The 143457-nt window shown below is 49.6% G+C and overlaps 1 protein-coding gene across 2 annotated transcripts; it reads left to right on the top strand.

The window, feature by feature from the left end:
• The first annotated feature begins 55735 nt into the window (after positions 1–55735).
• Positions 55736–104364, top strand: WSCD1 (WSC domain containing 1). Of its 2 annotated transcripts, none has more exons than XM_079797930.1 (9): positions 55736–55831; positions 66678–67380; positions 72392–72506; positions 74020–74204; positions 78309–78430; positions 92277–92436; positions 93449–93613; positions 96570–96770; positions 97955–104364. In XM_079797930.1, the coding sequence occupies exons 2-9, from the start codon at positions 66954–66956 to the stop codon at positions 98305–98307; spliced, it is 1728 nt and encodes a 575-aa protein (XP_079654056.1). In that variant the 5' UTR covers positions 55736–55831; positions 66678–66953; the 3' UTR covers positions 98308–104364. The 2 variants fall into 2 exon arrangements, with proteins under 2 accessions (XP_079654056.1, XP_079654055.1); XM_079797929.1 differs by lacking the exon at positions 55736–55831 and adding an exon at positions 56880–57144.
• The last annotated feature ends 39093 nt before the right edge of the window (positions 104365–143457 follow it).

The raw sequence follows: 143457 nt of genomic DNA, 5'->3' as shown, positions 1-143457 counted from the left end.
ATCCTAAAAACATCTTGCTTTAAAATTCTATTTCAGCTTAAAACAAACATGTGGAGCTCTGGGGATGAGTAGCAGGAGGTGAGCGTGAAGGAAGAAGGAGTTTATGGAGGTCTTTGTTTCCCAGGTGATCTTTCACTTGCTAAGCAGCTCGAACAGGCCTATCTTCATATAACAAGCTTGACCCTGATCCACCCTTGATAGAATCAATAACCTTTTGTAAAGAATCTTCAGAGCTTGTAATTTTCTGTGGCTGTGACCTGGGGAATGAAGGAGAAGAATCTATTTTCCTCCACCAATGGCCTTGACACCTGCAGAAATAACCCGCGGAAGGCTGGGTGCTGATGACAGAGGCCGAGACTCACTACAAGTGCTGTACTCTCACTTAAATATTACCCCAGGCTTAGGAGAAGATAAATCTGAAGGGGAAGAGCGTTCTTATTAATCTTGCTGGATGTTTGCTATTTGCTATATCTGGATTTTGTTCACCTTGTTCTCTTTTTCTGCCTTCTTTTGGATCAGTTGGATATTTTTCGTAATATTCTTTTATCTCCACGATTGCTTCATTTATTATATCTCTTTTTCACTTTAGTGATTACTCTGGGGTTTGTATTATACACTTTTAGCTTACCACGGTTTTTATGTAATATATTATTTTGTATATAGTGTAAGAACCTTAGAACAGTATATTTTCATTTCCTCACTCTCATTTTTGATGCTATAGGTTACATGTATTACTTCTATGTATGCTACTAGTATAAACCTCAAATACATTATGGCTTTCTTCTTTAGATAGTCAATTATATTTTAAAGCAGCTTAAAAATTAGTTTTATGTTTTATCCACATTTTTACACTTTTTAAAAAATAGACTTTTATTGATTTCAGAGAGGAAGGGAGAGGGAGAGAGAGAGCGAGAAACATCAATGATGTGAGAGAATCATTGATCGACTGCCTCCCACACGCCCCCTACTGGGGATCTAACCCACAACCCAGGCACCCTGACCAGGAATCCAACTGTGACCTCCTGGTTCATAGGTCGATGCTCAACCACTGAGCCACGTCGGCTGGGCTTGCATTTTTACACTTTTTGATGTAGTTTATTTCTTTGTGTAGATCTGAATTTCCATCTAGTACTGACATCATTCTGCTGAAAGAATTTCGTTTAATATTTCTTGTAGTGCATGTCCGCTAGCAATATATTCTTTCAGATTTTGTTTGTATGAATGTTTTCTATTTTACCTTCGTTTCTCAAAGATATTTTTGTTTTATATGGAATTCTAGGTTAACAGTTTTTCTTTTCTTTTGGTACTTTAAAGGTGTCACTCCATTCCTTTTATTCTGGCTTTCATTATTTCTTCCAAGGAGTCTGCTGAATTCTCATGTTTGTTTTTCTGTGTGTAATGTTTCCTTTTTTTCTCTGGCTACCTTCAATATTTTCTTTTTATCTTTGATGTTTAGGTTTTCAAAAGTTTGACTATGATATATCTAAATGTGTGCGCATGAGAGTGTGTGTGTGTGTGTGTGTGTGTGTGTGTGTGTGTGTGTGTGAGTGTGTGTGTGTGTGTGTAGTAATTTATCCTCCTTGATGTTCTCTGAACTTCTAGGATCTATGGTTTGCTGTGCTTCATTAATTTTGGAAAATTATTAGCCATGTTCCTTTAAATATATCTTCTACATCTTCTTTCTCTCTCTCTCTCTCTCTCTCTCTCTCTCTCTCTCTCTCTCTCTCCTTGGGCTCTAATTACATGTATGTTAGACATTTTTATATTGTTTCATAGCTTTTGGGTGCTCTCTTTTGTCTTTCCCTTTATGTTTAGTTTGGACAATTTCCATTGACTTGCATTCAGGTTCACCAATTCTTCCTCAGCTGCATCTATTGCACTAATAAGTCTATTAAAGGAATTCTTCATCTCTGGTAACATATTTTTAGTTCTATATCTACTTTTAGAACAATATCTATTTCTTGACTGAAATTCTCTACTAGTTCACGTGTCTTCTCCACCTTTTCCTACTAGATGATTTATCATATTAATCATAGTTATTTGCAAGTCTCAGGCTGATATTTTCAACATCAGTATCATTTCTGAGTCTGGTTCTGTTGATTACTTTATATCTTGAGAATGGGTTATTTATTCCTTCTCTTTTTTGTATGTCTCCCAATTTTATTTCATGTCAGGCAATGTGTGTAGAACAGTAGAGGCTGAAGTCAATGATATTTTACTCCTGGAAATAGGCACACTTCTTCTGTCGGAATCTTAATGTGGGAATTCAGTCAATCTAATGAGGGGTTGAGGGTTTTTGTTGCTATCCTTCCTTTCAGAGTACCACAGGCTTCCAATTCCTCCAGAGGTGGTCTGCTATTATCTTGTGCTAAGCATCAGGCCTGGAGTACAGGCAGTTTTTGGTCTTCCTATTTTAGACCCATAGCTTCCAGCAGCTTCTGTACACCTGCACCACAGAAGGAGTCTTTCTCCATGGTCTTGCACCTACTCCAACAGTAGACTGCTAGTCTATTCTCTGTGAGGCATATGATGCCTTCTGTCCAGCTTCAACCTTAGACAGTCCTGTATCTGGGCTCAGGGATGAGACTTTACCAACAGTTCTGCTCCTCCTCTCTGTGGCAACCAAATACTGCCTTGTGTTCACGGTTGGCAGTAGCAGACCTATGCCTTGTATCAGAGCAAGAGCCTGGGCCTGGGAGTGTTGGCTTTTGCTTCTGCTGCTCCCCCATAATCAGGGTTTCACTTGTACCCCCTAAATAGAGTGTCTCTGCTTAAGATTTGGGAGCAGGAGTGTTCTATATCACTTCTCCCATGGGCTTAAGACTTTTGCTTCGGGAGAGAAAAGTCTAACACTTGTGCCTATGGTCCAGCTGCCATTGAACATTACTTGCATGCCTGCAACACTGACTTGAGCCCTCTCCAGTTTCCTACCCTCCTTCTTGTCTTTCCATGAGAATGGTGCAGGGGCCTGTTAGAAAAAGCTTGCAAGTGAAAACAAACTTCCCTTGTGTCAGGGGCTCTCAATTTGCTATCCTGCCATGCAAGCCAACCCTCAATCTTTAAGAATGCATTATAATTTTAGCTGATTTCTTTCTATCTACTTTTAAGGTGGCCACATCTTTTCTCCATGCATCTTAAAAGATGAAACATTGCATGTGACCCATCACTCTTTGCAATTCCCTTCATTTGGCTGTTTATGAGCTCAGCTCTCTGATGGGTTCCAAAAAAGTTATGGTTTTATACATGATCTGGCTTTTCCCCCTAATGAGAATGGGAGTGACATTTCTGGGGGAATTTCTAGGTTCAAATTGGAAGTGAAGCTCCCTAAACACATTAAGTCTGAAGTGGTTTGGGGATATTCAAGTGAACATGTGCAGGAGGCAGCTGACTACACTGAGTGGCCAGATTATTATGATCTCTGAACGCATAATAATCTGGCCACTCAGTGTACTTATGTATAAGGGAAAGCTTGCAAATCTTGATATTTTAAGGGACCAGGAGATAGTGACCCCCAGCCTCTGGCTAGTAAGTCCTCTGCTTCTTTCTAACTACCCACAATGCAGTTCTTATACATGGAAAAACCTTATTTTAAAATCCTAACTCTGTGGTCAGTCTACACTGAGTGGCCAGATTATTATGCATTCAGAGATCATAATAATCTGGCCACTCAGTGTATATGGGTCTGGAAAGCAAAGAAAGAGGTTGGAATTTGTTCCAGTTTATCTATTGCTGTGTAACAAACCACCCAAAACATAAAACTGTGTTGTTGTTTTTTGTTTTTGTTTTTTTTAGGTCATGAATCTGCAATTTAGATAGAGTTTGGTTAGGAAGATGTGCCCCTGTTCTATGTAGTATCAGCTAGATTTGCTTACCTGAAGGCTGGAAGATTTGCCTTCGATGTGGCTCACTCACTCATGTAGCTGGCAAGTGCACCCTGGCTGTCATCTGGACTTCAGCAAGGTCTGAGGGTGGGGTCTCCATCCCTTTCCATTGGAGCTTCTCCTCTTGAGTTTTTTCACTGAATGTTGTGCTTCCTCACAACATGGCGATGAGTTCCAAGAGCAAGCATCTCAACAATGGAAGCTTTTATGACCTACCCTTGGAAGTCACATGTCAACAAAACCTCCCAGATTTAAGAAGAAGGAACATGGACCCACCTCATAATGGGAAGCGTATAAAAATCAGATTCTAAGGAGGACATGTAGGATGGGAGATGGTGGCAGACTATTTTTGGAAAAAATGATCTACCTGATGACAAAGATTTAGAAGCAGGCTGGTGAAGACTGGACATTGTCCATTGGGAAATTTTGGAATAGAAAGTTGGGGATAGAATGAGTGGATTCTGAATCCATCTGTTCTCTGCTTTCATAAAGGTCACATTAAACCCCAAAAGATTGAAATAAATGTAGAAAATAGAGGAGCGCACTGGTTCCTAGGGTTTGAACCTCCATTGTTTATTTCTGGAGTGAGTTTGGAAAAATTAAATAACCCCTCTGACCTTATTTTCTTCCTCTGTAAAATGGGGATAGTAGTTCCTACTTCTCAGAATTACTATAGCATCAAATGAGATAATCCATATTGTCTTAGTTTAAAGATAAAAAAATTTTACAATTAAAAGTCTTAGCATAGAGCTTGACATGTAGAAAGAGAATAACTTATGTCATTTATATATAATAACAGAGGAATCCTGACTCAAATGGGCTGCCACTAACTCGTGTTGGCTAGTGGTATGAGCTTCCAAATAAAGTCCCACAATTTTAAGTTTTGAATAAACTCATCTGAGTACATATTTCTTGACAAATACTCTAACTTGGCATTTTGTGAGCATTTTCTATACTTCACCCTTGAAGTTTATCCTCTCACTGGTAATTAAGAGAACCTGGTGATAAAATGGATGCTCAGAGAAAAAATGTGCCACAGATCCATGGCCAGGAAAGGGTGGAGCAGGAACACAAGATGCCTGTCAGATAGACAGTCTGACTCGGTTGGCAAACCTCCCCCTAATCTAGGAGGGCTTGCTGGGAAGAACGAAGACAAGCTACCCCTGGAGGCTGTCCCTGAAGAGTTCCACCTGTCATTAATTATCTATCATAATGCTTTAGGTTTGCAGCCTCAACTGAGAAACGCCAGGTTATCCCGTTATCACTTCTATTAATAATGATCAAAAGTATCCAGCAATGTTTAATGAGATTCTTTGGAGAGACAATTACCACAGCATAGAAAGCTGAGAATAATTCATTACATGCTGATGATAAAAGCAGGATCTGCTTTAATAAAAACTTTATAACTTCCAGCCTTAAAATGTTGGACTCTGCCCTTTTTCCTTTCTTGCTGTGAGATTCTTTGAAAAACAGAAAAGGTTGTGCGGCCTCACCTGTTAGGCTGGGGTACAGTGGAGAGAGGAGTAACGGGGAGTTATAAAGCATGAACACAGTCGCTTCATTCTCTCATAGCGCTTGCAATCTCGGGCCAGCACTTTGTGTATAGTTCTGTCCCATTCTCTGTCGTTGTCCTGTTTGTGCAAGGAGTAGTATAGAGCAGTGGGCAGAGCCTGGGACTTGAGGTCAGGAGATATGGTCGGAATCCCACACCTGCCAGTAAACCCTTAGGAGACCCAGTTTCCTGTTCTCATACCAGATCTCCAAGAGTGATGATGAGGGTCCATTGTGTCGACAAGTGATCATCAATGTGCTCTTTTGAATTGGGATGTGCTATTCAGAAGTTATCCCAGAGAGCTGGGTCTTTCATGGGGTAGGGAGGAGCAGGCAGCAACCAAGAGCCCAATGCCAGCAGACACCGCCTCTGTGCTGCTCCGTGCTCCCTGCAGTCCCACAGGCACTTGGCAGTTTGCATTGTCATGGGGCTGAATGCCAGGCCCTGTGTCAGCCAAAGGCCTGCAGTGGGGTGAGCTGGGGAGGTTTCTGTGACAGCTGCTGGAGCTAGTGAGCTGGTAGGGACATCCTCATAGTGGCAATAGCTCTCATGCTCAAAGAGATTTGCAGTGTGGCGTGCACAAGTCCTGGCCAGGGGAATGAGGGGGCCATATGCGAATATACACAAGCTGGACCTCTGGCTTCACCACAGGCGAGCTTCAGCCTCAGGAGTGGAACCAGGGAGGAGCATGCTGGGATGCCCTGGTCCGATTGCTGCATTGAGATGCACACCTGGGGCCAAGGCCTGGCTTATCTATGTATTCACACAGTGAGTGATCACCTGTCACTTTCTTCCATGAACCCATCTTCTCATTTGTAAATTGGGTTTTACATCAAATTCCTAAAATATACAAAGGAGAAAATGTAATCATGAATGGAAAAGTGCCTTGAAAGATAGAACACACTGCAGCCCTAAGGGATCAGGGCCACGCCTTTGATTGAGTGCATAGGCGGTCCCATCACCATGGTGTAGCGGACACCTACTGGGTTGTCAGCCCACTCTCTTAGTTCTCCTTGCTCACAGCAGCTGTTCTGTATGACAGCACATTGTTGCTGTTGCCTTGGCCATCGTCAATGAGCCCCTGATTCAGCCTGTACCAGCTACAGTCCTTTCCACAGTGTCCACTAGCCTGGGTTGCACAGTTAGCTCAGGGTGGGGGACCGAAGCTGACCAATCAGGCCCCTTCCTAAGGAATTTGGAAGGCACTCCATTCTGGTTCTGACTATACTTTTTTTAAAAAGCAGACCCTCCTAAGGGTTTACTTGTAACATCTCAGGAGTTACAAGAGACCGGTGTGCTGTCTTGTGGTCCAGGGGAGAAGAGAAACCAGGCATCTGGGAGAGAGAGAAATGAGACCAGTGGACAGAGAGGAGCACAGAGGGAAGTTGGAGGCAGAGTCCAGGCAGCTAGTGTTCCAGCTAGTGCTGCAGGGAGCACGGAGCAGCACAGAGGCGGTGTCTGCTGGCATTGGGCTCTTGGTTGCTGCCTGCTCCTCCCTACTCTGGGTTTGGAGACCCAGGTGCCCCCTACCTGTAGGTTCTGAGAGTTTCCCTTGTCCTCGGATGGACCCTTTTTACTCAGGCTCCAGGGGATCTTCATTTATTGCAAGGAAAGTCCTACTGATTCCTATTGGGCCAGACCACGGATATCACCACCCGTTATGTGCCAGGCCTTGCCATAGGCATTTGCGTTTAAGTTTCTTTTAAACTTGTTAATCGATGTTTGACACGTACATTAATGTACGTAAAGTTCACTAACCTTAAGCACACAGCTGGAGGGGTTTTTATGTAGGTGTAACCCACGCAACCACTGACCCGATCGAGACATAAGCATTCCCAGCCCCCAGGTACATTTGTTCCACTTGCCAGCCAATCACAGTTGATTCCTGGGCCTCTTCAATGAGCTAATCATTCTGACTTTATAGGCATTTTGTAAATGTTTCTACGTTATCTTTCTGGTGCTTTTAAATTTAAAAACATAATTATAAGATATTTTGTTCATTCAGAAACACACAAAAATAATATTATACCCCTGAATTCAATCGCCAGGTTTAATAAAATAGTAACATTTTGCCACATTTGCTTTTTCTCTAATCATTAATGTCATGTGTCTAGGTGTGCATTTACTTTTTTTTTTTAAGAATTTTGATCAGTTTCAGGATTCTTCCATCTGAAGATCCAAGTACTTCATCAATTACAGAATACTTTCACCCACTCCCTCTTTCTTGTATGTTTGTTTTCTCCCTAACCTTTGCTGTGACTTAGAGCACACATAGAGAAGTACAAAACAAAAAAAACAGAGCTCATAATTTATCACAAATGTACCACACATTAATCACTCATGCACCCCCCTCACCCAGGTGAGGAAATAGAGCATTGCCGGCGCCCCCAGAAACCACCCACCTGTCTCCTCTCCACCAAAATTAATCACTATCTTGACTCTTACAGTAACGACTTCCTGGATTTTTCTTACAGTTTTTCCACCCAAAGATGTATTACTAAATGCCAAAGTTTATTTTTTTCTGTTCTGTATTGTCTTTATTTTCATTTTCCTAAACATTATTTATTCTAACAACCTGTCATTCTGTAAGATCAATAAAGCCAGGCGCATTAATATTTTTTCCCAGTAAACTTCTGCTCCTCCCTGCCCCACTGTTAGTATGCTAATACTTTTTTGAGTGGTATTCCGTTTTCTTAAGTGAACTAATTTTAGAATAATTTTAGATTTACAGAACGATTGGGCAGATAGTACAGAGAGTTCCCTTATACCTTACATTCAGTTTCTGCTATTATTAGCATCTTTCATTAGTATGGTACATTTGTTTCAATGCACAAACTGATATTGATACATCATTATCACTGAAGTTCACACTTAATTCAGATTATATCAGGTGTTGTTTTTTTTTGTGTGTGTGTGTGTGTGTGTGTGTGTGTGTGTGTGTGTGTTTACCAAATGTTCTTTATCTCTTCTGAGATCCCATTCAAGATATCGCCTTACATTTGATCTTCATGTTTCATTCGGCTCCTCTAGGCTATGACAGTTTCCAGATTTTCCTTGTTTGTGATTGACCTTCACCGTCTTGAAGAGTATTAATCAGAAATGTTGCAGAATATCCCTCAGTTTCAATTTGTCTGATGTTTTTCTCATAATTAGACTGGAATTATGGGTTGGGAGGAGGGAGACCACAGAGGTAAAGTGCAGTTCTCGTCACATCTTACCCAGGGCACATACTATCAACATGGCATGTCACTGCCGGTGTTGACCTTGACCACCTGGCTTCAGGTAGTGCTTGTCAGGTTTCTTTGCTGTAACTATTTTTTCCCCTTGCCTTCATTATTGTACTTTTTGGAAGGAAGTCCCTATGCACAGTCCAGAGGGCAGAATCTCTACATAATTCTTCTGCTTAAGACATTGGTCTCTTCTATGCCATTTATTTAGTTATTTATTCAATACTTTTTTTAGGTCAGTATGGACTCATGAATATTTAGTTTATGCGTTGGGCTTAACTCAATACAGCTTTATTTATTTTGTGGCCCAGAATATTCCAGCTTTGGCCTTTGGGAGTTGTTTTTAGGTGATTCTTGTATCCCTTGACATGTCCCCATCTTTATATGTATGTGTGTGCATGTGCATGCATGCATGTACATGTGCAAGTGTGTTGAGCACTTATTCTCTGGCACTACAAGATGCTCTAGGCTCATCCTATATATTTCCCACCAAGTCCTGGTTTCTATGAGAATGGTAGTAGAAACCAAGATCTTCATGCTAGGTGTGCTAATTGCTATTGGGATGTAGTTGCTTCTAGATCTTCTCAGCTGACAAGACAATAGAATATGTTTATGTATGGTAACCTACATATATATCCATGTCTAGAAATATTTCTATTTGTAAACTTCTCTCTTTGTATTAATCTAAACATGAGTTCATACTGATGCCTACAACTCTCATCCATTGCCACATGGATATTCTAGCCTCCTCCCCATGCTTATTTGTAACCTCCCACTCACAGTGAGCAATATTGCTCCCACCATCCACCTCCATGGGAAACAACTTTATCAAATAGAGTCCTTATATAGTTTATTTTGCCTTTAGTTTAACAGACTCCACTCATTCCCAAGGTTACTTAGGTCAGCATCTTTTCCCCATTTTCTTTTGTAATATGATTTGACTAGAGGCCCAGTGCACGAAATTCATGCACTCGGAGGAGGGAAGAGGGTGGTCCCTCAGCCTGGCCCCTGCCCTCTTGCAGTCTGGGAGCCACAGTCAGACATCCCTAGTGCTGCTGCAGAAGCGGGAGAGGCTCCCACCACCGCCCCTGCACTTACCAGCCATGAGCCCAGCTCAGGGCTTCTGGCTGAGCAGCGCTCACCCTGTGGAAGCGCACTGACCACCAGGGGGCAGTTCCTGCATTGAGTTTCTGTCCCCTGGTGGTCAGTGCACGTCATAGCGACTGGTCGTTCTGCCGTTCAGTTGATTTGCATATTAGCATTTCATTATATAGGGTTCTTTTGTCATCTTCTGCATTTCATCCTGGGATCTCCTCCTAAATCTTTTGTTATACTTTGTATACATTAAGGTTCACTCTTTGTGCTATAAAGTCCTATGCATATTGACAAGCACATAGTGTCATATGTTCATCATTAAAGTATCATACAGAGTAATCTCACTGCCTTGAAAAGAAATCCTTTGCATTTCACTTACTCAACCCAACCCCCTCCCAACACCCTGGCAACCACTGATCATTTCACTATCTGTAATTTTATCTTTTCTAGAATGTTATATAATTGGAATCATATAGTATGTAGCCTTTTCAGACTGGCTTCTTCAACTCAACAATATGCATTTAGGATTCATCCAAGTCATTTCATGGTGTGGGAACTCATTCCTTTGTTGATCAAGTCACTCACCTATTGAAGAGCATCTTGGTGGTTTACAGTTTGGGGAGGTCATGAATGAAGCTGCTACAAGAATTCATGTTTGTAGCAGCTTTATGACAGAAAAAAGTCATGTGGGTGTCATGCACCCCTCCTAGGTGTGGTGAGGACACGTCCTTTCTGTGAGATCCTTCCCAAAACTCATAACCCCAGTCTTATCATGGAAAGAAAATCAGACAAACAAAAATTGAAAGACATTCTACAAAATACTCAACCAGGACTCTTCAAACTGTCAAGGTCATCAAACAGCAAGGGAAGTCTAAGACACTGGGAAAGACAAGAGATTTCTGTATGGACACACATTTTTTTAAATCAGTTGGGTAAATGCCTAGGAGGGTGATTGCTATGTTGAATAAACGCTTTATTTTGGAATAATTTTATATTTACCAAAAAGTTTCAAAGAAAGTACAGAGAGTTCTCACATATCCTCTGCCTGGTTTCCTGTACCATTCATATCTTTCACAATCATGGCACATTTGTCAAGACTAAGAAATTATCATTGGCACATTATTATTAACTAAACCCTAGAGTCTAATTGGATTTCACCAGTTTTTCCTCTTGTGTCCCTTTTCTGTTCCAGGATCCCCACCCAGGGCCTGACATTGCATTTGGCCATCATGTCTCCTTGGTCACCGCTTGTCCCTCTGTGTCTTAGACTTTATCTCTTTGTGATTGACCTCACAGAATCCCGAAAGGTAGTGTTTGCCTTGGTTTTCCCCTGTCAACTTGCTCTTTCCCCCCTTTCCTACCCTATTTTTAGGGAGCAAGTCCCTAAATCCAGTTCTCATTCAATGAGGATTAGGGTAAGGAATCCTAGAGAAAGGACGATCTACCTATATTACTTGGAATTCTTCTGCAAACAAAATTTTCCCTTTACTGCTTTATTTAGTTGTTCAAGCACTTGTTTACATCAATATGGACCTGTGCATACTTATTTTATACTGGGATTTTCAATTGATACTATGATTTATTGTGTTGCTCAACTTATCCCAGCCCTGGCCCTTAAATGCTCCTCTAGGTTGGCTCCCTCACCCTTGGACATGCCCCATCATTTGCTTTCTGAGCACTTCCTTACTGTCTGAGCACTGTGAAGTGCTCCAGGCTCTCCTTGCACATCTCCTGCTCCAGATCTAGAGTAGCCATTTCTCCAAGGAGCCATGGTTCCTTTAATTGGAGGATACTTATCTGGAAAGCAAGATCTGAGCCCTGGGTGTGCTCATCGAAACTGGGTGGGTGGGTGGGGTGAGGGGGGAGTCACTGTGTCTAGGCCCTCCCAGCAGACAGAACTAAGAACATGAATGTATACTAAACCATGTGCTCATACATACCTACGATTATTTCTGCATCTGTCCTCCTGCATATAAAGTAAACTGAACACGAATTCAGTCTGTCTTACTCTAGTCCAGGATTAAGTGTTCCTTCTAGCCTCACTGCCTTGCTTATTTGTAGCTTTCTCTGACAGGGAAAAATCTGGCTCCCACGATCTGCCTTTTATTAACATATTTATTCAACCTTAGGATACATGTAATGCAGTTTCAGAATTGTTCAATTTTACTCCTGGAAGAAAAACATTTACCAATCAGTGTGCAATGCTTATTCATAGTTCTCTTCATCTTTAGCCTTACAGTTTTCAGTCAAAACCGTTTTCCAAAACGTATTAGGTCGGCTCTTCCTTCTGCCCCTTTTATTTCAGTTATGCCAGACATTGTAGTACGGTTAGGTTCATTTGTTACAGTCTGCATTTGATTCTGGGGTCCACCGTGACATTCCAGTTGATTTAAAAATTTTTTGTGCACATTGATGTTCATTGTTTGTGATGCAAAGCATTATGGGTTTTGGCAAAAGCATGGGGTTATGTGTCCACCGCCCAGTTATGGACGAAATGGTTGTTTATATCTGTATGTGGACTTACACAGAGCTTCAGCTTCTATGTGGTCCTTTGTGTCTTGTTCCCTTCATTTAAAATTGCTTGTAAACTTCATCCATGCTGTTGTATGTAACTATAGTCACATCCTATCATTTTCTACAATGATTCACTATTTGAATAAATCACTATTTATCCACTCTACTATGGCGGCCATTTGGGCTATGTCCAGTGTGAGACTAGTAAAGTAAATGCAGTTCTGGACGCTTTTTATTCGTCTCCTGATGAACATACGTAAGCAGCACTGCTGCGTTGTTGAGCTCACACACTTGCAATTAGTGAGACCTATGTAATTGTTATTGTCATCATCTCCATTATTAAAAAAAAAAAAAAAAAGGTCAAATGAGAACCAGCAATCAGGAGGAGAAAATCGCCAAAAACATAAACATGTTTTTGTTTTTGCTTTTTGTGGAGAAAATCAAATATAATGGAATGAAAGAAATATGTTATCTGTGAAAGGCAAAACAGATTGAAAACACTGAATAAGAACCTTTGCAAATATATTAAAAGACTCAATAATATTTACCTTGTATTATAGCTAAACTAATTTTTCTATCCTACTTTCTTTTTCTTCTTCATGGACATTAATAATGAAAATAGCATCCATCTCTATAGAAGCAAACTTGCCAAAAATGAAGAGTCAAATAGGCAGATTGAAAGGATTTCCTCTGCCCTAGAAAAAAATAAAAATAAAATTACTAAAATGAAGATGTATCATAGTAATGTTTCTGGATTTCAAAAGTAAAGAAAGAAACTCATTGGGTATTCAGGCCAAAAATCCAAGTCACCAATAAAAGAGGAAACCAGGCTGCCCTCCAATTTTGCTCAGCATATTCAGTGCAGTTTCCACCAGGAGATGCTGTGCCTATAAGAACCATCAGATCTCAAGAGCTTGGAACCAGGATGTTTGTTTCCTGCTCACATCTTAGCTGTGGCCTCTCTGGGTCAGCTGCCTGTTCTCCGGGTTTTGTCTTCATTCTAGTCTTTTCTTCATCCAGTATCCAGGCTGCAGGGGCAGCCCCTACTTGGGAGAGTCCATTCTCATAGAAGAGATAAAGGAGCAGAACACACATGATGGCACTTCAATCTTCTGCTCAGAAGGAGCACATGGCTCTTAAAGTAACATTTGATTGGCTAAACTGAGTCACATGACCAAGGCGAGAGGCACATATATCCCACCTACTGTGGGACACATGAATGAGGCAGGGATGTGTGATCCTCATACAGGGAGGGCAACTACTATTTGGCAACTAATACTAATATACTCTTCCCAGTGTCATCTATGAGCAATTTATTTCCTGCTAAGCTGTCATCTCAGAAAAAAATAAGAGAAGATTATCTTTAAATATGTAATAATTCCTAGAATGTAATTACAACAAGTACTTCTTGGGAAAAAAAAAGACAAATGTTAAGCAATGTTTCCATTTAAATTGTGGAGCTGAGACTAGAAACACTGAGAAATATAATTGACAGCACACAAAATAAATGTTATAAACCATGACAATGCAATAATAATAATAATATACATTGAATAATTTAGACAAATAATGGGAAGCAAAGTGGGAGAGGAGTAAGTATGGAGATTTCCTCATCTTTCATACCTAGGGCCAAATGATATGGCTTGGAGAGATAAAGCAAATAGTGGATATATAAATATCTAACTGGAAGGTATAAAGATGGCTATTAAAAGTATTCAATAACAATGTGGTCATTAAAATTGGAAAATACGATGCAATGGGAAGAGGTGAGGACATGAACTATATTCATTTTCTCGTGGCTCATCGTAGAGAATCAACAGATACCCTCGAAAGATGACAACTTTGGGTTTAAACATTGTCTTGGCCTGGCTTCCTACAAAGCTCAAGTTTAGACAAAGGCTTATGGAGTATAATTTATCAGGGACTTCAATCCCAGGGAGTAGGAGACTGGCACAGGGAAGAAGGAAAGCCAACAGGGTTTATAGTCAGGCTGACTGTACCGAGTGACCGTGACTCTTTCACCTCCTGCTACAGCACTCAGGGAAGCCCTGCAAACTGCATGGTGTGGGCTGACTTGTCTACCTACCCCCAAAATTCATATGTTAAAGTCCTACCCCCAGCGCATCAGGATATGACTGTATTTAGAGACAAGGCCTTTAAAATGAAGTCATATTAGTGGGCCCTAATCCAACATGACTTTAGAAGAAGAGGGGATTAAGGCACAGACAGACCCAGGAATGACTGTGCAAAGACACATCAAGAACGCAACCATTTGCAAGCCAAGGAGAAATATTTCAGCAGGAGCAAAACCTGCAGACACCTTGATCTTGGACTTCTAGCCTCCAGAGCTATGGGAAAATAAATGTCTGTAGTTTAAGCCACTCAGTCTGAGGTATGTGTTATGGCATCCCAGGCAGGCTAGAATACTGTGTCCCAGGACAGTCTGTCCAAAGAGAAAGTGGGAAGACTTTATCCACAAACTCATCTCTCATTGGTGGATGGCTCCCTCCATGGGATTTATGAACCCCTGCACTTGTGCGTTGCACTTGTGTGGATGCTACACAGGGTCTCCTGATGTCTCATGTATCAGCCTGGATAGGAAACCCGGGAAGGCAAGAGATACAAGACATTGTCAGGTTGTACCTGCCAATGGAATAAGAGACAGGTGAGGTCTAGAGGACCTGAAGTGATGCATCAAAGATGGCCGATACGAATGCCAACTGTAAAGTTAAAAAGGCAACAGCTAAAGAAAATAAAAACAAGTTCTAAACCTTTGGAATTATCAGAAGGAAAACATCTGAAAGAAAATACATAAAACAGGCTCTATAACCCAACATTCTAAAAACGAACAAAAAGAAGCATTTGAAGTGAAAAAGAACATAAAAAAGATGACAAGACGAAGAACAAACATGAATGTCTTATTTGTAATTGCAAATGAGATAAACACTCCGATTAAAGAAAACGTCTGCATTTCAGATTGCTTCAAAAGCAACAGCAAGTGATATGCAACAGACAAGAGCATCTAAAACCAAGAACCAAAGGCAGATGAAAAATAAAAGGATGGCTGGGCCCATATTTGGCAAATGCAGCAAAAGGAAAGCAGAAGTCAAAGTCCTGATAACAGAGAAGATTGAATTTAGGGCAAAAAAAGTTAAACAAAAGACTATGATGAGCCTTTTATACTATAAAGTTTACAGTCCTCAGTGATCCACTTTAAATATTTTAAAATCAAAGCATGGCAATAAAAGTTATAAAAGAAAAATGCAGAAAATAAAAGGAAAACACAAATGCAACTCATTTCTAAGTCTGTGATGGTTCAAGTAGATGAAAAAAAAGTGGTCCTAAAAATAATGTAGTAGCTAATCAAGTAAAACTAATCAAGTATAAAGAATTAAACTATATAACTACATCACAACAATGGTTAGCCTCCCGCCTGAAATGCCTGTTGCAACATTTATCAAATTGGTCATGTGGGATTAGGTCACAGATAACCCTTAGGATTCCAAAGAGCAGAAATTATCCAGAAGACACGCCCTGTCTGCTATGTGATAACATCAGAGAATTATAACAATAAAATATAACCACAACACAACCTGCCGCCTAAAAACAAACAAATCAAGACCTCAAAAACTCTCACTGTACTGTCAGGAAGCTCAAAGCAAAATTGCAGACTATTTTAAAAATCAGAACATTACAATACCATGTATCTCATCTCATGGACTACAATGCGAGCAATGCTCAGAATAAAAGCCCTGGTCTTAAATACTCCCATTACTCATTTGAGAAATGAAAATTAATGAACGAAGGGCTCAGGTCCCAAAGTTAGGAAAAACAAGAACAAAATTAGCTTAAGTGAAGTAAGAGAAGGACCTGCCAAAGATAAGGACAGAAAGTAATGAATTAAAAACAGTAGAACTAATAAATAAATGTAAGGGCTGGTGCTTCAGGGGAACAAAGAATAAAGTCAGTAAGCCACTAGATAACCTAATTAAGAAAAGAAAAATTGCAAATATGTTAAATTAGAGACAATAGTAGAAAAAAATCTCCAAATATAAAATGGGGCTATAAAAGTAACAGTGGAGCCCTGGCCGGTTTGGCTCAGTAGTTAGAGCACAGTCTGACCACTAAAGGGTCTCTGGTTCAATTCCCGGTCAAGGGCATGTACCTGGGTTGCAGGTTCTATCCCCTCCCCTGCTTGGGGCTTGTTTGGGAGGCAACCAGTTGATGTGTCTCTCTCACTTTGATGTTTCTCTCCCCACCCCCCTTCCCCTCCCTTCCTTCCACTGTCTCTCTAAAGATCAATGGAAAAAATAAAAAATATTCTTGGGTAAGGATTTAAAAAAAATAAATAACAGTGAAGAGAGATAATAAAAATAACTAATCTCCTTGACCAACTCTCCTACAACGACATTTCCTACCCCCACCTCCACCTCAATCACATTCATGGTCCACCATGGTCATCTCCAATGCTAAAACAGCAGCAAGCGTCCCAGTCCTGGAGCCCCAGGGAGAGTTCCAACCAATGACAGCCTCCTCCTGCTAACCATTTATCCCCACTCCCTTCCTGACTTCACTTAGGTGCAGTCATAGCAACCATTTCCTCCCTGCCTCTCTTCCTTGGCCTCTTGTCTAAGGAACCTGACAGCTGTTGACCCAGCACCCATCTTCTAGGTGCCCTCACCCAGACAGCTAAACGATGCTCAGAAGCATCATTCAAGGATGGCTGGGAAAGCAGGATTGTCCCTCTCTTTAAGAAGTGTGTGCATGTGAGGGTGTGTATGTGTAAGCAATCACATACACTAGGGTGTCTTTGGAGCACCTGTGGCCTCCCAAATGTGCCAGAGCTGATTTCAGAAGTCACGCATGGTTTCGAAAAACATGGATTATTCAGTGACATGGTAGCCAACCTCCAAGATGGTGCCCATGACCCCTGCCTCTTGGTATCATGCTCTTGTAGAGTCCTCTCTCAAAGGTTAGTCTGTATGACCAAGGAATGTTTCAGAGCTGATGATGCTATATCACTTCCAAAATTAGGTTATACAGAGGTTATAAAAGACATTGTGGCTTCAGGTTGAGACACCCCTCCCCTCGGATCACTCATTCTGGGGGAAGCCAGCTGCCATGTCATAGCCTCCCTACGGAGAGGCCCACGCGAGGAGGAACTGAAGTCCCCTTCCAGCAGCCACAGGAGTGAGTTTGGAAGTGGACCCTGTGGCCCCCGACTCCTACCTCACTTCTAGGGAAATAGTTTGAGTGGGAGGCCTGGCTATCCCTGGGCACTGCTGCTTGCCCCCATGTTGAGAGCGAGGTGAAAATTAACCACAAGTCTGAGGACAGACACAAGAAGCCACATGAGGATCAAAATACAATATCAACTGTATTACCAATAAAGGTGAATTGAGGAGCTCACCTTGGACTGAGCCCACCCTATGACACACAAGTCCTTTACTCCTGAATTTTATTTATCCACCAGGAGTGTCTGGGGAATCTGGCTACCCCTGGACATGTGTCTGTTTGGTGTGGGGAGGGAGTCCTGCCCCTGAACCTACTGTATGGAGGAAGCGGCTGGAGGAGAATACAGTCTGTGAGAAAAACCAGCCCACACTAGGCCTCTACCCTCATCTCTCCAATATGACATGGTTTCCCTCTTTCTTGCAGGAAGGGGTGGGAGAGAAATTTTCCTCCGATCCTGTCCCATCGTGGGGACGGAATGGAAGCTCCCTCTCTTCATGGCTACCTGAGGGGAGGATGATAAGCCTCCCATCCCACAAAAGCCCTGTATATCTCTGAATGAGTCACCATCCTGCTTGGAGACTCAACTTCCCCATCTGTAAGTGCAGGCCTTTAGAACAAGGTTGTGAAGGTCTCTCCAGCTTTAAGATTTGATTAAATCCCATGAATACGGAAAGGCTGTGCTCCTACAGGTTTTCCAGCTGAGAGCCTGCAGGTAATTTGTCATTTAATTACTCCATGAGAAGTTGGCAGCCCGGCCTTTTCCGGGGCCCAGAGGATGATCCTGCAGAGATCAGCGTGGCTCACATCCTATGCGGCTGAAAAATGCAGGAGTCAGAGCCTAATCCAGTGCAGTGTCTGACAAAAACCGAAAAGACTCATTCAATTCATTCCTTCACCCCCCCCCCCCCCATATGTATTTGTATCAGGCATCTACTGTGGGCCTTATTGGGAGTGGGGGTGGCTGGAATCTACACAGCCCAGGCCAGCAAGGTCACAATCCAGCAGGGATATAACCGGCTGCTAACAAAAATACAGAGTATTTAGGACCAAAAGAAAGACAGGGGGTAAAACCCAAACTGCAGGCTCCCGGCTGAAAGGAAAGGGTCCGTGGCACTAGGTAGGGGTAGAGCACAGAGGGCTTCTTGGAGGAGGTGGAATTGTAACTAGCTCCTTGGGAATAAAAAGCCTCTGGGCCTGCAGGGACTGGCTAAGGAGGAGTTTTCCAGGGAGAGGGAAAGGCATGAGCCAAAACAGAAGACTGGGAGTCTGCGGACAGGAAATCCATCTGTTGGACTCGAACAAAAGGCACGGAGGGGAAGGCATGGGATGAACCCAAGACAGGCCATTTTCATCACTCCAGAGAGTTCCTTTGTGTCCATTCCCAGTCAATCCCACCCCAAAGCAACCCCTGATCTGCTTTCCACCACCGCAGAGGCATTGGCCTAGTCCAGAGTTCCGAATACACGGATCCACACTGTACTCTTTTGTGTTTGGCTTATTTCATTCAGCATGTTATTTTTTATATTTATCCTTATCGCAATGTATCTCAGTAGATTTTAAAAAGTTATTGCTGAGTAACATTTCATTGCATGGCTATACCACCATTCGTCCATTCTCTTGATGGTGGGCATCTGGGTTGACGATCATGAAAAAGCTATGAATCCGTCTTGTAAAAGGCTTTTTGTGGACATGTGTTTTTATTTCTCCTGGACAAATACCTATGAGTGAAATATCAGGTCCAACGGCCAGTTTTCCAAAGTGGCTCCTGGCCCTTTCTAACTGGGAATGTCTCTGTGCTTCCGAAGTGACTGGACAGACACACTCTAAAAGCAATAGTCCCTGCATCTGGGCTGCGCTCGTCAGGCACCAATGACTAAACCCTGGGAAAATGTCAAAACAGCTCTACAACAGGTCTCTTTGCAACCTGCACGTCCAGCTGTAAGGCTTAGCCCCAAAGCTCCGCCTGAATGCGGCTCACTCCAGGAATGTTCCAAGTGATTGGGGTTGCATCCTTGAAGACAGGGCAGTTCAAGTGCAGCCAGTCAGCTCTGAGCAGACACTTTCGTTAAGGCCTGAAGACCCTGAAGCTTTGGTGAACTGGCCAGCGAGTGGAGGACGCCTCTTCTGCCTGAATTTTCACGGATCTCATTTTATGCCTCATGTTTATCTGGCTCTTACCCAGAGTCTCAGAGGCGGAAGTCCCTCAGAAGCCATCTCTAGTTCACAACTGGAGACTTAAAAATGGAGGAAGAGGAGGTTTAGAGAGAAGAATGGCGCTGTCCGTGGTCACCCAGGGCATTTCTGGCCAGGCTGGGGCCTCCTGTCTTCCTGCCCTCTCCAAGCAGCCTCTCGGGTTGTTCCTCTGCTGTAAAGCCCAACTCCTCCCAATTTACTCGCCCATGGGTTAGTATCTGTGTAAGACTTGAACCCAGACATGCTCCTAATCACAGCTCATCTCCTGCACGTTGGTGCTTCTGTCCTTACCTAAAAGCAAGGTCGGGAGGCTGAGGGAGAACACTAAATGGACCTCTGATTACCACTGACTCCCTTGACTGTGGTCCTTCAGTGAGGGCCAGCTCTGGAGTCACCTAGATCCCTCTGTCTCCCATCCCAGAGGAGGTCCCAGAAGTCTGGGCTCCTCCCAGTCCCTGACAGAAATGGAAGCAGGCGTGTGGCCCTAGAATCCCAGGGCTGGTGCCCAGAACTTAGCCCCTCCGTGTCCTCTGGGAATAATAAACCCTTTAGCCTGTGACCTGGAGCACAGGTGGGTTCGTGAAGAGCCAGCCCCAAGATGAATCCCAGTGCCCGGCGCAGCTCACCTGTCCCTGATGAGTGAGTCCTTGTGCAGGTGGCTGAGGCAGGGCCTGCTGAGCTGCTCCTGAAGCCAGGGCCGGAGGATGTACATTTCTTCCCAGCATCCCCTGGGGCCTCCAGGCATGAACTTGGCTTTAGTCACCCCGCAGGAGGGAGGGCAGGAGTAGAGTGGCCAGGATGCTCTGTTCTGGACATGTGCCTCCCAGGAGGAGGATGTCCAGTGTGGGACCACCTCCCAGGCCGGAGCCTCCTTCATGTATCCTGCCTGCTACTTCCATCCTGTCCTTCTTCTTCCCGCACCCATCAGGATGGCATCCAATGGTTGTCGGAATGGAAGGTTGGGTTGCTTCTTCACCATTCTTGTGTGGCTTTGTCTCCTCACTTCAGAAACTTCCTTCTAGGTCAGTGACTCCCTCAATAACCTTGGGTAAGTCACCACCCTGCTCTCAGCCCCAGTTCCACTTGGTTCCATGTAACCTGATGGGCTGCGGGAGGCTTCAGTGAGGCCACGTGTGTGACTGGTGAAGCTTCTGACCTTCATGAGGGATCCTTACTGGAGAAAAAGTGGCCAGAGGAGTCAATGGTTAGAAGAGCATGGGACAGCTGTTTCCAAGGTTATAGGTTGCAGTCACGAAAGGGCCAATTCGATTGAGGACAGCCACACACTGTGACCACAAACAGGGTCCTGACTTCAGCTAGACTGCACTCCAACCCTGGCCCCGCCGAGCCCTGACCCTTGCGCTGGAGCTAGGACCTGCAAGTCCAAGGACAGCTGTCCTCGTCATCAGCACCAGGGACTCACAGGTGCTTTCTCCAATCTACCCAGCCCGGAATGTCCCTGTGGGTCATATCTATGACATCCCAGAGTCTCCCTCCCAAGGTGATTTTATTTTATCCTTTAAGTGAAACCTTGTCATGCATTAGAGCCAGGAAATTACACCCTTGGCTGAGCAGCCTCTGTGCTGAAAGCAGGCCAGGTACTGTGATGAGCTGAGTCCAAGAGCAGCATCAATGCAGCTGCTCATGAAAGTCACATGAACCCTGGCAGCTGTCACCTAGACCAATCCCTGGGGCTGCACCAGTATCTCATGCCCCAGGGAAGCTGGACATTGGTCCAAGGGCTGGCCCCCAAAAGGTGAACTCTTTAAAGTCTGGCTTCTCGGGCCCTGGGCGGGGGGGTTCATAAGAAGCCATGGTCAGCAGCAATGGTGGCTGTTCGAGCTAGACATCCAAAAGTGTAGATGCTTCCTGACCCACAACCTTTGGGGTTGGTCCTCAGGAGGGCTCTGCAGTCTCTGGCCAGTGACATTGCCAACGTAATTATAAATGTTAACAGCTAATGGTTAGACATTGACCTACTAAGGTGGAGATTTGTATCTGATGATTTTGGGGGCTTTTCAAGCTCTAAAACTTGTCATTGAAGTGTGGAATTCATGAATTATAAATGATGAGGGGATGGATGGATAGATGGATGGAGCAGAAGAGTGGCAATTAGAGGCAAGAGAAACATTGAGAAAGACCCAGCATTAAAAACCACAGGCAGATGCGTCAAAGGTGAAGGTGGCTGTTGCGGTGAAGAAGTGGGGAAAGGATATTTCAAAAGCCTAACTGGTTCATTCCCAACCTCCTGTGCAGAGAAGAAAGACTCCTGACAATGGGTAGAGGAAGAAGCTGAAACTGTGAGGCCACTCTGGGGCCTAAGCTGATTTTTCTCAACCCAGAGTTCAATTTATTGAGTCCTTAACAGGATAGAAGGGCTTTCAGCGTTGCCTGTGTTCCTCCTGTGTCTGCATGTTTGCTTCTAAGAGAGGCAGTGGGATTCAGAGAACCGTGGTCTGGGGTCTGAGTAAGATGGGGTCAAAGCAATAATCTTACCCAGCTCCTTGAATGTTCAGGTGGGGAAACTGAGGCCAAGAATTTGTTACTCAGTAAAGGGATGTGTAAAGATGATTCAGGAAATAATGGGAAGAGTGTGGGCTGAGAGTCAGAAAACCTGTGTGTGTGTGTGTATGTGTGTGTGTGTGTGTGTGCACAGGCATGTTTTGACATAACATTGAGAAAGACCCAGCATTAAAAACCACAGGCAGATGCGTCAAAGGTGGAGGTGATGAAACAAAGATATTGCCAAATCTATGTTCTCTCAGTTACTTGTTTTCACTTTCTGGATTCTAATTCTAGAAATTATTTCATGATAGAAAGTCATAAGATCATACCCAATAAACTCAAGGCCTCTATTGATTTTTTCCCCCTCCTCTTCGACAGGGGCTGTGTTTGGACTACAGCGTGATGAAACATTTAGCTAAGGAAGCAGAAAACAAGAAACAACCCCAATTCCCAAGGCAATAAAATCATCATCAATTCACCAGAACACATAAGTTTATTCTCACCAAATATAAAGACAAGTTATTAAGGATCTGCGGTGAGTCTCAATTGGGAAGAGCCTGGCTGACAATTTCATCTCCTAGAATTTAGGGGAAAAGGTCAGAGAAACTGCAGCCTCTCCTCATCACCTTTCCCTTCCCGGCCCACCCAGGAGTGTTCACCACCTGATGGGGGAGGGGGGTTGCACAAACCCCATAATGCCTCTAAGACCTTCCTTTTCTACTCCTTGCCTGTTAGCCTTACCTCCAGATCAAAATTAAGTGTGTGTGTGTGTGTGTGTGTGTGTGTGTGTGTGTGTGTGTAATTTTATTGGAGGAAAGGTACACAGATTACAGATAGACTGTTAAAATGTCTCACTGTGACCACATCCATATACACTCTATCCAGCTTAACAAATAGAACACCATCAGCCCTTTAGAAACTCACTCGATCTTACTCAGAGGGCACCATTGTCCTGACAGCCAACATCAGAAACTAGCTTTGCCTAATTTTGAATTTTATATAAATGGGATCATAGGGTATGTGTTTTCCTGTGTGTTGCTTTTTGTTCAACATTGTTCATAAGATTCATTCGTGTTACTGTGAGTTTCCGTTGATTGTGTATTTTCATTTTTGTCTAATATTCCATGCTATGCATATACTACAGTTTATTTACTCATTCTGCTTTGATGGACATTGGAGTTGTTTCCAACTTTTGCCTATCACAGGTAATATTGGTAGGGACATTCTCATGCCTATCTTGTATAGACATAGGTGGGCATTTCTCTTGGTCACATGCCCAGGACTGGAATTACTCGTTATAGTGTATACATCTTTTCAACTTTGGTAACTACCGCCAAACTTTTTTTCTAAAATGGTTGTAAAAATTTAAATTCCCGTGAGCAGCGTAAGAGCATCCAGTAACTCCACATCTTTGTCAGTACTTAAAGTCTTTTTTATTTTAGTCTGTATAATAGACAATGGTTTTAATATGTTTCCCTGGTTACTGATGACTTTGAATAATTTTTAGTTTATTGGTCATTTAAATACCTTCTGTTGTAAAGTACCTGTTCAAATATTTTGCCTAGTTTTCTATGACCTTTTTCTCTTATTTGTAGTTGTTCTTAGTATATTCTATATTAGTCCTCTGTCAGTTATACGTGTTGAAAACATCTCTTTCCACATCAGTTTGCCTTTTCACTTTCTCAATGGTGTCATTTAATAAGTGAAGTTCTTAATTTTAAGGTAGTCTAATTTATTAATCATTTTTAAGCTTAGTGCTTTTGTATCCAGTTTGAGAAATCTTTATCTACTCCAATATTATGAAGATAGTTCTCTTCATTGTGGCTAGAAGCTTTATTGCTTTACCTTTTATATTTGCATCTGTAATCCAGATAGAGTTAATTTTTGTGTAGGACATGAGGGAGGACGGAACACTCATTTTTCCCATATGGCTATCCAGTAGCTGACCTATCATAAGTTACTCAGAAGAATGTCCTTGCCCCGCTGCTGCTCAGCGCCATCTTTGTCATAAATCAGTCGTGTGTGCACACATACACGCACACAGGTGGATCACTTTTGGGTTCTTTATTGCTCATCCTTGTACGAAAATCATACTATCTTAATTACTGTACCTTTACTTAAAAAATCATGAAATCTGATAGTGAAAATTTTATTTTGGACATTTTTAGCTTTTAAATTTTATGTAAATTTTGAAATTGTGTTATTGATTTCTATATATTCACAGCAACTTCTGGGATTTTTACTGATGTTTTGTTGAATCTTTAAATCAACTTGTAGAAAACTGACATCTTTATGATATCAAGTCTTCCAGTTCACAAACATGCTAAATCCTCTCATTTATTTAGGTCTTTTTTTTTTTTTTTTTTTTACTTATTTCAATAATGTTATATCATTTCCAAGTGAAGGTCTCAAAAATCTTCTGTTATATTTATATTGAACTATTTGATGTTTTATGCTATTCTAAGTGGTAGACTTTAAAAATTTTTGTGTTCTGTTTGTGGCTAGCATATAGAAACATAATTTGTTTTGTATGTTGATCTTATATCCAGTGACTTGTCTAAATTCATGTGTTTATCAATACCCTAATAATTTATTTGTAGATTCTTCTGAATTATTTTCTATGTGTGCAATCATGTCATAGATGAAAGTGCCAGTTTAATATTTTTATTTATAAGCTTACACATTTAAAAATATTTTCTTTACTTATTGCACTGGTAACGACCTCTAATACAATGCTGAATAGATTTATGATAGTAAAATGTTCCCAAACTCTAGGGAAAAGCTGCTAATATTCTGTCATTTAGAATAATATTTGCTGTAGGGTTATCGACTAAGAAAGACTTGATTCTTAAATTTCTATAAAGTTTAAATCATAAATGGATATTGAATTTTATATGCAATGTTGCCTTTATTGAGATGATTATATAATTTTTCTTCTGTATTCTGTTCATGTGGCAATTTGAAGCTGGGCTTTAATCATTTAAAGCCTGATCTATTTCTTTCTGATTAGCCATTAACCATTCAATCTGACCATCCAGGGGTCCTGACTAAACGCCTGGGGTATATTTATAAGGACCCCTTCTCTTTGATGTAATCTGAATTTCAATGTTTGTTCCCCAAATTCTATCAGACCACTGAGAGTTCTCAATCTATCATTTGCTATTTTAGACAATGCTTTGATGAGCTTTCTTTTGCTTTTATCTTTTCCACAAAACTAGTTTTTTAGAGCGGTTTTAAGTTCCTAGCAAAACTAAGAGGAAGATACAGAGATTTCCCATATACCCTTGCCCCCACACATGCACAGCCTCCCTTATGACCAACATCCCCCACCAGGATGGTGCATTTGTTACATGATGAACCTACTTTCACACACTATAATCACCCGAAGCCCACAGTTTACATGAGGGCTCCCTCTTAGAGTTGCACCTTCTGTGGGTTTGAACAAATGTATATTGACACGAATCCACCATTATAATATCATACAGAGTATTAACTGCCCTGAAAATCCTCTGTGCTTCTCTTACTCATCCTACCCCCACCCCCACGCCTAGCAACCATGACTATCTTTTTTTGCACACGTGACTTATCTCCTTAGTATAAACTCTCAAATGTGAGATTTGTTAATTCAAAGTATGACTCTCTGGAAAGTCTCAATTTTCTCTGCCCAATAGTTTACAGAAGTACTCTTTGATAGACCACAGGCAAGATTCCTGCACATTCTACCAAGAGGGCTCCAGAAAACCCGGTGCCAGGACTAAGGGCAGGGTTTCAGGGCTTAGAGAAAGCCTAAGAAGGGGCTAGGCTCAGCATCACAGGTATAAGCAGGCCCATATCATGCGTCAGAAGAGCACAGGGTGAAATACCAACACGACACAGACTTCCCCCTCCTTCTTTTTGACACAAGCCCCCAAAGTCTAGCTGAGATACCAACAACAGAGTAAGTTCATTCATAGAATAATCAGTTGTCAAATTCAGTTCTGGTGTTTCCGACAGGGCGATTTTTCCTAACGGCATCAGCTTATTTAGTTTTTAGGCGGTTGCCTGGGCACAAACACTTAAACGCGTGCGCATGAATAATTTAAAAGGAAAATCCAGCATGGCTAGCAGGAATCAGCTCTTCATCAGAGTCCCTGATGATGGTTCCTCTTTCCCATGCCCTTCACAGACTCAAGAGAGGTCGTCAGCATTTGTCCTGTGGTTGCAGGAAAAGATGAGCATCTAAAGCAACCGATGACTTATGGAGGCAAATGGAATCGCCTCAGCCGGTATTTTATCTCCATAACCTGCCATCAGAATCCTAGAGGCTACAGGATTGACTCAGTGGGGTTTCATATGCTCATACGATGTCTCCTAGCCCCATGCTAGCTGGTCTTGGTTTATGGAAAGGTTCCTGGCCACAGGATGAAGGTCACCACATGCACAGCTCCAATGGGCACCATCCACAGACACAGTGCAATGGAATGGTGCAACCTCGGGTAACAGGCCTGAAAATGAGTCCTCAGCTGAGCTGCTGGGAATATTTTGCGATATGCCATCGTGGGGATGGGATAGTGGCAGGAAAAATGCCCTACTGTCCGTGAAGGGGGCATTTCCAGCCTGACCATGTTGGCATTGACTCTGGAGAAGAAGGTGATCATGCTGCTGCCTGTAGCTGTCCAACGGAAGGTGACAGAGTCGTGATAGAGCTCAGACAGTAGCATCTAGGAGGCCGAGTGAGTGATGAGGATAGGACTCCAGCCACAGAGTCCAGCCTAGACCTGACGCCAGATGCCAGACCTGAAGCCCTGGTGGACTCTTCTAGCAGCACGCAGGCAGCAGGGATTGGGCGGTCACGGCTGTGGGCCACGGTGTTGCCCATCTCAGAAGAGACAGGATTGAAGGTGGGACAGGATCAGGGCAGGGTCAGCACTCCTGAGCTCCTGGCTGCAAGCTGCCTGAGGAGCCCTGCTTTACTAAGTCCCTCTGGCTGTTCCTGGAAGCTGGATGGAAGGATGCCACAGACAGGCACATGGTACTGTCAGGAAGCAGGCCTAGCAATTCTGGGGACTTGAACTAAGTCTGCGGCTGGAGGGGTATAGAGAGGTCCACCTGGGGCAGGCCTGAGCTTGTCACTCCCCTGCTTGCACCCTAGCCTCTGCCTCCCCAACAGCCCATCTCTTCAAATGGGCCTCCCACCTCTTTGGCTCAGAACGTTTGCCTGCCCAATCATGCACTGCCTCTCACTGCTTCCTTCTCCACCCACCACTGCAGTGCGTCTCCCTCCCATCTCATCCCCTGCAACAACTACCTTCAACGCGGTGACTGCGGCCAGAGCAATCTATCAACAGCTCGGCCCTGACCTGGATCCCCCGGCTCACAGATCCCTGGTGGTCCCCATCTCCTTCAAGATCAAGTTTGTGTCTCTCTGGTATTCAGAGCTTGGCACCATTGGGCCCACCCTCCTGCTACAGTCACATCTCCCATGGCATCGAAGCAGACCCTGCCCTTCAACCCAACAGCGGGATCCTCTGGTCGGGAATCCATGTGGCTTCCTTCTGCTTTTGCCACCTGCCAGCCTTCCAGAATCCTAAACACCTTCTTACATTTTTCCTCACTGTCCCAACCATGTGACCCCGGAGCACACAGGCAATACTTACATGATATTTTCTTTATGCAGCAAGATAGCATTAGTTGTTACATTTTCTGGTTATCAAACTATCATGGGTATATACACTGAGTGGCCAGATTATTATGATCTCTGAACACATAATAATCTGGCTACTCAGTCTATATCCTATAAAATAAAAGGCTAATATGCAAATTGTCCCCTCGACCAGAAGTTCGACCAGCAGGCAGGCAGGCCAACCGCCCATGTCCCCTCCCCCTGGCCAGGCTGGCCGGACCCCACACATGCACGAATTCATGCACTGGGGCCTCTAATATATATACTTAGTGGCCAGATTATTATGCGTTCAGAGATCATAATAATCTGGCCATTTCGTGTATATAGTCAACGTTAGGAAGATGTTGACGAGGATAAGGAAGATGGTTAAACTCTCCTGAACACCGATCACTCAGGGAGAATCACTGCTTAGAAGTTGATGTAGCTTCTGCTTGATGGCACTCTCTGGAAATCCACCGCCCAAGCCCACAGCCTGGCTGCAGCCTCCAGCTGGAGCTGGGAAAACCACGCCCCTGGCGGCACACACAGAGCCACTGTCCAGCCGCTCCTGTAGGCGCAAAGGCCACCTGCTCCTGCTCCAAAGGGCCTCTAAGTCACCATGAGGAGATGGACAGACATCAGGGCTCCGGGGAAGGCAGCCCAAGCTAACTACAGCAGAGTGCGGGATGGTTAGTAGATGGAGGGTTGGGGAGGGGCTGGACTCCTGGGATCTGTGTCGCCCCTGCTTTCGCCAGCTCTGGGTGGCTCCAGGCGCTGATACTCCAATCTTCAGGCTCTCTGTCCTCTGGCCTCTACCACCCTAGCTAGCAAGCTAGCCGCCCTTCAGTTAGTTCTGTCCCACAAATACGCCCCGTGCTCCGCTCTCTGCGGGGAGGTGCTGGGAGCAGAGAAACCAGACAATCTCTGTCCCCGAGGATCTCACAGCCTGGGGGGTTAGGAGCAGTCAGCTTGCCAGGCCCAGGCTCTCCATCAGCACCTCTGCGAGGCCATGGTACCTGCTTTGAGAGTGAGCCCTGCGCCATTCAGTGCCCAAGCAGGCGGTGCCCAGGTAGCCGCTACCATCTCCCAGGTCTCTCACTGGGCAATGGTTTCCTGATCGGCTCTCCAGTCCTCGCACTGGGACAGGGCCTTGCACCGAATTCTGTCCATGTGGCTGGAATTGCCAACCCTTCTCAGCTCCAGCCGCCATGCCAGGGCATTGCAGAGGACCCTGTGAGTGGCAGACAAACCTGCTTCCTGGGGGGCTTGGGCCATGCTCAAGGTGCAGAGGAAAGCAGGCTCCCTTCGTCCCTCTCTATCCACTCACCTCTGCTGAAACAGTTTCTTGAACATTGTCCAGGTAGGTAAGAGAGACTTCAAAATAATCCCGTGCAATGTGGCAAGTGTTAAAAAGAGATGCACAGGAGTGAAGGGAGTAGCCTTCTGTCCAGAAAAGGAGAGTGAAAAGATTTAGAACTGAAGGGACATTTAAGTTGGGTTTTGAAGGCAGAGTAGGAGTTTTCTCATTGAAAAAGGAGGGACAGACATTGTCATATGGGTATTCCAGAAAGATCCCCATGACTGCTAGTGCAATGGATGGACTGGGCCTGGGGAGTGGGGAAGCAGGGAGACAGGCAAGTCCATATGGTGGTCCAGGCCAGAGACCCACTGAGGCCTGGGAGATGGGCTGTGAGGGAGGCAGGGGGAAATAGCCGGTGACCCCCCCATAGCTCCAAGGAAGCGGGGCCTCCTGGAGTTTGGCAAAGGCTGGGCGAATGCCACCCTGAAGATACTGCAGCAGCCAGAACTTGAAGAGAAGCCAGGAGGCCTGTGGCTCCCACCCTGAACCCCCATGCGGTGGGTGCTGGTGTTTAGACGTTTGAAGGAATCTTGGCCGGTGGGAGGGCACTTTGTAAATGATCTAAAGAGATTAAATGCATCCTTTATTAAGAGAAATGGTGACACCTCTGCCTGCTTGCTGGGAGTTTGTTTATCTCAGTCCGCTCTCCTTCCCCAAATGGGACATCACACAGAACTGCAATTATTTCTAAAATTCTAAATTGGCTCTCTTTCTCCAGGAAAATGGCTCTTGATTCAATTAATCCCTCTCCCGGAGAAGCCGTTAGACATCTGATTGGAAGAGGGATTGAGGAAGAGATGCCTGCTCCCCTTGATTCTTTTATTATAATCTAATTAAACCAGCATTTATCAAGTGCCCACCGTGGGCATGGCTTTCGGCAGGAGCTGCAGAGCCTGGTGGGAGACCCCCACTCCGTGCCCGGCAGGAGCGCACACTCTCACAGGGAGGCAGCAGTAACTAATGAAGGAATAAAGAGCTCTGGGACTAGACAGACTGAGGAGGGGCTGGGGAGGCCAGGCGGGGGCGAGTGATCTTGGGAGGGAAGCCTTTCAGGCAGAGAGAACAGCTTGATCAAAGGCTCAGGTGTGGAAGAAGGAATGTTCGGGAAAGAGTAGGTAGATTGGTGTTGTATGGTATAGCTCACACTGCCCAAGACTTCACTGGTTGCAAAAATTGTTATCCACCTACTGTCCTTTCATCCTTGTGACAACTCCATATGTTGGAACCCCAGCCCCTTTGTGCAGGTGAAGAAATTGGAACTCAGAGAAGTGGGTGGCAAAATGAACAGCTATTGTTTGTTGAGCACTAAGTATAGGCCATGTAGTCTGTGCATATGGCATCTCTTGAATTTAATTTAATTTAATTTAATTTAATTTAATTTAATTTAATTTAATTTAATTACTACAGGAACCATACAGCTTAGACATCTTAATTGCCTTTTTGCAGATGAGGAAACTGAGGCTCAGAGAAGAGAACGAGGGAAAGGAGGAGAAATGGAGACCCAAGGTGGGCAGGTTCGATGGGCCCTGCGTGCTCTCTTCTCACTGAGGGCTTTGTCCTTGACTCTGACTTACTCTCATGAGAGCCACTGGGAGGTTTGAGCAGAAGATTGACATGATCTGACTGACTCTTAAAAAGGGTCCCTCTGATCCCTGTGGAGAATAGACTACAGGGGCAAGGTCAAGTTTAGAGCCTCCAGCAATAACCCAAGAGCAAAATCAAGGTGGTGTAGCTTGGGTGGGGTGCAGGAGCAGAGGGCGTGGTGGGTGATCAGATTCCGGGCACCGTTTGAAAGTAGAGTTGAATGGATTTGCTGCTGGACCAGAGAAAGGGAGGCGTAAAGGACAACACCAAGAACTTTGGTCTGAGCATCTGCCCTCAACAGAGATAAGAATGGCTGAGGCAGGAGCTGCCTTGGGGACACTGGTTACTCCTGCTTTATCCCTATTCCTTCTTTTGCTACCCAGGTCCGAACACTGTTTTACCCAGTCTGCCAAGCCCCCCAATATGCTGTTTCCTCTGCACAACATGCCCTTCCCATCCCATCCATCCTCCATCCCCTCCTCCCGCGCACAGGCCAAGTGCTCAGCAAGGTAAGGACCCCCTCCAGCTCTCCCAGCCAGTTAAATGCACCATCTGGCAGCACTTCGTTCACTCCAAAAGCACCTATCTCACTGTTTCATAGATGCCTGCTTTTCTTCCTAAGACACCGAGCTCCCTGCAGAAGCTCAGCATGGGATGAAGGTTAAGAATAAGGACGATGGCCCAGCCGGCGTGGCTCAGTTGGTTGAGCGTCGTCCTGTGCATGAAAAGGTGGCCAGTTGGATTCCTGGCCAGGGCACACGCCCAATTTGAGGGTTCGATCTGCCCTCGGGATGCATGCAGGAGGCAACCGATTGATGTTTCTCTCTCATGTTGCTGTGTTGTTTTTTTCTCTCTCTCCACCATCTCTCTTCCTCTTTCTCTAAAATTATCAATAAAAACACATTTTTAAAACTTATTAAAAAATATGTGTGTTTTTTTTCTTGATTTCAGAGAAAGGAAGAGAGAGGGAGAGAGACATAGAAACATTAATGATGAGAAAGAATCATTGATTAGCTTCCTCCTGCATGCCCCACACTGGGGATAGAGCCCACAACCCGGACATGTGCCCTGACCAGGAATCGAACCGTGACCTCCTGGTTCATAGGTCAATGATCAACCACTGACCCACACCAGCCCTTAAAAAAAAAAAGATTAAAGGCATAGAATCCAACAAGTCTAGCTTGGAATCTCAGATTTGCTACTTAGTAGCTGTGGCCTGTAAGCAATATGTTCATCTACTTTGAGCCTCATTTTCCACATCTATAAAATGGGAATGATAATAGTTTTGTCCTAGGGTGGTTCCGAGGTGTAAGTGAATGAATACCTATAAAGTGCTGGGCTTGGCCTATATTAGCCTTCAGTGGATGCTCACATAACTTAGCAATAATAATGCATGTTCTCTATGCAGTCTCTCGGGGGCCAGTTTGGAAGCTGAATGGAGGGTGAGGGAGATCAGAGTAAGAGCTGAGCGGTCGTGCAGGTGAAAGGTAAGGCCACCCCTGAGGCAGGGGCTGGGCAGATGGCACAGGGGCTGTTCATGGGGTAGAAGGAGCAGGTGGCCTTGGTCACAGGAGCACTTAGACAATCCAGCCCTGAGCGCTTTCCAGGTCAGCTTTAACATTTTAAACAGCTGTGCTTTCTCAATTGGTCAAGCCATTCGGTGCCGAGATTTCTCCCACCGAGGGCTGCGGGCGGCCTGACCTCTCAGCGGTATTCACAGTGCTGACCAGCTAATTTTAGACACTAAGGTCGGCGGGATAATAGGCTAAAAGCAACCTTCCTAGAGCTGCTCCGGCGATGTGGTCCTCAAGATGCGGTTGCTCACGAGTGAAGCAAGTGTTTATGGGGTGCCTACTTTGGGCCCCTGGGCATTGGTGGTGTGGGTATAAATAGCCTGCTCTCAGTAAGTCAGCAGAAAAAAAGTGCCCCTGGAAAGGCAACAGTTTCCACTGGGCAGAATTTACAGAAGGGGTAAGGTGCAGTCTCCGCTTTCTCCTTGCTTTTCCTAGTCACCCTCACCCTGCCCTTCCTCACTGCCCCATAGACAGCTGCTCTATGCCACTAGAAAAATGCCACGAAATGGGCTCAGCTATGGCCCAACAACACACGTAGCCTTTCATTCCCTCATTAAGAGTGTCTCCACCCAGGCTGCCTCCGAGAGAGTGGAGGGTGTCCACACAATCCCAGCCCCTCCTGCTCCTCACACACCAGCTCTTAGCTGGTGTTCCCCCCTCCCCGCCGCCCCTGGCACACCCAGCCTGCCAGGCTGACCGGGAGAAGGGTAGTCATGTGGGTCCCAGCGTTAATTCCAGAATGGGTGACTGTCTAGACACTTTGCTGGACACTGGCCAGCTGGGCTGTGGGCAGCCTGTCGAGCTGTACGCAGCATCATCCACAGCACTGCTGGGGTCCACCAACTGAACACGCGGGAACCAGCCTCCTGTCTGAGTCTGACACCTCCATTCTCTCCCTGCTCGTCCAAAGCACCTTAAAGCAGCTGGGAAACAAATGTCCTTGGTGCGGACTCTAATCTCATGGGGCAAAGCACTGGCGCGGGCATTTTTGTGGGGTCAGAATTGAACTCGGGGGAAGGACCCCAGGAGTGTCAGTTCTGACATCGCGGTTTTGGCATTGACTTTCCCTCTCTGACCCTGAAGGAGGTGGCTTTCAGTCTGAACCCTGACAGGTGGAGGATGGGAGGATACAAAGGAGGTTCTCCTGGAGAGCTGGGGTGGAACCAGACTGCGGGGCCTTCACTCCCGAGCCCCAGCCCGGGGGCTCTGCTCTGAGGAGAGAGGATGTCAGGGCCTGCGGAGCTGACCTGCGCCCTTGGGATTTGCAGGAGGTGATTCTGCTGGCAGCCAGGGGAGCCGCTGGTGTTTTCATTGTTAACCACAACGACAGCCATCTGGGCACTTAAGAGCACTTTGTGGCTTATAATGAACTTCCATTTGAGCCTTGCAAGCCACATAGCGAGGAATTAATTGGTTCACTCATTCATTCCATTAGAGAGCACTTATTAGATGGCAGGCAATATGCTGAGCTGGTTGCTTAGTATCCTTACCCTTTGCAGTGAAGCATCGGGGCCCAGGAGGGAAAAGGTCTCACCTGCAGTCTCATCGCCGGACACTGGGATGGACTTGCACTTCTCATTCATTTGTCCCTGCGAGGTGCCACAGGAGCTCACCAAAGACCTGGGTCTGCCAGAGTCCCTGCGGAGGAGCCCACAGCTCCCTGTGCCCGCTGGGCCGCGGTGGTGGCAAGGCTTGGAGGAGACCCAGGAGAGGAAACCGGTCGTCCACAGAAAGGCAACCTGACAGCCGTGTCACCTTGCCCGGTTCTAGTCACTAAGGGGTCAAAATGGACAGTGGTCGGGTACCTTGGGAAAGACAGTTGTCATTGGAGCAGATGTCTAGACTCTTGGCTTGCATTACTGAGTTGGGGAAGGGTTTCTGCTGCAGAAAGGTTTAGCTCCACGATACAATAAAACCCCACTTCAACATTCAGTGAACTTTGGAGCATTGGAAAGCTGATGGAAAAGAGAGCTTTCTGATATAGTCGCAATAATCCCGCTCCGAAAGCAGTTGCCATGGTTACTCCAAAGTCTCGAGGTTGTTTTTTATTTTGGCAAGAGATTGTAGATGCTTGCCCAGGGCAAGCCTGGCTGATCAAATTGGACAGCAGCATATGGTGAACTCTGGGGCACACACACCCTTGTGGCAACTCGAGCCACTGTCCCAAGCACCGGCCACTCTGGGCTTTCTTCTGCTCATCACTCAAGGGAGCAGAGCCAACTAAGCCCCACAGGGATCATGCAATGCCATGATGGCGGTGGTCACAACCAGCTCCACCCTGGGCACTGGCCAGGCACTGTGCCAAATGACTTCCTTCATTTGACCCCCAACAGCAGCCTTGAAGGAGTGTCATTCCCATGTGACAGATGAGGCAACTGAGGGTCAGGGAAGCTAAGGCACTTGCCAGATCTTACAGCAAACAGTGGAGCTGGAATATTCCAACTCAGGGGACCTGAACCCCAAAGTCCAGGGTGTGGGGTAGACTCCATTTTTCAATTAAAGGAACCTGGAACTTGGGAGGACAGCTTCTCCTTCTGCCTCATTCCTCCCTGGTAGCATGCTACTAGTGCCCTTCTCTTAAAGGGATGCTTAGCATTCTTCTCTGGCCAGTGACATCTCCTCCCCTTCCCTAGTGGACATGGGTACCTTGAGATGCTTGTCAAATGCCCAGCAGGGATCTCAGTGCTCCAAACCTGATGTTCCCAGCCAATGAGCTGCCACCTCATAGGGAAGGTGTGGTCTCTTTGATTGGCAGCAGAGGGATATAAGCTCAGGCTTCTGTTGGTCCTTCCATCTGATGGACCACCAGGTCTGCCTGTGGGGTGGTGGCCAGGGTGGACATGGATGGATGGGAGCTCTGTCCAGCTGTGCTCGCCTATTCCATCTCACTTGGCTGGGCATTCACACGCTCCCCTGTGCAGGGGCCATGTCTTTTCCAGATGTACCCTCTGCTTCCTCAGTCTCTTGCATGTGAGTGCTTTTAAGTTGCCCATTTATTCAGCAAACACATGTCAAGTCCTTGATGGGTATCAGGCCCTGCAAACACCAAGACAAAATGCAAGTCCCTGCCTTCAAGGTGCTATAGTCTGGAGGAGAAACACATAGGCAATGACAAGGCCCTAATGGCTTCTTTTGTGACACAAGGAGTCAGAGGAAGCCACAAAGACCAGAGATCAGGAACTAGCTTTACTGGGGGGAGAGGGGGGTAAGGAAGGATTTACAAAGAGTGTGGCCTTCGATCTGGGGAAAGAAATGGGCCGAACAGAATTAACATAGCCAGCTTGAAACTGCTATTGCTAGAAGGGCTTGCTTGCAAGGTTTGTCCTTGGCTGGAGTCTTAGAACTTGGCTTTTGAAACATCCCCTAACTGATAAAGCTGCTGTCTTGTGACTAGACAGTACAAACAATGTGTTTTATGTGGAACATAACTTGCTTTTTTATGGGGGGAGGGAGTCTGAAATTTTGGTAGTTTCTAGGCAAAGAATGCCCATATGAGCAGCCCCCAGTAAAAACCCTAACCTTTGAGTTTCAAACATGCTTGCCTGGGCAGAAACACTGCACACATGTGGCTGCCTTCTCCCTGCTGGAGAATGGAGCATGCCCAGTGTGGCCGCTCATAAGGAGGGTGAGCATAGGAGGCTGTACATGAATCTCCCTAAACTTCATCTGGTGTCTTTTTCCTGGTTGGTCTTATTGTGCATCTTTTCACTATAATAACCTATAGCCACAAAGACAACTATATGCTGAATCCCATGAGTTCTTCTGGCAAATCGGTGAGCATGTGGGTGGTCTTGAGATTAAACAGGAAAGATGAGTGAGATTTTAATGGGCAGAGCAGAGAGACAGGGTGTTCCAGGTACAGGGAACAGCATATGCAAATTCACAAGAACATACAAAGGTGTGGCTTCGGCAGGGAACAGTGTGGTTTGTGGGAAATTACAAGGAAGTGTTGATGAACCTGAAAAAGTTCAGAGGAAACAAGCTAATCACCGAGGAGGAAGTAGGAGGCTCAGAGGCCATGCAGGAGGCAATTGCAATGATGCAGACCCAGGGAATCCTTACAACACCTTGCCCACCTGCCCTCTCCATTTCCACTCTTCCTATTGTCCAAGGACTCTGGACAGTGCCCAGTCCATTCTGATGGGGCAGCTGTGTACTATGCTGCTACCATCCCAGGGCCTTGAGGAAAACTGGTCCAGCCCGTTGTATCTTTGTCTGCATCCCTGGTGACCCATGATGGTCTACATGGGCTAGCCCAGTGGGTCTCAGCCGGGAGCAATTTTCCTCCCAACCCTCCACAAAGGGACATTTGGCAATATCTGGAATCATTTTGGTTGTCACAGCTGGTAGTGGGATGGGTACACCTGGAATTTAGTGAGAAGACGCCAGAGAAGCTGCTCAACATCCTGCAATGCATGGGACAGCCCTCCAACAAAGTCGCCAGGCCCCACATGTCAGCAGCGCCTATGTTGACAAATGCTCCCATAGATTAGCACCATCCAATTGAACTTTCTGCAGTGAGGGAAGCGCTCTATAATTCAGCACAGTCTAATGCAATCACTAACCCACATGTGGCCATTGAACTCTTGAAATGTGTCTGGTTGTGGCTGAGGAACTACTTTCAATTTTATTTCATTTTAATTAATTTAATTTTAATCTTAAGCAGTCACACGAGGCTAACGGCTACTCAATTGAACAGAGCAGATTTGCAGGCTAGCAGGCTGCAGTGATTCTTCCTCAGGGCCTGCGATGGACTGGGCACTGTCCAGAGGCCACGGACATGGGAAGCGTGGCGATGCAGAGGAAGTGCCGGCGAGGAGTCACGAGGATCCCCTGAGTCACAGAGGTCATGTCAATATCACTGCAGTTCCCGAGGACAGTCTCCTTAGTTCACACTCTCCTGCGCCAGGATCCTCCCAGAGCACATCCTCTGGGAATCATGCCTGAGAAAGAGAGGCCCAAGCCACAGCCACTCTGGGCCAGAGACACCCACAGCCCAGGCCCGGGATTGCACCCAGCTCACTACCTTCCCTGAAGGTGACTTCTCTAGGGCTTTGGTGTCCTTTTCTGCCAGGACACTGGATCAGGACAACCTCAAACCGTATCACTGAGCCTCAGATGTGAGGAAGAAGTTGGGCTCTTGCAACTTATTTTCCCAGGAGGCCCCTATTTTTCCCACTTCCCTCCCAGTCACCAGCTCTGGGATATTGGTAGGTTTAGCCTCCATCAAGCCTCAGAAAAGGTCCCCTTGTTTCTTTCTTTTAGGAGAGTGAGCACCTTCACCCCTGGTTCCATTACTAAGGGGCTCCTGTCAGGAATTCTTCCCAGGATGAAGGAAATCTCTGAGGTGACTTCATGTCCCTTCACAAGTGAAGAGGCTGACATCCAAACAGCAGCTCCTCTGGCTTTCAGGAAATCCTGTCTCACCAGGCGCATCTCTAGACAGAGCAGAGCTGATGAGGCCTGAGTGTGAACCATGGCGGTGGCCAGGAAGAGATGTGCATGATGGGTATTCCTGATGTCAGTGGAATAAATCAAGGAGGGGAAACCCTCCTGCCAAAAGTATCATGAGGTTTATGGTATTATCCCCACTTTAGAAATAAAAAAGGGGGAGCCCAGAGAGGTTAAGTGACTTGCCCAAAGTAACAGAGCATGTACGTGAAAGATTGAACGAAGATTTGAACCCAAATCCAAACTGTCAGGCGGCAAACCCCACATTCTTAACCACTGAGGCACGTGGTAAGGTGAGTGACACTAAACAGGCAGGGATGGCAGACACCTCCTTGGGTCACTTGTCCAAAGGAGGCTCTCAGATTTTTCTGGTGGCCTGCACAGGTTGCAGTGTGGGAGCAGAGGATCCCCCAAACATCCAAGAAGCGAAAGAACAGACAGTGGTTCTCCCAGTTCTGCATGGCTTCGGGGATAAAGCTGTGTTTGAGCATGGGGCCAGGCTATTTACTGCACAGTGAGAAACATCCATTTCTATTTGCTTGATCTAAACCCAGTCTGGTGCTCTGGGAGACTGAGGGGAGTGGGGGTGGCGAGGGAGCTGGCAGGGACAGCCACCGGGCTGGGATGGCCCTGGGCTGCTCAGCTTTGAAGTGTTGGCTGAGCTTCCTAATTAAAGGACAGGCCCACAAGGAAGCAAGTCAAGTGATGCTCAGGAATTGGAATATGGACTGCTGCAAATCTCCCTGGTGAGAGCTAATCCTCTTTCTGGCTGTAAGGCGATGGACTTGGGTATGTTTTTAGATGAACGTGGCTTTCCCACTATTATCTAATTGGGCTCTTGGAGTTAAAAATGCAGGTCCTGGAGCAAGGATGGCAAACGTGTGGCCAATGTCTGCCAGTTACTACCCCATACCCATGACAGACATCACTAATCAATCAAAGCACCCTTTGTTTGGAGGCTAAACAAAGCGTTAGAATTGAGCAGCACTCCAGGCGGCCACTTACCAGGGGATTCAATTTGAAGCATAAAATCTATGTACCGTTCTTACACTTAATGTCAGGGGTGCTCTGTAATCCTCTTAGGTGTGTTCCAGAGGACAGGTAGCTTTTATTTACAATAAGCTCACTAAACCAAATCCATTGTTTAAAAAACCATTAAGATGCTAGGGTAGGCCCAATTCAAGAGTGGCGGAGCCCACAGCCAGGCCACCAGAGAGACTCCAGTCAGTCTGTCCTTCTGTTAGCATAGGTATCTAGCTAGTGATTAATAAAAGAAGGGAGTGACTGGAATCAGACTTTAAGTCTAATAAACGAGGGAGCTGAATTGGACACGAATCCGGACTCAACGGGAAGTTGCAGGATCCGTGGATCCTGTCACATCCTCCACTGAAGGGACTTAATCCCTGAGCAATCGCCGAGTGAGCAGGAAGAATCTCCCCAGGAAAACAGTGGGGGCAATTCCTTTGCTGGGCACATGCACAGTAGAAACCAAGATGGTGCAGGGGGAGGTAAGCTCATGTGCAGTAGAAACCACATAACGAGGCAAAACTTTGAGGCATGCGCAGTAGGAGCCAAAATGGAGACATAAGGGGGAGGTGCCTGGAAAAAGGATCAGATTGGAAAAGTGTCCCAAAACCCCGGAAGATCCAAAAAAGGGATTGGAGAGGAGGAGGGCCCAGCACAAGCCTACAGAGGATTAGGAAGAAGATTGGTTAGTTTGAAAGAACATCTGCTCTTTCCCAAGCCCGAGGTAATATAATCAAAACCTAACAAAGGCCCTTCTGGACAGCATGAGGTCCTTCATTCGCTGGCCCGTTCCTGCGTGCTCTCTCCCTAGCAGCGGTGCAGGCCCGGCATTTCAAGAACAGGCCCGCGTGCAGCACGGGTTTCGGCCCAAGCACAGCCTTGGCGGCGGATGTGCAGATGGGAAAACGAGGCAGAGAAGTTCTGCATCTCTGGGCCCTGGCCTTCCTGGGCCTGGTGGTCACGGGTGCAGGCTGGCAGCCCCAGAGGCTGGACTTCTTCCACAGCAGGACAGAGCCGAGCCATCTGGTCGAGATGAGACCCTGAGCACCTGGGGACAGGCCTTTATTTTTGCTCCAGCAAATCTTGTCACTACCCCTCATCCTCCTATGCATGGGTCCCCGAAATGCTTTTCTCATGAGTCTGTGGAAGAACTCTATTTCCACCGGCAACACTTGCAGCTGTACCTTGTGCTCTCTCTTAGCGGAAGGAAGTGATCGGCCACGCCTGTACTTCTCCAGCTCCAGTGATGGGGCAACTCACTACCTCACAGCCTACACAGTTTTTTTGGTCAGCTCTAGGCTATGAAATCAGCTGGCCTTGAGTTTGCCTCCTGGCTTATCCTGCTATAACAGTGTGATTTGGGGCAAGCCACATCATCTCTTGTGTATAAAGCATGGCCGAAATCATGCCTGCTTCAGGAAGGTGTGAAATGAAGTTGAATGTATGTGAAACAACCTGCAGAATGTCTTGTACGTGGTTGGTGGACAAAGCATACAGGTTCTTTCCATTTTTAAATTGTTCTAAAATCTATCTTATTGAAGCTTCCTCTGCTGATTCCTTGGGGATTCCAGAATATGTCTGCTTCCTCCTCCCTGTGACAGACTGGCAGATGTTTAAAGACATTTAAAGACAGAGTGACACAGTAACTCCAGTTTCTTCAACATTTACAGAAATCGTTCACCTAACGATCACGTATTCTGGACTTGCTCTTAACACATGGACCTAACTCTTGAGTTAGTTCTAACCATCTCTGGGCAGACAAGACTCTCACCTCTCTCATTCTGCACCTTAGACACTCATTCATTCACGCATTTGTTCACTTAGCTGATACTTCATTGACTCCCTACCAGGTATAAGGCACTTGGCTGGGAACAAGGATACAGTGATGAACCCAACAATAGATATGACCCCCACACACACCCACACCCTTCATTGATTCATTCATGCATCAATGTTAATTCATTGATTTAAGAAATATTTATGTAAATCACCCTGCTAGAAGTTGTAGATGCAGCAGAAGACAAGACTGATGTGGTTCCTATCTTTTATTCATTCAATCATTTAATGATTACTTATTAATCTATTGAGCACTTAATATGCATAAGCCAGACATGAAGTCAGACAAACAAGAAGGGACGACGGGATAAGTGCTATGAAGATGTGCAGGTGCTACCGCAGCCTATGCCAAGGACCTGCCTTGGTCTCTTTAGTTATTTTTTTATTGTGGAAATATGTATAAATATACATATTTATATGAATATATATATAATATAAAATTTGTTATTCTAACCATTATAAGTATACAATTCTATAACATTAATTACATTCACAGTATTGTATAACTATCACCAATATCTATTTCCAAAACTTTTTCATCTTCCCAAATTGAAACTGTACCCATTCATAACTTTCCCTCCCCTTCTTCCCACTTCCCAGCCCCTCGTCACCTCCAATCTAATTTCTGTCTGTATGTATTTGCCTAGTCCAGTGGTCGGCAAACGCATTAGTCAACGGAGCCAAATATCAACAGTACAACAATTGAAATTTCTTTTGAGAGCCGAAAACCGACTTCTGCGCATGGGCCATGAAGTTTCAATTGCACTGTACGTGTGTGCCCACACGTGGTATTTTGTGGAAGAGCCACACTCAAGGGGCCAAAGAGCCGCATGTGGCTTGAAAGCCGCAGTTTGCCGACCACTGGCCTAGTCTAAGCACCTTATATAAGTGGAATCACACAAAATTTGTTCTTTTGTGTCTGGCTTATTTCACCTAGCGTGTTTTCAAGGTTTATCCATGTTGTAACATGTACTTATCTATCCTTACACAAGTTCCATAACTGACTTAATAGCTCTAACATTAAAATAAGTCTTGGTATTTGGTTGGACAAGTCAGTTTTCTTTATCTAAAGCATCCTGGCTATTCTAGGCACTTTGCTCTGACATACAAATTTAGAGTCATTTTGGAAAGTGTCATTGATATTTTAGCACTTTGGAATTTTGATTTGAGTTTTACTGTACCTGGGCATTTTTATGGTATTAAGACTTCTTATCCATGAATGTTGTATATTTCTAACCATATCTTTTGACTTAAAAGATTAATAAAATTTATCCAAGGAAACAGTGAAGGAGGATCAGGAGAACAAACCAGCAGAACAAACAATATGTGTAAAGGCCCTGGGGCCTGAGAGGGCGGGACACGTTGGAGACACAGAAGATGCTCAACATCACTGGGGCACCGGGTGAGAAAAATGGGGGAGAGGTGAGTTTGTAGATAAAGACAGGGCTGTAGGGAGCTGAAGGAGTCTAAGAAGGGGATTGGTATGAGCAGACTTTCATTATATAAGGACTGTTCTGACTCAGAATGGACATGGGGATGAGTAAGAGTAGAGAAGCAAGAAAGCAAGTAGGGAAGCTATTACTATTGCCTAGGAGAGAGAAGGCGTAGACCAATGTGTCAGCAGCAGCGATGGAGAGAAGGGGACAGAACTGAAATTTATTTAGAAAGTAATATTGAATCAATAGGACCTGGTAACTGTTTGTACGTGGGCAGTAAAAAACTGGTAGGACAAAAGAACAATGCTGTAGCTTCTGGTTTAGGTGACCGAGTGAACAGAGTTGCTCTTTGTTAGAAAAGAGTTGCCCCTTTTCTTCTCTCCTGATTTCCAGGAGGAAGACTTTTCCCTGAGCACAGGTGGTCTTTCCCTACCTTCTCACTCACTGACCCTTCTGACTGGTGAATTTGGGAAGCATAACTCTGCAATATGTTAGGCTTTGTCCTTCCTTTTGGGGTCAAATCTAACTTCAAAGAGCAAACGTTCTTCACTGATTAGAATGGCCAAAATATGACGCCATTAGAACACACATGATGCCAAAAACTGGCGAGGACATGGAGTAACAGGAACTCTCATTCTTTGTTGGTGGGAATTCAAAATGTACAACCAGTTTGGAAGACAGTGTAGTGATTTCTTACACAACTAAACGTGTTCCTGACATACAGTCCAGCATTCTTGGTATTTACCCAAAGGGGTTGAAAACTTATGTGCACAAAAATACCTGCACCTGTATGTTACAGCAGCTTTATCTGTAATTGCCAAAACCGGAAAGTAGCCAAAATGTCCTTCAGTAGGTGAATGGATAAACGAACTGTGGTACATCCAGACAATTGAATATTATTCAGTGCTAAAAATATTATCACGCCATGAGAAGACACAGAAGAACCTTAAATGCATCGCACTAAGTGAAAGAAGCCAATCTGAAAAGGCTGCATACTGTATGACTTCACGGTTATGACATTCCAGAAAAGGCAAAGCTACGGAGATAATAAAAAGACCAGTGGTTCCTCGCACTTGTGGGTGGTGGGATGACTAGGTAAAGCACAGATAATTTTTAGGACAGTGAGACTATTCTGTATGATACTACAATGGTGGATACATGTCATTTACATTTGTCCAAACCCATAGAACGTGAAACACCAAGAGTGAACCCTAATGTAAACAACAGACTCTGGGTAATGACATGGCAATATAGGTTCATTGGCTGTGACAAATGTTCCACTCGGATGGGGATGTTGACGGTGGCTCTGAGACTATGAATATGGACGGGGGCAGGGAGTATATGGGTACTCTATACTTTTTGCTTAGTTTTTCTGTGACCCTAAAACTGCTCTTAAAAAATAAAGTCTAATTTTTGTTGTTGTTAATCTTCACCCTAGGATATTTTTCCATTGATTTTTATTTTTTGTTAGAGAGAGTGGAAGGGAGGGGGACAGACAGACAGAGAGAAACATCGATACATTGATGTAAGAGAGACACACCGATTGGTTGCCTCCTGCCTGTGTCCCGACCAGGACCAGGGATCAAGCCTGCAAAAAAGGTATGTGCCCTTGACTGGAATTGAACCTAGGACGCTTCAGTCCTCAGGCCAACGCTCTATCCACTGAGCAAAACTGGCTAGGGCAAGTCTATTTTTTATGAAAGTCTTCTGCTCCTCCAAGACATAAGTCTCCTTGTGGGAAGCCTATGCCAGTCTGCTGCTACCCGAGCCTGGGTGGGCACATCTAGCAGTTTAGTACTAGCCACAGCCACACTTCCCACCTGACCTCCAGCAATAATAAACCTGATATTTTGGCCTCTAGCTTTACTTTTCATTTTATTCCACAACTTGTTCAAAACCCCTGGCGGGGGGCGGGGGGCGGTTACTATTAGGGGTTTCCTCAAAGATCCTTGATATTTGGTGCATTGGGGAATAAAAAAAAAAAAAAGACTGGGATTCAGGAAGCCAAATATACAGCCAGCCAGAGCTGTGGCTGTGACCCGGGCTCCTGTGGTTTGATCCTGCTGGTTTCCAGAAGTCTGGATGAGGCTACATGGTGTTTTCTGTTTGTTTGTTGACAGTTGTGTGGTTGTCTGTTAATAGTCCTGGTGTGGGCAGGAAGGTTGTGCCTGAGACCAAATGGGGTATTGGCTTTAGTGGGCACATTTTAAAAAATATTTGTATTGATTTTTAGAGAGAGAGGAAGGAAGAGGGAGAGAGAGAGAGAGAGAAAGAGAGAAACATCCAGATGAGAGCAAAACATCTATCAGCTGCCTCCCACATGCCTCCTACAGAAATGGAGCCCGAAACCTGGGCACGTGCCCTGACCAGGAATCGAACAGGCAATCCTTTCCATGCCTGGGATGATGCCCAATCAACTAAGTCACACTGGCCGGGCTGCTGGGTGAATTTGGATGCATGTAACTAAAATGGAAGCCCCCGAGCGCCCTCCAGTAAAAACCCACCTGGGTTTTGAACAAGTTGAGCAAACAAACAATAAGGACGGGGGCTCACAAGTCTTTCACCAATGCATCCAGCCAGGCTGACGGGCGCGACTCTAGGTCTGCTGGCTGGACCAAGGCCGGTCACCTCCCTGCAGGGACAGAGCAGCACAGTCCAGCTCCCTGTGGCCAGCTCAGCCCCAGGAGGATGAAGAGACAAAGAGAGACGGAAGGGAGTTTTGGAAAAGACTTCCTCCTGGAAACCAGGCGAGGGGGAAGTCATTCCCTCTGACACCATTCAAGATGGGGACCTAGGAAGCAGAGCAGTAAGCTGGCTTCGTTGAGGGAGCCTACTGATAGCAAGTTTGTGAAAGCTGTAAATTCCACAGTCGGTATGTGGCGTCTGCTCAGCTAGGGGAACCCTGACCAGGCACACCCTTTTCTTTCCTGCACATCTCACCCGGCAGGGGTCAGTGGGGGCCAGTTCTGCAAACACAGACTGAGACCCCTGACCACCCGCAGCCCTGAGCTCACAGGGTCACCGGCCAAGGAGCAGATTCTCTGTTACTTGCTTTGATATTAGGATCCGAGTCCATTATTCAGCAGCATTCCCACTCCTGCAACATGTTCGACCGCGGCAATTAGCTCCGCTGCTGCTGGGATTGCCTCGTTTCCAGTGTTCCCTCGCCTTTGACCCCAGCGAATTTAATTCGGCTCCTTTAATAATTTCTGGGAGTGGAGATTATGTTGAGTGAGCAGGTTCGCTCCTGCAGAAATCAACTTAAATCCTGAAGCTGCACTCTGCATATTCAGGAAGGCTGAGCGCTGAGTTGTTTTGGGTGCAAGCAGAACAGGTAAGCAGGAGTGGCTCCACAGGGAGGCTGGGGGAGCAGGCCCCGTCCTGCTGGGTGAATGGGGAGGGGGGGGGGCGGGCTCTCCAGCACCCCTCAGATGAGTGACTTCCTGGGAGGGTTATGGTGCTAGAAACAGCTCCTTCACTGGGTCCCGCAGGGAACAGAATAGCTGTAAGATTGCATGATGTTCCAAGTTAGAAATGCAAGCCCTTCCTTCATCGTTCACGCCTCCCTTTATTCAACAACAATGTACGTTCTAGGCATGGATTGGGAACTGGAGGAGGCAAAGGTGGGAAACATGTGGTCCTTGAGGGGCCCTTTGTGGACCTTCAGGGGAAGATAGACATGCGTGGTAGACAGGTACAAAGGATGAAGCCACTCTGGAGCGTCAGGTCATCCCGTAATTTGGGGTCTGGTGCACCGGACCCTGGAGAGCCAGTCAGGCCTCTGTCTGAGGAACTTGGAAACTGAGTTAGAAACTGCTCAACATTCCAGGGGCTAGAGCCGTCGGAGAAGTTACTGCGAGGCCATGCGTTTCTACCTTGTGGCTGAGTTGAGGAAGACACTGGTCTGCAGAGGGGGTGGAGGAGGTGGGGGACAGAGGGAGGGAGGGACAGGGAGGGACAGACAGATAGAAAGACGGAGAAACAGAAAGGGGGAGGGAGAAGTAGGGGCATGAGGCCAGTACTCAGATAAAAGCAGAAGTACAAGGGGGAAAGTGGCTGTTCCCTGTGTTCCCAGAGGCTCTCCAGGTTTCTATTCCAGGCCTTACTGAGGCTCAGCTACTTTCTTGCTCTTGGGGTTCTGTGGGACAGACACCTCCATATTCTTATAAACCGCCCCTCTGTTGACCTAACCTGGCTTGAGTGAGTTCCTGACAGAGCATTCATAAGTGTGACAGACAGCTGCAAGGCACTGCATAGCCGTCACATGGGCAAGAGAGGAGGCTGCAGAGCATGGACGAGGGCCGTCTCACTTCCGGTGAAGGAGTCAGGCCAGCTGGGAAGGCTTCCTAGAGGGTCAGTACTAAGTCCCAGGCACACAGAAATCTAACAGGGAAGAACATGGGTAACAGTCACATGTCCCAGACACGCTTCTACTCCATGCTTATCTCTAACTTAGTCTTGGCAGCAAACTAGGAAGCAGGGATGAGGATAATCCTATTTTTCAGATGGGAAAACTAAGGTTTGGAGAGGCTAAATCTCTCGCCCCAGATCATGTAACTTGGAGCTGAGATTTGCCCCCTGCCCCCTGTCCCCTGCCCCGCCTCTGTTTCGCCACTGGGCCGCACTGCTCCCTGGCCCACGGACCCCTCCCCAGAGCTTCTCACATGGATAAGAACAGGCAGGGCTGAAGCTGATGCCTTGTGTAGAGGAAACAGTGGAGAGTTATAGGAGGGCGTGGTGATCAGCTACACAATTTGCAGGGCCCGGAGCAAAATGAGAAGGTGTGCAGCGCGATTTACAGTAGCTAAGATCTGGAAACAGTCCCAGTGCCCATCAGTAGGTGAGTGGATACAAAAGCTGTGGTACGTTAACACAATGGAATACTATGCAGCTTACCCTTTGAGGCAGCATGGAGGGTCCTGGAGAATATTATGCTAAGAGAAATAAGTCAGTCAGAGAAAGACAAGTACCGTATGATCTCACTTATATGTGGAATCTAATGAACAAAATAAACTGATGGACAAAATAGGCCCAGAGACATGGAAGTATGGAACAGACTGTGAAATCTCAGAGGGAAGAAGTGGGGAGACAGAGTTTACCAAAGAATTTATATGCATAACCCATGGACACAGGCATTAATGCAGTGAAGGCCGGGGGTGGGATGGCAACTGGGTGGAGGGGAGCAATGGGGGACATTTGTGATACCCTCAACAATAAAGATAAATAAATTTAAAAGGAAATAAACAAGCAAAAAAGAGGAAAAAAAGAATAAAGAAAGAATATCGGGGCAGCGATGGCAGAGCATTAAACCATGCCCTCTGGATGCTGAGCAGGTCACTCACACACAAAACGGGCCAGGGGTTTGGGCACCACCTCCACCATTTCCTGCCTGGGGCTCAAGAGGGAGCGCAGTGGGCATTGTGGTCCCAGATGGGGGCAGGGTGGGCCTTTTGTGCAAAACTAGAGGTTTGGGGTTTGACCCTGTAAGGGCTGGGGAGCCAGTGACAGATTTTGAGAGACCAGCGGTTCCATCCAAGTTTGTGCTTTACACACAGCAGATCGCTGTGAGAGGGCACGGAAGCCACCAGCCTGTAGGTGACTCCAGCAGGGGCTTTCTTAACTCAGCCTGCGCCGGGTCTCTGGAATTCTTGAGAGAATCTGGCTGAGAAAGGTCAGAGGCCGAGGTGGAAATGCTCATTTGGGGGACGCTGACTCCATGCACACAGTATTTCTCTTCAAAGTCTCAGCTGGAGGAAAATATTTAAATAGAAGTCATTAGTGAGCATATTTCTGAAGCCAACAGCGCCTAATAAGTCAAAATTGCTTTCCCTAAAAATGAAACCTATTGAAGGTTTCCAACCCCCCTTTCTGAAGTGCTCAATTAGGATGAAAAAAAAAAAATCCATAACTCTCCTTGGATTGAAACTGCTGAAAGGCAGGCGAGCTTTCTGGTTAGGCACTGTGCAACCACCGTGATACAGAGCAGCCCTTTAAGATAATTTATATCTCCGAGAGGAGTTTGGAAATGGGTCCTCTTGGAACTAAAAGCATTGTAAGTAAGCTGGGTGGGGCGGCCGTGCCGGCTGCAGCCGGGAGTCATAGGCTGGGCTCCTCGTGTCCCCACCTGGGTAGGGGACCGGCTCCAACCTGGTCCACGTAGGCCCCACCCATCATCCTTGAGGGAGATGGAGCCCCAAGGAAGGGCAGGGACTGCTCCAGGGTCCCACAGAAGGACAGTGGCAGAACCAGTTCCAGAGTCCAGCCTCCTAACTGCTCCATGCCAATAACCTCTCACCTGGGGCTGGGACTGCCCTCTGCGTGAGGGCCAGCAGAGGGCAGTGTGGAGGAGAGCTAGACCAGTGCAAGACTCATAGAATGCTCTAAGAACCACAGCTATGATGAAAACAAACACATATAAAAAGTATTTGTTGAGGTAAAGGTGAAAAAAAAAGTATTTGTGTGTGTGCATGCACACATGTATGTCTATGTGTACATGTGTATATGGATAAATGTATGTATTGTGCGTGCATGTATGTGGGCATGGTGTGCTGTGGTGCACGTGTGGTCCGGTGTGTGCACATATTGTACATGTGTGTGCACACGTTCACATGTGTGCTTATATGTGTGCATGCATAAAATGTGTTACTGCAGACACTCAGGTGTGCATGTGTGTGTGTCTATGTTGAGGTTGGGGGTGCCTAACCCAGCCTTGGGGAGTCAGATACTGTAATCCAGGAGCTGAGGTCAAGTCTGGGGCAAGGCTGGCAAAACATGGATGATGAGTTTGGCTTCATCAGACCTTTATTGATGGAGTTTGTACCTAATCTGGTAGGACCTTGAAGGATCACAAGGAGGTGTGACTTGGCCACATCTGCATTTTATTTTTTTAAATATGTTTTTATTGATTTTAGAGAGAGAAGAAGAAGGGAGAGGGAGAGAGAAACATCAATAGGCTGTCTCCTGCATGCCCCCTATTGGGCATCAAACCCACAACCTGGGCATATGCCCTGACTGGAAATCAAACCTGCAACCTCTCGGTGCACCGGACAACACTGAACCAACTGAGGCTCACCGGGCATGGCAGATATGCACTTTAGAAACTGTAAATGCCCACATATAGAAGGAGATTATTTTTCTCCAATTTTCCCTCCAGAAAAGATTTCTTCCAAAATCTCTCATGTAACCAACAGGACACTGTCTAGTTTGTTTTGAAGAGCAGGGCTGTTTGGGGAAAGACATGGTATCCTGAACCCCCTTGGTCAGTCAGTGGAAATTAAAGGAGACAAAGAAATTGAACATAGGCCGATTCATTAATTATTCCTGGGACTGACCCCAGAACCGTTTGGTGTTACTGTAAGCAAATCTTTGCAAGGTTATCTTTAAAAAGCACTGAAGAAGGTGATTTCTTTTCAGGAGACGGTCCTAATGATGGGTAAGGAGGTGCTTGCAGCTGGGCGTGGAGGAGCCAGATCTGTCTTTATAAAGGGTGGTTCTGGGAGGCAGGGGCCAGGCTGTGACGATGCAGGGTTCCAGGAGGCTGATCTGGGAGGAGGGAGGCAGGCTGAAGGAGGTAGAGGTGGCACAGGCTCACGGAGGGGGAACTGCAACTTGGGGCCAGGCCTTAGTGTGTCTCAGTGGCTCCTTCAGGGGCAAGGGTGCCTCTGAAGTGCCACATTCACTGGCAGCCACCCCCATCTGCCTGGAAATGCAGGTGACAGACACCTGGTGACTGCTGGCACTGGCCGTCCCTTCCCATTTCCCTGCTCCTGGGAGCTTGGTCCAAACTGGGCGGAGTCTGGTCAGAGAGCCTGACACATACTTGACTTCTGCCATCTCTCAGGTGGGGAGGGGCCGGGAGGGGCCCTGGGCCCACACACCAGGCCTTGGCTTTGCTGGGATGGTGCTGAAACTGCCGACTCACCTGGGGACTGACTTCAGGGGAACAGGTGGCCCCAGCTATTTGTCTTAAACTCGGGCCAACATTCTGAGGGTCAAACTCATACACATAGAAACAAAAAGATCCTGCTCCACTCTCCCTGGTTCTGGTTGCCATGGCAACCGCAGGCCGAGAAACGGTGGTCAGGATGGCCAGGACCCACCATCCCTCTCCCTTCCCCACATCACTGTTTCCACCTATCGGTGAAACACTTCCAGTGGCTCTCCAGCGCCCAGCTCCAGGATGAAGGCCGAATTGCCTAGGTTTCCTCATACACTTCTAGCCTTGTGCCCCCACCTGCTTGCCAACCATAGAGAATGTCTCACCTTCCCTGGGCATTCAAGTATGTTTGCTGCCTTAGTCTTGAAGGACTTGCATCGCCTCCTCTTGGTGCTGGAATATTTTTCTCCTCCACCCACCCACTCCATCAACTCATATCTTTTGTTTGAAGTGTTCTCCTCAACCTCTATTTCTATTCCTCCAAAATGGATTCCTTGCTCTTCTGAGCTGCCCAGACTGCTGAAATCAGGGTCTGAAGGGCCTACCTGAATTATACAGACACCTCCATGCCCCCAGACCCCTGGCCCACCCCAGCCCTCAGTTTTCCACCTTCCCAGACACCAGGCGCACCCCTCCGCCTCACACACAATCCCAGGTGGAGGTGGAAGAAGCATGAGGGAGCTCGCGCACCGTCCATTGCACACATCCTTACAGAGTCCTGCCCAAGGCAGGCCCTTCCTCGGTTCTGGGGAAGCAGCGGTCATGAACTTGAGCCTGGCCCTGCCTCATGCACATCCATCGTCACATGATGCCTCTAGCTTCCAAACTTCTCTAGTCTGAGATGTCTAGTTATTGGAAAGGAGCCCTTTGGACATTCTACAGGATACCTGACCAGTACCTCTCAAAACTGTCAAAGTCACGGAAGACAAGGAAAGGTGGAGAAAGTGACACAGAGCAAAAGAGACTGGAGAGAAGCGACAGCTAAATGCTGTGTACTTGCCTGGATTGGACCCTGGAGCAGAAAGGAGACATTAAAGAAGAAGTTGGTGAGATCCAAATAAAGTCTGGAGTTTGGTTAATCGCGATGTGCCAATGCGAGTTTCTCGGCTTTGACAAAGGTGCCCTGTGATATGAGATGTTCACAACGGGGTGAGGGGCCCAGGAGAACTCTGCTATCTTCTCAACTTTACAGTAAATCCAAAGTTATTGCAAAATCCGTGTAGAAAAGTGAACCCACCTCCTTTTTCATCAATGCGATGAGCTTGAGGTGCGCCACAGCTTAACTCAGAAGACAACTTGCAAGTTCAAGGCCTTTGATGAGTGACTTACAGGGAAGTTCGTAAAAATGGAACAAAGATGGGGTGCTTCCTCTGCTAAGCACATTGTGTGCCCGCTGGTGACCAGGCAGTGGGAGGAACGGAGCAGGGCGCCTACTCTGCCCCTCTCTAGCCCCAGGGCCCACTTGCCACCCCAGGACCCTCACACCTTCTAGCTGACAACTGGTCCCATAAGCTCTGCATCAAACCCGACCAATTGACGTCTGCACTGGGCCCCACCCCATCGCTGTCTTTGTGCAGGTAGGATGGGTGGTGGGTCAGGCAGTCACAAACCCAATCCAACAGATCCTATTCCAGCACCTGCCAATCAGACCCCAGGCAGGTCCGGTGAGAGTTACCATCATAACTCCCACCAGCTGGGAGAATCCTCATATTAAATATACACCTCTGCCAGGAACTATGCCCTAGAAAGAAAACACTTTCCCCATTTTGCAGATTATAAAACTATTGGGAGAAGCCCTAGCCCGTGTTGCTCAGCGGTTAGAGCACCAACCCAAGCACTGAAGGGTCTCAGGTTTGATTCCTGGTCAAGGGCACATACCTGGGTTGCGGATTCACTCCCAGGCCCTAGTCAGGGTGCATGCAGTACGTGCAGGAGGCAACCAATCCGTGTGTGTGTCTCTCTCTCCCCTCCCTCCCTTCCACTCTCTCTAAAAATCAATGGAAAAAATTATCCCAGAGTGAGGATTAAAACAAACAAACAAATAAATAAAAATTAAAAACTATTGGGAGAAATGATTTGATTTGCCCAACTAGAGAAGCAGAAGGGATCCCAAAGCACTCCCATTTCATTCCCTGCCTCACTTAAGGAAAGCCCTTCAACATCAGCCGGACAACACGCCCATTTCCCAGAAAGGCAGACGGAGGCCCAGAAAGGCAGGCGGGGGCCAGAAAGGCAGGCGGGGGCCCAGAAAGGCAGCCCAGGGCCCAGAAAGGGAAGTTTGCTTGAGGCTGCTCAGCCTCTCCAGGTGGAACCATAAAGGAGCTCCGGCTTCCTCCTGTTTTCAGCCCAGTGCTCTCTCCACTGCCTCAGAATTCCTGAAACTTTCAGGCACCTCTGGCCCAGGCCTAGGAAGCCTGGCGGCGCCCAGACCAGACCAGTGCTCAGAGGGGCTCCTTTCTTCCCAGGCAGACTCCCGCCCTTCCCGCCCCTCTGGGTGTTGGCAGGCACAGCTCAGCAGGGGATGCAATTACCATCTGTCCCTGGCTCAGAGGCATATTTAAGTGGCTAGTACTCAAGGAGAGACAAGTAAATAGCAGCCCAGCGAATCATTGAACCCAGCCTTGTGTCTGCCTGCACGGAGAGGGCACCAAAGAGTTCACAGCACGAAGGAAAAGCAAACCAGAGAATGGCTCACCTTCCCTGGGCATTCCAAGTATGTTTGCTGCCTTAGTCTTGATGGACTAGCATAGCCCCCTCTTGGTCCTGGAATATTCTTCTCCTCCACCCACGTACTCCTTCAACCCACATCTTTTTTTGGAAGTGTTCTCCTCAACCTCTACTTCTATTCCTCCAAAATGGACTTCTTACTCTTCTGAGCTGCCCAAACGGGTGAAGCAGGTTTGGAGGGCCTACCTGAATGAAACAGACACCTCCACGTGCCCTGATCCCCTCCCCATCCAATCCCAGCCCTCGGTTTTCCACCCTCCCAGACACCAGGCTCACATCTCTTCCCCATCTCCATTTTGAGATGTTGCCTAAGGTTCTCGGTCTCTGAACACTGCGCGCCCCAGTTATGCTGATGAAGACGTTGAGGCTCAGAGAAATGATCACTTGCTCAAGGTGAGAGAGAGAGATAGAGCTGGGATTTGACACCCTGCCTGGACTTGTCATCCCCATGCCCATGACAACTCAGCTGCCTGTGACAACGTGATACGGAAATGTGGGCTTGGCAATTCCTGACTTGTTAAGTGACTATTTTTAAAGATTGATGACCAGGTGAGCACCCTGTGGAGGGAGATCGCTGTGGTGGACGCACTGGCTGCATCTGCATCCCTGCCATGCCCATTGGTGTCAATGATCAGAATGAGGGTTCAGGCAGCCAGTAACGGTCCAGCCTCCTCTCCAACCACCCCTGACCTTGCAACATCTATGTCAAGTTCCTGGCAATTCCCTTAATACAATGTGTGTTTCATGCCTTCCTGCCTTCACACAGGATGCTTACCTGCCCTGGAATGGCCCCTGCTCCCTGTGATGCAGATGATGCCTACTTTTTCTTCAAGAGTCAGGTGAATTGTCACCTCCTCCATGAAGCCTTCCCTGAACTTTTCCAAAATGATGTTGCAGATCTTTTGATTTCCAATGCACCATGCACATATATGGCACACACAGCGAGTAGTCTTCCCATCAGCCATCACACTCTTCTTTGCAAACAGGGGAACTATTTGAGCAGGTGGTCAGGTGCCTGAAGCAGCAAGCATCCTAACAGGTATAGCAGACCTTCTCCTTTGTGGTATGGTGTCACTTTGGGTCTGTTTCTTTGCCCAGTTCTCCACACTGGAAACTCATCGAGGGTTCTGGTTCTTCTTTTCCAAGGGTTTCTAATGTTGAACACAAAATCGATGGGTGCCTTGCCCAGTGAATCAATGAAAGGATGGATAGATGGAAGGATGGATGATGGAAGGAGAAACCACCATATAGCATGAGGCTAGGAGGCAATTTAAATATTTGGGATCCAGTCATTGGGAGCCACAAGAGGGGAGTTGGAGTCAAGAGCCAAACACAGGGGGATGGAATTGAAGCCCCAGGCTTGCAGAGGAGGTAGGAGAGTGCATAACTCAGCAGGACCTGAACATGTGTCAGCACTGTCCTGGGACCTCCATAGCCTGTGATGTTAAGATATCTTCCCACGATGGCTCCTGGGGTAGAGACAGAGATGCTATGCGAACTCACCTCAGACAGTCCCAGCTACGGAGCGAGAAGAGCTGTGGCAGAGAGTTGTACAGGGGTTGGGAGTGATCCCACTATCAGGTGTAGTCCAGGGCCTCCTGGCACCCTCTTATCTACCTCCGTTGACACAGAGGAGGGCTTCGTCCCAACTCTGAAATACTCCTGGCCATTTGAATACTGTCAGTGGCCCAAGCAACATGTCCCAAGCCCTTCTCCACTACTTCCTGGATGCTTTTATGCACCTCCTTTCTCAACATCTCTCTCCCCAGAGTCAGCAGGTGCGCCTTCCTACCTATCTCCCACTCAGAGGCCCTGCGGTGCACCCCTAGAGGGCTTTGCAAAGCAGGCATTGCCCACAGAAATGGCACAGATGCCTGGCAGCCCTTTCTCTTCTTTTCTTGAGGCAACTCTCCTCCCTTGTGGAGAGTTGCCTCAAGAAAAGGCATCACTCCTCAGCTTGAATTTTCTATCCCAAATGGTAGCTGCAGGGCAATGCCAGGCCTCCTAGAGGAGCTGGGCTTGAGTTCCCCTGGGGCTTGCGGCATGAGAAAGCCAGGGCCAGCTTTTTTTCTGCAAGCCGGGAGTGCTGGGGCCCAACACGATGTGTCTCTTATGCCCGTGCCCCTGCTAGTTCCCGAGCTCACAACGTTCACCTGGAGGGAGCTGACTGCTCTAACTTTGGTGCATGAGACAAGTGCAGGCATGAGACAAGTGCAGGGCTCCACACTTGCATTAATGTTCTGCTCTTATCTCTTGAAATTCTTTTTTTAAAATATATTTTATTGATTTTTTACAGAGAGGAAGAGAGAGGGATAGAGAGCTAGAAACATCGATGAGAGAGAAACATCGATCAGCTGCCTCTTGCACACCTCCCACTGGGGATGTGCCCGCAACCAAGGTACATGCCCTTGACCGGAATCGAACCTGGGACCCTTGAGTCCGCAGGCCGACGCTCTATCCACTGAGCCAAACCGGTTTCGGCATTGAAATTCTTAATAATTCTTGAACCAGGGGCTCACATTTTCATTTTGCATTGGGCCCTGCAAGTGATGTAGCAGGTCCTGGAGAGGGCCTTGGACCCCAAATGCACTGTAAAATGTGCAGTGGTTATTGTTGTTGACAATTATAGCAACACACACATTCCCACTCGGTAAGGGCTGCCTATGGGGCTTTTCTGCAAGCCAGGAGTGCTGGGGCCCAACAGGATGTGTCTCTTATGCCCGTGCCCCTGCTAGTTCCCGAGCTCACAACGTTCACCTGGAGGGAGCTGACTGCTCTAACTTTGGTGCTTGGTCGGACCAGCAAGTCCCTCTTCTCTCTGGGTGCCACTTGGCGGACCCACAGGAAAGCAGGGCTCTGACCGGTCCCCAGGCTAATCCTCTCCCCACAGCCTAGCACCTGTTGAAAGGCTCCTCTGAGCCTCAGCAAGCAGCTCTGCCCCTAGCGGGAGTCAGAGGCATGAAACTTGCTTTCGGGAAGCCGGGATTAGAGCCACGCCACCTGCTCCCACAGCCTCTGCAGTCCTCAGCCTCCCGGAGCAGCTCACAGTCAGCCACAGGTGAGGACAGGGCCCCCTGAGGCACCTGGGAGGGCAGGGGTAGCACTGTGGCTTGGGGATTGCTGAGGGGCAGGGGTGGGGCGTGGAGGGGAAATCCTTAGGATTGGATCTAACCCTTATTTAAAGAAGGGGACTGTGTATAGCCTGTGATGGTATACCTGTGTGTCTATACCAGTACCTGCCCATCTCAGTGTGTGTGTGTGTGTGTGTGTGTGTGTGTGCCTGTGGGCCATGCCCAGGATGACTCTCTGTATAAGAGTGTGTGTTAGTGGACTCGTGTGTGGCACTGCTTCTGTGGAGGTCTATATCCAGGCCTGGGTCTGTCACTGGGTTGGTGTGGAGCAGTGGAGCAGCTGGTGGCAGAGCCCTAGTGTGGGCAAGGAGCTAGTGTCAGCATATTTGTGGGGTAGTGATTCTGTGTATGACTGTTTCCCACAGTGTGTGTGTATAAGGACATGGGTGTCAGGGTCCAGCTCCTTATGGGACAGTGATCCAAGTGTGTCTGGCTGTGCGTTGGTATCAGAGTGCTACCAACTGTGTGGCAGTGTGTATGTGTGCCTGTCACCGTGTCCCGGGTTGTTTCTGAGTGTGTGGGACAGCGCTCAGTGTGCGTGTGTGTGTGTGTGTGTGTGTGAAGTCTATGAAGCAGTGATTCAGTGTGTTTGTACCAGGCAGTGTGCATCTGCCCGGTGTGTTTGTATCCGAGTGTGGCCACGCGCTCCCCTGTGCGGCAGTGTCCCGTGTGCTTGTGTCTAAGTGTGTCTGGGTGTGAGCGCCAATGCATCCTCCTGGTGTGGGTATCACAGCGAGCGGGGCTGTGTGTGCATGTGTGGATGTGTATGGGACTGGGTGTCAGCGTCCTTGCTTGGCATGGGGCCGCAGTGGTCTGGTCTGGCGGGCCAGGGCAGGTGTGGGCCTCTGCCCCGCAAGCCGCGATCCTTCCCACTGGCCGGCGAGAGGGCGGCGGCGCGGGCGCCTCTAGGACCCGGCGGCGGCCGGCCGCTGTCCCCCGGCCGCGCGAGTGAGCATGTGCAGAGCCGGTGCCCGCTAGCCCGCCGCCCGCCCGCCGCCCGCTCGGCGCCCGCTGGCTCTGCCGCTGGGCTCAGCGCAGAGGTCTGTCCGCAGCCCGGGCGAGCCCGGCAGCAGCGCCCAGTGCCTGGCCGCGTCAGGCCGCTCGCGGCGGACCCCGGACAGCCCGGGGGCGTGCGGGCGCCAGGGCGCTGGGCTCGGGCACTGCGGGGCTGCGGGCTCGCCGCCCCAGGGAGGCGCGCGCGTGGCCGCCGGAGCGGGCGCCCCAGCCGCCGGGATCGCGGGTGAGTCCTGTCCCCCGGGTGCCCAGCCAGGACACCCGCGCGGGCTGCGGGCAGGGTTCCCCTGGTCGGGCCGGCGAACAAGTTTTGGGGACGCGGTGGGACTGCACCTGCCCCGGCTTCCGGGCGCGCTGGCGGGGGCGCCTTTGGGGGGCAGCGAGTGTGAGTGTGCGCATGGCGGGGAGCGCTCCGGAATGAGGGGCTGGGGCGGGGGCGCAAGGCAGTTGCTGAAGCTCATCCCCCTCTTCGTTTACTGAGACACACTGTCCGCTTCCCCGGATGAGCCGCGGATCTGGTACCCGGAGGGGGGCGAGCACAAGCTTTGGGGTGCGCACCGCCTCTCCTAGGAGGAGATGGGTCACCCAGCGGCAGCTTCCCCTGGTTCTGCTACCAAGCCAGGCTTCCGGTCAGCAGAGGGTTTTCTCCAGCTTGGTGAACTTGAGCAGAGGCAGAGGCTAAAGCGAAATGTATATATTTTGTCCCGGTATCTACCCCAAGTAGAGCTTTGCGTCTTCACAGGTGTGGACGGAAACTCACGCCTGGTGGCTGCTAATTGCGTTTTTCTTTTGTATCCAGACGCCTCCAGGAGTACCCTGCCTCTGGGTAACCTGGGGGTTGTCTTTTCCTGAGCCTCTGCGCCCTCGGATAATGCCTGTTCCGTGCAGGCTCGCCCCGAGGAGGCAGCGCAGAGCGCAGAGCTGGGACTTCTGCTGCTTTGCTGAGCCTTCGTCCTGGGGAGGATGCCTGTAAGGGTTGCAGCACCCCCGCCTTCCCCCCCCCATAGTCCTGTCCTGGGATCCAGCTGCTCCCTGCACTGGCGGGGGCCCGCTGCTCCCGAGATGGGCAGGCTCGGAACTCCACTACTTTTCTAACAACATTAGAAGCCGTGGTCCTCCGTGTATTCCCTCTTGTCGCTGAAACAGCATGTGGTTTATGGAGGCACATGGGTTGTCCCAGCTTGGGACTCCATGCCATGGTTGTGATGAGGAGATGGGGGGCCTTTTCTCCTCTGCATTGCCTACGTCACTAAGTTCAGAAAGTGAGGGCCTGTGGGGAGTGGAACAGAGGAGGTGGAAAGCTGGCTGGCCCTGCCCTGTCTGTGGCAGCCCCTAACCTGATGCTTGTAGGGGCTGGAGAGAGGGCCAGGGGGAGGTGTGTCTCACTTACGCCTCTCACTACCTCATACACACTTAGCTTGGCCCTCGGAAGTCCCGTGGAGAAGGTGCCCTAGTGGGTCACCACAGACCGGGGGTTCCACCAGGAGGAGCAGCGGTGCTGGTTTGTGGGAGGGTATGTTGGTGTCCCAAGCCCCCTCGCTAAAGGAGCTTGGTGAGCTGGGCAGCGGACTGGTGGGCTGAGCTGGCGGTTCACCTTCCCCAGGAGGATGCTGGGGTCCTCACCTGCTGCTGCATCCTCCTGTCCTCACAGCTCCTCGGGAAGGAAGAGGGATTATTCGGGGGGTTAGTGGGTGTCGGAGCCTGTGGAGTGCTGTTCTGTGGCCTGCAGCCTATCTGGCTGGAAGCGAGGAGAAGCCTGGATTAGGCATAAGGCCAGATCCCTGTCCCTTCCCTCCTGTCTGCCTAACCAGGCAGAAGTGGGTATTCTGGGCCACCAGTTGGTCGGCTGCTGAAGCACGAGCCTCCCACCGAGTCAGGTGAGGCCCAGCACTGGGGAGTAAGTCACAGAGCTGGTTCCCTGTAGAGTCTTCAGGCTGCACAGAGCCTCCAGGCCAGATGGAATCATGTCTGAGCAGGGCCTCTGGGGAGTGGGTGCTTCTCTTTGTAGACACCCCCGGCTTGTGCTCCCATCTGGCTCAGATCCCGGTCACTCTTGGTGAGACCCATTCCCTGACTCCAAGGGACCCCACCGGTGCACAAATCTGTGCACTGGGCCTCTAGTTAAATATAAATGTGCTGGCCCTTGGGTGGGACATGATCTGGGAAAGGGGAATGGAGTGGGGGTCCCTAACTTTGAAGAGACAAATCTTTGGTATATGTGCTGCCAGAGTGAGCACAAAGAGTCGGGTGCTACACTGAGGTCAAGGCCAAGGGCTTTGGGGCAGCTCAGTGTTTAGGCCTTCAGGATCTTTACCTGTTAGATATGAATGATAATCAAACCCGCCAGCAGGGCAGAGCTGGGCTAGAGGCAGGCCCTGCTCCTCTGGGGAGTGAATGCATGAACCGGGCCTTTGACTGCCTTCTCCTTGGGCTCAATGTCTTGTTTACCCACTGTTTCTTCTAATCCCTCCTCATGGCTTTAATAATCCGTGTTGACATATTATCAGAATTATCAGATAATAATTATCAGAAAATTATCAGAAATGTGCCGCTTTTGGAGAATGTGGTTAGGGAGGAACTCTGCCTCCCAGTGTGGATGTGAGAAGTGGAGGAAAGAGCGGATTAGATTAATTTTGTAAGCTACAAAATGCAGTGTGCCTATTGGTGGCTGTTAAGGTCTCTCCCTTCCACTTGGTTTCTCTTCTCTTGCTACTGGAAAGCAGAGGGTGGCTGTCTTGGCGTGAGGGGGCCAAGAGGGAGGGTTCTGATGATGGGCATGCCAAAGGTCTTGAGCCTCCTCCTATAGCATGAGCCCCTCGTCCCAGTGACTGCGGGCACAGCAGGCAGAGAGCCAGAGAAGGGCCAGGCTGACTTTGGGTGGTACGTCTCTCACTTGCCCAGATTTGTCCTGATCGCTCAATGGGATCTAGGCAACTCGCAAAAGTGCACCACTGAGTAGGAGAAACATATGAGCAAATGAACACAATAGGGTTCTATGAAAGAGGTGAGCCAGACATAGCCCAGAAGACATTGTGCTTGGCTCTTTCAAGAGTGGGTTGGGCTCCAGATCAATTAACTAAAAAGGAAACACACCAGCCCCACAGTGGTGTTCTGTCTTTCTTTGCAGCCCTGGCCCCTAGCACGGTGCCTGGAAGAACCTACATCTCTGGTGTTGAACAAATGAAGGCCATGTGATATGATAGATGAAACTACAAATTTAAAATCAGAAAACTTACAGAGTCCAGTCTAGCAATAGCTATTTATCTTTGCCCACATTAACGGGCCCTCTTTCTGTCTCAGATTCTGCAAGTATAAAATGGGGATGATAATGATTTTGACTTTACAAGTTTATGGAGCGATCAGTCATTCGTTTGGTTTGTTGATCTGTGCATTCAACACAATTGATAGTGTGTGAGACTGACTACCTTGCAATCTCTAATGTAGCATAGAAAAATTTATTCTTATTTATATGAACTTCAGCAGTAGGTTTGATGGAGGATCCCCTCGCTTTTGCATCGACTGAAGTTTCCACCTTACTATTAAATGTTTTATAACTTTTTAGCAACATTTCTTACTTTGGGGCTTTCTTCAAAAGTTTGGAAGTTCAAAGATTTGCCTCTTTGTGCTCACTCTGGCAGCACATATACCAAAGATTTGTCTCTTCAAAGTTAGGGACCCCCACTCCATTCCCCTTTCCCAGATCATGTCCCACCCAAGGGCCAGCAGATTTATATTTAACTAGAGGCCCAGTGCACAGATTTGTGCACCAGTGGGATCCCTTGGCCTGGCCTCTTGCAATTCAGGACCCCTCGGGGGATGTTGGACTGCTGGTTTTGGCGATCCCCGCAGGCCAGGCTGAGGGACCCCACCGGTGCACGAATTTGTGCACCGGGCCTCTAGTATGCATATAAGATACTTAGTTAATCTCTTCCCACCCTCCCACCTTCCCTCTGAGATTCATCAGTCTGTTCCATGTTTCCATGCCTGTGCGTTGAGTGTCTGCCCTCTGGTGGTCCATGCACATCATAGCTACCGGTCGAATGGTCGGACGGTGAGATGGTTGCTTAGGCTTTTATATATATAGATGGGTCCTTGGCTCTCTTTCTGAGTCTCTAAGACCCAGAGGCGTGGGAGCCCAGGGTGAGGGCAGCATGGCCCGGAGCACTGGAGGGTGGCCAGCGGGCACACATTTCCTGGGAGCCTGTCCTGAGTTCCAAACGGAGGTAGGCAGAGGCACTGACTATGTCTGCAAGGGGCTAACAGGCTGTGAGGAGGAATAGGCAGAGTAGCAGAGTCCTGACTCCAGGTAGGACCAGGTGCAGTTCACAGAGCATCCAACTTTGCCATCTAGCTCTGCGGGGCCGGGGTGGGTGGCTCTGTTCCAGGGATCAGGAAGGCATCATGGAAGAGGTGGCACTGGAGCTGATGCCACTTTGACTGGTGGCCACAATGCATTGCAGAGCCATGAGATGGGGCACGGACATCCATGGCCAGTGGAAGAACATGTCTGAGGGGTGCAGAGCGCCTCATGCTGGCCGGGGACACTGGTTGGGAGATTGCATTCTGGGAGCAATAGTGAAAGGAAGGGGCTGGGAGACTGAACCAAGAAGGGCCATTGAATGCCAGGCTGAGGAGCTTAAACGTGGCCATCTGAGTCCTGGGGATCCATTGCAGGCTATAGCATTAGTTCTTGTTAGAAAGATCACCTTCTTAGGCTGCTGGGAGGGGAGCGTCCGGATGACAGGCACTGAGCCAGAGCAGGGCAGAGGCAGGCTTTGGTGAGGTCGGAGAAGTCAGGGAGGGGCAGCTCAGAGCACCGAGCCCAGCTGGAGGCTCCCTGGTGTGGCTTTGCTGAGACCGCCCGCCCCCCCCCCCCCCCGCCAGCTGCCAGTCATAGAGGCTGGAGCTCAGATTGCCCATCTCCCTGTCTGGAGAGCAACATGCTGGGCCCTGTTTCTTTGTCTTTGCTTTACACCTCTCCTCTCTTCTCCTCTCCCCTTCTCTCCCTGCTGCTGCCACCCCTCCCCCGCTCGGTTTCTCAGGCCCCAAACCTAGGTGAGAGGCAGGTGCCATCTGCCCAGTCTCCCCCACCCCCCTGACCTCCTTCATGTTCAGCATCTACCTGGGACCCAGATAACAACAGAGGAACAGAAGAGGGCTCCGGTTGCCTGAGTGCCCACCTGAGCTAGGCTCCTGCTCCCTCCCTGAGACCCGGGAGCCCCTTTGTCCTATTATTTCTCCTCTCATTCCTGAGGGAACTCCAGGTCTCCGTCCCCCAGGCCCTGCCCTTCTCTGGGGTGACAGCCGGCTTCTAGAAGGCCACTGGGCATGACAGAGGTGTCCAGCTTGGTCCAGCCTGAGACTGTGTCCTCAGCCCTGGCACCCCTCCCAACAAGGCCTGAGCCTCTGCAGGGTGGAGCCCCCCGTTGCCCCCTGAAGCATGTTGCGTGGTTCTGAGGAGGGAGGTGCTACATGGGAAGCATGGCTTAGGGGAAATGACCCAGACTTCGGAAGGGGAGGGCCCAGCAGGCCAGCACACTGACCCACATGGCAGTATCCAGGAGGTTTGGCTCGGGGACGCCATGTGCAGGACTTTGTCCAGGAGCTCTGGCCTGGCATGCTTTCAGAAAGGTGCTGACGGAGGCACACCTAACTCTTTCCAGAATAAATCTTGCCCTGTGTGAAGCCGGAGCTGGTGTGGGAGAGCAGGAAGCTTAGTGGGCATGGGGCGGGCTCTGAAGCTGATGGCCTGGGTCTGAGCGCCAGCCCGGGTGTGTCTGACCTTGGGCAATGGACGTCACCCGGCTGAGCTTCGGAGACTTCGGCTCTCAATGGGGGTAACCAGGGCATCTGCCTTGGTGGGAGGTATCGAGTGAATGAGATGGCGCAGGTAAAGCCTCTGACACAGCCTAGCCTGCGTATTAACATCACGAGTGCTTAATAAAAGGTGGTGTGGAAAAATAAGGCGACTGCTAACAGCCATCTTAGCATGGGACCAGCTTCACGCAGGAATGGGATACTAGGCCCACCCAGGGCGTGAGGGGCTAAGAAGAGGCGAAGTGACCGATTTCACCCATGGCACAGCCGCCGCGGGCCTCCTCATTTGCCTCTGAATTCATAACCAGTGTTCGCCATGGTTGGTGGGTAGCAGAAGTTTTACTCCCTGATTGACCCCACAACAATGCTGATTTACGCCCATTTAACAGGTGAGGAGCCTGAGGCTCTGGCCTGGCAGTGATTTCCCCAAGCTGGGTTTGCTTTTGGCTTTGGGGGGCAGTGGGCACAGCTGATGGGCTCCCGGGCCAGGGCCTCAGGCAGTGGCTGGATGTCCCCAGGGGTTGGCGAGTGCTGTTGTACGACTGACCTCGTGGCTGGCTGTGAGCGCCTGCGCAGATGCTGCCCACCCCCCAGCCCACTCCCAGGCCTCTTTCAGGTTCAGCCACTCAACAAACAGTGGCCAACCCTGCCTTGCTGGCTGAGTCCTGGGACCCGGGATGTGGTGATCAATCCCACGTGATCTGTGCCCTAGAGGGGCTGCCAGCCGGAAGGAGGGGTGGGCATGGCAGAGAGTGGGGGTGATTGGCAAGTATAATATTGGTGGGAAGTGTGGCAAAAGTCTAGGGCAGAGGGGCAAGTTCTAATGCTTTGGGCATGCAGGCCCCCCACGCAGGTGTTCCGGGCTGGGAATTGCTTTGTGATTTTACAAGTTTGGACTGGCAGCCTGCTTTATAGCAGGCCTGGGTCATTGAGCTCCGGCCCGACCCCTGCCTTCACGCCCAGTGCCCCCCTCCTCAGACCAGGGGCAGCCCCTCGGGGCGGGGGGAGCTCCAGAGAGGACTTTGGAAGGCCTGGGGGAACTTGGGTGTGATCAGTAGGAACCTGATTGTAGCCCTGGCAATGCCCACCCACTGTACACCACCCGACTTGTAGCTCGTGTCCACAGCCTGTATGTAACGTGTGTACGGGAGCCACACCGCATCTTCCAGGTTCCGAACTGTTAACCCGCTGCCCACGTTTCTGCTCTGTCTTATCAGGACCTTTCTTTCCATAGCGGGAGTCCTTCCTTCTCCCCTTTTAGCTTCCTCTTACAGGATTATTTTTGCTGGTAGAATCCTGGTCTTGTAACCAGAAGTCCTTTGTGAGCAGAGCTGGAAACACCTCTTCATGGACTTACAGCAGAGAAAGGATAGCGCAAACCTCAGGCACCTCGTCGGCTCCCGGGGTCCGGAAGACCTCCCTGTGCTAAGCTGCCTTGGTGAAGTGCGCTCACGCACCGTGTCCTCTGCTCTTAGGCTAGGCTCCCACAGCTCCGGAGCAGGTTTCTAATCCCGGGATCCGCCTGTCAGTTTATTTCATCATTCACTTAAAAAAATGTATTCAGAACCAAAGATCACTGAGCATCTGCACTGCCAGGCCTCATGCTGGGGGCCCCAGGTTACCAAGACGAAAAGGGTAGGACCTCTAGCCTTGAGGCGATCACAGTCCTGCCAGGATGATGGACACGTAGCTGGACAATTAAAATCGTCGCAGGATGTGAGTGCTGGGGGAGGGGCCAGCTGTGGGCTGGGGGAGGCTGAGGAAGCTTTCCCAGTGGGTGGGCGGTGGGCGGTGGTCCAGGAAAGCTTCTCGGAGGAAGTAGCACCTGGGCTGAGCCTTGGAGGTAGCCCAGGGCCAGGGGTGGGGAACGCCCAAGAAATCCTTTGGTCTGGCCCTGCCGAGCCATTAGGGGTGAGTTAATTAAATGTTTGACGAATATAGCAGGCTAATTTTTAAGTTGATCATTTTGTATGGCCTGAAAATAATGTTATAAATATCCAAATGGCCCTTGGCCGAAAAAAGGTTCCCCACCCTGCATTGGACAAAGTGGGGAAAAGACAGAAAGGGCACTGTGTACAAAGGCATCAAGACAGCTGTGCTGGGTAGTTGTGCTGGAGCGTGGTGGGCGTGTGTGTCTGTGTGTGTGTGTGTGTGTGTGTGTGTGTGTGTGTGTGCACATGAGCATGAATGCATGATGGCGAAGCCAAAGGAAAGAGCCTGGCAAGAGATGAGCTATGGGCCGGATCATGAAGGGGCCTTGTATGTTGTGCTAAGGAGCTTGGAGTTTATCCCAAAAGCCATGGAGAGCTATTGAAAGGGGTTTTAAGCTGGGGAGTGCTGTGATCAGATTTGCGTGTTAGGAGGATCGCCCCGGCAGCCCTGAGGAGGTGGAGCGGAGCTGGAGACGGGGAGATCAGTCAGGATTTCTCGGGATTTTCTCTGTGGTTTTACAAATCTGACGAGGCTGGCTGGGGTGGGCCTGGCACACACCAGCTTAGAGGGAAAATAAAGGTCCGACATGGCTTCCCGACTCAGAGTTTAATTCCACCTTCATTTGCTGGTTACCCAGCCTGCCGCCCCCACTCAGCCTAAAGGGCCAGCCGCCTGGACTCCCAGATCCCTGCCCTCCCAGATCCCTGCCCTCCCAGATCCCTGCCCTCCCAGATCCCTGTCCTCCCCAGAGGCCTCAGAACTGGCAGCGATCAGCGTTCCATCAGAAAGGGTCGTGCAGGTCCGGGCCCCTCCGGACCTTCGCCCCTGGAATGCCAGGCCACAGAGCCCAAACATTGTCTTTCCTCTCACACCCGGCCGCCTGTCCCCAGCGCACAGAGCAGCCATTGAGGGGCCGCTAGTCTGGCGGGAGTCCCGGCCCATGTTAGTTACGGGCAGCGGCTTAGTCACGCTCCTCGGAGCCTTTCTTCTCGGGACAAGCCTGTCCTTGTGTGAGGGCCTTCCTCCCGCAGCAGCCCAGCTCGAGGCAGCTGCAGAACCCGCCGCCGCCCCTCACAGCACACTCCAGAGGCCCGCCAGCGGGAACCACAGCTCAGCAGGAGAGCTGATGCTGGGGACTGGAGGGGTCCCTGGGAGGCTGCCCTGAGAGCCCTTCTGCCTTCTCTACTACATCAGGTGCCCCAGCCCCCCATTGCAGGTGCAGGGCCCTGGTCTGCCCTGTTCCTTTGGCCCGTAGCCTTCAGGAAGCCTGGGAAGTCTGCAAGTTCTCTCCACGCCCCTCCCCCCTCCCTTACCCCGGTGCCTGTTCCTGTGTTAAAGCTGACCAGCCTCTGCAAAGCAATTTCCAAAGCACTGCCTGCTGTCTTGGTGTGCCCCTGGGAGTTTTGCATGCTTGTGTTGAGCACCTGCTGTATACGCACGCCTTGGGCTGGGTGCGCTTGTCTGTGGCTGGGCTATCTGTGTAGTTCAGAGCACAGGCTGAGTACAGACCAGCTGTACTCCCAACCCTGGCGCCTCCGTTGACCAGCTGTGCAACTTGGGGAAAGCTTCTTGGCCCCTTTCGGCCACGGTTTCTTCATCTCTAATTGGGGATGTTACAGGATCCGCCTCACTGCCTTGGTGGGAAGGTGAAATGAGATAATACTACGTAAGGCGTTGAGCTGGGTGCCTGACGCTCAGTAAGGACTCGGCACAGAGCTGCTGCTCTCCCTCTGCCCTGTCGCTGCCGTGACTGGATCCTCCTCACCACCGCTCAGGGGACAGTGTTGTCCCATTTTATAGGCAAGGAAGCTGAGGCCTGGGAAGCGAAGTAACTTGCCCGATGGCACACAGCCGGCCGGTGGCAGAGCTGAGACTTGAACCCCGCTCTCTGTCCAGTGCTCCCCTTGGTAAACGGAGTCAGCAGTGAGGGGCTCCTGGCTTGGAGCGGGGGGGCGGGGGGAGTGGTGGCCCCTCCTGTTTCACCTACGTGGTTTTTCTCTGCTTTTCCAGGTTTCTGAGCCAGGAGGTGAAGGTGGGCAGAGCTCAGGGATGGCGAAGGTCGTGACACTCGGCCAGAAGCTGCAGCCCCAGGGCCCAGTGGCCGGAGAGGAGTGATGGTGCCATCTGAGCACCTGCCGGGAGCGGGGCAGGAGGAGCAGTAGCCCCCAGCGAGCACAGGCGGCTCCAGGATGCGGAGATGATGCCTCCGGAGGCCCCGGCCTCCCTCCCGCCCGGGCGCTAGGAGCCGTGCCCAGGCTCCAGCCAGGAGCCCTGCCGCCCAGGGGCATGGCCAAACCTTTCTTCCGACTCCAGAAGTTTCTCCGCAGAACACAGTTCCTGCTGTTCTTCCTCACGGCCGCCTACCTGATGACCGGCAGCCTGCTGCTGCTGCAGCGGGCCCGCGTGGCCCTGCCGCAGGGGCCCCGGGCGCCTGGCTCCCTGCAGGCCTTGCCCGTGGCCGCCATGGCGCTGGGCGTGGGCCTGCTGGACAGCAGAGCCCTGCAGGACCCCCGGGTCAGCCCGGAGCTGCTGCTCGGCGTGGACGTGCTGCAGAGCCCCCTGGCCCGGCCCCGGCCCGGGCCCCGCTGGCTCCGGAGCCGCAACTCGGAGCTGCGCCAGCTGCGGCGCCGCTGGTTCCACCACTTCATGGGTGACCCCCAGGCGCTGCCCGCCCTGGGCCCCGTGGCCCCCAGGCCAGCCGCCAGCAGCCGAGGTAGGTGCTCAGCCCTGGTTCCTCTGGCACATCTGGGAGCTGCTCTCGGGAGCCTGCTCGGGGTCACAGGATCAGAGACCCCTTTCCCTGGCCCCTGGGGCAGCCTGAGGCGTAGGCGCTGCAGACCCAGACCTTCACCTATTGCCCCTCCCCTCCTGCTCGCACGGCGCGGGGAGGGCCTGTGATGGGAAGCCCCTTGGAGTTTTGCTCACTCACCAGCTGGACTTCCACATGGCTCAGGGCAGGACGTGTGAGCAGGTCACTTTGAGCTCAGGCTTTGGTTCAGACCATCCTTGTCTTAAATCTTGGCTTAGCCACAAACTTGTTGGGTAGCCTTGAACATGGCGTTTACCTTCTCCGGGTCCCTCTGAAATGGAGATAGAGATACCTGTGCCAGGGTTATTGTGGGGATTAAATGTGATCGTGTAGAGCAGTGGCTCGGAAGGTGGGGTCTCAGAACAGCAGCTTCAGCATCACTGGGGAGCCTGTTCCAAGTGCAGATTCTCGGGTTCTCCCAGACTTGGGGGATCCTGAGCTCTGGGGCAGGGGCCGCAGCCCATGTAGCCACCCTCCCCGGTGATTCTGATGTACACCTAAGCCGAGGACGCCTGGGCTAGAGGACCTCGTACATTATTCGGCATTCAGTAACTGGCAGCTGTTATCACTTAATAAAAACAGCTAACTCATATGTCATTTACTGTGTTCCTGTAAATGTGCTATGTATGGGTTCTACATTATATTCCAATATTATAGATGAAGAAACTGAGGCACAAAGAAGTTAAGTCAATCCCCAAGGTCGTTCTCTTAGTTTGGGTTCCAAGAAGCAAATCCTGAAACCGGGATTCCAATGCACATGGTAGATTAGGGGCTGTGATCCTGGGAATGCTGTTAGGGAGGGGGAAGTGAGACAGGGGAGAGAAGACAGCCAATGAAGGGTGTGTTATGGAGCGGAGCCGGTAGGGGCTCGGAACAAGGGTGAGGCATGCATCTCTAGGTGCAACCTGGAAGCAGCGCGGCCTGGGGGACACAGGTGGGCCCGCCGCAGCCGCACTGCTGAGATCCGAACATGGGCACAGCCTGGCTTCGGGTCGGGGCTCTGCGCACTGTTATACAGGCTCTGTGTGGGCCCAGTAACGGAGCCTGCATGTGATGAGCACCCAGAAAGTGTCATGGCTGTTGTTGGGCGTTGACGGCTCAGTCAGCATCTCAGCATCTCTGTCACCACCCCATTTGGTCCTGCACCCTAAGTCACAGGGGGAATTGCTCTCTTAACTATGAAAAGTGTGGTTGGAGAATGAAGCACTCCATGGCAGGATACAGAAAGATGTGAGGTGATGGGAGCGTGGGCGTTGAGTTCAGGTCTGGCGCCTGAGTCAGGGGGCGCTATGAGGGTCAGGCCTAGGAATCTGGCTTTATTCCCAGGATAATGAGAAGGATCCAGGGAAGAGAAAGGAGCCCAGGCTTCCCTCACCATAGGAGGGTGACCCTGTTGGCCCAGTAAAATGTAGACGGGAAGATTGCATTGTTGTCTGCATGGAAGGAAGTTTCTTCTGAAATCATCTAGGTCAAAGCCCTCACCATGGGGTTCCTCAGCAAGGCTTTCAGGGGAGAAACGAGGAACTGATTCTGCAGCTCATTTTATGCAGGTATGATTTCTATAAACTCTCCTCAACACACCCAGACACTGGGTCCCTATGCAGGTTGCACCAGTATAACTCATTTAGACTAAAGTGTCGATGACTGACAAGGTCAGCATGGATTTCTTGAGACAAAGCCGTAGAAAGAGCACAAGGTTTGAAAGCAGAGTTGAGTGCCTCTCTTGGTATTGCCAGTTCTGGGCTCTGTGACCTTGGGCAACTTAACTGCAATTCTTCTCTTTATTGCTCTCAATCTGCACTTCCTGAGGATTCATATCTGGGTCTCCATATATGCTATTCACAGTGCACTTCAGGATCTGGGTCTGGTGACAGAGTCAGATATGCACCCACATGTTTACTGCACAGCACGACTAGGGCATGATGGAGGCAGGTGTAAAGGGCTTTGAGCATATTAGACAGAAGTGACTCGTTCTTGATAACCTGACTTCAACGTGTCTGGCCAGCAGAGGGGAGGGCTCAGGGTGACCTAGTTATAGCCCTGGGTGTTGAATGCATATGCCCAAGAGAACCAGTGGGTACCCCTTTAAGTCATCTTCAGTGACTTTGAAAAGTGACAGAAGGAGCTGCAGTGAAGGCTGAAGGACTGTGGTTAGGTCAGCCACTATACACCACTATGGCCTTATCAGTTCTTAAAATATTGAAATGGTGACTATCCTGAGTGCCTGGGGTGCCCTATACACTCTGCTGCCCTCTTCAGTGACCCCCCTAAAACCTCCCCCTGACCCAGCAGCAAGGGAAGAGTTAACACCTGGTACAGCAGGAGCTCTAGTGTTGAATGGCCAGTAACTCCATAGGTTATTAGAGATTTTACTATCCCCCAAGACTTCAGGAGGGGTTTGTGCTCTGGGTGACGCAGTGGTGTCCCATGGCTGGAAATCTTCCGAGAAAGAGGGAAGAGGCAGGGCACTGGCCTGAACACCCTCTGGGAGCCCCTTTCCCCTCTGGGGGCCCTGCACAACCAGGCAGGCCTCATTGGTGGAGAGGAGCCCCCCGTCCAGCCCTCGGGACAGCTGCCGGGGCTGCGGACAAAGAGGGCGTCTCTTTGAGGCGCGGGCAGCCTGCCATCCTCCTGAAAAGGGATCCTGCAAACCTAGGAAGCTGCAGGAGGCTCCATCAATCACCGAGCATTTCATTATACCTTGGACAGCGTCCATAATGGAATAAAATGTCAGTACGTTTACTAGGGGAAAAATAGTAACTTCTCCATAGCCGGTTTGTTTTTTATTGATAGTAATTTCCAAAGACATTCCAATATCTCCAAAGCCATCATTAATAGCCTCACAGCATGTCCATTTTGATGTGCAAATGAACAGATGTGGAGTCACAGACAATAATGTGTTGCCTCCATTTCAGCCGAAAGTAATAAATCCGCCTCGGAATGTGTCCCAGTGTATCCCTCGGAAGTCCTTTTCTTTCTGCGCATTCTTGCCTCTGTCAGGGAGTTAGAAAAGCCATTCGTTACTTTTCCAGAAGAAAGAGTTCACCTCCTCCTCGTAAACATCGAGGGGAGCCATCTGCATCTCAGGCCCCTGCTACACGCTGAGCGGGACGGCCTGGCGGGGGCTGGTCAGTTCCGACGTGGGCAGCTGCTGACTGGTTCGCCACTCGCTGTTTTCCGAAGGACCCGAGGCTGACTGCTTGAAACCACTTCTTTCTCTCTTTTGTGAATGTGTTAATTATTCAGCCGATATTCACGGATCCATCATCATACTAGGTCCCAGGTTAGAGTGAAGGATCAGAATAATAATCGCTGTTATTTATTCGAACATCTGTTAATGGTCAAGCATTGTTCTGTGGGGATGTACATCTGTTATCTCATTTCATTTTGAACAGCCTAACATACGTGGTGCTACCACCATTTTAATGAAGAAGAATTTGAGTTTCAGGGAAGTATAGTAATTTTTAAATGTTTATATTAATAATGACATATTAACAATAAAAACAACCATGACAGCGGGTACTGTGCCACATGCCACGCCTTGCATTAGACGCTTCCCATGTGCTGTGGAATTCTTATCAGCGCCCCATGAATTCCATGGGCCCGTAGCCCCAGTTCACAGATGGGTAAGCTGAGGCTCAGTGAGAGGAAGCTGCATAGGCCAGGTCACCCAGCCCGATAAAGGGGGAGCCTGGACTTGAACCTAAGTCAGCCCATTCCCAAAAGCTGTTCCCTGCTCCCCCAGAAACACATACATGCCCTTCTCAGCCTTCAGGGGTCTTGAGCCAGGGCGTCTTTACAACCTTTAGGCTCATTTCTCACCCACAGTGACAACTGTTTAACACCCCCGAGCTTGTGTTTTGGATGTTTAGTCGAAAGCTGTAATAGAATTTCTTCTTCGCTGAGCATCACATGAGGAATTTCTGAAATATTCGTTTTCTTTCACTAAGCAGGCAGGCTAAGGAGAGCAATTTATTCTCGCTGACCTGGGTGAAATCTTCCTGCAGTGGTCCAGTCTGGTCTCAGAAGTCCTGAGACTTTACAGAAAAGGAGAGAGAAGCTTCCATGGCCTGGGGGTCTGGAAGCCCTGAGTGGAGGGTGTAGCATGTGCCTCTGCGTGGACACGGGGTGTGGCCACATGTGTGCTGATGGTATCTAAGAGGATCACCGCCTGGAAGGGGCGAGATACCGCCCTCTCAGGGTGGCAGGGCAGGGCTGCTGCAGACTTCCCTGGTGGGTGCCTGTCTGGATCAGCACTGCCACCTCTTTGTGGAGCCATGTTCTCCCTCCAGGGATGTGCCAGAGATCCTGGACTGGCAGGCCCCGCAGTCTGTGGCCCTGCAGAACCCCGCAGAGGACAGCTGTCTTACACACTAAAGGCTTCTTACGCCCCTCCAGGGATGGGGACTTGCTCTCACCTGGGACAGCAGATATTTTTCTTGAAATAGCTCTATCTGCAGGATCTGGTTTATATTCTGTATACTCAGAGTTTCCACAATTAATTTCCTTCTTCTGGATGACAAGGAGGTGACAGAACCTGCCACTCGGGACATTTGTGGAGCTGGGAGGCCCCTCCAAGCCCAGGAAGGGCAGGGATGGGGGGTGGTTCGGGGGAGGTACTTGACTTGCTGAGTTGCGATGGAAGAAGGTGGTATTCATACTGACACCAGGGTCCTGGCAGGGTGCCTTGGGGGCCAGTGGGCCATTAACCAAGAAAAGGGGCAGAAGGGAGCAGATTGACATATCCAGAAGCACTGCTGGGAATGTTGGACCACAGCCTCATGCCCCGGCTTCTCTGAGGTCCTCTTGCCCGGAAGGGCTGGGGGTGACCTTGGCATTCGCTCAGGGTGGGCTGCCATTAGGACCCCTCCCTCCCCAGGGCCTCCGAGTCTCTGCTGTGCTTCTCTGCCTGCAGGCACCTATATTGGCTGCTTCCGTGACGACGGCCAGGAGAGAACGCTGAAGGGCACTGTGTTTTTTGACTTGAGAAAGATGACCGTCTCCCACTGCCAGGACGCCTGCGCTGAGCGGTAAGTGTGGGGCCCGGACCCCGGATGCCACCGGAAATAAGGTCAAGAGACATTCCCCAGAGGGAGGGGTTACTTCGGCTGCCAGTGGCTGTCAGGGTGGAACTAATTAGAGCTTGATTGATCGGGGCCCAGCTGTCCAGAAGAGGGAAAGTTTATTGATGAGGTGCCTGGGGTTGTGGCTAGAGCCCTGGGCTCAGTGTCCAGGGACCGGGTTCTAGTGCCTCTGCGCCAGGGACTCACCATGTGACTTAGCTCTGAGCCCTCTGCTTTTCCTTGGCCTCAGTTTACCTGTATGTTTAAAAGAGAATCAAGGGCTTTAACCCAGATTTCTCTGAGGACCCTTCTCGCTCTAGGAACATTTATTGTATTTCAAACAAGATTTACTCTTTCTGCTGCTGCCAACTGACCCAGTAGTTACCAGACACTAGTCATATCCCAGGGAGTGGTCACTGCCATCAAGGCTGTCACAGACCACTCTGCGTGTGTTCATGCATGTGTGTGTGTGCGCGTGTGTGTTTACAACAGAATCAGCAGATGGTACTCTTAGTTTATTTCAATCCCATCCGGTTCTTTCATATTTGTTGTGTCATAAATCCTTATGACCTTCTGCTAGGTAACAACTCATCATGCCCATTTTATAGGTGGAGAAACTGAGGCCAGAGAAGGAAAGGACAGGGCCCCTGTCGAGGATACTAAAACTGAGATGGACACAATCTCATTCTATTCTCCTAACGTTTCAGGAAACGGGGCCTCGGAGGTAGTAAGGGATATTCAGGGTCACATGGCCAGCAGGGGCCAAACAAGGGTTAGGAGCTGGGGTTGGGTTTTTATGCCTAGGTCTGGTAAGGAGGAGTTTGAACATGTTGACCCCTTTTCATAGTTAAAATCCCGTGTGGTACCGTATCGGTTCCGTTCTCTCTCTTTCTTTACCGACAGCATTACAGCTGGGTGGAGGCGGGTAAGAGAGGTCTCCAGGGCAGGGAGGCTTATGGCGGGGCCTGCTTGTAACGTGTGGAGGGCCCTTTAAAGGGGCCAGTGGTGAGCTGGAGCCAGCTCATGGCTCACGAGAGCAAACAGTTAAATTTCAGAAATGCTATAAGCCCGTTGCTGAACGCTCGCTAACTTGAAATCATCTACAGAAATTGGCAAATGCCACCAATTAGGCCCCTTCCCTCCCATCCCGAGAACCAGTTACCAGCACACCACTGCTGTGGACCCGTCATGACCTGTCACCCTGGCCAGCACCTTGGGGGACAAAGCTCAGGGCTGAGGAGAGGAACCAGTGGGGCCGACTAAGTCAGCTTATCACAAAGGAAAGACTGTTCCCTAAACCCAGGCAGATGGCCCCTGAGGCCAGCCACACGCTGATGGCCGTGGCCCCTGCCTCCTCATCCAGACCTAACCTCAGCTTCAAGCCCAGCAGCCCTCATCCGGGCCCCAGAGCCAGCTGTTAGGATGCCAGGCCTGGCTCTGGGACAGGGGCAGCTTTATCCCAGGCCCACTTTCCCTGCAGGTCCTATGTCTACGCCGGCTTGGAGGCCGGGACAGAGTGCTACTGCGGGAACCGGCTCCCGGTGCTGAGCGTCGGGCCGGAGGAGTGTAAGCACGAGTGCAAGGGGGAGAAGGGCTCGGCGTGCGGAGGCGTCGGCCGGCTCTCCGTGTACCGAGTGGAGGAGCTGCAGCCGAGCTCCAGGAAGCGTGAGTGTGCAGCCTTCCTCGGCTCTGTCTGTCCCCTCTCCCCACTGCCCCTGCCTGTGGCCCCTCCTCCAAATCACTAGGAACAGAAACTCTGCCCTCCCTTTCTCATCAGCTCCCTGGACAGGCTCATCTCCGTGGGGTGTGGGGCTAGTGCCAAAGGTTGCTTGAGTTCATAACTGAAGCACATCTTTCTTGATCGCCTGAAGGAGAGAGAAACTGATCCAGAGGCCTGGGGCCAAGGCCTAGGTAGGTCTCAAACGTGCTGTGTGGCCTCTGGCAGCTCGCTTTCCCTCTCTGGGCTCCAGTCTATTTTGTAAAGTGCAGAGGCAGACCTGGATTTCTAGCATTGGGGTGGACCAGATCATCTGGAAGTTTCCTAGCTACCCAACCCCAAGGAATGGAGGATAAAATGGAACAAATACTATTTTACATGCATAGCCGAACTAGCAAGCAAGGAAAGAATCCCTTGCTCCAGAAATGCAGAGGGATTCGAAGTCACAGTGGCGATGCGAGTTGCGAACAGGCTGTGCAGCTCTGGTCTCCGCAGAGGGCAGTCGCTGGTCTTGGTGGCCACGGGCTGAGGTTTTGGTGTCCACATAGGACAGAGAAGGAAGCTTTGAGCTGGTCAGGATGGGGAATGGGATGGAGACCTCTGCCTAAGGTGGGATTCACTTCCACTGAAGTGTAAATCAGTAAAAGTTCGGTTTCTAAAATATAGTCCAGGGAGATGGAAAAAAAACTTGTCTGTTTGACATGAGCTCCGGGGGACAAACAAAAAGAAAACTCGCCCTAAGAATTTATAATTGTGGGCGACCTGCATTCGTACGAGTTTTGGGGTTCAGATTTATACGATCTTCCTGGTCCTGAAAACTCCCAACATAAACATCGGCTCTGGACCACCTGGAGGGGCCGGCAGAGGCAACTGCAACAGCTCTCAAGAGCTGTGCCACCAACCCAGGTGTAAAGAGTTCCCAGAGGTAAACTCTCACTGAAGGTAAGCTTACAATGTAAGTACAGAACTCTGAAGAGAAATACCGTATTTTCCGGCGTATAAGACGACTGGGCGTATAGAAGATTTTCCTGGGTTAAAAAGTCGTCATATACGCCGGAAAATACGGTAATCGGCCAGGAGGTGGAGGAGGCAGCTGATGCTTCAGACAGGCAGACAGAACCCCCAAGAAGGTCAATGGAAAGTGCTTTTAAATACCGGGGGCCCCGTTAGATGTGTCTGAAGCTCAGGTTTGTCCTGATTGCAAGATGCTGAGTCCCAGATCCACGTCCTCTAACGATAAAAGGCTCCTTTATCCAATAAAGATGGCTGAGAGCACGGCCAGGGGTCGTCCTTTTCATAATCGGGAGGGGCCGGGCTGGGAAGAAGTCAGGGCACGGGAGACCGTCCCCGCCACTGGCAGGGGTGAGACCATGGACGATGGGGGCACACTAGCTCGCGGACACAGCACCTCTGTGCACCTGGTAATGGCTGTGCACCTGTTAACAGCTCCAGGGCAGCTAATGCATTAGCCCAAGCACTGGCAGAGCTCAGGGAAGGAGGGCTTAGGTCAGGCGCTAGGACTGCAGGGGGTGTCCTGAGAGCTCTCCTAGCAATGAGTGTTAGCCACGCAGTACAGAAGCCCGGCTGTGAGAGCCATGGTGACTGCTATGGGGCCAGCGTGACGGGGAGAGTGGCTTATGCTCAGGCCCAGCCAACTGAGGCTGCTTAAGTGCTTATAGTCAGAGACGATATATCTGGGCACAAGGGCTCCAGATGGGGGGACAGGGACAGGGTTGTAACCCTGGCAACACATTCTTTGTGGATTCACTAATGAGACCATTAACTCAACAAATGGTGATTGATACCTACTCTGGGCCAGGACAGGGCCTGGCACAAAGGTTGCCGTGGTGTATGGATCTGTCAACTTTTGCTCTCTCACCTGGGCGTCCAAATGGGCTTCCTGAGGACCAGAATGTTCCAGACTGGCTTCTTGGACCTTTGATTTCCCTGGATTCAAAGCCACCACCACTCCGCAGCAGAACCAGGTCCATATATGGCCTCCAGCTGCCCTGCCAGCTCCTCCCGCCTGCTCAGCCACTGGCTCTTAGGGATCATTGATTTGCTTCAGGCTGCCCGTTGGTTAAGGGTGAGATGGCCCAGTTATTCAGCCTCAGATCTTGAGTGGGCTACACCTGATGTCATGGTTCATGTTGAAAACAGTGTGATAGCTGCCCCTTTGGGCAGCCTGTGGGGCCCAGGCAGTTGAACTTTGCCTGCTCCCTTCTCAAGGGGATGATGGGTCAACAGGATCTCTGTCTAGAGGTGACCAGGTGGCCACCCATGTTAAATTTCAGCTCCCCGGGTTGGGATCAGAGGTAGGAACAGAGCAGTTCATCAAGGACTTCATCTCAGAGATGCCCTGCCCGAAGTGGCCCTGGGGCTGTCACCTGGGAAGCGAGGGGGGCAGGTGTGGATAGACTGCACTAGACGACAGCCTCTTCCCCGAAAGACAGTCACTCAGTGATGCCCAGAGGCAGCCGATGCTGCCATCCCAGCAGCGCTGGCATTGCAGTGTATGCTGTGCCCTCACGTGCCCTGTTGTTCAGTTCATTCATCCACTCAGTGCTCACTGGGCACCTGCTGTGTCAGGCAGGGCTGGGTGTGGTTGAGCACAGGGTGACCCACATGCAGCCGCCCCTGGGACTCTGGTTTGTGCCTCCCTGCAGCCTGGGACTGGCTGGGATGCCCATAACCCCTGTGCCCTGCCTGTGCTGTTCATCCTCCTTGTCATGTGCCCTGGAGCCTGTCTCCCTGGTGTCTGTCCCACCCTAGAGCAGCTGGCTGAGGACCACAGTCCAGTCCATCTAGCTGTTTTGTCCTTTTGGGGTTCAGTCGTGCCACAGGACAGGAAGGAATTCTGTGAGCCCTGCACAAGCCATTACCCCAGGTCCTTTCACCAAGGCCAGGGCAGCCACATCAGAGGCTGGCTTGTGGGTGCACGTTGCCCCTCAAAACAACTGTAGCTGCCGGGCATTATGTCAGTGAGGAAACAGAGGGTCTTGAGTCCACGACACACCCACGTTTCAGAGCGCGTCATCAGCAGTGCCAGGACTTGACCTCAGGCCAGTCAGATGCTCAGCCTGGACGGTTCTCCCCGGCACCAGCTGCCCCCCTTCATTTGTGCCCAACTAGGTGGGTGTCCTGACGTGCAGACCACTGGAGATGTGGTTGACCAGATGGGCTTCCAGACCAGGGCTCGATCCTGCTTTGCAGTCCTGCGCGGAGAGCCCTCTGGCCGCGGGGCTGGCTGGGGAGGGGGTTTCTGCTGCTGGTCAGGTGCTGAGCAGACGGGGAGCAGGGAGAGATGCTGAGCCCCGGGAGATCTGGGATGGGTATTGGGGTGCCATCTAGAGAAACTCTGATGAGTCTGGAAGAAAAATGAGCAGTTGATGCTGGAACATTCCAGGTTTGTTCAGCACCAAGGAAGCCAACTAGGGAGCTGCAGTTTTCCACCAGGTCTGAGGAGCACCGTGGCCTGAGGCTGCCTGGGACGGGCGCAAGGAGTAGTCCTCGAGCTCGGTGGGAGCTCACGGTCGGGGAGGAAGCAGGACAGTGTGTCACTCGGTGGCGCAGTGACGGGAACCTGGCAGGGTGCCGATTTCCAGGCCTGCTTTTCTTTCCGCACACTCACGGGGAAGCCATGCGCTTTTCCAGAACATCCGCCTGGCCGGTTCCCTAGTGCCGAATCTGGCTCAGGATGGACGCACAGTCCGGATTTTGTGGAGGGAGGGAAGGGGGAAGGGAGGGGGGAAGAAAGGAAGGAAAGGTGAATGGACACCGTCCCCCGAGAGCTGGTGGGAATAGTGAGACCTGAAGGCAGACAGGCGGCCCCTTGTCGGTGATCCTGGTGTCCAAGGCCCTGGTGCCTGGCTTCTCCCAGGATCTGGGCTTGGCCACACCCCATGTAGGGCAGTTTGCCTTCTCTGATGTGAAACCTGCCCTCCTGAGGATGCCCCTTCAGATGCTGAAACGGAGAAGCCACCGGTTTCCCTGGTGACAGGCGCCAACTGCCAGGAGCACCGTTTCTCACCGAAATCCTGTTTTTCCCCCAGGGAGGTCGGTCACATACCGCGGGTGCTTCAGACTGCCTGAGAACATCACGCACGCTTTCCCCGACTCCCTGATGCAGGCCAACATGACAGTGGAGACGTGTTCGGGATTTTGTTCCAAGAAAGTAAGACCAATTATAATTCTACCACATCAGCGTGTGCGGTGGCCTCAGAGAGGGGGCAGGTGCGGTGCTGGGCTGCAGACAGCCGTCCGCCCGGAGCAGCAGGCCACGCGGCAGACATCCCTGAGGGTGCCCGCAGGGAGTGTGTTGCTAGGGCCGGTGATTCCAGGCTGGGTGGGGAATTGTCAGCGAAGGTTGTAGAAGCTGAAAGGATCATGCCTTTCCCAACATGGGCTCTTGGCACAAGTGTCAGATGGTAGAATGACTTGGTTTGGAAGCACGAAGATGCTGGGTCGGGACCTGGAGAGAACAGACGGGTTTTCTGTTGTGTGTGCTGATGGTGTTGGCCATGAACCTGACTTCAGGGGCTGGAGTCCCATGGGCACCTTTGGTTCAGCCTGGGCTGAGGAGTGGGGTGTGACTGTGAGGGGGCTGGCCTGGGCACCAAGGCTAGCCCTGGAGTGGGGAAATTGGCCAAGGCCAGGTAGGATTTGCAGAAGGCAGGACGGGGGTCGGGGGGGTTGAGGGGGTGGGGAGAGGGCATTGTGAAGCGAGGCTGGTGGAACCAGCAAGCTGTGCGAAGAGCACTGAGATCCGGGGCTGGAGTCCGGCAATCTCCAAATTGGTCTGGATGCTGCAGCCCCGGAAATGGCCCTCAGTGGCAGCAGGCTGGGATTTGGGGCTGCTCCTCTGTGTGGGGGTTCAGTAGCCTTGATGAGACCATGATACCTGACAGTGCAACACAATGGGGCTAAGAGAGAGGGGCCTTGGCAATGATGATGATAATGATGATGATGATGATGATGATGGTGGTGGTAATTATCAACAGTCGCTAACATATATTGTTTATTTCATGTCAGCTACTTACTGTTCCAAGCCCAAATGTGCTAACCAATTTAATCCTGTAGCAACCCTATGGGATAGTTGTTATGATTATGCATTTTGCAGGTGAGGAAACTGAAGCAGGGAGAGCTTGAGCATTCTTTCCGAGGTCACATAGCCAGTAAGGGGGAGAGGCCGGGGGGAGCCAGGATTTGAGCTGTGTGGCTCCATGGCCTGCTGGTGGTTTGAGGGTGCAGGAAGTGGGCCTCCGCGAAGGCAGATGTGGTTGGACACGGAGGAGCCTGCCCTCCCTCTGCTGCGTGCCCTCCCCCCTCTTGCGATGCTCCCCTTGGAGGCTGGTGGAGACAAAGCCTTGCATGTGCGCCTTCCTCTTGCGCACACACAGCCTTTGAAGAGGCTCCTGCATGTCCAGCATTTTCAAAAGCTTCCTCTGAGGAAGCTTTCAGGGCCTCAGGGAATCACCAGACACATGCAGCCAGCCAAGAGCAGTTTGTTGATTTGCAAACATCTGGCCTGGGCATCTCGACTTCCCCTCTCCCCCTCGTGGGAGCAGGGACTGGGGTAGAGGCAGCAGGGACACCTGCTTGTGTGCTCACAAGGAAACAAGCCGCTCTCCAGGGCCGCCTGCACACCTGCAGGTCCCAGCAGGTCCCCGAGGAGCCTCCACTGGAATCAGAGGAGCTGAGCTGGGCCAGACCGGGCTGAGGGCAGCCTCCTCGGGGCAGCGTCCTGTGTGCTGGGTGCTGTGCGGGGGGCCTCCCCACCAATGATCTATCTGCCTCACCCTCCCAGCGCTCCCTGAGGGAGGTACTCTGATCCCGGCTGCTGCAACAGAGCCAGAGCAGGTCTGCACACAGGCAGGGAGCCACTGGCCTTACAGCCCACCCTGCTGCCACCCCCTGTGCTTCTGTGCTCCTCCCTTTGTGTGACATTGCGGGGAGGGGCCCCAGGGGGTGAGTGCAGAAAGGAGGCAACAGGGAAGAAGAGAAGAAACAGGGGGACGTGACAGGAAACGGACATCACCGCTGCGTGTCCTCAGTGTTTTAAATGATTTTCGTAGGTAATGTGCTCACACAATGAAAAGACACCAAAGTGCTCGGACGGGAGAGTCTTCCTCTCGCCCGGTGTCTCACCACCCAGCGTCTGTCCTTCCTTGGAGGCAGCCATGGTCCTGACTTCCTGTGTCCACAGTCAGAGAGCGTCTATGTCTCTTCCAGCAATCTTTTCTTTCCAAGACATGATTCCTTTACAAACCCACAGGTGGTAACGAGCTACTCACAGCTACCCCGCGTGGGACTGGTAGCGATCGCTTCCTATTGGCAAGGAGCCTGCTTTCCCAGCCTCTTAACTCCCTTACAGGATGTCCTATAATTTATTTAACCAGCCTCCTGCTGTTACACATTTAGCTTGTTTCCAGTCCTTTGCTTTTACAAATAAGGCTGCAGTGACTCTCCTTGTGGGTGGGGCGTTTTGTTGCGGTGGATCTGGGAGACAGAATTCCAAGGAGATGCTGGGTCCCAGGCCGCGTGTCCTTGTCACGTTGGCAAATTTTGCCACGTTGCCCTTGGCTGAGGTTATGTTAACTTCACACCCCCACCAGCGCTGTGTGAGAGGGAAACCAGGCACCCTGTGGCTCTTCTTTTAGGGACGATGACTTCAAAGCAGCCTCCGAGATAGACACCCCAGAATTCTGGGGGCACCTCCTCTGGGGCGGCCCACGAGGGCCCAGAGATTTCCGCCCTGTGATTTAAGGCACACACCTTGAAGATCTTACACTCTCCAACTTCTGTTTTCAGCCTTTCTTCGCTGTTGCTGGCACAAATCCATGCTGCTGCAGTTTTGCGTTGGAGCTTGTGCCAGCAGTACCTGCAGGCTCCCGATCCCTCCCCCGCTTTTCACGTTAGCACCTTGTGCATCTCCCCTCGTGATGCGTTTTAAGGACAAGTCACAGGCTCAGCTCTGGCCAGTGCTGGTGGGAACTGTTCAGGTCAGCACAGGGCGGAGAGGGCACCCCGGGTTCTCGAGGTGCCTTTGCTTGTTTCTCTTCCTGGCCTCACTGCGTGGTCGGATGGGCCGGGGAGGGTGGGGGTTTCCTCCAGGGCCATTGTTTACATGCTCAGAAGTTTGCAGCTGCGAGGAACAGTCGTCATTTCCAGCATTCATGTTGAAAGCAGGTCTTGGAAGGACACATTTAGTGAGATGTGGCCAAACTGGGGTTGGGGGGGTGGAGGCGGTGCCAGCAGAGCTCACCCTTGGGGAGGGGCTGAGATAGGACGCGACAGAGTGAGGTCAGCGCTGATGGGAGCGAGGGAGACTTGGAGGCCAGTAGCACCAAGGCTGCGGGACTGACCCAGTGGCCCTGCACTTGCGTGGAAGCGGGGAGCCAGAGGATGTGGTGTGGAAGGTGGGTGGAGACAAATTGCAATGGGCCCTGGATGCCTGCCTCAAAGCCCAGATGTTTTTGCTGCATAATAGGGAGCCACTGGTGGTGTAGCAGGGAGAGGATGCTGTGCCCATTGTGACACTTCACAGCCGTAGGCGGGGCTCTGGAGGGGGCTGGAGGCGTCCTCTGTGGATCCCTTTGGGAGGCAGCCCTCCTCAGAGACACCTTGGGAGATGCCTTGGTAAAGCTGAGATAGAAGATGGCCTGTGGGCTGGCTCTGGAGTTAGGGATTCCAGGTAGGGCGAGGACAAGGCCCAGATGTTACTCATCCAAGGAAAACCACCGTCTACTCAACAGAGTGAGCCTTTGGTTCCCAAGCTGTCCATCCCTTCTCCCTCATGGGTGTTGGTGTCACTTGGACTCAGGACCTTCTGGAGCAGACCCCCCCCCCGTCCCGCCCCCTCATTGGGCAGCTCCAAGCTCTGCAGTTTCCTGGCCAGGGTTTTGCAGGGACTCTGCCTTCCCTCTACAGCAGGGTTTCTCAGCCTTGCAACGATTGACACTTCAGGTCAGGTCACCTTCGTTTTAGCATCTGTCTGTGCATTGCAGGGTATTTAGCAGCATTGATACCCTTTACCCAGAACATACCAACAGCCCCTCCCTGCTCAGCTGTGACAACCCAAACCGTCCCCAAACGGCCACATGCCCCCTGCAGGACAAAATTGTCTCTTCGTGCCCCGTCAAGAGCCACTGCCCTCCAGGGCCAGCTTGAACGTGTTGGTTCAGCAATGTCCAGGCTCAGCCCACGTTCCCCATGAGTCTGAGTCCTGGAGAACAGTTGTCTCATCCGACTATTTGGTGAAGATGAGGAAGCAAATTCTGCCTCTGGTGTTGATGTCTGGGGGATGTGAGGTCAGTTGGAGGCTCAGCTGACCCAGGCCTGCAGGGACCAGCGACCTGTGTGCAGGAATGGCTTCCCCTCTCCTGTCCTGGATGCTGAGGGGCTGAGAGAGGTGAACTCGGATGTCTGGCTGTACTTTCCTGTCTGAAGCGCCAAACACTTCCTCTCCAGCAAGGCCAGTAGCACCGAGGCTGCAGGGCTGCCCCAGTGGCAGCTCCATCTCATCCTAATTTGGCTGAAAGACAAGCTCAGATGTTCTGTGGTGTGGGAATGGCTACACATCAAGCCACAGCCATACAGTGGACTATAATGCAGCCATTGAAAATGGTTTCAAAGACTTTTATGATGGAAAATGCTCACAGCAGAATGTGAAATGAGACAGAGCTAAATCTGGGGGAGGGGACTAGAGGCTTCATTAGGGCAGGCTGGGCTGTGGGGCCCAGCAGCAGATGTGAGAGTTGGGGCTTGGAAACAGGAAAAGAGGGGACCCCTCCTTGCAGCACCCCCATTTTGAGCACCATCTGGGGTCTATTTGTAGCCCCAAATGGAAATCTCTATTGTTTTTTGCTAGTTAGTTACAATGAACTTGGGGAGCTCCAAGAGTGTAGTTTGACAGGGAGGCGAACATTTGGGGGGAATAGCAGCATCTTAATGATCTGACTGTCTGCCAGCAAGAGAGACTGGACCGATGTAATGTGTTTTTAAACACAGTACAATGATCTTGTCTAATTTTCCGTGGTCGTTTTGGAGATGGGAGGAAGCCTGCTCATTTTCAGTACTCAAGATCCTATCAGCTCCTTCCTTTGGATAGAGGTGAGGATGAGGGGGGAGGGGGGAACTTAGATATTTGTCTTGCTACCAGTTCAGATCTGGGGGTGATTAATTTCGAAGCTTGATATTTGTGTGCAAACGGATAGACCATTTGTGGTAGCAAGGATTCCCACAGTGGGCTGGTGAGCGAAATCTGACAGCATCTGTAAATAGGTTACTAACGTGTGAAGCTTCCCCAGCATTATGCCTTGTGATCTGAGGTTTTATCTGCCGGCCACTGCTGCTGGTTCTACCTAGAAAGCAACCAGAGGGACTGGATGGAGGGGGGAGAGGGGAGGGGAGAGGGGAGAGAGGTGCTCCCCTTCCTTCTTGTCCTCTTTTAGCCTCTTTTGGTGCATGCGTTCTTCACAGAGAATATTAACCCCCTGGGTGTTTTCCCATTGACATTCTTCTAGGGGTTTTTTATTTGGCCGTTTATTGGCAGCGCTTACCCATCCGCCTGTGAAATGGAAAAGCACATGTTACTGTGGAGGCTGCTGGGCGGCCGCGCTGGCTCAGTCCACTTGGACCCCAGTAGACGCGGTCTATGCTGGTGGACTTGCTGCCTCCACGGGGCACGCAATTTCACGCTCTGCCAAGGTTGGGTCTGTGAGAGTTTGGGTTTGTGAATTTCTTCCTGGATATTAAGAATTTTTTTTTTCTTTGCCAAAATGCTGTATAGTCATTCCAATAGGTGACTGATAGGGGGTGGCTTTGGATTTCCTATAAAAATTCTGTAGTAAACCTGTTGATGTTATGGTATATGTCTCTAAAGAACACTTACTGTTTTCTTTGAGGGGGAGTTACACAGGCTTTTTTTAAAGAAAATTTTAGAAGTTTTTGGAATGCAGACATAAAATTAAAACTCACTTGTCACTTTATCGCACCAGAGAAAACAACTAATAACACTTTGCACACTTTTGTGTATATATATATATATATATATATATATATATATATATCCTTCTAAAGTGTGTATATATATCCTTCTAAAGTGTGTATATATATCCTTGGGAGGTATATACTAGGTGTATTGGTAAATAATGTGGATTTTGTAATCAAAGAAAACACGATAATTTCAAGAGAAACATCAAAAGTGCTTTATTCAAAGTAATGTCCATGGCTAGCTACACATTTCCCCCATCTTTCAGGTAATTTGTGGATACCGTCCCAATAGAACTTTTCTTGTTTTGAGGCAAACCATTCAGAGACCCAATTTTCCACTTCTTTGTATGTTTTGAAGTGCTGCTCAGAAAGTGCGTGTGCCATTGATCGGATAAAGTGGTAATCTGAAGGTTAAGGTCTGGTGAATATAGCAGGTTGGTTAATACTTCCCAGGCAAGATCTTTTAACTGGTTTTGAAGTGTGTGATGGTGTATCATCATGAAGCAAAATTACTTTGCCATGTCTTCTGGCCCATTCTGGTCTTTTTACAATCAAAGCATGGTTCAAATTGATTATTTGTCGGTAGCGATCAGTATTAACGGTTTCACCCGGTTTTAGAAGCTGATAATACACCATACCTTCCTGATCCCACCAAATGCAGAGCATTGTCTTCTTTCTGAAGCGATTTGGCCTTGCAATCGATGTTGATGGTTTACCTTGATCAACCCATGATTTTGTGCATTTGGGATTCTTAAAATAAATCCACTTTTCATCACCAGTCACAATTCGATGTAAAAAAAGACTTTCTTTCGTGCCGTTGAAGCAACACTTTACTGATGACTTTTCGGTTTTCCATTTGTCTTTTGTTCAGTTGATGTAGCACCCATTTTCCTTTCTTTAAAATCTTTCCCATTGCTTGTAAACGATTGGAAATTAATTGCTGAGCAACGTTTAATCTTTCTGCAAGTTGTTTTTGAGTTTGACATGCATCTTCATCCAATAATGCTTGTAATTGTTGATCTTCAAACTTCTGTGGTTAACCTGGACATTCTTTGTCTTTCACATCGAAATCATCACTTTTAAAGCGTTTAAAACAGTGTTCACAAGTATCTTGAGTTGGAGCATGTTCACCATAAGCTTCCTGAAGTATTCAGCAGCACTTTTCTTCAAAATAAAGTAATGAATTAAAACTTTCCGCAAATGCTCTTTTTTGGCATGAAATTCGACATTTTTAAGTGTAAAAATATCTATGATGTTAACACCTTCAGCAACTTTGACATCTGAAGTTTTGAAGCTTGTTGTCAATACAACAAAATAGCATACATGTCAAATCGCATATATATCAACATATGTGTAACTCCATCTATTGAAAAAAAATCCCCATTATTACCCGGTACACCTAGTATATATCCTTCTAAAAATGGAAGGAGGGAGCTTTAGAGGCGTCGTGACCTGGGTACACAGCCCTGCTCGGCCCCTTTCTTGATTTGTGGTCCTGGCCAGTCACATAGCCCTGAGCCTTAGGGTCCTCCTGTGCTGACCGGGGTTGGCGGCAGCGGCAATGCCTCGTCAGACTGCGAGGAGGACTCGGTGACTTTGCTGTGGTTTGGGTGTCTCTTGCACAGCGAGTATTCCAGACAATGGGATGATGATCGTTACTATTCGGTTTCCCTGGTTTCTTTGCTGTGCGTGGGGTGTTTGAGAAACTGCCCAAGACGAGCGGCTGGTCCTCTCCATGTCAGTGGAAACCCGGGCACCTGGGGCTCCCAGGGTGTGGTGGTTCTGAGCCACCCAGGGTTGAATGGACTTTCTTTCTGGCGCGTGTTTGGCTTTGACAGGGAGGGTATCGCATGGAGCGGGGGAGTGTGTCTGCTGTCGGGGGGCCCAGGGTCTGCAGAGAGCCACTGCCCAAGGGGACACTCAGAGGCCCCCGGAGACACTGATATTTGCCCCAAACAATCCCGAAGCAGCACTTCTGAGGCTGGACACAGGCAGGGGGCTGTGTGTCAGCTCTCCGCATGGAGAAGCCCTGCCCCACCCACGCCTTCAGCCTCCCCTGGACTCAGGCCATCCAAGTTGCTGGGTGTCTCCTCTCTGACAGGCACCTCACGAGTATTTCCTTCCATCCTCAACGCCCCCTTACAGGTGCGGAAATCAAGACTCAGTCCATCTTAACCTAATCTCACGCCTGCTGACTCCCAAGTCTATAATCATCGAGCTATGCCCCTTTCATAGAGGTGAGCAAACCCAGACTCAGAGATGCTCACTCGCTTGTCGACACTGTGCACCTGACACCAAGCCTTGGTCTGGCTCCACCTCCCCGTAGCTGCCTCTCCAAACCACACACACCTCTCCCAGCCCACCCCTGCAGTCAGACCCCACGGTCATCGGGTCGGAGCAAACAGGCTCTCAATCACAGTACCAGCTGATGGGTTTGCATTCAACTTGGCATTTGCCCGAAAGCACCAAAAGCAAAAGTTGGCCTCATCCCCCATATCCGCAGCCACCTCTGTGGCTATCTGCATTCCCTTTTTGTATCCAGACTTGCCTCTGGAGTGAAGGGAACTGCCCTGGAGGTAAAGACTGGTCAGAGCTAACTAAGCTCTGTGCTAGTTTGCAGGTTTCATAAAAAATCCATGCATTCATGTGTTTGCCTCCAAGGAGTTGAGTGTGGGTGTGGCAAAGCCCTGGACTGGACTCCAGGAAGCTGGCTTCTCTTCCACTCACCCTGATGGTCTGACGTCTTGGGCTGCTCGCTCCCTGCTTTCAAGCCTCAATTTCCCCTTCAAAAACTTGAAGCACTCATCTGTGAAATTTCTGTAATTCTGTATAACCATGGAGATCCTAAGCAAGGTGCTCAAGGAGGAATGACGATGGAGGAGATGAGACCCAGCTGAGCCAGTTTGTTAGAGGTGTCCTTCTTGCCTGTTGGAATGTCCACTCCTTGACCCTTTGGCCATGACCAAGCCATGTGGATCCCCACAACCCAGAGAGCCCAGCCTTGGCTGTGTCTTGACCTGGCTCCAAGCTGACACCCAGGCTGGGGCTGGAGGTGAGGTGTCCGGAGTAGGATGCATATCCACCCTCCCTCCAGCCAGGCTCAGTGGCTCCCTCTTCAATCCCTCATCTTGTTTATTTAAATGGTCCCACATCTGTGTTTGTGCTTCCTTTTTCTGCCTTGCTTTCTCTAATCATCTTCTCCTTTGTCTCTTTGTGTTCTCTCTCTCTCTCTCTCTCTCTTTCTCTCGGTAGTGGTGGGAGGAGTGGGGAAGGTGGCAGAGAGATAAGATTCTCCAATATTTAATTTTTATGGAAATCATGTCCTAGAAACCCCCAAGGGGCTGAAAATTGTTCTGTGTTTTCAGAATCCAGTGATGTTGCTGAAGTGGTTATGTTGTAAATAAAACCACATTACTGTCTGCAGCTCTCCCATGCTCTGCAAACACCCGGAAACTTGACAGTTTAATCCACTCAAGGAAGCAAAAAGGTTCGGGTCACTGGTGGGGGCAGCCTGTCCCCAGCCCTGGGATACAGGACTAGGAGGCATCAACGTGGGCAGCAGCATTGCAGCCAGGGAGGGAGACAGCGCCAGCGCCCTGAACAGAGCTACCATGTTGCTGAAATTTTCTCTGAACAGGAATCCCAGGAGATCCAAGCCCCCTGGGGTCCCTGGTGTTGGGGGGCAATGTTGCTTAGATGCGCCAGCTTTTTTCTCCTCCCTCATGCCCAGGGCGAAATGATCAACAAAAGGCTCATGCCCAAGTCCATTGCCAGTAATCTGGGGGGGAGTTGGGACCTGTAAAGGACATTCACTAATTTGTTCATTGGTTTGTCCATCAAACAGTCATTAAGCATCCACCATGTTCTAGAGAATACAGCAAAGCTCACAGACACACAGAAGTCCCTGCTCACACCCTCGGGGAAGGAAGCAAGCAATAAGCAGGTCAGCAAGTAAAACGGAGTGGATGTTGAATGCCGACAAGTTACGTGGAGGAAAATGAAGCCGAACCTTCAGTATTAACCCACGAGAAAGGAAAATATTTATTGGCTGAAAGTCTTGTACACAAATGTTCATAGCAACTTTATCTGTAATAGGTAGAGACCAGAAACAGCCCGTGTGTCCCTCAAGTGGATGAATCAACAGATTAGTACATCCACACACAGAATAATAGGGATAAGAAGGAACAATCTATTAACAGATAAAACAACATGGGTGGGTCTAACAAATACATTTCTGAATGAAAGAAAGCAGACACCCAAAAATAGACATTGGATGACTCCATTTATATTTTAGGCAAAATGAATCTGTGTCGGTAGAAATCATCAGCGGTTGCTGTGAGGGAGGGTGGGCTGATTGGAAAGGGGTGGAGGAAACGGGTGTGAGGGAAATGCTGGTCTTGATACACATGCATCAAGACTGCTGAGGGTACACTTAGGGTCAGAGGATCTCATCGCTGTTATACCCCAGTGAAACCAAATTAGAAGGCCCAGCAGCAGGGGAATAGGGTGGTGGGAGAATGTGGTGACTTGAAGTGGGCAATCCAGAGAAGGCCTCAGGAGAAGGCAAGTTGAAGAAAGTAAGGGAGAAAGCCACGTGGGTGTCTGGGGGAGGAACATTCTAGGCAGAGAGAACAGCAAGTGCAAAGGCCCTGAGGTGGGTATGTGACTACCTGGCCAAGGACTGGTAGGAAAGCTGGTGTATTCGCTTCCCAGGGCCGCTGTAGCAAGTGCTGCAGGCGGATGGGGGCTTCAACAACAGAGATTTGTTTCCTTGCAGCTCTGGAGGCCAGAGGTCTGAGATCCAGGTGTTGGTTTCTTCTGTCCCTAGACTGCACGTGGCCTTGGCCCTTTGTCTTCATGGGGCCCTCCCTTGGTCTGTGTGTTTGTGTTTGTGTTCTAATCACTTCTAATAACCACACCAGTCAGACTGGATTGGGGCCCACCCTCATGGCCCCATTTAAACATAATTACCTCTTTAAAGACCCTACCTCCAAAGCAGTCACGTTCTGAGGTAGGGGTTAGGATTTCAACATGTGAACACAGTTCCGCCTGTAACAGCCAGTGTGAATAGACGGGGACACAGCCAGGTGGCCGCGTGCTTGCCCCATCGCTGCCGTGGGCGCCCAGGCTGCTGTAGTGAAGGTGTTGATCTGGGAAGAGGCAGGAGGGAGGGTTGTGGGAGGGGATGGATGGTGATGGTGGGGGCTGGAGTCACAATTCCTGTGATGGCTTTTCACCAATTCATGGCAGCAGAACTTGCCTCCAGAAAGCCAGTGGTGTTCTGATGGAGGGGCCGGACGGACACAGATTTTGCTTTCTGTGCAGTTAGAGGCCCGGGGGTCCCCAGGGGGTTGTGGCATCTGGCTGGACATGCTGATGGGGTTTATCAGCCTTTGTCCGCTCACTCCCACGTCCCGTCGCCTTGGCCCTGCACCGGGACAGTGGCCCTGGCTGCCGTGCTGGATTGCCACTGCAGCTGACATTGGGGGCAGCTGTGGTTCGGGGCAGGGCTGGTTCCAAAGTGAGGGCCTCATTGTGGCCGCTGAGTCTTCACAGCAATCCTCTTCTGCATGTGCCTGATCAAGGCTGAAGGACCACAGGCTAACGGGGGCAGGGGCTTCTGGCCTTCCCTTGGTCCTGAGCTTTCCAGGCCTTGGAGGGGGAGCCAAAGTGAGGACCTTTAGGAAACAAACTCCTGGTGATCTAAGAGGCGGGGGGTCTGGGGCCCACCTCTAGTACAATTAAAGGCCTGAAGAGAGAAGAATAGGGGAGCACTTACCATGTGCTGGGCACTGGGCTGGGTCCTTCTCATGCACGGTCCTCCCTTCATTCTCCCCCCACTCTGTGAGCTGGGTGTCATTACCCCCACGTTACAGATGAGAAAACCAAGGTTCAGCAAGGGCAGGCATTTGCCCAAGGTCACGCTGGTACGGAATTGTGACTCTGGAACTTGAGTCCAGGTCTTTTAGATGATAAACATGGTGCTTTCTCTACTCTGTGCTGCTTCCTCCCTCTGACATAAACGTTCCTGGATACCCACCCCCATCCTCCAGCCCCATTTCAAGCATCTCCCAGGAAAGCCTTGGGGATAGCCGTCCTAGGCTCACTGCCCTCAGGGTGGGCCAGGGGAAGCTAGTGAGGGGGCCAGAGAGAAACGAGATCCTCCGGCTCTTCCAGGCAGGCCCATTCGTGGAAAGTGTCCATTTTACAGGTGGAGAGACTAAGGGGAGGTGACTTGCTTGTGGTCCCAGAGAATGTTTATGTGTTTTTCCAATGCAAAAGGGAGCTCTGAGCTCTAGAATTAATGCATTAATGAGATGGTGTGTGTGTGTGTGTGTGTGTGTGTGTGTGTGTGTGTGTGTAGGTGGGTAGGGGTTCATGCGTAGTGGAAGAACAGTGAAAACATCCTCTGTCTGTCCTACGTGACAGCTCAGCTTTGAGAGAGAGACGCGGGCCTGGGCCCTGGTAAAAGTCCTGGCAGAGGCAAAGCTGCCCCTCAGCCTTGAAGAAGGGTGAGGGAGGCGGGGAGGGGCTTTCAGGGAGGCTGGGCATCTAGTGGAGAATTCAGCCTGTGCCTGGAACAACAGCCCTGCATGCAGGCAGCTTCAGGCAGCATCTCCTCCCCTCGCCCCTGCACCCTCTCCCCTCCCCCAGTCTCAGCGCTGCCCTCCCTTGGCTGGGACACCACCTCTGTTGTCTTCGCTGAGATCCTTAGCTTTGCCAAGCCGTGCTCAGAAGACGCTATTGATTTCCTTTTATTTACTTATTTATGAGATTTCTCCATTGGCACAAAAAAAAAAAAAGAAAGAGGTTTGTGCAGCGCTTCTCTCAGCAATGAGAAGTTTTCTCCGCCCACAGCCTCCCTCTCGCTCACACTCCTAGACTCCTCTCCTGTCTCCACACTCCATGCAAGTCCTCCTGCATGCAAGATGCAGGGACGGGCAGAGATGAAATGGGGCTACGTGGCCTACGCAGTGCCACGTACATAGTAGGTGCTCCAAACTACCTGCGAGAGAGGTGGGTGAAGGAAGTGTTGAGTGAGCCGTGGCTGATGCCGGAGGGTTAGGGGACAGAGGACGGCCCACTCCTCTGTGAGCACCGAGCCTGAGCCGGGCTCAGTGCTGGGCAGCTAGGACCCTTCTCATCTAGTCCCCATAATAACCGTGCAAGGTGGATTTTATTACTTTTGTTCAGTGTGAAATTCAGAGAGGTTCAGCACCTTGCCCGAGGTTACCCAGCCCGTGAACCCAAATTCACATCCAGGCCTTCCGGATGCCAGGGCCCAGCGCTTCATCGTCCAGTGTAGTCCCTCGGGGAACAAGAAACCATGCAAGAGACCGCCAGGAGCTGAACCCTGGCAGGGCCCTTCCGTCCTCAGGAAGCCCTCTGGGGCTCAGCACCTCGGTGGATCCAAGTCTACTCTTGCCCACCCCTCCTGTCTTGGAGAGGTGGGTGTGTGGGCATCTGTCCTTGGTCCTGAACACCCAGCAGTGGGATTCAGGCATAGGATTGGATTGGGTCTCTCCAGGCAGAGCTAGTGGGAATTCCAGACGTCACTCAGGGCTCCCGGTTTGTTAGTTAAACCTGTGACACGTTGAGCCCTAACTGCCCTGTGTGGGCTGATCTGCCCCGTTCTGACCCACACACACATTTTCTCCCATGAATGCCACTGTCTGGAGCGCCTGTTCCCACCCCGGTGCTCCTGACTGCCTCCTGGACGTCTCAGGAGCCCAGATCCAGGCTCTGCTCCCTCCTTGCACACCTGACTCACCTGCTACAGCATCCTCTCACTGCGCTGTGCCTGCTGGATTGTCGCCAGCCAGCTGTGAGCTGCTGGAGGGCAGGAGTCATATCTCATTGAGTTGGTCTCCCTGGACTTGGGCACCAAGCCCGGCACTAGAAGGACGGACAGACATTCCTGTTGCTCCCCTGCAGCCGGCTGTGGGTCCACGTGTTCATCCTGCAGCTGCGGGAGGCGTGGCCTTTGCATTCACCTCGATGCTTCTCTTCCTCTCCATGTCTGGCAGGAGTTCCCCTTGGCCATCCTCAGAGGCTGGGAGTGCTACTGTGCTTACCCCACCTCCCAGTTCAACCTGCGGGATGCTGTGGACGGCTCGCTGTGTGGCCAGGAGTCTGAGGCACAGAAGCTGGCAGAGTACTGCGAGGTCTACCAGACGCCCGTGCAAGGTGAGCCCCGCCCCAGAGGTGGGCAGGGCCTGAAGGGTCCTCCTCCCCGTGCCTGCCTCTGCTGGTGGCATGTGGTCTGGGGGTTTGGAAATGCTGGCCATGGTGGAGTGTGAAGTCCTGGGGTAGGAAAGGCATCTGTGTACAAACCCCGGGATCCTTGTGGATGGTCTCATCTTGGGATAATGGATGGAGGAGACCTCTGCCATCTCTGGAGGCTGGACCAGGATGCAGGGCTCAGTTTGAAAAGCACGTGACCTTAGTATGAATTTCTCTGAGGATGAAGGTGGTTTGGAGAAGAAAGGAAGAGCAGAGAGGCAGGGTCCAGAGGGACAGCAATGGCAAGGTAGCGGCACTGGGTGGCATGGGAGCTCAGGGCCACAAGGGCCTCAAAGGCCTCCCGAGGCAGCCCAGGACCTGGGGTCCAGTAAGGCTCCTGGGTGGTGGTGGGTAGCATCAGGTCTGCCCGGCTGACCCTTGGAGCTTGTGGAGGAAGAGCAGAGAGGGAGGGATAATGCCCCCTTACGGAGCCTGCTGTGACCCAGCACAGCCCAGGGCTTTGGGGCTTCCATCTGAAGATTTCAGGCAGCCCTGGGTGGCGGGGGGGGGAGGAAGAGGAGGCTCAGAGAGGTCACTTGCCTGAAATTCGTCCAGCAAGTTTGTTGTTGGCTGTACCTCAGGGTGTGGCATTGGTCCACCCAGCCATGACCCCAGCCACCTCCCCTGGAGTTACCTGTGCTGTGCCAATAGCCAAGGCTTGGCTGTGGCCATGGAGACAAAACGGGCTGCGGGTCCACAGGTGCCAATTTGCACCACACTCTTGCGTGGGCTTTGGGGCCTCGTGGTCCCTGGGGCTGTCTCTGGCCAGCCACGTGCAGGTGGCGAACCCCTCCCCCTCAGCTCACACCTGTATTAAGCGGGAGTCTCGGGTCAGCAGTTTCTATCTAGGGGAGTCCGACGGTGAGTCTGAATCACCATGGGGGTGAGTGACCCTGAGATGACCTCTGGCTTTCAGACACTCGGTGCACCGACAGGAGGTTCCTGCCCACCAAGTCCAAAGTGTTTGTGGCTTTGTCGAGCTTCCCGGGTGCCGGGAACACCTGGGCACGGCACCTCATTGAGCATGCCACTGGCTTCTATACCGGGAGCTACTACTTCGACGGAACTCTCTACAACAAAGGTGAGCAAAGGCAGAGAGCGGGGAAGGCGGCTCCTGTGGCCAGGCCGTCCCCGGGGAGTGGGGAGCAGTGCTTCTCCCACGCGTGTGTGTCAGAACCTCCCCGAGGGCTTGGTAAATGCAGCAGATTCCCTGGCCGCGCCTCCGAGTCTGGCTCAGTTGATCTGGGAACTGCCGTTTCGGGCAGGTTCCCGTGAGGATGCAGGCCGGCCTCGGGCCACACTTCGAGTGACAGCTCATGGGCTCCCCTCTGGATTCCAAGGGAAAGCCTCGTAGCTTGGATTCCCTCTCTAGAAACCTTTCCTGGATTTTCCTTACTTTTCAGAACCCTCAATAATTAAGTGAGACGGTATCTGTTAACTCCTTTTTTCTTTGTAGGCAAGGGGTAGCTTATCAAAATGCTTTTTTTTTTTTTTAATCCTCACCCGAGGACATGCTTAGAGAGAGGAAGGGAAAGAGAGTGAGAGAGAAATAACCATGTGAGAGAGAAGCATCCGTCAGTTGCCCTCCGCACACACCCCGACTGGGGATCCAACCATAACCCAGATGTGTGCCCTGGCCGGCAATCAGCCGGCAACCTTTTCCGTGCACAGGACGGAACTCAACCAACTGAGCCACCCCAGTGAGGCTCACAGTGCTATGTTTTAAAAATAGGTCTTAAAATCTTCAAGAGTTTTATGCTTTAAAATCTTGCAGAAATAAGGGGCCTTATTAGGCTACGTAAGTGAACATAAATGGCTTGAGTCTGCGCTGTTTCAGAACCAAGAATCTCAGGTAAGTCCAGGGGCATCTCAATGTGTGAAATACATTTCTCTGTTGTCAAGTGTCACAACAACTAAGTTTCATCACTAGAGCTTGGTGTAGGAAAAGAGGGTGCTATGGTAGCATCCTAGAGAAAACGGAAACTTCTGAGCTTGGCAGTGGGTTCTGGAATCACCCACAGCAACCTCAGTCTGGTTGGGACAAAGCCAAGGTTGTTCATATAACCCTTAGTCCTTGGGAGCCTTGGTTATGGGTACCTACAGGTGAGTGGTCAGGTGAAGCACGTGGTCCTACCCCGTCTGGCCTAGTCCCCTGGGAACCACCCACTGTGTACAGCAAGCATGTCAAACTCAAAGGCTAACACGGGCCAAATAAATGAGGCATGTGGCCCGCGGGCCGCGAGTTTGACATGCTTGGTGTACAGGCTGCAGTAACCTGCCTCGTTCACCTAGAAGGCTTTCACCTGTCTCTCACAGCTGGCTCTTTGGGTCCCCAAATGGCTAAGTGGCCCAGTGGTTTGAACAGCCATATATAAGTGTTGGGCGACTGCCTCAGCATGGTTTTAGAGATACCAGGACATCTTTGAGCCTTACAGTTAGATGTAGCCACTGCCTCAGAGCACTTACAGAGCAATGACATGTGCAGATGGGAAATTCACAAGGCAGCTCCAGAGCCAAAATGCCAACCCTGTCCTGGGTGAACGTGGTTGAGTTGTAAGGAAGAGTGGCCGCTGTTGGCATAGGCGGAGGCAGTACAAAAGGCACCTTGGGTCTCGAGTGTCAAAGACTGCATCTCAGGTTTACACAGCCCAGAGCTGGACTCCTCCTTTCCCGGAAACTCCCAGCTGCTTGACAGAATGAATCAAAGCAAAACTTTCACTGTTTGGCCCATGAAAGAGATGAGTTTGAAACGTGTGGAGCTTCAGTAGGTGAACCCAGAATTCCAGGTTCAAAAGAAACTTGCAAATACAGATGCTTCCCAGCCAATCATGAAAGGGGTGAAGGCTTATTTATGTTTCAAAGAGCCCAAGATAAGCTCATGCACATCTATGGAGCATGTCCCCAGAGCTGGCTGCCAGAGCTACGCTGGGATGTGGTTGGGAAACAAGATTCAGAGGACATTTTTCTCTGACATCCCACTATACCCTCTAACTAGTCGCTGCTAATCTTCGTTCCCATAGCCTCTATTCTCTGTAGTATACTTGGGCTATTTCCCTACTAGACTGTAAGCATAAGGACAGGGTCTGAGTCTTGATCCCTGACATAAAATTGGACTCAGCATGAGCACACAATAATCGGTGTTAATAAAAATGTGACTCTTTGTGTGGGCGGGTAGAGAGTGACCTTCTCAGCCAGAAGTGATTCGGGCTTGAACGCCCAGGACTGGCCCAAGGGACCCAGGAAGAAGGCAGGCCCCCAGCCCAGAGAGATTGTTCCAGGGGAGCACGGCTCTGTTCATAGAAACGGCCCTGGGTTCTGCAGGGCCGGGCTCAACCACTGTGGATGAGGCCTTGGCCAGACCTGCTCTGGGGTCCCAGGTAGAGACTCTCCATAGATGCAAGGCTGGGGCTCTGTTACAGGACCATGGCATGAGGTCAGAGGGAGGGGCAGCAGCTGCTCACAGCCCTTGAGTGTAATGATGGGGATCCTGCTCCTACTGTGGGGAGCTGGGTGGAAGTGGGGGGCTTCTCGGGGACACACACAGCCACATGGAGAGAGCCCTGGCTCTGTTGCCATGGTGCTGTGTGATCCTGGGCAAGTCACACACCCACTCTGAACCTCAGTCACATCATCCAGTTATGCGTGCAGCTATAATTGACTCGCAGGGGTATTTGTGATATTCATGTGAAATTGCCAAGAAAATACTCAAATGTATGCATCTCCAGCGTTTAGAGACAGGGCATGATCAAGCCCTCTGACTCCTGACTCCTGGGGATCTGCAGGAGGTGCCTTATCTCCTTTGTCTAGCAGACGCCATCTTTCCCAACTCTTAGACATCTCCTGCTGTCTTGGGCAGGGTCAGTCCTGTAGAGGCTGCTCCTGTCAACCATCGTAGGCCCTCCCAGTGCCCTCTGCTCGGCCCCTATTGCCAGCCTTCCCTCAGGCGTGCAGGTGAGCATTAGGATCTGTCTGCCGCCTGGCAGTGTGGGTCCCACAATGCCTTCCTCCAAAGCGGCCCTCTCCTTCCCCCCGGGCAGGGTTTAAGGGCGAGAAGGACCATTGGCGGAGCCGGCGCACCATCTGTGTGAAGACCCACGAGAGCGGCAGGAGGGAGATCGAGATGTTCGACTCCGCCATCCTGCTCATCCGGAACCCGTACAGGTCCCTGGTGGCCGAATTCAACAGGAAGTGCGCCGGGCACCTGGGCTACGCGGCTGACCGCAACTGGAAGAGCAAAGGTAGAGAGGGGCCTGGGGGCGGGGCCTCACTGCAACGTTATTCTCGGAGTCACCTGCTGACATGCTTACTGAAGTAAACTGTGTGCCAGGCACTGGGCAAGGCCCCGGGGGCCCAGGGAAAGGGGTCAGGGTCTCTGCCCTCAAGGCACGCAGTCAGCTTTAGGCAGCGAATGGCAGAGGTGAGTAATATAAAGCCAAGTGTGTTCCTCCGAAATAAAGCTGCCTTCAGCAGGGTGGGGGCGTGATGAGATGCAGGGCTGTAGGCAGGCAGGCTGTGCCTCTGTCCCTGCGTGGCTCTGGGTCAGCTGGGGCTGACCTGTGTCTCCCCCCGCCCTTTCCCCATCACCCTTCACCTAGAGTCTAGGTGAATCGTAATGTAAATATCTGTGTTTTCCGATGGTCTTAGGCTCTACAGCAGCAGTTCTCAACCTGTGGTCACGACCCACAGGTTGAGAACCGCTAGCAGGGTCGCCTAAGACCATCGGAAAACAGAGATATTTACATTACGATTCATAACAGTAGCAAAATTACAGTTATGAAGTAGCAACGAAAATCATTTTACGGTTGGGGGTCACCACAACATGAGGAACTGTATTAAAGGGTCGCAGCATCAGAAAGGTTGAGAACCACTGCCTTAGAGTGACAGGGGGGCCAGGAGAGGAAGCCTGGCCAGCACAGCCTCTTCCTCTCACCGGGAGGCCCAGCAGCTGCCCCACACACGCTGCTCGGTCCCTGCCCCCCACATCAGGTGTGCATAGTTGCCAGTGACAAGATCCAGGTGAAGGAGGGTGCCTCGATTCCCACCTGTCTTCAATGCTGCTGTCATGCACCGTGTGCAGCCCAGCTCTCCCTGGCCAGGTGCAGTCGCTAAGGTCAAGGAATTCATAGCACAAGAGAGAGAGAGAGAGCCAGTGCTTGGTCCGTGCAGTTCACATTTGTTTTAACTCGATGTGTTTGCTGGGAGGCAGGCAGACTCAAGGTCACGTCTTCCCGGCTTAGGACTCCTCAGAGCCCAGCCTGATATTAACCCTTATTCACACTAAGTCACCTTCCTCAGCAGGGGTTCAGGCAGGTTGGCCCTGGGCAGTGGGTGATGGAAAATCCTGGCCGCTTCCCTGGGCATCCAGGGGGACCAGCAGCCCTCCGGGCTGGGCCCTGACACGGCACCCCTCTGTCCCCCCCAGAGTGGCCGGACTTCGTCAACAGCTATGCCTCGTGGTGGTCCTCGCACGTGCTGGACTGGCTCAAGTACGGCAAGCGGCTGCTGGTGGTGCACTACGAGGAGCTGCGGCGCAGCCTGGTGCCCACGCTGCGGGAGATGGTGGCCTTCCTCAACGTGTCCGTGAGCGAGGAGCGGCTGCTCTGCGTGGAGAACAACAAGGAAGGCAGCTTCCGGCGCCACGGCCGGCGCCCGCATGACCCTGAGCCCTTCACCCCGGAGATGAAGGACTTGATCAATGGCTACATCCGGACAGTGGACAAGGCCCTGCGTGACCACAACTGGGCTGGGCTGCCCAGGGAGTACGTGCCCAGATGATAGGCCGCCGCTCTTCGCGCCCTGCTGAGAGCCAGCCGCCCCCGGGGCTGCACCCGCTCAGATGCTCAGGTGGTGGCCTCGCTGGGACACGGGCTGCCCAGTGCCGCCTCCCTCGGGTGCAGGGAGACCAGCCACAAACCCTTAGCCCACCCGGGCAGACACGATGCCACAGGACAGACACACGCTCCTAGCTAGACACGCTTAGACACGCCACTCCACGCTACAGTGCCTGTTTTGACAAGCCCAAGTCACCATGCAGGGTGTGCCAGACACTCCCAGACTTGCCAGCACACAGTCTCCAGGCCATGTGTTCCCAGAGGCTCAGTCTGTCTCTCGCAGACACACGTGCACCTGGGTTCTCAGAGGCTCCAGGTTTCCTTTTGTCAGCCCCAAGCATGGAGTTACTGGTCAGGGTTCTTGACTGCGGGGGCTGGGCTGGGCGGGCACCTGCTCTGAGCAGCAAGAGGTGGGCTCACGGACTGTTGCTACCGGGCCACGTGGTCCTGACATCCCATAAATGTGTGTGGTGTGACCACTGGGCACCACGAACTCTGCGGCCATGCCTCCCGCTCTCTGTGGATGGGCTGGCGGCACCGTGGGCAGAGTAGACCTCGCCTTCCAGGGTGGAGAGTCAGCTGCTCAAATGGCCTTGTAGCTTGCTTGCACCTTGGCCAGGCATGCAGGTGAGGAGAATAATGGTGACAGGGTGCATCCAGGTCAGGACGAGTCACTGCCCATAGGAAGGCACCTGACACTTGGCAGGTGCTTCTGGATGTTGGGTGAGCAAGTAGGTGCAAAGGCCCTACCTGCTTCTGGCTCCCAGAAGCCGTAGCCCCGGGCCTGGCTCTGTGGGAGAGCAGAGCACAGGAAGGGGGATCCATCTGTCCTCTTGAGAAAGTCTGTTTGTGTCCAAGTTGGGGCTAGTCTATAGCTCGCAGCTTCTCCATAAAGAGGATACTGTCCCCACCGGCCAAGGAGTAAAAGCAGACCTGTATTCAGGGGAGGTGTGTGGTAAATGCATCAGGAACCTTTGAACAGTGACACCCCGACTGTCTACAGATTCCAACTTTAACAGCCAGGCTATGGAGTGACACAAACCTGTGCTAAAACATGTAATTTTCATGGATTTCGTCTCCTGTTGTGGATCAATTTGGAAACACCAAAATATATAATTTTAAGAAGCTAAATCACATTCTGATAATCCCAATGATGTGGAAATGAGAGAAAAGAATAGACAGGCTTCCAAACCCTGGGAAGAAAGCTGCTTAATTATGTGAGCATCTTGTAATGAAGTCTCTTGCAGCTAAAATTAGATTTGGAGTGCATGAATATGCAGTAATGTTTGCACACCAGAATGCATTTTTTTTCTCTTAAAAGTAGCAGGAGCTACTTGGTACTTAGGGGGCCCTAAGGGGAGAGATGAAAATGCTGGGGTTGATCTTTGTGGCTGCAGAGGTTTGTTCTGACTGGAAATTTATTGGAGGTGTTTGAAATGTGATGCCTCCAGTTCATTCAGGTTTAGGGAGAAATTGATTGGTCAAAACCCTCACTGATCACTATGCAGTAGTGGGCAAGTTGACTTGAGCAAGTAGAGTAGAGTAGAAACAATACAGGGTCTGCAAATTGGAGGATTGTGGTGTACTCCAAGCTCTGCTCTGCTATGATCTTGGGGAGGCCTTTTCCCTCTCTGGTCTCAGTTTTCCACCCATAAAATAAGGGGTGTGGTGGATGTTGTTGATTGCATCCCCAATGTTCATTCCCCCATTTCCTTTCCCAGCAGGCCCTGATTTCTGTTTGGGGATTTTATGATCTGGCTGGGCTGTCTTGACTATCACTTCCAGGGCTGAATGCATGACCTAAACTAAGCCATTATCACATTCCAGCTCTCTGGCTACAGTGACTGGTTCAGGTATGGCTATGTGAGCAAAGCATCCAGAGGGTATTTCAAGACTTTTTCTGGGAATGTTGGGTAGAGGCTTTTTTTATCCACCCTGCTGGATGTGCAAGAGGAAGTAGGTAGTCTTGAGTCTTGATGGTGGCTGTCTTGGGACCATGAAGGAGAATCACTCTCAGCCTGAAGTCGACACTACTGAAGGGAGAGTCCAGAGGCAGAAGAAGCCAGGTCCTTGGTGACATTGTATAAGTATAGGATCAAGCTTTACCTGTGATTGGCTCCATCTCTGGACAGTTTTGTTCCATGAGCCAATAAATTACCTTCATTGTTTAAATTGGATTGAGTTGGGCTTTTGTTACATCCCAGGGCAATGTCCACACCGCTTGGAATAAAAGGCCCTGGGGTCCTGACATTCTCTGTTTCTGGCTGATGTAGATAAAGACCAAAACTCAGACCAGTGTGAGCTGGTAAAATTAGAAAGTTGCTTTTTACAGGAACGGGTCTGGGTGTGAAATGTTCAATAGAAGGCTGTGCTTAGTCAGCCAGGACAAGAAGCATTTTTAAGTCAGTACACAGTGAAGTCACCTATATATCCTGAGAAAAGTATCCCTTGTTTGTCCAGCCCAAACCACAAATTAATCCTTAACCAACACTTTGTTATCATCTCTACTTGACCGATGGGAGGACTAGGACACCAACTTTAATGATTGTAATGTATGGCCCTGTTGTATTTATCATAACTCTTTTCATGAAGAATATGATGTGATCTTGGAAGGGATGCTTTGATACGCTATTTGAATTGAAGGTGTGACCTCCTTCAAGAGACATTTTTAGTAATAGTTGATGGGCAGTAAACTGCCTTAAAAGAAAGGTAGTTATGGTTAGTCACAGCTTTGGTTTGCTGAGTGAGACATGCAAGCTTGGGGCAGAGCAGAATCGCTGCCATTGGAGGCGAGGTGAGTGATGAAACAGAGTTCCCCTCCTCCAACCTCCCCTCTTTAACTCTACTGTGTGATAAAAATTAGAGGGACAAAGGGAGTTATAGTCCCTATCTTCAAACTCTCCTTGGAATGTCTGACTCTAATACAATATGCAGAATGAAGGTCTATACTATAGGTAGACAAAGCCAAGAATCCCAGGAAATGGATGTAAGTATATTTTCCTCTGCCATGGGAAATATAAGCAGGTCCATCCTAAGTAACAAGAACAATTGCTTATATCAAATAAGGAATCTTAATATCAAACAAAAATAAAAACAATTCCAGTTGGTGCTGTAAGCATAAGTATGAGCTGAATGAATTACCTTTCCAAGGTGTCTTCAGTACCTGAGACATTTCTTTAGATTCAGACATCAGCAGTTACAGATACATGTCTTGATGGTGTGGCCAATGATGATTCATAACAGTAAACTGTTCTTACAAGTCATGAAGTTCTACAAACATCATTCCACATGTGCCTCGGTGAGGTGGGCATTATAATATCCATGGAGGGGCGAGGAGAGAAATTTAGTTTCTGAGTATGTTACCCAAAGTTCACATCCTTTATTGTGTAGGTAAGAAAAATGAGACTTAGAATGGGAAAGGGTTTCCCACGAGGTCGTGCTGTGAGAATGAATGGTGGAGATAGGGCTGGAAAGAGGGCTCTTCCATGAAACCACCTGACTACCCTCATACTGCATTCCTGTAACTCTTCAAGAAATTGCTGGAAATGAGGCAAATATGCCATTAAGCTCATTTGGAAGCGACCCCATTAATTTCACTGCTAGTACTATTTTGTGGGCACCTGAATTCAATTTGAAGAGTCATTCATCAAGCCTGCTCCGTACCTGAAAACTTGGTTAGATGGTGCAGGCCTTTCACAGGAGTGGGGTCAGAAAGATGGACCATAACTTGCCATAAGGAAGGAGTTTGGGGGTTTTATCTGTGTCACAAACATCCCAGGCAGCAGAAAAGCCCTGTTCCCAAAAGATATTGACAGACAGGCATCTTCGGTGGGCCTGAGCCCAGCAGTGTGCATGCGCTGATGAGTATGCGTGCTTGCAGGTGTGAGCTCCAGCTGCTGATGGACAGCTGCCCCTTTGAGTCCCAGGCCAGCCTACCTGAGCATTACAAGTGACAAGAGTCAGGTTGCATGACTTTGGCATCAACTCACTTGGATAACTCAACCTCCCATAAGCAGAGCTACCATATCCAGATGACACAGGGAGGCCAGGGCAAGCACACAGTGTGTCTGGGAGAATGCCTGGGAATGCGGAGCAGTGACATCAGGCACGGATACTTCCCTCTCTACCCAGCCTTCAGCCATCTACATTGTACCATCAGACATTGCCAAGGTTGAGATCACAACTCTCCAGAATCACATGGATTCGTTTTCTATTGCTACATAAATAACCACAAACTGAGCAGATGAAAACAACACATATTTTACTCCACAGCTTCTTTAGGTAAGCGGTCTCAGCTCAGCTTAGATGGGTCCTCTGCTTCAGAATCTCACTGGACTGCAATCAAGGTGTGATCCAGGCTGCGTTCTCATCTGGGGAGGAAGTGTCCATGTCTAATTCACTGATTGTTGGCAGAATTAAGTCACTTGTTGTTATAAGATTGAGGCTCTCAGTCTCTCCAGCCCACCCACAGTTCTCAATAAGTGGGCCTCTCGTAGACAGTTCACAACACAGCTGTTGGCTTTTTTAGGCTGGCTGCAGAGTGAGACAGTCTGACATACATTACATAGGAATGCCATCTCTTCACCTTTGCTGTCTTCTGAATAAGAAGCAAGTCACAGACCCTACCAAACTCAAGGGTAGGAGATTACACAGGGTCATGAATGCCAGGAATTGGGGACCATTGGGGACCGACCGTCTTTAGATCTGTTCATCATAACACCAATATGGAAAAAGTCCAGAAATCAGTGCATTTCTTATGTTGTGTAGAGCTCTGCCGACCACTGGATTACATTGAATGTAGTGGATATTTTGAAGAATCATCCAAGTTATATCCATGTTATAATAATGAGTGTAGATCTAATGTCCCCAATCCACTGCCTTGACATTAACAGAATCATCAGGAACGTCCCCAATTCATATTGACCACCTCTATACACACTCTTTATTTCTCTTGCTCAACACATGGTGAGCCCTTCAATAACTTCTTTCTTTAATTTTAGGACATTATTAACTATTATTGATTTGAATATTGCCACCTCTTTCCTTTCTAATCCCTCATTCTGGCATTCCTTTACACTGATGCTGGAACATGAAAATCTAGTTTCCACATCTCAGTTCTTCTTACGTATTTTCCATCTCTTAATCCCAGTGCTGGGTTCTGGGAGAAGTCTTTGACAGTCAAGAATTATAATTTACTCTTCACTGTGTACATTATTCTATTCAACCAACCTGTTAATTTCTATAATTATCTTTTTTATTCCCAATACCTCTAAGTGATTAGAACTTGTTTCACAGATGATGCCCCTTCATAGCTCTCTGAGGATATTAAATATACATATGTAAATGTTCTCTACTGATTGCTCAATTAATTCTGTTTTGGGGGGTGTGAGTTTTTTCATTGGTTGATTCTGCTGTTTTTCCCATGGTTTTGGTTTTCATCAAAATGTTGGCAATTGTGTATTCATAAAAGGGGAAGAGAATTGTGCAAGGATCAACCATCCTGGCTGCCCCAGGTTTGATACCTCAACTAATGGCTCTTTAATTACCTCAAACCACCTCCTGCCCTCCAACTCCAACTCTTGATAGGGAGCACTGACCTTTCTGAGGCACAGCTACCAGCAATGTCCTGGGTGCTGATTTCCTCATCTTTCTGTTTTCTGTCTTTCAGAGTTTGTTCAGTTTTGGGTTCACTCTGGTTCTCTTTTTGTTTTCAAGCATAGCTAGGTTATCTTATACATTTGATTTAAGGAGGGGGGAAAAACCAGAGCAAGTGCTTGCTTAATCTACCAAGATTATGAACACCAGTTCCTTGATCATGGACACCAGCTCCTTCATCATGGACACCAGCTCCTTCATCATGGACCCCAACTCCTTGATCATGATCACCAGCTCCTTCATCATGATTACCAGCTCCTTCATCGTGATCACTAGCTTTTTGATCATGGACACCAGCTCTATCTTTGATATCTTCAGGTGACCTAAAAGGATTGCAAAAATTCCTGGCTTGGAGTGAGAGTTTTATTCTAGAATCATTGTTTCCTCACTATGTGAGTTTGGACAAGTGTCTTCCTCTCTCTGAATCTCAACTTATTCATTAAAACAATGAAATGTTTGACATAAAAATTGTCTTAGGCCTTATCCAGCTTTGGCCTTCTAAAATTTTGTTTATCTCATCTGCAGAATCTGGTGAAAAGGAACAATCTCTGTCCCTGCTCAAAGTACAGGCCCTCACCAAAATGTCCTACAGACTGGACTTCACTGAGAAGCCAATCTTTGTCCAGAATCTTCCCAAATGGAGAGTGCCATGGGAAAAGTAAAATAGCATTAATTTAATTTTTGTTTCTTCCCTCCACTCTTCATTTTTAAAATGTTGATAACCAATTCACCAACATTTCTCATTAACTTGAAAACTGTATTTACATATGTCCATCACTAGATTTTAAACCATGGGAGGCGGGGACAGCATTGTGTCTTGTATTTATTTTTGTAACCTCTGCCTTTAGCACAGGACAAGGATGCAGGAGGCACAGGAAGTATTAGTGAACTAGAAGGGGGATGCACAAAAACCCTAAATCACCTGGCTTTTAAAGTTTTTCAGGAAAATAATATCTTCCTAAAAAATAATGTCTTGCTTTTTTTATCTGTGAATTGAGAGGATGTTGCTGAATATACTTGATTGAATTTTTCCATCACCTCCCTATTGGGAACTGAGTTTAGCCATAACTATTTAGTGTTACAAGTAAAAAAAAAAAAAAAAAAGTGAAGAACTATGGCAGCCACCAAATCCCCCTGAAGAGTTACTTTGAACTACTGCATGGAAAAGAACAAGAAATAAATCAGCAGGATTTTCCTCCAAAGTCCTGTTCATGGACATTCAGGAAGATAATGGTGTAAGCCCCACCTTTGATCCCATGTGAGCCTCCACTACAGGGGGAGGCGGGTGGCACATTCTTGTTTGCCTTGGGATAGATGAGCTTCTCTAGCTCAGTTCTGCAGCTCATTCCCTAAAGGTAATCCTTCCTATAGCAAAACTTTTTTTCTTCTAAATAAAAAACTCCTTTCTATTTTATGCCTCAAAGTATAACACAGAGACATCCACTCCTTCTTCTGAGAACAAGAGGAGGGATAGTGTACTTGGATAAGTGACAAAGAGATGAAGGTTGGAGGATATCTTCCCACTCCCAGGCAGGAAAGAATAAAGGTTTCTCCCCCACCCCCACTCCTGAGGTTAGTGTAGGTGGATCTTTTCTCTCCATAGGATGGAGTAAGGATGAAAGTGCAGAGACAAAGATGCTAGGTACATGCTAGCACCTAGAACCTCCCACCCCAGCATCATCATAGAGTCTAACACTCACTGCATTAGTTATCTATCATTGTGTGAGAAGTCACCCCAAAACTTAGGCATGACTTAAAGCCACAATTTAAACCAAATATTCATTAACTCAGAGTTTCTGTGGGTCAGAAAAGTCTTAACTGGGTCCTCCAGCTCAAGGACTCTCATGAGGCTACAATCAAGAAGTCAATGGGGCTGCAGTCTCATCTGAAGGTTTAAGTGGGAGAGGACTCACGTCCAAGTGCACTCACATTGTCACTGACAGCATTCAGGTCCTCATGGGCTGGTGGACTGAGGACCTCAGTTCTTTGCCTTGTAGGCCTCTTTAAAAGGCATCTCCCAGCATGGTAGCTTGCTTCATAAGAGTGAGAAAGGGAGTGTGAACAAGATAGAAGTTATAGTTTTTTGTAACCTAATTTTAGAAATCACATCCCATCCCTCTCAGTGTATTATATTTGTTAGAAGCAAGTTACTGGGTGCATCCCACAGAGCGGGGGGTTATAACAGAAGGTGGGATCACTGGGAGCCATTGTTGTAGCTGCCTACCATCATCCAGCTGAGGACCTCACAGTCCATCCTGCATGGAGCCACTGCACAGCCTTCAGCATCCTCAGCAATGTTCCTCCAGACCCTCAGGCTGGCTGAGCTCCTGCCTACATTATTGTTGAGGGTAGGTGTTCGTTTCCTGCAGCCTTCTCCCTTACAACTACGGCCATCACTTCTTTCTCCCAAGAACTCTCCTGGTCCCACATTCATCCTGGCGGGGAACCAACAAGGCAGGAAAACTCTGACCAGACAGACATCCTGGGGGATGGCCCACCCATGGGCTCACCCGTGAAATCTGCTCTTAGCATAATGCATCATTCCCTGTTACGCTCAGGCTTCCCTTGCTCCATAGGCACATTAACCTCCATCAGATAATTAAAGGCTTGGCTCTCCGTGGGAGACCTTAAATGTCACCTTTCTGCCACCCCATACATCTTTGAATGACACAGACTCTAATGAGATGTTCAAATATAGAGAACTGAATGACTCCTTGCTTTCGTCATGACATTTATTCAGCCAGAGTGATCTGACTGTACCACTACATTACTTATAATTTCCACCTGACCTTGGGTGGTGGAGTGCACTCTTTAAGGAAACTATCCATTTACTCTCCCTCGCCTTATTAGCATTTAATTACTATGACAAATTTCTAGATGTACAAAGGTTGTTAGGATTATAATTTAATTTTCCCCTCAAATAGCCCAGTAGCCAAGGGCAGTAGGACCATCTCTGACGCCACCAAGTTCTGATCAAGGAATTGTACTAGACCTGGATCTGTCTCCTGGCCCCCTCAGATCAACCATAGTCCCCAGGTCCCAGGATGCAACCTCTCTCTCTCTCTCTCTCTCTCTCTCTCTCTCTCTCTCTCTCTCTCTCTCTCTCTCTTCTCCCCCTCTCTCTCTGTCATCAGTGGGCTGAGCTTTGTTAGACTATTCAGCATCAGGCCAGGCCCCTGGGCCAGGAAGAGGATGCTTGATGCCCAGGATGCCTGCAAACTTTCAGATCTCAGAGCTGCGTGGAACAGTGAATTCCAAAGTGAACCCTTGTAGGCAGATTTTTAAATATATATTTTTATTGCTTTTTAGAGAGAGATAAATGGAAATGGAGGGAGATAGAAACATATATGTGAGAAATATCAGTCAAGGTTAGCTTGTGGATCAAATCCACAAACAGGACATATGCTCTGACCCGGAATCGAATCTATGACCTTTCAGTGCATGGGACGGTACAATGAACTGCGCTACACCTGTCAGGACTAGGCAGACTTTGTATTTCAGACGAACAACAGATGAAAATGATCCAGAGACATCCTCACCAATTCTGACTCCTTTAAAAAGCCACATTCTGCTCTGCGAGTCACTCTGCCATTTCCCACAGAAACACCCCTTTTGACACTTCTTGCCTGTCCTAATCCCATTGATCACTGAGCAAATCTTGTATAGGGCCATCACCTGTGGATGTGGAGAATGAGGCAGTGCTGAGGAGTGGAGAGATCACCAGACCGAGCATCCTGGGGGAACTCGGGCTCCAGAACTGACTCGCACTAACTGTCCATGCGTCTGCGGAAGACTCCGACCCTCTCCATCGCTCGAGCACGGTGGTGGAGCTGGAGTCTGAGTCTGACCTCATGGCCTTGCTTCCTGGCCAGAGTTCACAGGGGTCCCCTAACGTTGATTTTTATCTCATCTCTTTAAAATGTCTACTTTGTGTTTGTTTATCCTCCACTTAGGATATTCACACATGCAAACAAATATCCATGTTTTGGAGGTGCGTGCTATCACTAAACAAGCGATCAAAACTACTCGGAGACCACCAGTCTACAGAACCAGGGAACGACTGAGTCACACATTTCCCTTTTGGTGGACATCTGGGCTGTTCCTCGTTGGGGCCACTGCACACTATGTTGCCATAAGCATCTTCCACATGTGCATCTGTACACGGGGGCCCTTAGTTCCTAGGGCACAGTCCCGAAAGCAACATTGCTGGTTCAGAGGGCATGTGACATGGTAATTTCAATCGCTATTGGTGGCCTGCTCTCTAAGAAGTCTATAACAATTCATATTCCCACCAGCAATGTAGGAAATGCTTCCCTTGCCCCCGCATCTTCAAGGGCCTTGGGGGTTACCACTCTTCCATGTTTGCCAATCTGATTGGTGGGTTGAGAAATGGCATCCGATCTTTAAGAGCACATGCACGTGTCAGGGAGGGCATTGGGCAAGGTGACCTCTAAGCTCCTTCTAGCTTGTGTCCCTGTTTCTCTAGCGGTTTTTAGAGCTCATCTGTGTCTTTAGTCCGCCGTCACTAGCTGGTGAGAATCCCAGAGACATCTACTGAACAGTTGCCAAAACCCAACAAATCAGGGGCTGGAGAGAAGGGAAGCTGAATGCAGTCCAGAAGATCATTTTGCCAACACTATTCTGCTTGTAAGAACCATCTAGGCCAAATCCCGGCAACAGCACCCAGAACAAATCATAAAACGCGGTGTGGAGGGTTTCTGGGATGAGCACGTTCATAGTAAATATTTTAAGATCAATGGCTACACAAAATGCATTTTCCATGGAGTTTCACTTTTCAGATGGCTTTGTATTAAAAGTGCTACTTCAATAAATATTCATGGGGAAATTCATTGATGTGGTTTATGGTTTATAGCAAAAATTTCAAAGGTCCAGGGAAAAAAGATGTATGATGTGTATTTTACCCTCTTAGGAGAGAAGTGGTAAAAAAAAAAAAAAAAAAAAAAAAAAAAGCATTATGTGGTTTGGTTTTCTCTGACTCTAAACCCTCCAAGGCAAGTGGCTGCTCTTTTCACTCCTACTCCTCTCTAGCCAGACCTGGGACAGATCACAGCCTAGGAAAGAGGGGATGAAGGAGGGAGGGGTGATAAGAGAGAGGAAGGGGGTGTGCTAAGCCTTTTCAAAGTCTCTGAAGCCCCTCCTAACAGCTACCATTTGATGAGCACTTACTGCATACCTGGCAATATGTGCAAAATGTTCATCATTCTCCCTGAGTCCTCACCATGACCCTGTGAATAGCCACCATTATACCCATTTTACAGATGAGGAACACCGAGCCTCAGGAAAGTTGTACCATTTGTCTCCAAGGTCACAGAGCTAGTTAAATGATAGAATGAAGATTTAGACTCAGGTCCATCAGGCTCCAATTTGCCTTGTTATTGGCCCTGCCTGCCTCAGTTTCCCATCTCTAATTTCCCCAGATCTCTAGAAGCCCACTGAAACTGTGCGGGTTGGAGGAAGCTTGGCGTGGGGCTAAATACCTTCTTCTTCACCTCGCCTGCCTCGTGGCCCGGGGAAGTGCATGTGGGCTGCCTGCTCTGCACACAAGGCTTCCCACGGCCCCCTTGACATCATTCTTCTTGGCCCCTTTGCCCGTGGCAAGAAGCAAACTCACACAGGCAAAGCACTGAAATCTGGCCACTTACTCCTGCCAATTTTCTCAGAGTCTCGGGTAAACGTATTTATTTTTATAATGGCAAGTTGTGCCCTTGGCAATGATCAGATCCCATTGCTCCCCTGCTTAAGACGCTGGAATCACTCCCCACAGCCAATAGAATAAAACGCAAATGCCCCTCTTGGCTTGGCAGTCAAGGCCCCCTGCGGTCTGGCCACAGAACCATCCTCTTCAGGGCTGTCATCTTCCACTGATGCTCAGCCACTCTGTCCTTGGCCCATCATGCTCTCTCATCTCCTGGGAATGTCTCATCTTTCTTCCCTCTCTCTGACTATTAAAGTCCTAAATATCCTTCAAGGCCCAACTCGAATGGACCCGCCTTCTCCAAGGGAATTCCCTGGAGCAGAATGAATGGGCCTCTCCTCTGGAATCCCCAGGTTCCATTGTCATCATTCTGCTTCCAACCATCATTGATGCGTCTCATCCCTGCCTTTGCAGCTGGACAGTGAGAGTCTGGGGGACAGAGGCTGTGCTATTTGCCTGTTTCTCCAGCACCCCTCGTCACCTCGCTCAAAGTAATAGTCAAAATGACACCAACAACAGTGGTAGAAGCTAACATGTATGGAGGGTTTAAAATGTGATTTTATTGAATCCCTCAGAGCAGTCTCATGAGGCAGATGCTGTATTTACTCCTATTTAACAGATAAGAAAATGGGGGTTCAGAGAGATTGCGAAGTGGCAGAGCTGGGATTTGAACCCCAGGGTGCCAAGTTCCCGAGCTAATCACTCTGACCCAGTGGTTTCATTAGGTGCTCATTAAATGTTTGTTAAATGAATAAGCAAATGTATTCATGAGCAAATGAATAATTAGGGAAAGTCACACAAATATAGAAAAATTATCCACCTCCTTGACGAAAGCAAGGATCTTTCCAGAATCCAAGCCATGGTCCTGAGCGCTTCCTTCCCTCACTCTGTGGCTGCCTCCTCCCACTCGGGACAATGCCATCAGCACACGTTGTAGAAGCCACACCAGGAGCGTCATTCCAAACACGCTCCCAAGGGACACAGAGAAGAACGCGTCACCCTTTTGGGTCTGGGACAATGCTCTGATGACCCCCAGGAGGACAGGACCTCAGAGCTGTGCCCAGCCAGCAGCGTGGGTGGCTCTGGCTCACCCACACCCCTCCCATGATCCTCCAGGGACAAACGCTGGTGTCATAGCAATACAGGCAGGAAGTGTTTGGAGGGCAGAAGAAAGCCCAGTGGGACACAGGAAAGGAGAGGAAGGGCAGATGGAGAGCCGCCTATGCCAGGCTGCAGCTGTGGCTTTGCTTGTGGAGCCACAGGTGCTGGCAGCACGGAGGTTCCTGATACCAGGATGTGGGAGGAGTAACCTGCCTCCCAGGCCCAGAGAAGGCTGGGTGCTGGCGAGCACATGGCAGACAGCTTAGCTCAGGGAGAGGCCACATTCCCTGGGGCTCAGTCAGGAGTGAGCACACCAGCTGGGGCCTGGCCCACCTGCCTGCTGCTGTCCACCCAGCCCTGCCTGATGCTCAGAAGGAGGAAGGGTCATACCCTGTCCGCCCTTCTCCACACTTGCCCCCCACAGGGAGGGTTCTGGGAAATGGGAACACACAGACATTCATCACACATGCACACATAGTCACACACGTGCACACAGACACGCATGCACACACAGACACGCTCTCATACACACAGACACACACGCACACTGAGAAGACTTGTCAGGCCCCCAGCACTTCAAGCACAAGTCAATTGATGGATCTTATTTCTGGGGAGAAACCAGCACGTCCTGAAGGCTGCTGAGCTGGGTTCCTCCCTCTGGGAGGCCGCCAATTAGCTCCTCAATCTCCATTTTCATCTTTGATGATTTCTGGCCTCGCACATGATTGGAAAGGAGACCTTGGGGCCAGGGGTCAGTCACGAGCCAGAAAACAGAGCTTTGTAGCCAAAAGGAGCAAGAAGGAAAAGAACACATTTCATATGGAGGATTTAATTTCCACTTAGGAAGATTGAAGTAATTTCCTAAGGTGGTTTTGGAAACACATGAAAGCATTTTCCTTTCTGAACTCGAGAAGCGGATCTGAGGCTGTAATCAGCTCCCTGGGCGCTCAACACTCTGGTCCTCTTTCTGTGGGAGCTGGGAGCCAGGGGCCGCGGGCTCTGCCAGAACCTCAAGGGACCGGAGTGGAAAATCTCATTCAATTCAGCTTCATCCATCCATCCCCCAAACATTCAGCCAGCCAGCCCGCCTACTGTCATTCTCTCATGTAGTTAACATTCATGATCACTTGCCACATGTCTCCCTTTGACCTGGCCCTGGGGTTCAGGTCCCCTAAAAGGACCTAAAGCCTCCTCTTGATTATCTTTGGAAAAGAAGGGATACTAGTTACAAGGGCTCCTCCTGCTCGAATTCAAATGCAAATGCAGTGGAGACTCCCTTGTTGAGGACAACGCAGTCCTGAGCACTGGGCCTGGCAGGGCAGTTCCCAGAAAAGACCTGCTGATTCAGGACACCTTGCACCACCTATGTACATGCCCTCAGTGAACTCCACGCTTCCTGTCTTTGAAAGTCTTTCATTTAGGTTTAACGATTGACTTGAGGATGAACAATTATGTAAGAGTGTTTTTTTGCAACAAGTGCATGGGTATATTTTGAAGGAAACAAACTTGTGCCTATTAAGGATGGGAGAATTATCCGTGAATGTTTTTAAATGACCAATAAAAATGAAATGATTGTTGCTCATTGTTGTTTATGGATCATAATGTACTTTCTTTCTGATGAAACTATCCAGTGAACTCCCTCCTAGACATCGGCCGCTAATTACATAGTTAGCACACAGTAATCTGTGCAAGTGGTTCTCGCCTGTTGTAATTCATCTTCATAAACATAATTGGCTCAATGAAGAGATCACAAAATAATTCTGCAAAGAGGAGATGGATTCAATAAAAGCAAATTTTCTCTGTTCCAAAACTGTAAGCTTGGGGGTGGATCCTTGTTGAAGATCTACTGTATTCAAAACATCAGCTAAATACTGGGGAAAGCAAAAACTTGCAACAAACTCCCCACTGCAAGGAGACTGGCGCACAGGTGGGGAAGTATATAAGCAGCAGGCAGACGGAGGGTGATACACAGTGGGCAGTAATGAATGCTCTAGCAGAGTTGCAGAGAAAGGGCTACAGGAGTTCAGAGGCAAACTAGTCTCTTCCTATTGAAATATCGTGGAGGGCTTCATGGAAGAAGTGGCATCTGAGCTGAATCATGAAGGATGAAGGGCTGGGGACAGATGGGGAAGTAAATGGTCATTTTGAGGAGCTAAGGCACCCAGGTGGGCTCGGTCAGACTAACATGGGAGCACTTTTAGTGGAGTGCGGGCCGGTGAAGGGTGGTGAGAGACGGAGTGGGAAGGTAGGTTGAAGGTTGTTGTGAAGTGGGAGAAGCCTATTTTTTAACCTCATAACTCAAGGCTGTGCTTCCCTCCCCTCTGCATATTCAATAACTTTAACTTGATGCAGTTGAGAGAGCACACCTACTACTTGCCAGACCCAGTGCTAGGGCTGTGTGGGAGACACTGATGATTTACTACAAAGCCCACCCCAGAAATTTCCTTCGGAAGGAAGTAGAAACGATGGTGTGGCCAATACAGGCTTGAGCTAACGTCTGCATTTATTATAGGAGGTGGGGTGGGGGTGTCACTGTTCCATTGGCCCCTGATGAGTCACCATCCACCCAATTCCATACCACAGCAGGCACCATTGTTAGCGCGAGGCTCTAGTTGCTTCCAAGGCTAAAGATTTTTGGACCATTTACTGCCAAATACTTCTTTTCTCTAATTCTATCACCAACATTTTCCTCCTTGAAAATTCAAATGCACCTGGAAGAGACACTAAGAAGAAATGTTCGGGGAGATGGGCGGAAAATGAAAATGAGAATCACCAAGCAGAATCCAAGGGAATGGAGAATTTCAGGAAGGGAGTGATTGACAATGTCACATGCTATAGAGAATTAAGATAAGAGGGCTATTATGTGTCCATTGGATTTGGCATAGAGAAATTCATTGATGAACCTGGTGAGAGCCATGTCAGAAAAGTGGGCCAAAATTGCAGAGGCCAGGTGGCAGCAGTATGAGTGAGGGGTGAGCTGACCTGGCATGGAGGACTCACACATCTGGTGCTATCTCACATCTGCCTGCCCCCCACACCTCCACTTTGCTCTTTTGGTCTCTAGTCTCATCAACAGACCTGGTAACTCTCAGGAAATTATATTTACTGCTTTTTACAGAATAAGGTATGTGCTACTGTGACATTTGACATGGAAGGATCTTTGAGATGCCTCAGGACCTGGTTGTACTGCAATGAGCTATCTGAGAAGATTATGTGCCAGGTAGATGCTTCCAATTCAGACTGGGCCTCAGAAGAAACACACGTGAAATAGACCTGATTCTACAGTGTGCCTGGAGCCATGCCCTGTGACCCATGGCCTGAAGCATAGCCACACAGCTGAGCCCAGCCTAGATCAGCCACTCTGTAATCAACCACTCTGTAAGCAGATCCCTATGATAAGAATAAATGTCATTTTAACCACTGATTTTTTTGGGGGGTATTTGTTATGTAACATTAGTGCAGAACTAACTGACTGATACAACCTTGCTAGGTCAGGTTTACTATTCTCATTCCTTAAAGTTCGACTGCCAATACAGACTGTTAGACAATCTCAATCATCATTATAAACAAGAAATACTTCCTCTTTGAGATTTTTCAGTTTTTCCCCAGAACATTTATTCCTTTGTTCATTCATTTGTTCATACCTTCAACAAATGAAGACTTGTACTAAGCTTAGCAAGGGCAATGGAGAGCAGTTGAGGGGTGTCTATTGATTGGAATGGAATATATTTTATTTCTTTAAGTGAGAGACAGACATGTAAGCAAATAATTATATCTCAAGGTGCCTGCCATATTTCTTATCCTTAAAGGAAACCAAGTGGAGATAATAGAATCATTCTTGCAATTGCCCTTGTTTATACTTAAAAGCAATTATCTGTGGATATTTAAAATAAAATAAAATCTATAGTAATTATGAGTTTGCCTTTTTCTTTTTCACATATCACATGAGCCAGTGAGGAAGTGGAATGCAGGACCATCTTACCATATGTCAATATCAAATACATTTTCCTTTAAAGTGTGCTTTGTGCATCCTTCTGGAAGATGGGAAATGAAATGTACTTGTAAACAGACAGAAATGATTCACGGATCATGATTGCTTTTCATCAGCTGCATCAATTATATACAGCAATGGGACTTGGTGAAATACATTTACAACTTCTTAAAAACACTCCTAGAAACAAATCAGACCTTGTTAAGTTCTGGTGTGCTCACCCAAGCATGGCTGGGCTGGCAGTCTGCAAAACTAAGTCTTTGTACTAAGTCCAAGCTGACCTTGGTTAAGAGCAATGGCCTGGCAGAGTGGAGACCTTTCCTGATTTCTCTTTCCATTGTTACGAGATGGAGGACAGAGAAGCCAGCTATGAGATGAGTACAGATTTATATTAGGTTATCAACAAAACATACAATCAGTCATCTAGCCCATTAATACCATGCCAGGTGATGAGGATATAGCAAAACAAGTAAAAGAATAAATGCATGGCCCTGCCCTCAAGTCGTTTATGGCCTCCTAGGAGATATAGAGTCAAACATGCCATTCCTAGCTCCTCCATTTATTAACTATCTAACCTTTTAAAAATTACTTAACTTGTCCATCCCTCAATTTCCTCAATCTTTAAATTATAGTAACTATCCTGATGTTGTTGGCGTGGCAATGCATCCTGACAAAATACTAACCTTCCAAGACTCCCTTGCAGCTAGGGTAGCCACATGCCTCAGTTCTGGCCAGTGAGAAGTAGATGGAAGTCTTGGTGAGGGCATCCCTCCCTAAATAAAAAAAGGACAAAGCTTCATGAGAGACACCTTTTGTTTATCTTCTTGCCAAGAACACATATGTGGGACATGTAGCCACCTTGAGACCATGAGAATAAAATTGTATGTTTGGGGTAATGGAGAAAGAAGCTGGAAGGAACTTGACTCTCAAATGGCATCCTTGAGCACCTACATAAACTCTATTCCACTTGCTTCTAGACTGCTCATATGGGAGGAAGAGTTCTTGCTTAAGCCACTCTTTGGGGACTAGGGGGGCTTCTGTTATATGCTGGTGAACATGCTCCTAAATGGAAACAAATGCCTGACATGCAGATAGCAGTTAATCACTGACATCAGTGTTAACGTGATGACCACGCAGTGTGATGGTGGTATGATGAGAGAAATGCAGGGACCTGTCAACCCACTTAGGATGGCTTTTAGTCCAGACCAGACGAAAACTTCTTGGAGAAAGAAACATCCAAACAGAGACCTGGAAGGTTGAGTGGGAGTGCTGTCAACTCTAACATTGAAAGTTCTTCCCAAGTGGACTCCTTATTCCCACTGTCCTCCCTTTCCATGGGAGGACATTCCAACACTGAGCACGCCTCCTGCTTTCAGCCTTGCCTAGACCATTTTCCATACTTGTTTCCAGAGAAATCTTCCTAAAATGGATCTGGTTGCAACACAACCCCAGATGTAAACCTCCTAAGAGCAACTCCTCACCTACACAGAGTTTCTCAGTTTCCATCAAAGGGCCCTTAAGCTATAAAACTAGAGTTTCACAGAGGCTTCAGCAAATTAGACTGAATTTTCTAATTTAATCTTTAAAAAACATGTAATGTTCACATTTTTATTTTCTAATAAATTCTTGTTGGTTTTAACATGAAAATGTTTTAAGTTACTTTCTTTTTAAAAAAAATATTTTTATTGATTTTAGAGAGAAAAGGAGAGTGAGAAAGAGATAGAAACATCAATGATGAGAGAGAATCATTGATTGGCTGCCTCCTGCATGCCCCACACTGGGGATCAAGCCCACAATCCAGGCATGTGTCCTGACTGGGAATCAAACCATGACCTCCTGGTTCATAGGTCGACGCTCAACTACTGAGTCATGCCGGCCAAGCTTAACTTACTTTCTAAGAGCTTAATTCATATTCTAGGAAGATGCACTGTCTTAAACCACTGGTTCTGAGTACCCCCTTGTATACTGCTTTCCACCGGAGGGGCCATGCCAGGGCTCCCTGTCCTGGCTTCCAGCTGGTAGTTATTTGGCCTCCTGTGATACCTTCTTGCCCTTCCACATATCATTGTGTGAAAGCACCCGCAATGTCATAGCTTGGGGGGTGGCTAAGAGTCTCCAATCTCCAATTAAATTGTAAATCTGTCAAGTGCAAGGGCTGAATTTTATTCATCATTGAAAAATTCCCATTTACTATTGTGTAACAAATTACCCCAAAACCTAGAAACCTAAAACAATTGTTTTATTTGCTCATAATTTTGCGTGTCAAGAATTCCCTAATGGCTCAGCTCTCCCATGCAATTTGCAGGCACATAGCAGCTGGGGCTGCAGTCATCTGAATGCTCGACTGGGCTGGATGTCCAAGCCAAAGATGGCTCCCTCAAGGGCTCGTAGTCATGCTGCTGTCAGCTGGGAGCTCTGGTGGTGCTGTTGACTGGAGTCTCTAGTCAGGCTCCCCCCAGAGTAAGTGTCCCAAGAGACCAGGTAGAAGCTGCATTTGGACTCACAAGTCATGCAGTGTCACATCCAACCACATCCAGTTGGTTACAAGTTAGTCACAGGCCAACAGAGATTCAAGGAGTGGAGTATCAGGATCCATTTCTTGACTGGGTCACATTATGGAAGAGCCAAGTGGATGGAAGGTTTGTGCAGCTGTCTTTGGAAAATACTGTCCTCCATACTAAGCATCTCAGCATGTAATCCAGTTTATGGTGAGTGAATGAATGAATAAATGAATGAATGAGAATCTAAATGTTCAGCTATCATTCCCAGGATAAGATTTTGACATGGAAGAAAAGTGAAATCTCTTTCTACTTTCCTGTCTGAAACCTTCTTTTGTCTAGGACCCACTCTGCATCTCCCTACCCAAAGGTGGGGTTATGGCCAGAGATGCTGAAAGAGCAACAGAGGGAGGAAGAGAGGGAGGGGAGGGAGGGGGTCAAAAAGTTTCAAACTCTTGGGAAGGAGAGAAATAGATTCCCCTCCCTTGGGCATTTTTTATTCCCACACACCTCAGTTTTTCTTCCCTGCTCCAAATAGTAAATAGAATGGTTGGCATTCATTTTGAACATAGATCAATGGTTGGTAAAAAGAAATATAGATCAAGCTGATATTCCATGTTTCCCCATCAGAACCATTTCTGTCCTGTTCCCTCAGGGCCTTAGCTTCCCCACTCTTCCCATTAGAACAAAGAGGGCTCTGGGCCAGCTCATCTCTTAGACTCCCTCCTGTGGTTATTCCCTGTGGTTTCATACCAGCCACTCCCACCCAACCTAGCAAGACATCAGCCTCCTGGGGAGAGGCAGCCTGTCATTCAGAGAACTCTCCCTTCTCCAAAATCTAATATCCCCTCATCTCCCATTAGGAGTTCAGTTATGGGAGCCTTCATAGCAGGTGTCATTAAATAGACATTAAGACCCAACAGGGCATGTTTTACGGGACCATTACCATATGCCTGATGTTTGCTGTGACAAATGGAGATCCAGCCAACCACGCCATGTGATAATGGGCCAGGAAACACCCCTGGGGTGAAGTAATGCCATTAGAAGATGAGGCTCTCAGTGTTTAATGCCATTCATCCCATCAGAAGGGGATTGATTCCTCTTTGCTGACTCAACCTGGAAGTCAGGCTCCCTGCTGGGTCCATCAGGCACTCAGGCCAGGAGAGATGGACACCACTGTCTTCTGACATGGCCAGCCTGAGCACGTTCCAAGGAAGTGTGCCTTGTGATTTAAGGACAAAGGATTATGCTGCCTCAGTTTTCCCCAACCAGAAGCCAGTCAGTACAAATGAGAAGAGCTCATTGATCCTTCCACTCATCTGAGTAGGAAGTCGGTGCTGTCCAGGCACAGAGAACTCACCTTCATTTAAACATCCTGTCATCTCAGATAACAAAGTTGGGCTAAAATGCTCTATGAGCTGGAGCCCTCTGTGACCTGGAGGCAGCATGTTGTGGGGAATGGGCATAAGCTTTGGATTCTGGCTTCCCTCGGTTTGAATTTCAGCTCTACCATTTGATTTCATGAAGATTGCTTTTCTCATCTTCCTTGCAGAGATGTTATGAGGATTACATGGGATGACTCACCGGAAGTATTTAGCACAGAGCCTAACTGAGCGGATGGAGTTTTCTTAAGATTGTCCACCCCACCCCTCTTTTTTTTTTTTTTTTTTACTCTGAATCTCTGGGCTTTCAGAGTGTGAAGGGCTTGGGAACCCCAGAATCTAAGATCTGTTCATGCCAGCTGCCTCCTGGAGGGTGGAGGTACCCAAAAGCAGACTCCCCCTGGCTGCCTCTCCTCAGCTGCCCAGCACACTCAGATTTCTTCCATACCCCATACGCTCCATGATCTCCACTGTGTCTGCCACCTCTGGACCACACCTTGATGGCAGAGCATTGCTGGGGACAGTCCTCAAACCTACCAACCTGCTGACTGAGCCAACCTCTTACTCTCGCCACTAATATGCCCAGTTCCCAGCCAGAGCCTAGTGACAATTCTGTCTCTGGCAGATGTTCTACTTGACCTAAAAGCCTTTGACCCTTTGATAGGTCATTAGATACCTCACCCCCCCCACAATGCCCATAATATATCTAGCCCCTCCTTTGGCACCTTACATACCCTGCCTTTATGCCTGCTAAACCATCTTCTCCCCATATGTATCCTCACTCCACCCCACCTCTACTGCAGCCCTCTACCTGGCTGCCTCCCCTCAGCTGACCAGCACACTCAGATTTCTTCTATCCCAGAGAGTTCCTTTCTCAACTAACTACCATCCCCTCCTGCAGAGTGCTTACCTTCCCTCCCTCCCTTCTCACCTAATTTCCTCCTCCACTCCTTGAAATCTTGGTTCCATCACTGCCACTGATGACCACCACTCTCAAGGATGGTATTGAGGGACAGGTCTGCAAACCTGCCCCTCCAAATACAGGTGGGGTGACTTGCGGCTCTGAGGAGCCTATGTGCCCACCTTGGGGTTCTGGAATCCCGCACAGGGTGGGTGCAGTGCTGGGCTAGGACAGAGATAAGTAGGCAGGGCCAAGGCAAACATGAAGAGCTTCTAAGCTTAGACACTCAGGCTGAAGTGAGAGACCATAAAACGAATCAAATAATCAGGACCACTGAATAAAACCATGAGGAATCCTGTCACTCCACAGAGACAGGGTATGGCTAAACCATTCATGTAATCTCTTCCATAGTGACTACCAAGTCCCTACCACATGCTAAGTCCTACACCTCCTGGAATCACCTAAGATTTACTGACAATCTACAATGTTTGGTGTCTTTACATTATAATCCCATTCAATGATGTAGGCATTGGTCTGTAGAGGGGGTTGAATCATGGGCCCCCAAAAGATGTCTACATCCTAATCCCCAGAACCTATGAATGTGACCTTATTTGAAAAAAAAAGGGGGGTGAGGGTTCTTGGCATGTGTAATTAAATTAAGGATCTCAACACAAGATCACATGGGATTACCCCTAAATCCAATGACACATGTCCTTATTACAAGACAGAGAGGAGAAGACACCCAAAGAGGGGAGGTTTGTGGAAGATGAAGGCAGAGAATTGAGTGATGCAGCCAAAAACCATGGGATGCCCAGAGCCACCAGAAGTCGAAAGAGAAAAGGAAGGATTCTCCCTTAGAGTTTTAGGATTGAGCACAGCTCTCCCAACACCTTGACTTTGGATTTCTAGTCTCCAGGACAGTTCTGTTGTTGTGAGCCACCAAGTTTATGGTCATTTGTATGGCAGGCCTAGGAAACAAACACTGGATCCTTAGTAAACAGTTAAGGAAACAGTCTCAGAACATTCGGCAACTCATCAAAGTCATGAGGCTAGAAGTGTCAGGGCCAGGGCTTGAACTTGGTTTGGAGGAGCCCCAAAATCTCGCTCTTCAACTCTCAGAGGCAGAAGAGGAGCAGCTGAGAGCTCAGCCGGGAGCCAAGGCTGCCTGGTTCTAATCCCAGCTCTGCAATTTGTGAGTTGTGTGATTTGGGGTGAATTGCCTAACCTCTCACCCCTCCGTTCCTTTCTCTGTAAAATGGAGGTGCTGTAAACAATCCTTTCCTCCCAGAATTGTTTGGGGAGTTGAAGGAGTGGATGAGTGGAGATAAGAGAGCACACACAGCCCTGACTGGGATGCAGGAAGCAGAGCAAAACCCTGTTATAACTGTAGGCCTGCAGACTATTGGGTTGCCCCTGTTCCAATCACACACTGTCTCCATCTCTGTCCCCAGGCCAGGGCTTCCCAACTTCAACACTATTAACTCTGGAATCTATAATTCTTGGCTGTGAGAACTGCCCTGTGCACTGTGGGATTTGAGCAACTTCCTTGGTCTCTACCCACCAGGTTCCAGTAGCTCCTCCACCCCAAGTCCTGAAGAAGAACATCATCTCCCTCTTGCCAAATTTGGGAGACACCATCTCCCCTGGTTGAGAGCCGCTGCCTAAGGCTGGCAGGGGGCAGGCCTTAGGACTTGGGCGTCTTGACTGAGTGCCTGCTTGCAGCTGGGTTTTGAATGCATGTCTGGTCTTCAGGCCTGAAGCTGTGCAGCTGTCAGGCAGGGGACCTTTAGCAAAGGGCTCTAAGACCCCCAGTGCTTGGGGCCGGGAGGCAGCACATCAAACATGTAGTGGTTATCGGCATTAAATGAAGTATTAGGTACAGAGATGAGCAGAGTACTGAGCATGGAGTCAGCCTTCAGTCAATATTGGTTATTACTATGTTCACTATTATCATTCTCCCGGCCTGCTGAGCTGACCCATAAAGGAATACAAGAGGAAAGAATCTATTCTTATTGGCTGCAAAAGCCCCAAATCTACTCAGAGCCTGTTTGATGGCTGCCGTCAAATACAACATAGGGGGAGAGGGGTAGGAGCGGGTGTGTAATGTAATTTAAGGGAGTGTCTTTGCCAGGGCAGACGGAAATTGTGAGAGATTTACATTGATGTGACAAAGGTTCCCGAAAGCAGCGGTTCTCCCTCGGCCTGAAATGATGATGTTTGCTGTTGGCAGACGGAGTTGAATGGGAAAAAGAGAGACCGCACTCACAGATTGTCACTTCATTTTATTCTCTGGTGGCTGTCGTCCAAAGGGCTGAAGTGGGAGCCCCTCCACGGGCGACTCTCAGCATCTTCCCCCTCCTGCTTTCCACCTGCCAAACTGTAATTGATAAGAAACATATATTTGTTCGCTCTGATCACAAGTACATATTTCTCATAGACATTTGGTCTTCGCCCACAGTTCCTGGTTCACACAGCTCCCAGACCCTTGGAATTTCCTGAGTGATGAAATCCATAAAGGTGTCTTTTGTTATGTTAATGAGGTGACTTTTGGGCCTTACCTAAGGATGAGGCAGGTTGTTAAAAGGAGCCAACTCTGTGATTAGAGGGTTGGAACTTCTAGCCCACCTCTGACCTCCTCCGGGAGGAGAGATGGCTGGAGGCTGAATCAATCACTAGAGGCCAATGATTTAACCAATCATGGCTATGTCATGAAGCCTTCATGAAACCCCCAAAATGGAGTTTAGGGAGCTTTTAGGTGGGTAAACATGTAGATATTTGGGGAGAATGGTGCCCTCCCAGAGGGCATGGAAGCTCTGATACCTTCCCACATACCTTGTCCTGGGCATCTTTTCCATCGATGTTCCTGAGTTGTATTTTTTAAATAACAAACGGGTAATATAGTAAATAAAATGTTTCTCTGGGTGTTGTGAGCTGCTCTAACAAGTTAAACCGGAGGAGGAGGAGGTCATGGAGACCTCTGATTTATAACCAGGGCTCCTGCCCCTGTTGGTCAAAGTAGGGATTTGCACACTCCCCCACTTCTAGATGGTATCCAGGTGGATTCTGAGGCTTCCCCACCTGGGAAAGGACATGGGACTTATGGATGTGGCCTGAGGGGAGGCCCTGTTAGGTTGCAAAGCGTGAAGCTGCCCAGAGCAGCAACGCAGAGAGTGGAATGACAAACAGGTCAGGCCAGAGGGTCTGAAGGTGATGCAGAAGAGGCGTCCCATACAGGTACATGTGCTCCTTCCTAGGGTTGAAAATAAGCCTGACCCAAGAGAGCACTGTTTAGGATAATTTCAGCCAGTTCTACCAGCTAAAGCCTAGAACCCTCGCCCACCCCTGCCTACCCCTGCCCCTGCTGCACCTGACTCCCTTCCCGTTGCCTCTCCCTTCTTTCACTCCTGACACAGTTAGGGGCCCCGAACAGGGCTGTCCGCAGTTGGTCATCTGACATAACTACAGAGGAGTGTCTGTCCCCTGCTCCCCCTTTCCCTGCCATGTAAGGTGGTTCCGGTTATGGCGTAAATTGTTTGTCCCTTCCCTCAGTAATTTTTAACTTGAAGAAACAGTGTTGTTTTGCTTTTTGTTTTTAATTTGCATTCATGTCTCCTGTGGGCTGATAATGGCGCTGCAGCTACTGGGCTTGTGGAACTGAGTCCTAAACCCAGCTCTGTTCATTGCAAAACCCAGACAAACTCCGAACTCACCTGCCCCCTACCAGCACGCTAAGAGCCCAGGGTAACAGGATCACATTTGCCTTGTCCTTTGATCAGGGTCTCAGGCAGCCAACATCCACAGGCCTGGCAAAGAGGAGGGAAGTGCTGGGAGGTGCAGACTTTGAGGAGCGTGAGCTCTCATGGAGGAGAGCAGCGCTGGTCTTTTCAGGGCTGCTGGGGTGGGGGCGGGAGGGCGGGGATTGGTTTGAATGAGTGGAGTGGGGGAGGTTTGCAGAGTCCCAGAAGGAATTGAGTCCAGTGAGTGCTTTACCTCTTTAGGGAGAGGTACATGCTCTTGGCCTTGGAGGTGGGACCAAGATAAAGGCTCAGCCCTAAAGAGGTCTCCAGTCCAGGTCTTTCCGCTGTCTCTCTCCTGCCCCTGCCTCCATCCCTTGAAGCCACTTGAATACATTCAGCTGAACTTCCACCCTGGTTCCCATCCTGCTTCTGTCCCCTTTACTCCTGACTCTATCGTATCTCATGACCACCTCCCTCTGACTTGCAGGCATGGGTTGTGTTTCTGCTCTCTGACTTCTGCCCCCCCTCGAGGATTGCCGTGTGACTTTATTCATCTTGGTCCACTGGTAGCGTGTGCATCTTGGCCGCCCTTCAGACCTTCAGCCTGGGTTTCCCTCCTCCACAGTAGGATATTCACGGATTTCAGCAAGTTCTACATGGAGAGGATTCTAATTCCTCAGGACAGGCTGAGCCTGACCCTACCATCCCGGGCCCAACCTGAACGGGCCTTGACCTTGGCCTTGGTCTTTGAGTCACAGTCTTGTTCCAGACTTAGCCCAACTCTCATCCCAGGCAAATCCTTCCACTCTGCCTCAAATGTGTGCCTTTACACCTGGCTGAGTTCTGACCCTGTCTCCCCAAATAAGATACTAATTGTCTCCAAATGAATCCAGCCCATAAATGTAAATTGTGGGTTTAAATAAGAAAGCTGAGAAAGTGAACGGCATGGGTTAGCCCTCCCACCTCGGGAGTTTAGCTTCCCTATCACATGCCTGGGCTTCTGATAAAGCATCAGTCACAGCAGAGAGACCAGCTCACTGAGTCTGGGTCCAAGCTTTTCGCTTACCAGCTAAGTCACCTTAGGCAAAGCTGTCAGAGGCAATTTTCTGGGCCTCGGTTTCCTTTTCTCACCGAGAAGGGATAGTAAAAGGGCTCTGCAACCTAGTGCCTGGGTGTCCTGTGTAAATTGTGGAGGAACACAGGATTTTGCGTTTATTTGTCCCAGATTCGGGAGTTCTGGAGACCCGAACTCCATGCCCCTCCCTGGCAGGAAAGGCAGTCCTTCCCCCAACACCGCAAGCTGGCCTGCCACACCCCACCTGCTGACCCTACGCTGAAACGAGGTTCCTAGACCCTGGCCCTGCTGCCATCAGGCGACCCAGTTCTGTTTCAGTTCCCTTAAGAGAAAGTGTTAGCCCAGTTCGCTCTGTAGCGTCTGACAAACGTGTCTCTTTATTAGGAGGAACCCAGTCCTTGGAGGCAGCGGAGCAAGTCACGTGCTGGTGAGGTTGCCATGGAAATTATTCACTTTTATTGAATTATTCATTTGTGCAGTCCACCTACAACGTCCCCGCCATGCATAGCTGTGACAGACACTTAAACAGAGAGGCTTTGAGCCCCCCACACACAGGGCAGCACCGCCCCTGAGCCGCCTAATGACAGGGCAAAGCAGAGAACTTGGGCCAGAGACCCTGGCTCCCCTGTTAAAAGCGACAGCGGTCCTACAGTGACTTCAGGTGCGGACGGCCTGGGTTCACGTCTCCTCTCTCCCTCTTGCCCTTGCTTGTACAACCGAAAAATGGGGATAGAAAGTCGTCTACCTCACGGGTTGGTTATTGCATGTTAGACTTAAAATGTATACAAAACACTAAGGAGCACTTTAGGGTTTATTATTTTCTTGCAAAATTGTGTGATCGTGGCCTCAGTTTACCCATATGTAAGATAAAAACACGGAGCCAAATACTCTCTCAGAAGGAGCATTCCAACTCTGATGTTCCCCAAGACAGACAATGGAGCCAAATGGCATCTTCTTGCCTGAATTGTTACGTTTTTCTCAGAGACACAGAACCCATTCCTCAGTGGAGTTTGCCCTCTTCTCAGCAGTGCTCACAGGTTGGGGCTATGAACTGTGGGCTGAAGTCCAAACAGGCCCAGTTCCAATGCCAAAGTCAGGGGGAAGGACTGGTCCTGGGATTCTTTGACTCTCACAGGCCAAGGGGGTATCGTGTCTGAGAGGCTGTTGCAGCATCAGCAGCCAAAGGGATCAGGCCATTTTCACTAAAATCACCACCACCATCTGTAACCAGTGGAGATCACCGGGCATGCTGGTATTGCCTTCAAACAACTGATTCTCAGTAGAATAAGGGAAGAGGGGAAATCAACAATGTGATTTTTGTGGGCTTTTTTTTTTTTTTTTGGTATTCTAACCTGAGATGATTTTTGTAAGTGGCTACAGAAACAGATGAATAAAGATATAGAGAGATGTAAATATTGGAAGTCACCTAAATGCCTATGAATAAAGGAGTGACTACTTACACCGTTAATTTCTCCCCAATAATTTACCATCCAGACATTAAGTGGAGTGAGTTAGACATATACTTATTGACAAGCTGTGATGCATAAGACACAGGACGGCATAAAAAAAATATAAAACAGCAAATGCAAATATATATATATATATATATATATATATATATATATATATATATATATCATTTACATAAAACCTATAAATATAAACATATATCCCAGATGTCCAGGGCCAACCTTTAGCTTCACATCTAGAGAAGGTTGGCTGAACCCCATCTATAAATTGGGGGCCCCCTAACCCCAATATTTCTGTCAATTGCCAAAGGACCCTTGTTCAGAGGACCACATCTGGATCCTCCATCACCCACTTCTGCTGAATTAGCTCAAGGTTGGGATTGTCTTGCTGTCCCTACTTTGGTCCCTGGTGGTGAGGACTCAGATATGGACTCAGCCCTCTCCTCCTGTCTCCCCCAGAACACTCGCAGGAGAGCTGTGTGTGTAGTTAAGGCTTATGGAAGCCTGTTGCAGGCTTTTCCCAGCAACAAAGCAAGCAACTGAAATTCAGTAATTAGGTGTCCCTGTTTTTCAAAAGCACCTTGGCGGCTCCCACTCAGGGCTCCGGCCTCCTGCCAGGTTGTGCCTTTGCTCCTTTATTTTTCTTCCTACTTTCAGCTCTATTGCTCTCTCTAGCTCTGGATCGGCCCGGGAGCTCCAAGCTTTCTCACTTTATGAAGCCGAGCAATTTACTCCTTTGCTGCCCCTACCCCCCAATTCAGATCTAGGCCACCCTGGCACGTATCCAAACCCCCTGGGAGGCTCAAGACCAGCTCACAATGGGCCTTTCACTAAACAAAACCTGCTGTTCTGAGAAAGCAGTTGGGATTGTAGACAGCAATGTATTACACACGCACACACACACACACGCACACGCGTGCATGAATAAGGAAGGATCAGCCTGGAATTTATTCACCAAAATATTAACAGTGGTCATTTCTGGGTAATGATCTTTTGGGTACCTTTTTTGATCTTTTCTTTTGTATATATTTTTGTATTTTTATTTTGGGGAAAACAATGTCCTCTGTGACAACGATGGCCTGATTCAAGTGCCACTGACTGCTACTCCCCCCCCCCCCACTGTCCACTTGCACATTCACTTAGCACCCCACCCCCTAAAGGCCTGACGTCACCCAGATTTTACTCCTGACCTCTGATCCAACTCCTATCAGCAGAACCCTCCTACCTGCCCCAGCCTGTGGCACCAGGGAGGCTGGCAGTTAGCCAGATCCAGACCTGCCAAGAATCCAGTGTCCCACTGAAACTGACTTCCAGCCCCCTTGGCTCACAAGCATTGGGAGAATGACCATAACAAGGGCCCGGATGCGTCCGTGGGCACTGGACCACTGTGAGGGCACCCTCCCCTCCACTCTGCAGACTCTTGAACTGAGTCCCCCATAGAACAACAGGGTTTACCAGGAGCAGGGCTCAACATAGGGTGGCCCCTCACGAGCAGAGTCCCCGTGGGAAGGGGTCTGGGTCTGGAGGGACACTCAGCTGGAAAGGAGGCGCCTTGGGGAGCCTGGAGAGCATGCAGTCTCCTGCAACGCACCCTTGACTGAGGCACACAGCCGCTGTCTTGGTGAAGGGACTAGAGATGGGGAAAGTTGCTTTTGTTGCCATGAAACTCTAAAAAGAGAACGTTAATTCATGGTCAAGAAGAGAGGATGAAGGTTCAATGACAAGGTTGAGGTTTGAGATTTGGGAGAGGAGGTTTCAGACTCCCCCTCTGCCCCATCCCTGGTCTGGAATCTACCCAAAGACCTGCCAGAGCCTAATGTGGACTGTGTAAGAGGGATCGGATTTTAAATCCATCCTGACCGTGTCTGGTCCTGAGTCATCGGCAGCGTGCACCCAGACCCCTTTTGTCGCATGCAGCCCTTACAGAATGACCCTTCCCTCTTTTTAAAGTCACCCGTTATTGAGAGCCTTCTATGGAGCAGGCACTATGCCAGAGCTTCACTCTGGTCATAGCCCATTAAACCATCACCCAGGGCTTCAAGGTAAGTGTTAGTGCCCATTTTTTATAGATGAGGAAACTGCATCCCACAGAGATTCCCATAAGTAACTAGCCAAAGGTCCCATAGTCCATTAGTCAGCTATTGTGGCATAAGGCTATGTAACAAATAATCCGAAAACTCAGTAGATGACAACAAGCATTTACTTCTCCCTGACAGCTGGGGCTCTGCTGGGCTCGGTTCCAAGCTGGGGATCAGTCTATTTCAGGAATCTTCTCATTCTCCCGGGACCAGTGGTTACCCAGAACACATGCCCCGTGTGGCAGATGGAAGGAGAGCAAGATTTCAAGCCAAGGCATGCAAATACATAACAGCCTGTTAGCAAAGCTAAACCTTATGGCCAAGTCCCACATCGATGGGAAAGGGAAATATATTTCATCTTTTCTGCTGGGAGCTAACGCAAGGTCTCATAGCAAAGGGAGCAGATGCATAGTTTCAGTAGCAGGAGTAAAGAAATGGGAATAATAATAAAATCTGCATACATAGCTAGTTGAGAGGTGAAGCCAGGGTCAAGCCCAGATCATTCCCATGTCAAAAATCCATTGTCTACTGTCCCCTTTGCATATGTGCAGTCTGAGCTGGAGGCTCATGGGTGTTGGTGGCATGGATGAAGGGGCCTGGAAGAGTCCGCAGCCTTCAGGAGGAAAGTGGGCTCAGGTCGCCTGGTACATCTTTGCTGGGAAATCAGTTGCCCTGGGAGACAAGGGCTGTGGAACTTCTACTTGACCAGGTGGGGAGCCAGGGAGTAAGACCCATGCCCTCCACCAGGGTCAGAGTCAGCAGCTGCCCCTGTCCCCTGCTCACTTGGGGCCACGAAAACTGTTCACCCAGCCCAGATCTGTATATGAGTGTGCCCCAACGATATTTTAAGGCAGCATATCTCACAATATTTCATTCAATGTTCCAACATCCGGAACAGTAGTGGAGGCAACACTACTAACAACTGGAGCAGCTTACCTCCAACTTCTAGAGCTCAAGATTCCCTAAACTAGACATGACCGTCATGGCCAGTGTCCTGGGTGCGGGACCTGAGGTCCTAAGTTCCAGCCTCAGCCTTGATGCTGCCTTGCTCATCTCTGGGCCTCGAATTCCCTATATGTGTGTGTCCGAGAGCCTTCCCAGGCTGCTAGCTCCCAGGTCTCAGGAGGCCAGCACACTGCTAGTGGTATTAATGTCAGAAAGTTTGCAGGAATGAGCTCCATCTGCCTTTCTGTCTCCCTCCGATTTCATCTGTCCCTTTGACTCAATATCCAGGGCCCTCAAGTCTTCAGTTCTAGAAGAACACAGGGCAACTGGGAAGTGGGGTGCCTCTGAGGAGGGGGCCTTGCCATCATCCACTGGCCTCCAGGCTGGAGGCAGGCAGAGGGTGGATTGCTCAGTCTGAACCCAGCTCAGAGCTGTCCAGTTCTAGGACTTTCCCAAGAACCCATGGCATCATCTTCGATTAGAGAGTCTGTGAGGGAAACCAGTGAATGTGTGAGCGTGGAAACTCTAACAAGCGATGGCCGAGAGGGACGGTGTAGCACTTGCTACTCCAAGTGGGAGCCACAGACCAGCAGCGGAGGCCTCACCCGAGGGCATGTTAAGATGCAGACTCTCGGGCCCCACCCAGAACTCCTGAACCGGAGCCTACATTTAACAGAACCGAAGGTATCCGTGTGCACATTGCCAATTGAGTAGCACTCGTGTAGCAGCACCCACATCTGCCCTTATCCGCCCAGACCCCTTTCCATTCTTCATTCGCCCTGGCTCCTGGAGTGCCTTCATCCCAGAACCACATCTGTCACTGCTGGAGGGCTGCCCACGGGCTGCCTCAGGTCCCTTTGCCTGTGGCGTTGAGAGCCAGAAGGGACCTGGGCATTTACATCCTCCAGTGCAGCCCTTAGCCCAGAGGTTCCGGAACTTTCCATGTAGGGAGCCCTTGCTCTCAGTAATTTTCTCACAGCACTGACTCCAAGTTCAAAAGAAATACCAAACAGCTCCATGTATAAGTAGTGAGGTCCAAACAACTTAACGAGTATTTATATCCTCACAGATTAGCAGCTGTTTAAAAATATGATATATAAAAAATAAAGCAAAAAGTGATATTCTTGTTTCATTTATAAGTCACCACAGTTTCTTACTGGTGAGCCATGTGTGCCTTTGGGGCCCTGCACAACTTTTCAATTCTTAGACGCAGACTCATTTCCTTTTCCACATGGATTTTTCACACAGAACTTGCTTCCAGTCTCAGCTGCCACCTAACACCCAGTTTCACAAGATATGGCATCATCCAAAGGAATGTAGGGCAATCTAATGATGAAACTGTGAACTATCTTGACTGTCTCTCAGTTGTAGCTGTGCTGTCCTAGAAAATTAAGATACCCCACGGCACCCAGGGTACCTTGGCACACGGGAACCATGGCCTAACCTTTGACGGAGGCTGGTGGAGTGTAAATAGTCCAGCTCCTTCACTCTACACCATGGGCTGCTAGGACTTGACCATCTCCCCTTCCCTCCCCTTCCCTCTTCCCTTCCTTCTTCCCTTCCCTTCTCTTCCCTCCCTTCTCCTCCCCTCCCCTTCCCTGTCCCATTCCTACACTTGCTGGTTTTTCCTGGGAACACTTCTAAGTACATCACTTTCATGGGAGTCTTCACATTGGCACCTGCTCTGGCGTTCCTAGCCCAGGGAAAAAAGTGACCGGGAAGAGGCAGGCTGGGGACCAGTTAGAAGGTGATGCTGACCATAGTGGGAAATGTGGGCACCTCAAGGGCAAGGTGGTGTGAAGGGATCAGGAGATCAAGTCAAGGACTACCAAGGAGGTGAATGGTCGGCCTTGATTGCTGACCAGACAAGGATGGTGAGAAAAATCTCAGGTCACCTGAGTGTGGAGGTCCCACTAACAGCCACCTGGAGGCCAGGAGTTGGGGTGGGTGGCGGGGAGGGGTAGCGAGTACATTTTCCCACACGTTGAGTTCAAACCCTGAAATCCCAATTCTGCATAAAGGAGAAAGTCGAGCAGGCAAACTTCTCCACCCACTTTTCACAAAGGTTTTGTGAACATGTGCACTTGATGAACGGTTCCCAGTTTCATTAACCCTCCTAGTAATTATGCTAATTACTGCACACGGTCTGGGTACGGATCCGGAGCTCCTGCGCACGCCTGGCGTCAGACGCAGACAGCGCGTTCCTCCCACGCGCAGTGTTGCCTCTACACCCTGAAATATTTTAGGCAAACAGAGGCGGCACCTGTTGAATGTCATCACGGGGGGTGGCGTAGCTTGAGCAGCGGACAGGACTACTGTCCTCAGTAGAGCAACGTTCAACTGAACCCAGACACCCAAGACGAGGTCTTCAAAGCTTTTGTTCTCTGAGGGGTCCCTGCCTGTGAGTGGTGGGAGTGTGGTCAGCCCAGGGTCCACTGGGGGCAGGTGCTGCACCTGCTGCCTTCCCACCTAATGCCTCATTTATTCCTCCCAATGATCTTGAGATCTGGGCATAGCTAACCCTGTTTTACATGCAAGAAATCTGAGCCTCTGATACATCTTATTAATTCAACGCATATATACTATGATGGGTACGTTAATGTGTCAACTTGGTTGGGCCCTGGGGTGTTTTCACGAGGGTGCTTTTGGATGAGATGCACGTTAAAACTGGTGGTCTTGAGAGAGCAGACTGCCCTCCCTCCTGTGGCGGGGCCTCAGCCAGTCCACTGAAGGCCTGAGCAGGACACAAAGGCCAGTCTCTCCCAGCAGGAGCGAATTCTCCAGTGGGCGAGATGGCCTTTGGGACTTCATCTGCACCATCCGCTCTCCTAGGTCTTCAGCCTGCAGGCCCACACTTCAGATTTGCACCTGCCAGTCTCCCTCGTCACGTGAGTCAATCCCTCATGCCTATGCTGAGCACCTACTATGTGCCAATCACGCTAAAAGGCTATGGGGGTACAACAGTAAACAAAACAAAACCCAGCTCTGCCTCCCCCTCATTTCTAGTAGACGGTGAATGATAAGGGAAGGTGGTACTGAGGGCGACAAGACAAATGCACGGAAATGTGTGCTTCCCATGGGTGGTCGGGGCCAGTTTGAGGGGGTGAACCTTGAGCAGAGACACGATTGCATGGACGGAATGAGCCAGGCAAGTGCAGGCCCAGGTCATCGGGCCCTGGAGGCCTCTGTAGGGCTTTGGGTCTTGTTCTAAACATCTGGGACATCACTGGAGGGCTCTGCCCCTGGTCACAGAGCCAGCAAAAGGCCGGGAAGGATTCAAATCCAAGGTTGCGTGTCCCCACAGCTTGCATTTCCCCTGCTGCCATACCATGCTGCTCTGCAGGCTGGCTATTGAGGTGTTGGAAACGTGGAAACAGTTTCCTGTACTGGAGTCCATGGCCCCGGGGGACTTGTGCCCTCCACCTGATATAACAGAACCCATTTCTCCTGGGTGGTCCTGCCCCCACGGCACCCAAGGTCATAGTTCTGATGCATTGCTTTGCAAAGATGGCCACCCATTCCTCCCACTCCTGCCTGCCCGAGCAGTGCCTCCTCTCCCGGGACAGCTGTGGCCCCTTGGGCTGGCCCCGGGACTGGCTTTGACCAATGCAGTAGAACTGACACGGTGCCAATTCCAGGCCCAGGCCTTCAGAGACCTGGACCGCTGTGGAAAGAGGCCTGGCTACCTTGGTAGCCCCGGTGGTGAGACACGTGAGTGGGCAGCCAGCGGGTCCTGACAGCCTCACTGACTCAAGCCCAGGCAACTGCGTGTGGAGCAGACAGAAGTAAGCTGTCCCTGCCACCCTTGCCCACGTCACAGGTAACATGGTTGCTGCTCTAAGCCACTAAGTCTGGGTTAGGCTGTAGCATAGCCATAGTTCACCACAACAGCCTTCTCTGCTGACTGTACTTTCTGGGATCCTTGTTCCTGTCTATTGGGCATCCATGCATTGCAGGGCCAATCATGTTAACTCTGTTCTCTTCTTTCCTGTCTTCTTAAAGTGCAGGCACAACGATGAACAGACCCAGGGAGAGACTGCCCCTCCCAGGCCAGCCACTCCTCAGAGATTGGAAAGGGATTGGCTGGGAGCACACCTTTTCTCTACAAACCAGCCAATTCAGAGTCTACACCCTTCAACCATCTTTAATTTAACTCAATATTTCCCCCACATGAAATTGTCCCAGGGCCAAGTACTAGGCAGTTAGGGACCATCCCTAGAGCCCAAAGCCCATCAAGATTATTCACACTGTCCAGTCCCAAACTGTTCAGCTGGCCCCGCCTTGCCTTTCCCACAGGGACCCCAGTGAAGGTCCCGGCCTAGGTCCCCCACCCCTCCGCTCCTTCTGACCTACTGCTCCCCCGTGGCCCTGCACGGCATGGTGCTGTGCCTGTCATTCCTAGGGCACTATGAGTAACGTCAAACTTCACTTTCAGTGGCATTGCCTCTCTGTGTTGTCACTCAGTCCCCTTTAAAAACTAAGACGTGGGTCTAGAACACAATCCCCTTAATTCTCTGCAAAGGAGCCAACAGCCTCAAGTAGAAATGGCAAGCGGTAGCCTCCTGGTAGGTGGGGGGACCTCAGAGGAAGGCAGACAGTCACAAGCTGTGATTCATGGGCAGGGGCCCTTCAGCATCTGGGCTGGAGCTGGATCCAAAGCCCTGGCTGACTACGGAGGGGGCTTCTCATCACAGGGAGGGCAGGAATCTGTGGGGTGGCTTTCCTATTCTCCCCATGTTTAGGCCAAGCCAATCTAACAGGAGCTTTGCTTCCGCCAGTCACACAGAGCGAGTTAGGACAGGGAATTCCAATGAGCTGGGTGAAAAGTGTTGCATCAGGGCTTGGTGAGGAGGCCTGGATCTTGGAGACGGCCACCCTCACCCCCACACACACCCAGGCCCGGGTCTCGGAGACGGCCACCCTCGCCCACACACACACCCAGGCCCTGGTCTCGGAGACGGCCACCCTCACCCACACACACCCAGGGGCTGGTGTGAGAAGTTTTCTCAGCTGAGGCAGCCAGGGAAGGCAGGCACTGGGCACCTTTGTCAACTGGAAAAAGGGACAGATTAGGAAAAGCTGCCCCTCTGGGCAGACACAGCCTCTTAGGGGCAATATTTGCCGAGGTGCTTAGAGCAGAGAAAATGGCAGCCTCCGCCGCACTGCAGCGGGCACCTGGGGACGCTGCCTCTGCCCCTCGCAGGCCCCGCTGAGTAGGGCCAGGACCCAGAGCACACCTGCGGGGCTGCTCGTTCTCTCCTCGGGGGATTGCACCCGTGGGCTGAGGTGGAACAGAAAGCTCGCTCTGGAACACTGATGAGAGAATGCTCTCAGAAAAGTTCTTGGCAAATGAGGGAGAGTTGGACAGGCCGATGGGGAACAGGCGCTCCTGGTGGTGGAACCTCCAGTGCGAAGGCTCAGAGGTGGGCACGTGTAGGTGCATCTGCAAATGGGAGCAGCCCCCCGACAGGTGCTGGGAGGGCTGGGCGAGAAAGCCCTTCTCACCCCTCAGTACCTTGTCCTGTCCCATATATTGGAGCGAAGGGCATCTCCCAGGGCAGAATTAAAGCTCCTGGTGATCAGGGCCCCACTCCAGGCGTCAGGAAATAGGCCTTGGGATAGCGTGGGAGGCGCTGAGTCCATTTTTTAAAAAATATATTTTATTGATTTTTTACAGAGAGGAAGAGAGAGGGACAGAGAGCCAGAAACGTCGATGAGAGAGAAACATCGATCAGCTGCCTCCTGCACACCCCCTACTGGGAATGTGCCCGCAACCAAGGCACATGCCCTTGACCAGAATCGAACCTGGGACCCTTGAGTCCGCAGGCCGACGCTCTATCCACTGAGCCAAACCGGTCTCGGCATGAGTCCATTTTAATTCTAGAATCTGCCTCCATCTCCAGTTCCGATCTCCCCCCCGCCCCTCCCTTCCACAGAGAATCACACAGAACCCAAACTTCAAGCTGTTGAAGAATTGTTAAAAGCGCTCGAGAAACTTCTGGAAAATTTCGGAACCGTGTGCATTCCTTTCTTCAGTAACACGTGGACCTCTGGGGAGGGGCGAGGAGTTGGGCTGGCTCCCTCCCCCTCCATCAGGCCCTAGATGATGAATTGGGCACCAGAAAATACAAGTAACTCAGGGGGCGTGTTTCCTCTCGAGGATCAACAACGACAAAATTGTGATGAATGGGGGCGTTTCTGGGTTCTGTGTGGAAAAATCAGTGCGGGCTCGCATTAACTGAAATCCAGTTCTTCGTGTGTGTGCCAATTCCCTGTTATCCTTCTGGGATTCGCAGTCGCGAGAAAGACAATGAGCAACAGATTAATCCAAGTTCTGTCAGTGACGATGATAAATTGGGGTTTAAAAGTTTACATTGAAGCAAATTACTATTAAAACTCAGGCGGGAGTCCCCTCTCCTGTCTGTAGGACCAGGAATTTGTGAAAACCCTGGGTTGCCTTTCACCAGCCTCACTCCTAGACGCTGGATGGCGGGTTCTCAGTAACGGAGGCTTTTCCTTTGCCTTCAGTTGTGACTGTTCCTTCCAGGCTGGTCTTCTGCTCACGTCCCACTCTCTGCGCTCCCCTGGGCCAGCGAATGCCTTCTTCCCGTGGCCTCAGCCACAGAGCCCAGCCACAACCCACACACCGCGCCTGTCATCTGAGCACCTGGGCCCTGATGCCGCTGCCCTGGCCACCTCCCAGGACCTCAGCTTCAGCACAGCCGAGGACGAATCTGCCATTTCCTTCGAACATGTGCTTCTGAGGCTTTGGTTCCCATCTCAGCAGCACCACTCAGAAGCATCCCCCTGGACTTCTTCCTCTCTCTCATCCCCCACCCATCGGTCACTCATGCCTTTGTCCACAGCCCTCTTCTCTCACCAGCTCACTTCCCTGGCTCAGATCCTCAGCAGCTCACCCTGGGTTGTTGAAACTGCCTTCTCTGTGGTCTCCTTGGCTGTACTCGCCTTCCAACCCCTCCCCAACCTCTAGGTTCATGCTCTGCCTAGACACTCCCTGTGGCAATAACTCCGAGATGTGCCCACGGCACTTAGGACAAAGTCTAAACTTGGAGGCTCTTCACGGGCCAGGCCCAGCCTCAAGCCCAGCCATGTCCACCTGCATCCCAGCAAGATCCTTCATGTCTCCAGAACACACCCCACTGTTTCTTGTGCCCTTGACTGAGCGTCTTTGTCTCGGCATATCTGCTCCACCTTTCTCTGCCAGTGGGCCTCAGGGTGGTCCTTGAGGATGGCGCTTTGGCTCTCGCCTCTTTGCAAACTTAAAGCAGTGTTGTCCCAGTGTGGGGGGCGCACTGGCTTGTGTGTCCTAATTCTCCCCCAACGTGAGCGCTGGGCATCAGGGTGGATGTACCGGGAGTGGACAAAAGAAGTGCGTGCATGGGCAGTTCGTGTCCAGCCGTGTCTGCCTTTGAGGCGAGGAGGTGAGCTGGCCATCAGCTTGTAGTCAGAAACACACAGGCAGCACGTGACAGAGGGAGCTGCCCTCCCAGACACTCAGGGTCTCGCCTATGGCTGCACCTTGAGAGCTGAGACAGCAGAGCCCCAAGCCTCCACACCCCCAGCCCCGAGGCCCACTTCCTCCTGTCCGGGCTCCAGCAGACAGCCCCAGGATCCCTCTCTCCCTCAGCAGCGGCAGGATCCCGGCTCAGCAGCACCAGCACATTGTAATAGTACCTACGGCTGCATGGGAAGGGATGCAGCACGGAGAGGAATGAATTCATATTAGTTTATTCCCAGGATTAACATCCTGAAAGCTTCCTTCATTAAAATTGCAGCAGCGCCAACACGTCCTGATCAATTTGGACAGGGACGCTCCTCGCCAAGGGACAAGAAGTTGTTTCGAGATGAAGGCGTTACCAGGCTTGTCTTATCTGATTTTTCCAGCAAAAAATAAAATTAAAAAATGCCTCCGTTCCTTTCCCGTCTCCTGTCTTCTTCTCCTTCTCGTATTCCTCCTTTCCCTCTCTCTCCCTCCTTTCCCAGTCTCCCTCCTGCTTTCTCCCTCTCCCTTTCACTGTGCCCCAACCTCAGCAGCAATTTCCCAAGTAACAATGAGAGACATGGCCTTATAAGTAATCAGCCACTGCAATTTGGGGGTGAATATTCAATTAGTTCCAGGCCAGAGATTCCCGATCAATATTGCCTTCGCAAGGCAAAACAGTGTAACAAACCCTCTCATTAAGCAATTCTAAGCCCTGGTGCTGATACCCGTGACTGACAGCTAATCTGCGCTTTAATTAATCCCTGCCCCTGGGTTAGCTAGAGCGGTGGCCTGCCCAGGGACAGTTTCTACTGCCCTACTTCCCCCACACCCTCCCGGGAAGCTGGCAGGAGCTGGGCTATTGTGTGCGGTTGGAACAATAGATCCTCAGGAATGGGGAGGCCACACAGCCCAGATTCAGGGAAGAAAACTGACCCCCTCACACATTCAGACACGTTTCACATCTCTACCAAGTGACTACAAATGGTCTACTTACACACCCTCAGTGATGGGGAGCTCACTATCTAGCGAGAGACCCTGTTCTCTCTCTGGTCAGCTCTTCCTGAGATGGATCCTTCCTCCGTCGGTCCTGGCTTTGTAGCTCAGGCCCACTGGGCTCCTAGGCTCTTCGAATATGCCTGCCACTCCTGCCCCAGTGCTTCCAATAGCTCCCCTTGACCTATGAAATGATCCCATAGGAGTTACATTCAAGGGTCTCCATGGCAATAACCATAACATCAACAATCACAAATTGTTGAGTGTTTACTACGTGCCAGCCCCTGGCTGAGGACTTTATGTGTGTTTTTAATCCTTGTAATAGCACTGTGAGGATATGCTGTGCCTGTTTTGTAGCCAGGGAAACCGAGGCACTGTGGACTTAGGTAACTTGTTCAAGGCCCGGCCAAAGATCTAACAAGGTTGGTCTATTTCTCTTTGAAGACTCAGGTGTCACCTCCTGGGCAAGCCTTGCTGGTCTCTGTCTAGACAGAGTGTCCACCCTCACCATGGACTCCTGCCACACCTCATATGTGCTTCTGTCACTGCCCTCATTTCTGGGTATTTACTTGTTTGTTAACCTTTTTGCATGCCTGCCCTATGTACCCTTGTCAGGTAGAGGCTGGCTGCGCTTCACTCATTCTGGAATACTCCACACTTAACACAAAGCCCAGCTCTTAGATCGTCCTTGTATCTGTGGAAGGAGTGCATTACCTAAACTTCTATGGAGGCTGCTATGGCCCAGACTGAAATGCCCACAGCTGAGATGTCAATCAAAGGAGAAGCTAAGTGTCAGGGAGCTCTGCAAAGACAACCCAGATATGCAAGCAGAAGAGAAGGCAAAGCAGAGAGGTAGAAAGAGCCCCAGACCAGGGGAGTCAGGGCCCTGGGTTCTCAGGCCAGTTCTGCCACACTCTTAGTGGTATGTGGGACAAGTCCTTTCCTTTTGCTCGGTCTCCATTTCCGCATCCACAAACTCTGGCTTGTATAGGTGGCTTCTCAGCCCGAGGGAGGGACTGTGACCAGGCCTTCCAAGCCACAGCTGGACGGAGTCTGGCCAGCAACCCCCAGGGCAGCTCCACTGTTATTGCTCCAGATTGCTGGGCACTGCTGCCCCGTGTGGCCACGATTCCCCATCATCCGGCTAAGGTTGCTCCGGGGAGCCCTAAGAGCAATGGCAAGAGCAACAACAGCCATAGCTCATCCTCCAAAAGCACTTACCATGCCCAGGCATGATGCTAAGCACTTCACAGGTCCAGTACCAAAGGTGGGGTGCCCAAGGATCTGCCCAGCGTGGTCTCTATGAAGCTGTCAGCCTGGGCTTTATCATAGAGGCTGTTACAAAAAGAACACCCAGACACAGGAGCTCTCTCTGTCCCTGATCTTAGCTTGGAACAGATGGCCAGGACCAGGGGATGGCTTTTTCTCTTTTCCAGCTGATGATCTTGCTTTCTTTTTTCTTTTTAAAAAAATACGTTTTATTGATTTTAGAGAGAGAGGAAGGAAGAGAGGGAGGGAGAGAGAGAGAGAGATGGAGAGAGAGAGAGAGAGAGAGAGAGAGAGAGAGAGAGAGAGAGAGAGGCATCGATCAGCTGCCTCCTGCATGCCGCCTACTAGGGATTGAGCCTGAAATCCAGGCCTGTGCCCTGACTGGGAATTGAACCAGTGACCTTTTGGTGCATGGGATGATGCTCATCCAACTGATCTACATGGGCCAGGGAAGATCTTGCTTTGTAATCCACCGAGAAAACAGAAGCAACCAGACCAGATTGCATCCTCCCCATCCCTCATCAAATCCTCCTCCAACCCACCTGCATCTAACCCACACTCTGGAAGATGTAAATCTGATCCCGTCCTGTGGCGGTGGCTATTGGCCATGGCGTGGCCATGGTCAATGATGGCAAGAATAGAAATTGGACCCCAAGGAGTCCATTAGTGAGGTAACAAGCTAATCTCTGAAATACACGCGACACAAGGTCTGACCCAGAGGAGGGCTGGGTGGTGGGTTAGCATAGTCGCAATGACGCTCCATAACAGCAGCAGCACACATCCATCACTCGCACTGCTCCAGACACTGGAATAAGTGCTTGCTGGGCACTTACTCCACACAACCTCTCCATATGAGAAAGTAGAGCTCAGAGAAGTGATCAGTGGGCGAGAAAGTGACCAGTTACCTAACTCCTAAGCCGCCTACATATCCACCCTGCTAGGCGGCCACTGAGAGTGCCCTTTCCTCTCTGAGCCACATCAGTGACCACTGGTTTTCTGACCGAGGACTCGAGTCTCCTGGCTCCTAACCCATCTCTCTTGCCCCTATGAGCTCATTACCCTTCTCTGACTTTTTTCTCAATATTTGAGCATCATTAACATCTGACATCAAGCATTTGGGCACTCCTTTAATGACTAAGGCTGTCTAATGACTGTAACACGACATGTTATAGGTCATGGGTTAGTCCCAGAGTGGGAGACCAATCCCAGTGGATCGTGCCATGTGCAGAGAAGCCTCTGCTGGGGACTTAGACAGGGATAACAGAGGCAACTGGGCAGTCCAGCTGGATGGTGTGAGTTACCTTGGAACTGGAACCTCCAGCTTCCACGATGGCTTCCAATGTGCATGTATGTTGTATCAGGACTGGCCTGTGTAATCAACTGAACATGCAGAGTAATAGTATGTGACTTCTAAGCCTAGATCATAAAATATTGCTTCCACCTTCCTCTTCTCCATCACTCTCTCTAGTGGGAGTCAGCTGCCATGTTGTGAGGACACTCAAGCAGCCCTGTGGCCAGACCTACACGGAGAGCAACAGAAACCCCATGCCAACTGCCCGCACCAGCCTGCCAGCCATGTGAGTGAGTCATGTGGGACATAGGACCTCCAGCTCCAGTCGAGCCTTCAGATGATGAGCCCAAATCACCCAGCCAAGCTGTTCCCAAACCCTGACCCATAGAACCTGTGAGAGCTCTAAATACTTACTGTGTTTTTAGGCCATTAACCTTGGAGTAACTTGTTACATAGAAGTGGGCAACTAATTCAGTGTGACAGCCCCCCATGCTGCACCCCCAGATCTACTTTGGAGACATCAGTGGCATTTGTGCTATGAAGAACTGCGCTTCTGAAATGGCCCTTCTCTTCTGCATCACCCTGTCCGTCAGGAAGGGAGCGCATTTGATGAGCAAGATCTGAGGGCGGCATCTTCCGTGGACCTTTTCACACCAAAGTAAGACAGGTGATGCCCCAGTTGTGAAAGGCAACTTTGGATTCATCTTGAGTCTGGAGGTAAGAAACACCAAACCTTGAACTTGACAAGCTTCCCAGTGTATGTAGATCAATGAGTGCAGACAGCACTTCTCCATATGGAATGTAAGGGCCCCTAAGGGGCATGGGGAGGCTTGATTAGAATAAACATTAACAAACAAATTCAGAGGAACAGAGTTTTCCTTAGCCAGGATGGGGCCAGCTTGTGTCTAGTCTTCTGCAGAAGGAATGCGTCGAGATCTGACTTTGGACTTGAGCTGTGGGTGCGAGGTCGTCCCCAGCAGAGCACCTGAGGCAGGTGCCCCATGTCAGGCCCCTGCCATATGCGAATTGGAGAGCAGCTTCTAGGTCCCAGGCTGCAAGATGCTCCGGCTTCTGAGACCGTCCCGTCTTGGATCCCATACAATTCTTCAGCTGCCTTGCATTCATTAAATCCCTTGCTACAATTTGCCAAGTACAAGTGTATATTTTTAAGAGGAAATTAATGCATATGTTTCTGATTCATCTTATGCGGAAACTATCAAAATATTGTATCTGAAGTAAAGTAACACCCAGAAAAGGCTCTGGGGAGCTTTGCCAGGTTTTTCTGCGTCTCTTGATGGGATTGAATTCTGGCCTCACTGCCTGCCAGAGTCTTTCCAGCCAGCGCAAACACCACTGCCTCCAGGAAGTCTTCCCTGATGTCCCAGCCTTCTGGAGCTCCCTCTCCCAGGGCCACAGCCTATGGAACTTACTTCCCAAGTCACAACCCTCCCAACCAGATTGTGAGCTGCCCAAAGTGGGGGCCAGATGCCCTCCGCACTGGTCTCCACCACAGCGAGCCTGCCCAGGCTCACAGGGTGCGTGTCAGGGGAAAAGGGCACAAGAGGACGGCTGGACTAGGAGATGGGGCAAGGAGGAGGCCAGGGCACTAAGCTGTGGGAGGTTCAGCTCTGAGCTCTCAGCTTCTCAGAATTGTCCTTTTCCTTAGTTTCATGCCCAGAGGTGATGCCAGGGCCTAGCAGACTCCAATGGCCAAGCCTGTGCCTCTCCTACGAAGCCTGTTGGTTCTCCTAAAGCGAGGGAGGCGCTGACCCTGACCTGGCTGCAGAGTGGGCACTGATGCTGGCCATAACCTAGACACCGGTCACTACACGCTGACCATGGTCTCAGATTAAGTCACCACCCATTCCTGACCACGGCCGGACCTGGCCTGGCCATAGGCTAACACTGATCTCAGCCCTAGACTGAGCTCTTGAGCCCAGGCTCAAATCCTGAACTGTGTAGGGATTCAGTGTGAGGGCTTGGCACGCCCATCCTACTGCTGAGGCAGCTGGGAGTCTGCACCCTCCCCCAACGCTCTCATCTCCTGCCTCACCCCCTCACTGCTCTGAGTCAGGATCCTCTCTAGTCTCTTATCAACCCCTGCTCTCCATGTGGGAAGCAAAAGCCACCTCTCTCACAGGAGGAGGTGTGTTCCTCTGTGTAAAGGATTCACTCTAATAAGCTCACAGTCAGGACAGCCTTCTCTGGGCCCTTCCAAGCGCTGTCCCTCCACCCCTAGCAGTCCAGACACCTGAGCTCAGTGCCCAGCCCCTGCATGACCAGGAAAGGGGCTGGAACTCAATGGTAGGTTGACCAGAGTTAGGACTTTCCATCTCTCTGGCAACTTCATCTGGGGTCTCTGTGGGTGTCAGTCTTACAGTTTCCACCAGCCTAGATGGTGCTGTTATAATGGCTCCGTCTGTTTCCGTCTTCGGAGGCACCTTCCTGTTATTCCTCTATGCCGAAAAATACAAGGTCACTTCCCTAGTGACACGGGCCCACTGCCAGACCCAGCGGCGGTGGCTCCACCACCTTGCATATGCACACAGGACGATGCCAGAGTTCATGTGGGTGTCCGATCTGTTCAACAGCTGCTGTGCTGGGACATCGGGGTCAGGAACGGAATGTCTATGCAAGGGATGGTGCCCTTCAAATGTCCTCTCAGCGAACAGAGAAATATTGCTTTAAGTAAACCTAGTGGGAGTTCTTGGAGAAGCCACAGGATGAGAGGTCAGGGAAAGACATTCAGGAAAGTGTCATGCCCCCCAACCCCCTCCCCCACCAAGCTGCTGCCGTCCAAGCAACTGGAAGGAACACCAAGGAGTGAGCATCCTGTCGGAAGACTAAGGAAGGAAACTGTCACAGAAACATCTTGCAGCTCACGCTATGTTCTGTCCCTCCACCCCTACACTACACCAACTACCCCGGAAAGAGGACGGCCCATGGGTCTCTGTCTTCCTGTGGAACCGAGGGGTGGCTGGGCGGGACACACATGTTTACAACGAGACGGGGAAGACGGAAAACCGTGAAGGAGGGCTCAGAAGCATCACACACACCAGCCCACTCTTCTCTCCCCAAGTTTTCATAGTTGGCCCCAGAGGCCCAAGACTTTTCTGCTTTTCTCACCTCACATCACGTCACGATAATGTTCTGCCATCACGAACTGCTCATTGAAAATACCACTTTGTGGCTCTCTACTGCCTCGTGGGCTGGCCGGCCACGGCTGGCTCTACCTTTCCCTGGTGATGAGCCTTCAGGGTGTCCTCCTCCGTTCTTAAATGAAAAGCTGGGCTTAATTTTTGGGCGCAAGTCTTTGTTTGTATTTCAGATTCCTTTCTCATTCAAACCCAAAAGTGAAATGACTGTCGATGAATATTTTAAGGCTTCTGATTCGTATTTCTGAATCGTACTCCCAAATGTTCTGCCAACTTTTTCTTTTGAGTGTCAATGGTTGCTCTATTCGTGATGAATATAGATTGAAGAATGTGG

This window comes from Cnephaeus nilssonii (assembly GCF_951640355.1).
Source record: "Cnephaeus nilssonii genome assembly, chromosome: 19".
NCBI classification, from domain to species: Eukaryota; Metazoa; Chordata; class Mammalia; order Chiroptera; family Vespertilionidae; genus Cnephaeus; species Cnephaeus nilssonii.
Note: the sequence above shows the minus strand (reverse complement) of the source record. Positions and strands in the feature narration are given on the sequence as shown.

What these genes read in the sequence shown, in the direction of transcription:
- WSCD1 (XM_079797930.1), top strand. Translation starts at nt 66,954, where the DNA reads ATGGCCAAACCTTTCTTCCGACTCCAGAAGTTTCTCCGCAGAACACAG. An exon ending in GCAGCCGAGCTCCAGGAAGC is followed by an intron (nt 74,205 to 78,308) that starts GTGAGTGTGCAG and finishes TTTTTCCCCCAG; the next exon opens with GGAGGTCGGTCACATACCGC. An exon ending in CGGGATTTTGTTCCAAGAAA is followed by an intron (nt 78,431 to 92,276) that starts GTAAGACCAATT and finishes CATGTCTGGCAG; the next exon opens with GAGTTCCCCTTGGCCATCCT.